Here is a 135,675-nt window from a genome sequence, read left to right as displayed (position 1 = left end):
CACCCATCTCACCGAACAAGGAGCCATGTTGGTGGAAAACAGGGAAATGCTGAAGTCAGCCATAAACCCCAGTCCCCTTTGGTGCTTACATTCCTTGCTGAGCATTTCCTCCACTTAAGAACCTCAGCCCAGATACCTCCATGAAAGCTGGACAACTACCTTTGCCTTAAAAATAACAGGATCAGGAGCACCTTTTTTTTAAAAATTACTTTTCTAATGTAATTTCTGGCTGTGCCTACCATGTAAGCAGATTGAGTATTTGACCCCAGAGCTGAAGGATGCCTGTCTGAAGAGATTCAAGCCCCCACTCCCAAAGAGGTCCCCAAGAGACTGATGGCTTTGGAGGAGAGGGTTCTGGGGAGCCTCACCATATCTAGAAGTTGCTGCAGTGTCTGCAGTTTCTTTCAGATCTAAGATTTTAATTCTTTTCTCATTTAACTTTATGCGTGACCACTAGTGATGCACAAAGAAGTAACTTAGGGCAGCGTTTAACCATTTTCCATTTCCTGTTAGTCTTTCAGTATCACAGATAATGTAATTAGGTAAATGCATTCACATCATTATAATTGATACTGATCAGGTGAGAAAAACGCCTCTGTAAGTCTTAATAATAGGCCAGAATTTGGTCTCGCCCAACACATCTATAGGAATCTCAGCAGGCATAGAATCATAGAATGTTTATTCTAGCATAACAACCTTTGTAGCAGAGCAAAAGAGTATAAACATGTATTTTGGTCTGTTAATTTTTCTCAAGGAAACAGCAGGGCCTTTTATTTGCTTAGCAAATACATCATTCCCAAGGAAATTCTAGCTGCATTGGTTTATTTAGTAATTGCACAATGCCATGCTGTTGATGATTATAAAAATAAGTGTCTCTCAATTGTAAGAATAGTCAAGATAATTTACTATTTGATAATTTGGGAACTGACCTAATTATTAAGAATATTTCTGGATGTACCTTACTAAGTCTAAATCCAGCTGCCAATCCACATATGCAATTATCATTACAATCAATTTATAAAAGTTAGGTTTTGACCCAAAATATAAAGTCAGGCAGAGAATGTGTGTGGGCCAATATTCTTTAGTCACTCAGGACGTCTGAAAATATTTTCCACAGAGTGTGATTCAAATAAAGAGGGGTTTGCTGGACACTGTCTAACCACTACTCATCAGATTAGCATTGCACAGTACAAATAACTTTCTTGTTCAATGAATGGCTGAAGATGCTTTTGACTGACATTGCGTAACTCTAAACGTAAGCTTATACTCGAAGTGATTGTTTTATTTTGTGCTTAAATCAACTTGCCAGTATTTTAGTGTTTATTTCACAAACTATAAAGTAGCCTAAGATTATATTTGCATTTGTCAATGTTTTGAAAATGATATGCAAGATAAATTTACATAGGCAATCTGAAGATTTAAAAATGTTGGTTGACAGGGCAGTAATTACTGTACATGAATGGGACTAACTTAGCAAGCTTGTACTCATGCAAGCAATTTCAATTTGAGTGGTCCCATTGACTTAATAGAGCTACTCATACTAATAAAAACTGCCAAGACCAGCCCTGATGGATATAGTATTGACAGGAGAAAAAAACCCATGCAAAATGATGGATTGCATGTGTCAGATAAATCTCCCAGTCCTGCTCACATTTAACATCAGTAATTTATATAAATATTTTGCATAGGGTATTAGCAATGCACAGTTAGTTACTGAAAATCATTGCCACATGAATATTCCCTTCTAGTCTCTTTTGCAAGAGAAGTTGCAAGAAATCTTGAGGAATCTGGTATTAGCTCCTGGTAGGTGACAAGATACTGGAAAAGATTGACCAGTGGTCTGATCTAGCAACTGGAAAATGTAGTGTTTTAAATTTCTTAAAAAACATAACATTCATAATCAGTCCTAATACAAAATGCAACAGGAATAAAATGCTTTTGTAAGGCATAAGTGATACTGAAAACCTGACATTTTAAGACATGAATAATGGTTCTTTTTGATTTGATCTTCAAGGCTATCTTCCAAATGCAGTTATATGTAGCAGTTTGAGGCAATAGTAAATTAAATCAGTCCAGTTAAAAGACAGACATTAAATATTTAATGAAAATGGAAAAAAAAAGATATAAAGAAATCTTGTTTAAATGCAACCATCTGTTAAGTGAAACAATAAAATGAGTATAGTTGTTTAAAATATATTACTAGATCTAAACAGAGTATTTTTTCTTTTCCCAATAAAAAAGAGAACTTCTTACCTATCTGATGGATACAGCAAACTGCTAACAGGAAAGCCCATTCTGGTACCCATATCCCTCTGCCAAACCCCATCTTCAGTGGAGTCTGGCACAAGGATGTTGGGTCTGAAGTTGGTCAGGAGGAGTAGTTCACCTGTGCTCTGTCGGTCTTATATAGTAGGTGACTTTGGCTTCAGTCCCAGATTGATTCAGAGAGTCTAGTAAGGTGAGGTTTGGGGGATTTTAGCAAATGAACAGGTAAACAGAGGATGCTCTTCCTTCCTCAGAAGCTGGCCAATGGTATTTGCATTTTGGGAGGAGTATATGCATATACGTACGTATATTTTGTTAAGGTTCAATCTAATAAAGAAACATAACATGATTGCAAATCAAACACAAGTCCTCCACCAATAACAGGTCCTGGAACAAATTTAATTTGGTGCTGCTTTACAGTTGTGCGGATGGCATGCAAGTAACTATTCTAGGTTTTTCAATACTGTAACTGATGCCAGGCAGCTCCTTGGCAAAAAGATCCTGCTTATTTCTGAAGTCTGAGGAGGTGTGGAGTATTTCCTATGTGGAGTCCCAGCATTAGGAAGTCACACCGTGCCTCTTGGGGCAGCTATCTTCTAAAACAAATGGACTAACAACCTTGAAGGGTCCTGTACTATCACACGGTCACACTGAGTGTATGCCGTGGAAACCCTTCTGTGTGGCACTGACAAACATTAGACACCTATCTGAGGAACATAAAGCCAGCTTCACCTAAACTGTATCCTACATTTATTAGAGATGGGCTTAAACCTTGAAACCTACTTCTGAATTCTCTGCATAATCTGATTTTGCCTTCTCGTGGCAAGTATCAGGAGTAATTTCATCCTTACACCAGCTTTGTAGGAGAAAAAAAATGTTTAGATTGATTATGGCCTGCAATCACGATCACATTGTTTCAGTATCATTCTTGTGTAATTCCACTCACATCCATGGACTTATAAGGACTACAAATTAGAGAAACAGGCAATGAATCAGGCCTATAAGGCTTGCCAGTAAATGTTTAACATATTTTTTTCTGAATATTGGCTTTTTGCAGTTCTACTGGATTATCATTTCAAAAGCAGGAATGAATGTATACTTCAATAAACACAGACAGTATTGCTACTTGATGTCACTTTATCCTTTTTTAGCTTGGCATCAGAGAGGACTAGGATGAGTTGCTCTGGGCAGATTTCTGTCTCTTTCCAAGGTCAATAGACCTTACTTTAACATGGTAAAAGGTGGACAAAAACGTTCAAAGTTAGTGAAACCATTCTTTTAAATCTGCTAGGTTTGGTAAAAATGATGCACAGTCCAGCACTTGGTATACACATAACGTTTGCCCTCAGTTCATCTTCAGCCTCCTGCCAGTTTACGAGAATGAAGGTGGCTGATGAATCCCAAAATCTTCATCATAAGAAATGGAATGAGAGCTGCTGCTCAGTGGGGGATTTAGCAAAAGGCACCTGGGAGATATATTTCAGGTGGGGGAGCCACAGGAGAAAGAGAAAAAAAAAAGATGTATACTAGTAGGATGTGTAGATATGCAGAAAGGACTTTCTTTGTGTAAAATGGGACAGTATTATCTTTGGCATGCCTGGTAAGATTCAGTTCAGCAGTCTCTACTAATATCTGTCATTTTTGCTGAAGCAGGGTAAGGAGACAAAGTTGAGAAGGTGTCCTAATTGTAAAATGTGATCACAGCTGGATGCCTAATTCCCTTGGGTTCTTAACAAAAGCCTACCCCACAATTACAAATTTTAAAATATTTCAGTAAAAGAATAGGAAAGTATAATACAATATTCCTTTCAGGTGTTACTGAACTGAATGGTGTTATTTTTTTTCAATTTATTTCAGTTCAGCCCTTATTTCCACTTTTGTTTAGCACTAAATATATTAGATACTCACTCTATTATTGTAAAATAAACAAAAAAGAGTTCCTTTATGAGGTGGATTTGATTTTTGGACTGAAATCAGTGGTAACTTGCTATGGCAAGGTTGGGGTGCTTAAGTCAACATATTGGCCTGCTATAGCATGAAACATGTTCCCTGTCAAAATATCCAGGATGTTTAATGAAGTTACATCTTCATAATCAGTAGTAAGCTGTTTACACACCCTAGATCTATGTCTTCATGCTTCAGCAGACCAGGAGAAAAGAAAAGACTTGATTTCCTGCCCATAGAACATTGTTTTATTCTGTGCCAGTACTCTTAATGAATATAAATTCATCTGTACATAGAGAAGACAAATGATATCTTGTTTACGTGACTAGTTAGCTATATTAAATAAATATACACTAGTCTCACTTAAGCAATTAAGCAAGCCACCCAAGAGACTAGGCTTTCAGCAACTAATGCGCATATACCTTTAGCAGTAGGCTACATGTGATGGTCAGAAATAGCAGAGCTTACCTCCCTTCTCAGTTACATCCACCTCTGCATGAGGAGAATAACAGAACACCAGGATCCTCTTCTGTTACTTTAAAACATTTGGAGAGAGTTTCTTGTTTTCCATTGGGTGTACTAGAGCAAGGGACTACTGATAAAGGGAGGAGTTTTCTGAGGGGGCAATTAGTGCTTTTGATACTCATATGGTGAAGGTGAGGAGGGTGTCTGTAGCTAGGATGACTAGGTGTGTCAGTAGGGTTAAGGCTGTTTTTTCCTTTGCCCTGTCTCTTTTACTGGAGTTGTTGCTAAGCAGAGTGCTAATATCAAACATTTCTTTTTCTAAGACAGTTTTTAGTTTTCACTCATTATAACTCTTTGTGACTAGAACAATGCACGTCAAACTTGAATATGCTGCTTCACCAGTGCACAGTATTATATAGCTGTTGTGAATGTTGTCCCAGTTGTATTTGAAGGTGTTCTTCAAAAGGTGTTGCTCAGAAACATTTCTCAAATCTTTACATATTCTGGAGTTGTTATGATTGCTTCTGCTCAGACTGAAATTTTTGATCTCCAGGGAGCAGTGATATTCAAATGATGTTCAGCTTATCCAGCCACACAGCCTCCTTCTCTTCCTCCCTCTCCACCACAGGGAGTGGGTGAAATTGGTAATAACAAAACAGGCACAGAAGAAATTCAGGTCACTCTGTTAGGTGGCTTATGAAATTTTGAAAGTTATCAGGCTAAGAGATTTTACTGATTGCTGGGGGAATCATATCTGTAGATGAGAGTATCATGAAAACCAGAAGGCTTTAAGTAAACATGTTTATTAGCCACATGGGCAGTTGCTCCTAGTGGTTCTTGTAGATTAAAAAAAAAAGTAGTTGGAGGACTTTTGAGTTTCCCAGATGGTACAGTGAAAAAAGCCTACCTACGTAGATAGGGAGGAGCAAGGTGTCCTCTTCAGTTGTATGACGGGTAAGAAACCTCAGAAGCAATTTTCAAGTATTTTAATAACAGAAACTTACGTAGCTGTCTTTATTGTTAATGTACACCAGGAATCCACTAAGGGACCACAGTTTTGGTATTGCCTGGCACTAAAACAAAGCACTTTTGTTTGGAGGAGGGAATGTTCAGGGAGGTGTTGAAAGCATTTCTGTTTCTTTCCCACATTTTTGTCTGTTTTTCTCAGTTTTAATGCTGCGTGAAACCCAGAAGGTTATCTTGACATCCCAGTGTCAAATAACATATAAATTAATTTAGAATAGATTTGTAAAGTTGATATAGACCAGCTCATGTTATAGGAGGTTATTGGAAATTAATTACAACAGCCAAGGATCCAGCTTACACATATACTTCTGACTCTTATTTTGATCTTGTATCAAAAATCTATACCAATGGATCAGTCACTAAAAGTACCTCTTGTAAACAGTAAATCCAATATATGTTATTTGACCCATAATTCTGACAATGTATATTATCTTTCCAATTCTCTTTTCTTCCTAGTTTCTTGCATAGAAATAGGGACAAAATTTGAGATGTTGATTATACCCATTTAATGCAAAATTTCAAATGCCAGATAAAATGTGGATATCATATATACTATAAATACTATAATTACAACCTGAAAGTAGATCATATAATATGAGGGTGGCAAAGGCAAGCATCCAGAAGTTAGGAAGTGGTAGTATTAAGGCTATTAATGAAACCTTCTGTGTTCAAATTACAACTCCACTGGTGTTGTGAACTTCTACCTCCTTACAAGTGTGATAAACCAGAGGTAGCTGGGACCTGGGTAAAGCTGCATTGTGCTTCAGAGCTGTAAAGTCCTTGCCTGCCATGTGAACTGGGAAAATGGATGAATAGTTGGATTGGTTAGAGAAGAGAATATTTATTGTGGTGTGGATAGTAATGTAAAGTAACGACAGTCTGCAATTAGCGTAAACCAAGTTAGCATTAATCTAAGCAGAGGATCCAGCACACCCTTTCAACCTAGCTCTGTAGAGATTTAGTTGCTGTCCTTGGCTTGCTCTGCTCATGCTTTTCTCACCTTTCTCCGATAGCCTCAACTGTTCTTTCCTTCCATCAGTCTACAGGTGACTCACCAGGGTTTCGCTTTCCAGCCCTACTCAGGGATTCATGCTCACTCTCCACCCTTTTTTCAATGGCCTGTTAATTTCCCCCTAATAAATACATGCACTGCCACTGTGGAAGAAACTGGTGGACACACTCTGTCCATAGGCTCCTTTCCCTGGTTCTTGGAATAGGTGATGCAGTCTGTTTTCTCTTTAGTATAACGTGTCACACCACTTGAGAAATCTCAGAGACATTTCTCCATGGAAAACAAAGCTGCGCACAGCTTTCACCTCACAGTGAAAAGCATGTGGAGATAGTGTTAAACTCTTACAGTGAATGGCAGATGAGCTTTTTGCTGTATATGGTTATTAGCACTTTTTAGTTTGCTACAGTAACTTTAGCACTGGTTATGCAAGGTACTAGGGAGTGTGGAAGAAAACTCTGGCTGTAGAGATTAGATCATCTACATGGAAAACAAGTGAGAGCTAAAAGTAGTGAAGGTTAGAAGAAATGAAGTAAATTGCCTCATTTTTCAGTGACATTAGTCATAGTTCCTTAATTACAGAGTGACACCTTAAGTGCACAGTTGTGCTGTCTTCCCTTTTCTTGGTTCTGTTTTAAAGGATCTGGAAAAGGAGCCTGTAACTGGTATCTTGAACAGTTGGCAGGCAAGGAACAGCAGAGCTCTTGCTCTGCTTGCCGTAACTAAGGGGAATGAAAGATGCAAGAAAAATAAATGAAACTCATGTCTAATACCTTGGCAACAATGGCTTCTCTGCATTTCAAATTGAATTAATGACATGTGGTCATTCATGTTGTGGCTTTCAAATGTAATAGATCTTCTTAAGTGCACAGCTTGCTTGACTTCTACATGGTCAGTATGTAACCCAGGTGAGCTCAACACCTTTCTTATTGTAATTCTTGCTCCTGGGCTTTAACTATGTGAGTACTCAGCTGTACTGGCTGAATAATTTTTTTGTCTAATTGCCATCCTGTAAAAATATCTGGAAAAAATTTAATAGCTTTGCTGCCAGAAAGCTGCCATGCCTTGTCTTATCTCAGTATTTTTGACTGTTGCGTGCTTTTTTTTTTTAGAGTTGGGAAAATGTATATATGTATGTGGTGAATTATTTTTACCAGGTTTAATGTCCTTAGGTTCATTGCACACTTAATTCAGCTGAAAGCATAACTTTTCCATTGTACGTGCTATCTGAAAAAATCAGCTGGTAGATTTTTCAACTTCAGTATTTGCTTGGTTCTCACAGTTTTAAGATGGTGTTTATAGCTCTCATTTGTTTTTTTCTGGCTATATTTCAGTTTTGTTTTCCTCTTCTGCATAGTGCTGAGTATGCCTTTCTGGACTAATATCACCACTGATGCTTTGTTATCTGTTTGGCATTCACTGTCCTACATGTTATTGTGCTTTTGCTTTGCCTGTGCATCTTTTCTTCATTTCATAAATTGCTTATTCTGTGCGATACTAATAACATACATGAGCCAAATCTGGCCTTTTGAATCCTTGGTGGGAGACTTAGATATAGTTCATTTTTTTCCTTTGTTTTTCTTCTCCACAAGCTTGGCATAATTATTTCTCCTGCCCCAGTAATTGCATGTAGCCCCTCATTGTATTAATTCTTTTTTTCCAAAGCACCCTCAAGTTTTCATTTGCATTTCTTTGGCTACTTCAGAATCCGCTGTTGAACACATTTTGGTGTATTTTTCCCTGTATTAAGAGACACTCTCAGTGATACTTGGTGAGTCATTTCTGCATCTGTTCTATGAAAAACTGTTCAGATTTGAGTATGCTTATTAGTGCTGCGCATATCCTCAATGCTTGACAGACTAAATTTATGCCCATATTGGTAGGCAACTTTAAGTTCAGTCTGAAGACCGTATGTGGGGACCAGGATCTAAGTTTAACTCCTGTCTGCAGTGCTGACTGAGTTTAGAGGCTCAGCTGAACTTCTGCCTAAGGAGTCAAGCTTATCATCCCTTATTCTCCTTGTCTGCCCTTTTCTTCAGATTAATGGAAGTTACCTGGCTTTGTCGTGAGCAGACAAACAACAATGCAACAATTCAGTTTTCAGTTCATGGGTCTTCTGCTCCCTTTTTCTCTCTCTATCATCAATGGAGAGTATGAGACAAATCTACAAGTTGAGAAAAGTCTTACACAAACTGACTCCTGGAATAGCCCAATTTGCAAATAAAAGCTCAATATAGTTTTGTTGTGGGCTACCAAGTGTGCAGCAGAATCCATCTGTTTTGTAATGGCTGATGCTAATGATCAGTGCAGACGACCACAGCAGTTCCTCCCACTGCTCTCCTCTGTGACACCTGTGACATCCCGTTCTACCCCATTATTTAAGACGTGGTTCCCAAGAAGTTCAAACCCACCTAAAGCAGAGCTGCTGCTATCTCCTTTTCCCCTGCAGTGGCTACACATGACCACTCCCTCCCTTGCTCCAGCCCCAGCACTCTTATGACCCCCACAGTGAACTGGCTCAGTGAATGACCCGGCTGCAAAATTTCATCACCATTTTGTGCAAGATTATCCACCATGAGTTTAATTATTTTCTAAAGTTTTGACAATTACAGGAATCAATTAATTTTTGTGGTTTATGATCTATTGCTTCTCAAAATTCTTGGGTACATGAACTGAAAACACATCTTTTATAGCTAACATTTGCTGCATGAAATTTTTTGGAGGGAGCTTCTAGGACTTCATACAAGCCCTCCTTTTCTTCTTGTAGCACATTTAGATGCTGCAGTAGCACCTGTAAGCCTTTTCCCTTTCCTACTAATTCTGTTTCAATCTTTCTTTTCCTTACTTATTCCTATTTCAATTTCAGAACTCCTCTTTAATGTTTAAAAATCACCATGAGATCATTAAATGCTCTTCTGTCCGCTCAGGGACAGGGAATCGGTGTTCTAGTTTAATTCCTTTTTCTATATATAGTCATCTTTCATCAAATCCTTCCTAAAAGTAGAATTTTCTGAATCCCTAGGCATTGTCCTGTACATAAGACATCACAAGGGCTGCCATATTCATGGGGGAGAAGGGCTGTGAGCTGTGTAGCTGTGGCTATATTACCCTGTTACAATGCTCTCTGAATGCTATCTGTCAAAACACTAGTAAGGACTAGACATTCAAAACACAGTCCAGGCTGATGGTGAGTTCAGCACCTGCTCGCTGAGTATGTTCTGCAGCCAGCAAACAGAATGAGAGAGGCAAAGAATGGATGTGAATTTGGTGTTATTTCCCTTGCCCCAGTCTAATCAGACAAAGAAGCTAGGCAGGAATAGGGGTAAGCAAGCTCCTGCTTTCCACAGACTGCAACATCATCCTTTAAGACCAACCAAGAATTATGGGACATCAAAGTGCTGCCTGCCACTGCTGGAGTAGGTAAAGCAGTTGAACTGAGTTTAAAACCACTTGCAACTCATTCAAAGTACTTAGGAGACAAAAGCTGGGTATTTCTGCTTATGTCTTAGTATGAATGTGGATAAGACACAATTCACGGTAAGAATCTTGATGTTTCTCTGACTGCGCTGTTTGACTGCTTCTAGTTGCAGCAAAAGGTTTCAAAGTAATAGAGCAGTATTACTTACTGTTATTCTTTTACTGCTGAGGTGAGTTTTAATTTTAAGTATTGTTCCCTACAAACAGAAAGAACATGCAAAGCAACTCGCACTTGGTTTAAATGAATTGCCATTCTGCATATGGTATTTAATGACCAGTCAAAGCAGAATGTTGATGGATCTCATGCAGTCAGGCTTTGCTCTGGGAGAGGCTGCAAGTCACCCATTCTATTTATTATTTGCACATTGTAACCTTTTGATGTATGCACGTATATGCATGCTGCTCTGCTGGTTTACCATAATTAATATATTGCAGCCGCTGAAGGAGATGATCCTGACAGCTGTAAGGGGGTTTGTTTCTTCACTTCTAGTTTCAAATTCCCAAAGAGAATTTGAAATGAACCAGGCTTCACTTCTTCTCATTTCTGTGGCATATGTCTGTAAAGAAGAAGGGAGTCTCCACAACTTTAGCAATTTTATTGCATCCAAACTCAACTGTATTTTAGGACCACATTCAATAATGGTGCTGACTGATCTGTAGAAACATTGCAAAGAACAGTAAAAACTATTCTTGCAGCTTTCTGAATATAATGAGCAAGATTCTCATCTCGTTTACATTCTTGTATGTCATAGCCAAAGGTACTCAGGTACCCTGCTTACAGATAAGAAGCTTGAGGATCAGATTAAATGCAGATAGTGTGGTATTAAAGTGGCTTAGTTAAGACAGGAGGCTATACAATACTGAAGAGGTGCTCTGAGATCCTGAAGGTCATCATCCAAATACCTGCCTATCACAGGCTCTTTGTGAAACTCATGTCACTGCACATATGGTCTCTTTAAATTCGTGAGTTAAGGTATGAACTCCTTGGATCCTATGTAGGAAGGGTAGACTTCAATATGAAAACCAGTCCCTGGGAACAAAAATCTTGCTGCCATCTCATTGCTGAGCTTGTTGGTTCTCTTTCAGTAAACAGCAGGCAATGGTGTGAAGGGCTACACACTGCTTTTTTCTTCACCACTCTATTTTTTCTTTGCTGATGGATTTCCATGCACCTCAGCTGCATATTCTACAGCAGCCCTCACCCCTTTGCCTAACTCTTCAATCCCACTGTTACCCACAGACAGCAAACAGCCTCCTCTGCAACTCCAAGCTGTTTGTACTCACCGAAACGTCCTACCAAATGGCCTTCCAACTTCCTTTTAAACTCAACCTATGCTGCTTGCAACACCTCTACTTGTACTCCAGTATTCACCCTGCCTATTGCTTCATAAACGCCTCCACACAAGAGCACCTCATGCTTTCTGGCCCTTCGTGGAAATAAGATCCTTGGACATATGTTTGCCGCGTACTCCTGAAGCAGCCTGTCAATCACTGTTTCTCACTGCAGAAGCATGTCTTGCCATTCTGAAAAGGGAAAGTGAAGAGGGGCATAATATGGGTATAAAAGAAGCAGAAATATCAGGAAAGGGACTGGAGAAGCAGAAATACAGTTGTGTTCCATAAAGATGTGTCTTCCAGCTCTGATAATAACAATTCCTGTGTGCAGCTTATTGTAGCTCAAGTAACTACTCAAGCCTGTTAACTCTAACTTCTTTTGATAGCATCTAAGTCATGAGTAAATATTAAAGTAGCTTATTAAATAGCATTGCATATAGAAGTGCTTGAAATTTCCCACCATAATGAAAAAAGGAGGCTACAGATAATTTCATTACATGTTTCTTAGGGTATCCCATACCCATACTATCCTGAGACAGTGTAGCTCATTGTCTATGTAGAGCATAATATTCCATATACCCAGTGCTGAGGACTAAGATGAAGTGTGTTAAACAACCTGTCAATCTCTCCTAACCCATCTGTTGATAGGGTAGGTAAAGCAGCTGAACTGTTTCAAACCACTTGCAACTCATTCAAAGTACTTAGGAAACAAAAGCTGGGTATTTCTGTGTATGTCTGAGTATAAACATGGGTAGGACACAATTCACAGTAAGAAACTTGATGTATATTGCAAGAAACATTATTAGAAAAGATATCAAAATAAATTGGCTGTAATTCAGAATCAAAGTAGCAGTGTGATCATTAACAGGAATCTGGTGGGGCTACGGTGTCTTACAAAAGTGGCTATGGCAGTCTGCTGAGAGTCAGGAGTCCTTGAATTTATTTTCAACTTTATGATTTCCTTGCAGAATGCTAATGTGCAAAATTCCTCTGTGTGGGTGATTTCCCTTCTATCTTTTGCATGGCTAAAAGAATTTTATTATAAATGTCTCTACATTTACATACTAGTATGATAGGTACTTGATACTGGTTGCTACTGGAGTAAAAAACCCTAGTTACTGAAAATTGCTAATTTAACATGCTAACCTTTCCCCCCAGATTTTGGTGTGCAGAGGGTAGGAATGGGCTCTTCCACCTGCAATGACTTTGTTATATCTTGGCACTAGGAGCAAATTAAAGTAGCTTTCAGGTTGTCCTAATCTGAGCAAAGGAACTAGTCCTCTCTTGTTCTACTTGTGGAAGCGGTGTTTCACCTCCTGCTTTGACTGTAATGAGTATTGCTCAGATGAAGCCAAACATGTCCTTCCATACATGGAGGCATATGCAATGTCTTATGTCTATCCTTTATGAGTCACAGCTCAGTATCACAGCAGCCCTCAGTTTGGTACAGTGGTTCCGTGACATTTCCAAAGATAATTTCAAAGTAATGTTTAAAGTTTCAAGCCACAAACTTGGCCAACTCAAGGACTTTTTAGGTACATTTTATACATTTGAGAGATAAATTGACTTCTTTTCTGCTCCCTTTCAAGTTGATAAGGAGTTTTTCCATTGCATTCAGTTTGAACATAATCATGTCAACTGTGAGGGAACCTTTTGGGACTCTTGTATGTAATAAAACTTATTGTTGGATTAACACATCTTAATCATGAAGGCGAAGGTGGTCTCAACCACAGAGCATGGTGTATATACACCCTGGACAATCCAGTGGTTTTTTCCAAAGTGCTACTTTGCTCCTAACAGAAACAACATCCTGTATATATCAAGATCAAAGACAAGTAGGACTTTGGAAAAGAATTTCTAGTTTGACCACTCATGAAACAATTAAATGAGGTCATTCTGTACATCAGAGACATTAGCTGTACCCAAGAAGACATCTGGCTCTAGAATTATTTGGTAGGATATTTGTGGATCAAATCCATATAAAAGTTCTGAATGGAGCAAAACCTTTGGTATATTATATTTTGAAACCAAGGAGAAGAGAAGAGAATGTCAGGAAACTCTTATGGTTGTTCTTTTGGGTGTACCTGCTAATTAGTCACTCTTCTACTTAATATTTGCTCATAAAGATAAAGGAATGTAAGTATATTTATGCATGTAATTTAGTTCTACACCAAAACTTATTTAAAAAATAATTTTCCTCAGACCTTTTTTATTCAATGGCCCTTGAATGTTAATGTGGGAAAGTTGTTCCTGTGGGCTTACAGGCAGGAAGATTAGCTGAATTGATTTAGTGAAGAACGCCTTGGGAAAAGAACTGTGTTTGGGTATTTTTTCTGTGGTCCAGAGATCCAGATAATGAAAGTGATGACAAAGATCTATGCAAATTCATATTTTTCTTAAATTATGCTAATTTGCTAAAACATAAGAATTTGGACTTGTATTTTAGCAATAACCTTAAATATCCTCTATTCTTCACAGCTGGGTAAGAATTTAACATATGTAGAACATTATTCATCTCCCGCTGAAATCAATGAAGAGACTTCTATGGAAGCTCGTACAAATTTTATGAATCCTTTAATAATGTATACTTTGATAATGATTGTATCCTTTCACATGCTGGCTTACTAAGTGGGCAAAAACCTTCCTATTCCAAGGCAATGTATAATGCAGAATTGTGGAAGCTGAATGACTTGCATATCTACTGATATGAATTAGTGTCTTGAACTATCAGTTATACATTAGCTAGAACATGACCAACTGTAGTTTTGATTTGTTCCTGAATCTTCTTATATCTTTACCTTACAGCACTGCCAGATGTGATTACACAACATTTTCCATGCTAAGACCCTCTTTCCAACTGCTATGATTTGGTCAAGCTTTTAATCATTTAGTTGAGATTTTACAGACTTTTGATCTACTTGTGCCAAGTATTTTTGGAAGGAGGAGCAGGAAGTATTTCAATCAGAATGATCCAGCTGTTTAGAAAGTGGCAAGAATAAAATGCTTGATATATCTTTTAACATATCAACGTGTTGCAGGATAAGGGAATTTGGGGGGATCTCACTTCTGTTTTAAAAGCATGTCTTGACAACTACACTTGAAAAGCAAAACACTGTTCATTAGAATTTACAAGAATTCAAGCTGTTCATACAACTGCTGATGCCATCCTAGGTTGTTACATTTAGCTCAGAGAGATCCCAGTATTTCCATTGTGTGGTAAAACATTCAATGGATGCCAAATCAAACTCTTAATTCTGTAATTCAGCAGAAAAGTAAACTAGATACTGGGAAACAGAATCAAACCTTTCTGATAAATACGTGTTTGCTTTGCTAATAAGTTGGAGTTTTTTTCCCCCAACACTAACGTAAAACAAGAACAGTAGGTAAGTTGGTGTTGGTTTTATCCAGATGAGAACTACTTCCACTCTGTTAATTTAGTATAAGAATGACCACAGTAGATGACAGGAAATGTCCATCCAACCCAATACTCTATCTGTGGCCGTGGCCAACATAGCATGTCAAAGAAAGAGCTTAGCAAGTGAGAAAATGAATGGGATGTTATAACTATTTGTATAAAGAATTCTTTTCTGTACTGTTCTGGGCAAGCCATGGAAAGGACGTCACGCTTCTGAATTTTATTTGTCTTGGAGGTGGTGTGCGGACATCCTTGTACCTCAGTCTCCTTTAAATGACGTTGCTTGCTGGAGTTTAAGAAAAGTGTCTGTCTCTAGTCAGCTTTGTTCCCCGCCCCCACCCCCCCTGCCCTGTTTCATGACTGCTGTTCACTCCGTGAACACTGTGACTACTGTCCTAAAACTAGCAGAGCAGGGGCCACACTACTACTGACATGACTAGCAAAATCCCAGTTTCAGGCAGTTGTCTGTTTCCTTTAAACTTCATAAATAGCACAGGTAACCTTAGATGCCTATTACTGTTCTCCCTCTCCTCTCTTCCGTGTCTTTATATTACCTTTTATCTCTAAGAATTCTCACGTTTCATGTTTGTACAGCACAGCAGAGAGTAATTGTATGCCATTCTACTACACCACCGTGGCTTAATAAATATCTAGATAAATAATAATAGGACAATGCAGAGAGATCTAATCAAAATGAAACTCTAATCTAGTTTGGCAAAGCATGTATGTGCATATTTCAAAGAGTTGCTTCAGACCATAGTATATTATAGTGCCTAGCACAGGAAAATCCTAGTCCATGTGAGTGGGGTTCTTAGGTGTTGGGGTAACACTAATGCCAAAGCAAGCATTTAGTTTATTCTGAAATGCATATGTTCTTAAACTACCTTTCTGAATAAGTACGTGGACTGGAATTGGGTATTAAGTGGAATCTGACTTTACAGACATAAGTAATCCCAGTTGTTCTAACACAGCTATTTGTGAGTTTAGAGTTTCATAAATTCTCAAGAAAGTTGCTGAGTTGACAACTAAGAACCAGTACCCCACAGTCCCAAATGGAAATGTTCTTAATGAAATGCAATCAGAAAACTAGAAAAAAAACCCCAGACATGGAGAGGAAAAAAAGGAAAAACAGAGGGAGAGAGAGTAGACAGAGTAGGCTCGCCCTTTTCTTGCTACTCATTCCCTCCTATAAAGGAATGTTACTCATGCCGTTGCATGATTTTTACAGAAATATTTCAACCAAAACTCCCAGTCCTTCTTCTGTGTTCCTGTAGCCTTCACATGGCTTCCAAACAGAGTGTCTTGATTACTGATATTGATCTTTTAATCAGAGAGTACATTTTTGATGAGGATTTACTTTATCTACCAGCAATTATTTTACAAGGCTCTGATCTGTCAGCATGTGCATTGTGTTGGAGTAGAGCCAAGACCACACCTCAATGACATTTTTAGGCACAAGGCTGAAGGTAATACAACTCATCCACAATGGCAGTTTCTGTCTGACTGTTTGCTCTGTATGGATTCAGTTTGTGTGACGCCTGTTAAATACCTAAGCCTTTGTCAAAATGAATAGGAGATTTATTATCAGGGATAAAATGACAGCTACTTTCAACCTTTGCAGAACTCAAGGGCAAAGCAGTTTTTCCAGTTAGAAGGAGGACTTTGTCCACTACGAGCAACTAATGATGTCACACGCATGGATAGAAGTGGAGGACCCTGAAACAGCCTACCATGAAACCAGACTCAGTAAAATAACCACCACTGCCCCAAACACACCAATGTTAATACCAGCAGGACCAATCTTTCCTGCTGGGAGCAATCCCTCAAGACCCAGGAGCTTTTCTGGGATGTGTTTACATGTAAAATACTGACTGCTTGTTTAGTATTTGTCTACGTGGTTGTTACATAGGTATATGTCTTCTATGCAGTGTATAGACATGTAAATGGAACACTACAGTATGCTCTACTTGAAGTAAAAAAACAAAGTTGCACCAGCACAGCTAGTGGGAGTCAGTCCTACAAGTCCCTTTTACATCTACCAACATATATATTGTCCTGGTTTCAGCTGGGATAGAGTTAATTGTCTTCCTAGTAGCTGGTACAGTGCTGTGTTTTGAGTTCAGTATGCGAAGAATGTTGATAACACTGATGTTTTCAGTTGTTGCTCAGTAGTGTTTAGACTAATGTCAAGGATTTTTCAGCTTCTCATGCCCAGCCAGTGAGAAAGCTGGAGGGGCACAAGAAGTTGGCACAGGACACAGCCAGGGCACCCGACCCAAACTGGCCAACGGTGTATTCCATACCATGTGACGTCCCATCTAGTATAGGAACGGGGAAGTGGGGGCAGGGATTCGCCGCTCGAGGACTGGCGGGGTGTCGGTCGGCGGGTGGTGAGCAATTGCACTGCGCATCATTTGTACATTCCAATCCTTTCGTTATTGCTGTTGTCATTTTATTAGTGTTATCATTATCATTATTAGTTTCTTCTTTTTCTGTTCTATTAAACCGTTCTTATCTCAACCCACAGGTTTTGCTTCTTTTCCCGATTTTCTCCCCCATCCCACTGGGTGGGGGGGAGTGAGTGAGCGGCTGCGTGGTGTTTAGTTGCTGGCTGGGGTTAAACCACGACATATATATTTCTATATATACTAATATATATACACTAATAATATTATCATTAATATTATAGTAGTAGTACTAATTGTTTAGAGTGTCTATAGTAGAATAGAAGTACATGGAGAAAGCAAGCCTTTAAACATATCACTAGAATAATGCCGGATTTTTCTTCAAGTGTCAATGATGCAAATGTTTTCCTGCAGCTGACTGTGGGCCAAATTCTGTCCTGAGTGGGCAAATCCAGTCCTCCTGGCTTCAGCTGAATGGGCTAGGAGAGTAGGATTTTGCTGGATTTTACCACTTCCTTAGGTAGGCTTATCTAAAAAATAACTCTCTGATGGCAAAATATTTAGTCCCCTTTTTTTGAAGATGACTGGAGGGCTTCCATGCCAAAAAGCTTGCCTAATTTTTCCAATTATGCCAGCTGAGCCAATAAAACATTATCTCTACCTACAAACCTTGTATTACCTATGACCTTCATTTGAGAGAGAGAGAAGGCTGGGTAGACCTCAGAAAAGTAATGGTACAAGTAGCTCCAGATTGATTACTGCAAATAAGAGGAAAAAATTTGGTTGAAATAGCAAACAATGATAGACAACAAATCTGCACTTTCCCTATAGATCCTTTCCCCTTTGGGATCCTTGTGCACTAACCACAGAAAGTACTCTTAACGTGAGAATTCATATATATCAACGCAGATTGCCTAACACAGCTGAAATATGAGACACATCCTAGATTACACACAACTTTTTGGGAGAAAGGAACAAAATAACCTGCTGCCTCAAGCAGAACACTCTGTTTGCTATTGTATTGTACAAAAGTTTGACAAGATAGACCAATGATGTTCTATGCATCAACTGATAGGTGAATAAATCAAATGCACAGCTGTGAAAAACTTCCTGTGTGATTCTGAAAGCAGCTAGCTATATTTCCTGGAGACTGATAACATAGTTTCTTCAGAAAAGTGAAAACTTATGGATTTCATTTAAAATATAAATACATATTATTGTTTTTAAAAAAATGCTTCAAATACGTATTTTGAAACTTTAAGAAAACATACATGTCAGTAAGAATGAAACAGTAGCCTATATCATGAAACAGAAGAGATGCAATATAATCATCAGTACAAATATGCATTAAGCTGCATGATACAACGGATATTAAGAACAAAACACAGAATAAATAACAAGACAGACATAGCCTCAAGAAATATAAGCAAGGATAGAATTGCTCTTTTGGTAAGGTGGCAAACAGGTTGTGCTTGCATACATTCTGCTATTTCCTTGTAAGTGACCTGTTTGATCTTGACAGTCATTATTTTTGCAGTCAGGATAGCTGAGTTCATTGGTATGACACATCAGATTCTCACCAGTACCAGAACACAGTCTGGCACACCTTACAGAGAGGAATATGTAGAGCTTTGAGCCTTTCCTATATTGTCCTGATTCAGCCCATTGTCTAAACTAACAGAATGTTCAGCCTTGCCTGAAGGCCCTGTGAACAGAGCAGAAATGTGCACCAGGCAGAGACAGGGGAGCATCTGCTAAGGCACACTGTAAAACGCAGTACCTATGCAACTTTGCTCTGCCAGGCAACTAGGATCAATCAGCAAAAACTTGCTGATAAAGAGAGAGGTTGGAAAAAGGACATATTTTCAAAAAACAGCTGGAGACATTTTTCTCTCTTTTAACCTTTAAGGAAGCTAAAACCATACCAAATCCCAGTGACGTTAGAAACTGGACTTTATGGAGAATGGTGGGGTAGGTTTCTTTGTTCACCTGTGTATAAATACTGTGTATTTATACCACCTGTATAAATACTGCATGGTGTGTGCTTTGCCACAGAGGATATAGGAGGGAGGCAGGGCATTGCCATGCCCTTGCTGCAAGGGCCAAGGGATGCTGGCCCTGGGGCTGCAGCAGGGCCACAGCAGCCCTACCAGGGTCTGGGAGTTGTTGGGGGGCAGTTTGCCACCAGCGCTTTTCCACCCTTTACATGTAATCTTGGGTATGAGTTAACAGGTTACCTTGCTGAGGCAGATTAGCTTGTACTCCACTAACTCATTTTGGGGTGGAAACCCTATGATTTAATTTGTGGTGCCTGCTTGGAAGGGAGGATGGAGTTGTTCCACCCCAAATTCCTGTAAAAAAACCAACCAAACAAAAAAAGGAGCAATTAAAAGAAAGGGGAAAATAAAGTCCCAGGCCTTTCAGGCACAGTTTTGGTTGCCGTCCCATGAGCAGAAGCACAACAGACTTGCCAAGTCCTCTCAGAATAGGTTTCCCAAAGAAGTGGGAGTAGAGCGCTGCAGGTACATACCTTACTGCATTTCTGCTGAAGTGATGGTGATGGTGAATTGCCATCCCTGGAGCTGCAGGCACACTGCATGTGTGGTACAAGGTACTGCCTGGGTGGTGCCGGTCACCCCTCCGTCTGGGGGGGACTGCGCTGAGGTAAACTATGGCCAGCAGCCCCGACGAAGGGCAGCACTTTCTCTGGGAGGCAGGCCACACCTCGCATCTAGGTGGACATCATCCTTGGGGGCTTTACCCAGCCTCGATGACAGCCAGGGAGTGTGGCACACCTCAGGCCGACCACCTTAGCTGCTCAGCTGCCAGCTACCCAGGAGCAAGGCGTTTCCTCCTGCTGGTGCCCCACGTCCTGCAGGTTTAAGATTACATACCGAAGGCCACCTGGGGAAGGGCATCCTCTCTGTTATATTTCTCAATATTTCTCAGGAGGACACTCCTGGACCTTGCTGAGTCTGGGGTTAGGCCCTGGGAAGGACACAACTTCCTTCTGCCCAGCCCCTCACAGCTCCTGTGCTGCCACCTTTTTGAAGCATTGTCTTCAACGGTTTGTGACAGCTGTGATGGTGTTTGGAGTGGGAAAAGCCCTATGAAGGCAGTGGGAGATTGTTCTCTTTCCTCCCTCCCCAAATGCTCTTACATCATGGATGAAAAAGTTGTGGCATATTCAGGTAAATTTGTTTCATCCCATACTGTTTACTCTGAGCCCTTGTAAAAGGAGTTTTCAAAGAGCCACGTGGGGCACAGTGTGGTTTGATTCTTTACTATTTAATGGCATTTGTGACTAAATTCTGTGTGAGAAATTATTTGTAATGCATTGCATTAATTCTGTCTTTGATACAAGCTTTTAAAAAACACAGTCGCCAGAATTGAAGCAATTTGCTACTGGGCAGCTTTATCATGGGCAGTTTCTGAATGCTTAGCTTGGCCGCATCACCAGATCAGATTAATCTCAAATGAGATTTGAGGTTAAAGTGAATTGACAACTTGAAAAAATAACCTGCCTTTAGAAAGATGGTTCCTTCTTTATTGTTGCTATCATAAATGCAAGAAAGATCATAATCCTCGTGCTCTACTTTGTGTTTGATTCCCAGCATATGACGGCCTGATGCTCCTGTCATGTGTGCTAGAAAAATCATGGAATAACACCAGTGTGACCATACCAGAATGAGTGAACCAAGGTAGGAGAAAGTCTCTGTCTCTCTCTGGTAACTTTTGTCTATTTATTTCTAATCCCTGTGTGTTGTTCAAATGTTCTTCCTCAGTTGGGTAAGTGAGGTGTGCTTACTGAGGCATTTGGGATGTTCAGTAATATTTTCAGTTGGGACGGATGAACTGTAAAAAAGAGTCTCCAAGCTATTTTCATAGTTTCCTGAAAGTCTCAGAGATTACTCACAGCACATATTTGTATTTTCCTGTAAGGTAAATTGAGATCCTGCTAATATCATGTCCACTGTAGTTATGTCAGTGTAATGCTGACAGGTTTTAACTTGTCTCTTGGAGCGCAGGTTAGCTTTGATGGCCTTGTGGCTTAGGATTGCTGTTTTGTGTGAATTTCTGCTTCGGGAGTGCCAAAATGGCTTCTTTGATACTGAGGCAGAATAGCTCATGAGCTTTGTGAGGTTCACAGGAATTGAGCAGACTTGAGCTATTCTTCACACTGTCCCTGTGCTGTACTCTGAGCCTGGAGAGCTGACAACAGGCAGATTACAGTAGATCATGCAGTCCTTTAATCAGCTGAAGTCTTCCTTGTGCCAGATAAGTGGCTGATAATTTAAATCAATTTTATAGTGCAGTTGTGTCACAGGAGAACTTGTAGGAGTTTAAGTATAAACAAAGGTTTGGCCCAGATTTTTGCACAAATATATCTCTGAATTTAACTTACAAAGGCAATCTGTAAGATCAAGCATTCCCATGAGGTGCACTTTTTTATTGTGTTCCCTCCACCACCTGGCTTTTTTGGTGATCCTACAGAAGTCTCTCTTTTCCATGGTGTGATTCAGCAGTGGCTGTGCTGGTTTTATGTAAATACATCTGAGGCCTTGGTCACCCTCTGCTATGGAAGGGCTTCCTTTCGTGGGTGAGTTCTTGCACTGGTGGAAAGGCACAGATGAATCCATGTGGTCTGATGACTGAAGTTCATAATGCTTTTTGGTGGCATTCCTCCTTTTCCCTCAAGCCCACTGTTCCTCTCGCAAAGACAGTGACATAAAGGAATTCTTCAGGAAAGAATTTACGAGCAGATCTAATAAATCAATGATAAGCTAACGTGGGAAGGGGCTACTCTTTGTTTATGTAAAAAGCCAGATTTTGTGAATTTTCTGCTAACTGTTTGTATTCTGCTGGAAAGCTTGCTTCAGAGATGCCTTTTCTTCAGGACCTCCAGCTTGCTAGGTTGAAACAAAATTGCAGGCTACTCTGTTATTTCTGGTTAGTAATTGCCCTGAATTAACAGACTGCATGTGTGAAGCTTCTGGTGCTAAGCATTTCAGACTGAAGATAAAAGATAAATGAGAGGTGGAATTTTTGATGAGTTTGTCCCATATATACCTTTGCTGGTCTTTACACAAACACACACACACATATATATAAAAATAAATAGAGAATCTATAACAACATAATATACACTTACAGTGACTAACAAACTTCTTTTTTCTTTTATAAAAGTCCAGAGTATATTGGAAATCTGAGAATGATTTAGGTTGAAAAATTACTTCTGATGGAATCTCAGCTGAGATTAAAAGACTGTTGAAATACTGGTCATTAAAATTCTGTCTAGGATTACTGAGGGATGGATTATATTGATCCCATAGCTTCCTTGCTAAAGGTAAAGGTTTTTTAGATGCCTCTGTTAGATCAAGTGTACTGTGACAACTTCTCTATTATGAATGCTATGCAACTGCACCTTGCCATGAAGCATGTGATTCAGTATTGTTTTGCATTATCTTCAGTCAGCACATATTTAGTGCAATTATAATGCTCATTTCCTGTAAAATAACAGATATCTGAATAATGGACCTGAATTTCCATTAGAATGAAGTCATACAGCACGAAAGCCTTATTAGCAGAGCAAGTGATAGAACTGCATCAAGTAGAATAATCTCATTCTCCAGAACACAGAGCAGCCACCAACTAATGTGAATAAGAAAGTTCTGCTGTGGCAGGAGGTCATTCCATGATGGTGTTTATTATGCCTTTTCCACAGATTCTGTATCACCTACTGTCATAATATGTCTGCCAATTCTCATATTGTGCCTGTGTTGCAGTTGGCAGTCATGTGCCTCAGTAGGTGTGACATTGAGCAATGCGATAAAGCTCAGTTTTGACCCCAAACCTCCCTAGATATCAGCTAAAGTGGAAGGAGAGGTTTTGACTGGCTCCTTGCTGGGTGAGGGAACAGCTGCAGAGTCCACACCTAATATTCCCCCAAACTTAGGCCAGTTCCAAATTTGCCTTGGAGTCAGGCTCCCCTTAAATATTTCTGGCATTTATTTTTTCTGAAATCAGTGAAAACCAGTAACAGTCATAGGGATATCCTTGGGGTTAGACTGGTGCAAGTGCAGAAGCAATGGTTTAGTTTCATCATTGGCTACTAGACTCATGCAGTTGTCTACAGCACTTTGTGAGACTTAGTGCATGAGATGTCTATAATTGCTCATGTTTAATGGCTCCATTTTTGACTGCCTGGACAGCCTTTACTTTCTTCAAAGAGCGGGCGGCAAAAGTGGGATTTTATTTGCATCCATGGCTGTAACAGCAGGAGAGGAGTTAGCAGACAAAATTTCTGTCTATTTTAAGTATGATGTGAATAATTGTTAGTAACAACAATTATTGTAACAGTGCAAACATTTGCTGGTTCCTTATAACCAAATTGTAGTTATAAATAAGAGTTATAATGAATGCCAAAAGAAATCTGAGACTCAAGAAGGAAGAGAATTTTTGAAACAGTAAGGAGTAAAAGAAAAATCTGACAGTCATGAGCACTGCATCATTTGTAAAAATGTGTTTTCTGTGCATTTATAATTGTTTTATTATTAAATTAATAATGCTCAAATAGAAGTAGTCTCCTGTTCTATTATAAAACTGTTTTAATTTGGCTGGTTGCAACAGAGCTGCTCTTTTTTTGCAATGGTAGAACAAAACCTATTGAACAGGAAGAAAGCTCTCTCCTTTGAGTTGGGTTTTACTATTATAAAGTGTGGTTTCCGATTTTGAGTTGTCTTTTATCAGCCTTGCTCCTGGATTGTGCCACAAACAATCCTAAGTCTTTCCATAGCTGTTTTCAGAATGTGATGTGGCTTAAAAGCTGGCTGTCATGCTTTAACAGTGAAATGAATTACTTGAAGTGGACTCCTAGGTGGTAAATCTGAATAGACATATAATTTCAGGTTATATTTTATGTGTTACTGATAATTACAAAGCATAGTGGAAAAGTGATTATTAGTGATTTGTTATTTACACTGCAGAGTTTTAAAATGCTGTGTGAAAAAGGGGAAAAATAAGCTGGTCATGCAGTAGTTAGGCTACATTATAGGAGTCCTGAGTGGCGAGCAAGTGTATGAATGCCCAAGGAAGGACTACTGACAGCCAATATTGAAATTAGACCTTTGAATGTTTTTTGTACAGATGGAATAAGTTCTGTCCTAAGTGAATGATTTCTCTGCTGCAATTTATTTGTGTACCAAAGATGGTCAGATAAGAAAAAAAAAATTAAGTGACGTATAAACAAGTCTTGGTATGTTATGTGGAATGGATGCCTGTAGATTCAAGAGTAAGTTAAGAGCAAAGTTTATCTGAATGATTTGAAAGCAAGGCAATAGCTATACGTGGCTCACTTCGAAGTGCCTTGAAAGAAACAGTTTTGACAGAAAATCTTTTCATTCAGGCTTGTAAACTGTGAGCCTAGAGCCCTCTAGTGTTAGTGTTTGTGTAATATACATTAATTGTCTACAGTAGTATAGTTCAGTGTGACCTGCACGGTAATCTGACCTGTGTCAATAAAGAGCTACCAAGCCAATCACTTTCTTCCACCTGTTTGTTTATTGACTTTATTATTATCTATGGTTTAAAAAATTGGCAATTTATTTTTGAGAGATATAACTGATCTCATTCATCCCAGTTTTTAGAAAGGTTTACTTTGGGGCTATTACCTAGTCTGTGTCAGCAATAACTCAGAGCAAAGATGAGGCCTATGTAAAGGAAAATTTAGGAAGCCTGTAAGGCTGCTCTACTACATCTACTGCAGCTCTCTGTTTTTCACTTACTCAGTGTCTTGTTTCAGGGAGTCCCTGCAAGTCTTTCCACTTGCTCTTTCATGCCCAAAGCATGCTGTCCCCCTGTTCTCCTTCTCTTGAACTGAGGGTTCCCATTTGCTCTTTCCCAGCATGGAGACTGCATCCGTGATACAGATCCTTCCTTTTCCAAGGCAGGGCCTCCAGTACGTCCTCAGCCACTGGTTCTGTGTGCCTCCATGGTTTGCCTTGGCTTATGTTTCCCTTCCTTGTTTCCTTGCCTCCTTGTGTCCCCATGCCAGGACCAAAGTCTGTCCATTCCTTTGCTTCTCTTTTTTTTTTTTTTTTTTTCCTTCTTATGCCACTGTTTTAGGTGCCACCAAACTCTAAGCTGGTTTTGGCCTCTGCTGTCCCTGTCATTATCACCTCTCAGTCTTCCCATGTGCCGCATATTATGTGTCTTTCATTCCTTTCTTCCTCATCATATTAGATTTTCCTATTTCAGTGAGTTGTATGAAGTGGCTGGTGGCACAGACTTAATACACACAGAGTTTTCCAGAGAAGAGGGTAGCTGCTGGGATACTGAGATACAGGCTTTGCATGGAAAAACAACTAATGATCTTGAAGCAACATGCAGGGAATCTGTTATTTCAGTGGGTTAACTGTGGACAAGGAACTGTTGTGGACCATAATAATTGATTTTATGTTATAGACAATCTCTTTTCCCTTCTGCAGAATGAGTAGGAGAAGAATAAGTTGCTAGCTTGCCTGGGAAGGCCAGAGAATCTGTCACTCACCAAACCGGTCAGAAATTCAGTAGTAGTGCTGCATTGGGAAGGCAGGTGGGTTAAGTGGAAAGGAAGGAACAGAGCAGTATGCCACCTGAGGCCTCATTTGGGAAGCAGAAGAGCCTAAGGACTAGAAAAACAAATAGTGAAGTAACAATTTGTCAACAGGAAGCTGGGAGGAGGCAGGGATTTTTGCCAGCAGGAAGTATGATGTGTGATCATGACTAGTGATCCTCAGGGAGAACTCAGTGCTCACCTCTCAGAGGGGGAGTGTATGGGTTGTTATTGTTCCGTGAAAGAAAAATGGGTGAGAAAGTGGCCTAAGATGCTGCAGGGCACCTGCAGAAATGTGATGTTGTTACCCTGTTACTCCCTCTACTGAGCTGTCCAAACTGAAGGCTGGGAGAAAGGTCATCACCTTTAATTTTTTACTGCTCCCCCTACTGATCCTAGGGTAGTCATCTGTAAATTGTGTAAAACATGTTGCTTGGCGTTGCACAATCTACAGTCAGATCCATGGTGGTTGGTTCAAAGTATAGTGTAACTAAAGCTGCATAGTAACCTGTCAAAACTTGTAGATTTACAACAGTGAATTTCAAGTTTGAGATTTATGTATGTTGCGGTGGGCTCTAAAATATGAGACTAACTGGTTTAGAATACTTTGGATAATTTCTATCTGTCAGGTAAAGAACTTTCAGAGCTACAAAATATGTACAGGCTCAAAGGTGTGCTTGCTTACTGGAAGCTCACTAATTGACAGCATCTGAAGTGATATGCTTGGAGCACTTTCAGTATTTGCTTTTGAGTGCCTTTCACTCAAAGCAGTATCAAAGCTCTACAGGGGGTTAGGTACCACAGTCTAGACTGACTTTTGACCTGGAGCTATTGAGAAATGGCTGTAGCAGGATGGGAAGCAAATATTTTATGGGGCCAGCAACTCTCATGTAAGGGATTCAGTGAAAAGTCAAAGGTGAGATGCTGTAAAATGCTTAAAATTTATTAATCATTGTTACTTCTTTTCATAAGGAACAAAAATAAAACAATATTCTGAAACAAAACAGAAGAAGAAAATATACCACACCCAGATAACATGACTAAGACTAAGAAATGGGATAACATTAATTCTGAAAGAAATGGCCCAATAAATCAATTTTCCAAAACCAAAATAAATAGCAATGGTTCAACTTTTAAAAGCTTCCTAGGAAAGAATTTACATTATTATTATTATTATTATTATTATTTTTATTATTATTATTATTTTACAAAAATCCTTCATATGCCCCTGTTGGGGGGGAAAAAAAAAAAAAAATATATATATATACTTCTTCTGTAAACAGTTAACCACAAACGAAAAAAATTCCATATTTTCATACAGTTACTATGCCGATGGTGTTATGTAAACAAAGAATAGTGTGCAGCAGCTTCTCATGACAGGATTTCTTTCTTTTTCTCATGAGATTATGTAGGGAAATATGCCTATCATAAACAGTTCAAAATATTGGAGTTTATAGTTTTGAGAAGGTATGGCTTTCTGCTGTCTAAGTTTTCCTTAATGCAAAAAGAAAAATAAAGAAACAGAGAGCTACAGTTTTCCTTGGGTTTTGTTTGTTTGTTTGTTTTCTGGACTTTAGTTTTTGATTTGTCTCAATGAACTGGAATTAAAATGTTATAAAAAAGGTCAGTGTACGTCAATGGAAATATTAGATATTGCCAAGTGTCTATATTATGCCACCACAGGCAAGCTTCAAGCCAGAAAAGAATGTTGTTCTCATAACAGACTTTGTGCAAGTGTAAATCCAGCTCTCAGTCTTATGGTACAGCACTTCTCAGAAGACAAACTAACAGAAAATGTCAAAATAACCTTATGCTGTACCTCTGAAGGTGTAAAAGAAAAGACATGAAAAACAATGCGGGATATATTAGTAATGAAAACTGAAATAATGTAGACAGACATACTGAGTTTGTATGCAGAAAATATCATCTGTTCATCCAAAATTTTAGCTGCTTTCGACACTTTTGTATTTTGTCGAAGTTTTTTTTTTTTAGTCTTATGTTCAACCCTTGTTTTACTTCTTCTCTCTAGTTCTAATTTCAGACATTCACTTATTCCTGAGAGGCCTTTATCTGGTTCGTTGCCTGCTGGGTGCTGACTTGGGGAATGCACTCAGCGCTCACACAGCTGCATTTCTCCACATAGGTGTATGAGTGATCAAGGTAGGTTCCGTCACTGCACATCAGAGTCACCTTTCTTTGGCTGGTCTTGATTTCCTGACAACATGAGCATTTATGTTCCATTGTGTTTGCCTCTGGAGAATATCTGATTGCAAAACCAACGAAAGAGAAAGATTCAGAAATTATGTGAGAAATACCACTGCCCGTCCCAACCATTACTAAATATAACCAGAAGTTGTGTGCTTGAATGTAGGACTATTGCTTAGTATTACCATTCTTACAGTGAAATATAAGTAAGTTGCTTCTCATTGTAAAAATGGGTGGACCTAGCTCTTCATTCAGTCACAGAAAAAGTAAATTAATTAATCCAGATCACATATTAAGCCAGTCCAAAATGAGAGAATAGCGAGAAACAAATAACCTCACTTTCGCATGGGCAAAATCAAAACTCAGGTCTATTCACTATGACACTGAACAGGCTGTTAAAACATTCTGAGTCTTGAGGTAATTAAGCTAGTATAACATCATGTCTGTTAAAAATTCTAGTTAGCACAATGCAAACAGCTGATGACTGGGTGGATGTTGGACATATTAGAAAATCACTTGTGATTTGCTTTATATAACTAGTATAAAGAGTATAAGACAAGAGACCACAATTATCTTTTATAGCACTTACCGTGAGTAAGCATCACAGCTGCCTTCACAGTATGTCATCTCAACAGGTGCAGGAGATACACATCCATGGTATTTGATGACAGTAGAAGTATTGTGCTTCATACAACCTAAGGTTGTCACAAACCAAGGGAAAACAGGTTAAAATATATGTGCATATAAATAGGTATCTGTGTATGATAGACAGTTTGTAGTAGAAAACTGAGATGGATGGAGCTGAAATAGGAAATTAGGTCTCAGTGCATTTCTCTTTAATTGCTAAGGGCCAAATGATTACTCTTGCTGCTTGTCAATGAATGAAAAATTCCCTTTTGCTTATGCAACTTTCGTGCAGGATGCAGAAATAAAGAGCAGTACTGTGGTAACTGCTCAATGCACACCCACCTCCGAGGACTGGCTTCACTTTCTTCCTTAAAAAGAATGTATCTATGCAAGTTGGAGAATTGTCACAGTCTTCTCCCTCCCACAAAAAGGCTAACATTTAACAGTAGGGGATGGGAAAGTTCACCATATTCCAAGGCCCTAAAGTGCGTGATGGAAATGTTCTGTTCCTTTCTTTTCCCCTCTGTTTCTTTTTTCACCCCAGTGTGAGGCAGTGGTCCCAAACTTGGTCTGTTCATTTCTTCTGTCTATGCATCTACCATGTAAGATGGACTGATAAACCTAATAAGGCGCATACTGTCATTACTTGCTCTTAACAAAATTATTATTACTTACTCTTCAGTTTTACTTGGCACTCTTTACAGCAGCCATCGTCAGATAGCTTGATGTCATCCTTGAGTGGGAAAACAGAAAAAGATAACTAAGGTTTCATATCTGCATACTAAAGCAGAGACTTTCCCTTCTTCCTAAGTTTCTCTGGCACCAGAAAGTTTTTGTATTGACATGGAATCTATTTTCAAGCAAGGCTAAATATTAAGGGCACATAACTACTTCAATTCAATATTAATAAGGGTTCTTTGAAAGCTGACATTGAGGGGGACTGGAACTGCTTTGCTGTCAGAGTTCAGCAGCAAAATTTCAGAAATAAAGCTTGTAGCACATGTGGGATATTCTGAGTGACCAAAGTCAGTACAGGTGAAGGATTATGTCAGACAGGGTAACAAAATTAATGAAATAACTGACTCCTCAGATGTGTGGGGTTGTTTTTAATCTACCCTGAGCTGTATTAAGTTGAATGATGATGTGAACTGAAGTAGCTTATTTTCCTTGACCTTTGGTCTCAATAAGTGAATTCTAAAAAAGAATTTATAATATTAAGTAGTTCAGGAATAAAAATCCCATTATTTTTCAATAAGATTCTTGCTTCTAGGTCACCTGATGCTTTTAGATATCCAAAACATTATGCTGTACCCTTTTCTCTAATGCTCAATCCTCAATGAGGATTGATATATCACCCATTTTAATTTTGATGTGCTTTTCTGAAATGAAAGTTGATGTGGACCAGATTCAGAGAGGATAAAATGAGAGCTACATCCTGTGTGATGCTTCTGCTAGGTATTTGCCTTGGACACCATGATCCTTCTATCGCTGGTGTTAGCCACTGCAACCTTTTCAAACATGAGAACTGGTAGAAGAGTACTTACTGGATCACAGTCATCAGGGTTAAAGACAGGACAGCTTTTCTGTAAAAGGACTTGAATGAACTGGTCATCATGTTTTTCACATGTGTAAGTTGTACAGTTATCACCAGGTGGGTTCCAGAATTCTCCAACCTGAAAGCAGTTAAAATTAAAGTGAATAAAAATCTTCTTATATAAAAATGAAACACACCCCCCCCCCCAGTGTCTTATTGCTGCCTATTGCGGTTTGATTATTCTGAACAATTTCCTTGAATTTCAGCTGATAGTTACTTGTCATATTATCATACTGCTGTAAGTGTTTTTCATTAGCCAAGTGAAGAGGCTGTATTTTTATCTGGATATGGACATGCTTTTTGTGTGAATAGGATAAGTATGTGGACTCATTTGGAATGATTAATTTGTGTTTAAATGGTTTTCTCATCAGAATTTATGTGTATGTCCCTTCAGAAACATGGCAGAATTTCTGCTGGCTTCACTGACTCATCCTGTCCTAAAGCTCTTAGCTAACTTGAGATTGGCTGTTTGGAGCAGAAAACCACCTCCACAGATAAAATTATCCTTTGAGCAAAACATGTGCTATATTTTCAGAGCTGAAGGCAAATAAGGGCCCATTGTTTTCATCTATGTATTTTTCTATGCTGATTTCTGAAAGCCATTGTTCAGTATCACAGCTGCTTCCAGAAGTCTTAGTTAGAACTGGAGTTTCATGGCTCAAGGTACTGTTCAAGCTGTGTGAGACAGTCCAACCCCTGCCCAGATAAGCATTTGTCTAACATAAGAAAATATGCAGCAAATAAATGACGAAGACAAGGAGAGGAAAGAGTGCAAAGACTAGCAGAGTTCACCAGAAATGAGCTAAAACGGGGATAGTTACCTGGAGTACACGTGTAATGTCTCCCACAGTTACTATACAAGCTGCTGCTTTGCATGTGCCGCAGCACTGTCCAGGTTTCTCTGTATACTTATAACCCTGTTTTGAAAGAAATAGAGAGGAGATTACATTGAGTCAGGACACTGACCTTAACTGGTGGATATTTGAGCTGAGTGGAGTAAGAATTACCGACAGCAAAATAGCACTCACCGGTGGGCAGTCTGTGTCACAGACAACAGGCTCACACTTGACAGTAGCGTGGTGAGGCCTTGAGTAAGAGGATTCATAGCAGGTGCATTCTTCACAGGGGCCTGAGGGAATGACAGCTCCAGGCTAGGGGAAGTCAGAAAAAAGTCATTATTAGTCAGTAAAAGCAAGTTACTTTGTGTATGTACATCACAGGTAATACAAAGCTGAGCTATGTATGGGCTAAACTATCCTTAAATACAATTTTCATTGTTTTATTTAAGCAAGTTTCTGTTGTTGGTAATATCCATTTTGGAATTAAATTCTGCTAATGCAGAAGGGAAAGCAGAAAATGCTTTTGCGTGTAGGGAGAGTGTTGATATGCTGACCTTGATTAGATAATTAAGAAAGTTTTATCTCAGGCCTTTCTGCAAAATATGGTCCATGATAGGAGTCTCAAAACCATTGCATTGTGAACCTTTGTGAAGGTGTATTTTTATAGTGAGTTACTCTGTGTACTTACTGCATAGTAGGTTTCATTGACTACACAGCCATGTCCTGTAAAGAAGGAAGAAATATGGTGTCATAGATGTGTAAGTTTTAAGAAACAGAAATATGTGAAAAAACTACAGCTTTGTTGGCCCAATATGATAACACAGCTAATTTGCATATTTTTCTTTTAAGGTTTTTGTATTCATAAACTTAGAAAAATATAGCTGTGAATAACACATGAAGATGGTGCATAGTACTTACTGCATTCAAAGGTAGGACAGCATTTTCCAGGCTGCATTACTGTGACTACTTCCTGCCCCTCTAAGCACTGGGGTGTGACCTCAGGGCAGAGGCTAGTGTTGCAATCTGTTTAATGTAAGAGAGCATAGAAAATAATGAACTGAGAATTTTTAAATGAAAGTAATTTTGTTTTGCATGAACTTCACAAGTTTTCCCATGGGGCAAATATGGTGTTGTTTACACAAGCTAGTTTAATGACTAATTCAGTATATTTGCCTAGCTATTTTTAAAGTGAATGGGCTTTTCTATAACCTTTGTAAAATAAAGCATTGTCTGAGAAGAATAGTGTGGTGATTGCCGGAAAGAGATACTTCCAAAGAGAAATTTGTACCAATTGGGAAATCTGATGACTCTCAGAGGTTCAGGAACTTTCTCAAGCAATTTTTAAATGTTCAAGACTTCTTCTTTTTTAAGATCTTTTTTTTTTATATTGGCCTTTGAAACAGAAAATGTTTTTGAATATTGTTTCAGGTGATGGCAGCATTAGTGTTTTCAGTGTTAAATTATAGGAGATTTCCAGTTACTTTTCTGTGTCTAACTATGTAAAATCTTTTCATCTTTGAATTTGTTCTCTGCAGGCATCTAGTAAATGCTCTGCAAGAAGGTCCTAAGAAGGGGATGAGGGAGAAAAGCATTATGAAATCAAGGCAAAGTATTAAAAAATGAGAAATTACTGCTGTATTTCCTCAGAATGAATATAGTATATTCCTCATGAAAAAGAACTAAGACAGTACTTACAGCACTCGGTCCTGGTACAGCATGGATCTTCTGGTATCGGTATCTGAACAGGCATGTAACCTGGTTTGTCACAAAATACTTGCTGTGTCAGAGAACAGTTGTGTTTTGTGCAGTGCACTTTAAGAGTATTTTTGTCACAGACACATTCCTGGCAATCTTTTGTCCATTTTTCTCCTGGCTACATAAAAAAGAAAAAAAAGGAGGAAAAAAATTATATATAAATGCAAACGAAAATCATTCTATTTGTTTCTAGTTGACTTATTCATGGATACAGTGATACCTGATTACATCAGCCTTTTCATATTTCTAGTATTTTTAGATTTTATAAGAAACCCTGAAACTGAAGCTAATTAGGGGAAGATACTGGAAACCACTGAAGGTTCTGAGTGTGTTCACACAGCTATCACTTCCTATTTATTACTAGTGTTAGTGTGATGATACAAGAGGTCTAAAGGAGAAGTGATTGAGCTTTGCATTCATTTTTTAATAAGTGATTATCATATGACATACTTATTTGCACATTATGTTACAGAGAGAAGTTTCTATAATTTGTATGCAGCTGAGGAACTAAGAATGTGGACTATCAATATTATCAGCAACAGGTAATCTGTCCCTTCATCTCTAGTAACTTTAGTGCCAAATTTGTGGAACTAAAAGCAGCATATATGCCAAAGTTCCACTGCTATCATCTATCTCTTTTTTTCTCTTTTTTTTTTCAGTATGTGAGGTGATGGTTATTGAAAGAATATCCCATCACTTACTGTTAAATTTTTTAGGGAGTAATGTGGTTTCTGCTCTGGCACTTGTAATTATTTTTAAGACTAAAAGGGAACAAACATTTGAAAAAAAGCTAAAGTCTCCCCCAACCTAAGCAAAACTTTGGTTTTGGGAAACACTAAATATCCTCTTGCTTCACTTGTCTGTGCTTGATAAACCACACTGATTGTGATACTCACCCATCTGGATACTCCATTTGATTCCCTACAAGCTGGAAAGAAGACAAAAAAAAAAAAAAAAAAGAATGGAGATTTACACCACAGAAAACTGACATAAAGGAGTAAATTTGTGCAGTTTCAAATACAAATACTGTGAAGATAAAACTAACAAGAAAATGAATATGCAGACTAGGTCTTCTGAAATGTAGAATTATACCATCTTGGTAGGTCTCATGTAAGGAAGGAAGATGGGAAAAAAGTAATATTGATTATTATTTGGTTTTTAGATGGGGAGACTAAAGGAACTTAAAGAGGTTGATTTGTCCATGATCTGACCATGTAGAAGCTGGCAGTAGAACCCAGGCCTCCTGACTATCAATCCTGATCCCTATTTATTCCCCAAACTAGCTACAGATTACTTACAGCATTCAGAGACACAGATGTTGCTGTCTTTACTCAGGAGTGTCTTTCCTTCAGGACAGAAACATCCTTCAGTTACTCCATAGCCAGGAAGCTCAACAAAGCTAGAGTGGGAGGAATGTATGTGAGTACAATGTTTTTGCAATGAAGCAGGAAAGAGAGCAGCATATGTAGAAGGTCGCTGTGTCAGATACAAGGGAGACAAAAGAATTTCTGAAGTGCAACAGGAAGAGTATATTCATAGAGCTGATTAATTGATAATTATAAATCTTGAATAAATTATCCAAATTCACAAGACATTTCATAATGAAGTAACGCCATTTTCTAAGGAAAGTAGATAGGTAAAAATAGAAAAAAAGAAAGATATAAGCAGTTGTTTTGGGGTGGTTTATTTTCTTTCCATACCTTGGGTCACAGGTAGCAGGATTAATGGGCCCACATGGCTTGTATACTGTGCTTGCTGTACAGTTGTATGCTGTATGGAAAAAGAAGAAAAAAAGATCAAGAATTGACAGTACATGCATTTTTTTGCAGCAAAAGTGACTACAGCTTTGCCTTCTTCATCTGCAGCTTCTGTGAGTAAGGACATCACTGCATATTTGTAGACAGTAGTCAAGTGTTAGATGTAAGATGTGTTTACTGAATAAAACATTAATTGCTACCATTTCTAACACACATTTTTGAGTTCTGGAATACTTACGGCATGTATTGTTAGTCTTTCCTCTCCAGTCAATGCAGACACCTCTAGCAGCACACTCTGTAGCATACATCTCCAAACTGGAACACTGCATGTATTCATCAGCTATGCGACATCCATCAAAAACACAGCCTTTGAAAAATGGTTCTGGTGGTATCACAGCACGGCATTCTGCAAAAATCCTGCAAACAGAAACCAACTCCTTTTATGTTAACCAGTCGTTATGTAAAATCTGTTTCTGTCAGATAGCTCTTCCTGGCTAATGGCATGTGACTCTCTGCTTCAGGAAGAAATGTATTACGAGAAACAAAACCATAAGAATGGCCAATAATCTGGGAGATAGATTCAGGAAAGGAAAGGTTAGGAAATTTGAAGCTCCATTTTTTTTTTCTGAAGAGGCTAATGTTCATAGTGTTTCTGTATGTGTACACAACTTTTCCTCAGTCTGACACTAGAAATTTCATGAAAAAGGCAACTGCGTCAGATTGAGGAAAAGGGGATGATAAAAGTAGCCAAGAGATAGAAAAATTGTACATACAATAGCTCATAACTTATTAGACATTACAGCAAGCATGTGTAAGAGGGCCTTTGTAAGTGACCCAGCTGGAAAAAAGCTTTTGCCAGAGCTCACACAAGTATAGGAAACACTGCAGGAAACAAGCCTTTGTGCTTTTGGAGCTCCATGTTTTATACAAAATGTACAAAGAATGAAGGATGCTTTTTGGCTGAGATGTTTCTGTCTGCTCAGTTAACCTGGTTGGCAACCAGGTTCTTTACGGTTTGCGCTGAAGGCCCATTTCAAATTTAGAGTTCAGTGTTTACTTAATAGTGTAACTAAGAGTGAGTGAGCATACCCTGGAAGGTAGGGAGGGAGAAAGATAACAAAAATCTGCATGGTTGCAACCCAGGGATTATGGGTTTTAGTGCTTGCTGCACCCCTGATTTTCTGACTTCACCTCTCCTTACTCAGTTATCTTCGGCACCCAAGTCACTGAAGAAGAGCAGTTTATTTTGCAAAGGCCTTTTACTATATATATCCTGCCATTAAGCTGACCTTTTCAGCTATTATCACATGCTAGGGCTATAGTTCTTACTCTTCTTGTAAGATACTGAGACAGTTTTGTCTAGAAAGAGTGGATTCATTCAGTTTTTTTTCTTACTCGCTCCAGATAAGATTGCAGAGAGGAGGCGTTTCGCAGTGAGGCTTTGGTGGAGGTGTGGTTACAACTGGTGGTATTGGTACTCCATGGCATGACTTGTTGTTATCAACGATCCAGTGATGAGCCATTTGGGGACAGGAAGAAATGATCTTACCACTTGGTAAGCGGCATTCATCTAATACATTATTTGTACACGTTCCTGGAAGAGACAAGCTACGTAAGTCCCATTAGACACATCAGTGATGCACAATACATTATTGTGCTGATATCACGTTTGGACATGAGGTGCTTATGAAGTATACAAGGTGCCTTGCTTCATAGTAAGTGCTTTCTTTACAGTTATATTAACTTTAATTTAGGTTAGGGAAAAAGCAAACAAACCTAAAACCCCAGACCCAAAGAAAAAAAACCCACGTTGCTGAAATATTGAGCTTTTGATCCTACAGAAGTTGAAGACCAGAATTGTTTTCACTTCCATTTTATGGCAGTTTAAAAATTTCTGTCAATCATGAGACTGCATAGCCAGAGTGGGTGAGAATAACCACAGTAGGGTGGGGAAAGAGTCCCACCTCCAATTAGTGCATCTGTCTTACCACACTGTCCTTCAGTGTTGTTGCCAAATTTGCTGTATGGGAGTTTCACGGAGAAAATCAGCCCGCTAAAGGTGATGGTTGCACCAATCTCTGGTATTTCAACAATCATGTTGATGCCAAGTGTGGAGAAAGAAATGCCATCTTTTTTGAAGCCTGGTTTGACAATCTTTTGGTTGAAGTACATCTGAATGCAGGGTTAAAAAAAACCACAACTTCAGAATAAGCACTGCTTCTGCCTGATTGTTTTAAATAATGTATTTTCTAATCTTCATAATCATGCATAACTCCATATTGTTGTGCACCACATCCAATGCCCATTGGCATCGCAATAACAGGATATATATGCATTAATATCTCAGCTTGTATTGCAATATTGCTAGTGTGATAATAATCTAAGTGGCCTCTATGTACTGTGTTTGTGCAGATTGTGTGCTAATGCACAGCATTCTAAATTCTAGTATTTTCTTTGTATCCCTCATAATTTTGTTTATTGTAAACATTTTTCATATGAAAATGAGTGGTGGTTTTCTTTAACTACAGAAATATTCCTGCCATTATTATGTAATAACTTTACAAAAGTTATTTTTGTATATATTTACAAAATCACACTGTCCCTATACTACATGTTGCTTGGCATTGGAAGAGTTGTCTGAATTCAAAATGAAGTCAAATGTCTCTGGTGCCAGTTTTATGTATCAGTCATATTTATTCATTAATCTCAGCTGTTCCATGTGCAGCCTGTATCTTATATGAGCTATGAAGGTGGACATACTTGCTTAATAACTTTTGGTCAGGAATTATTCTGCAACTTTCTTCATATTGAATTGGGATAAAGTAAGAGTTAAAGCTGACAGTTACTGTTTTCTTTCACAGGGAAGCATGGGACTAATTGTTTCAGCACGCCTTTCTGACTGTAGGTAAGGAGAACTTGGCATCGCTCTGCAGGAGTAGAGTGCATATTGAGACAAACTTTTCCTCCCACCTGTTTGTGTTCTCTAATCAATTAATAAATTCCCCAGTGTAACAGTGGGACTGACTTTTTGTTTTCACTGGCTTACCAGCACTACTTTAAGATCATGAAGGTGAAGTGACACCCCCAGTTGCCCCTTTTCTTCAGCTATACCTCTCTTCCCAGCAGGGAACTGGAGGGGGAATCATGTCATGGCTCTGGTGCCTTAAGTTCCCTATGCAGAGGAAGCAGTCCCTAGTCATCCAGCTGATGAGGCATACATACCCATCTTCAACATGAGAGAAGAATCACGCTTGTGATTTGCATTCATGTTTCTTTATAATGTGTTTGTTTACATAAGTGAATGGCACAATGTACTAGTTTTCATGAAACATGAATTAATCACTAGTGTAAGCATTCTTTCCGTCTTCTCTATCAGCTGTATTAGTCTGTTTCCTAGTGTTATATATACACATACATGCACATAATATATTCATATCTGCATAGTGCTAAGCTGTTTCTGACATTTTGGTCTTAGATACTGGTGTAATCTTTTTTTTTTTCCCCTAATGATACCCTCTGCCCTCATTACCTCCATGATGCGATATTCTAACAGACTGTATTTCAAATGAGACTCAGTAAGGCCTACGGATCTTATTTCTTTTTTGCAAAAATAGAGAAATAAAAAACGTGTACTTTACCACATTGGTCATCACACCATTCATGAGTTTACGGGTCAGCACCACTTCTGCAGATTTGTAGAAAATAATAATGGATTTAGGGCAGGAAAGTCCATCTTTTGAATCACAGTAGTAATTGTCAATGTAAACACGGAAGTTGTCATATTTAGGTACGATCTGTTTCACCAGGACATAAGTGCAGTTTTCGAGGAAAGTATAGTAGGTTCCATCAAAAGTAATATAATGAGGATCACCCCATCCACTGCATACACCTGGTAGAAAGAAAATGTTTAGAAGATTAACATGAAAATTAATGTAGAAGAAAGAATTTAGGAACTGAAGTGAATATATTACAATTTATAAGGCAACCCTAAGAAAACAAAATGCCTATATAATCCGTGCAAAATTTTGCTTTTTTCAAAAAAGATTATTCCTTAATCTACTGGTGCTTACATTGACACTCATATCGGTAACAGCAGCCATCTTCATCAGGTACCAGTATTGCTGGATATTTGTTCGCACAGGTAATTTCCTTTACAGGCGGGCAGTGTGTTGGAATTACTTCTACCTTGTTGTCTCCCTTACAGATGATTTCTGTACAGTTGGATAATTTGTATCTTTGTCCAAGCTGCAAAATGAACAAAAATTGCTGTCACAGCAGTTTGCAAACAGATGTGAACTTTACTCATGTTTTTAGTTTAATGGTATATTGTTTCCAGTAATGGTGGTGTTGGAAAGGAAGTTAATATGTGTTACTTCTCTTCAATTTGTGGTACTAATGATTTGTAATGTTGACCAGAGGCATTCATAATTCTGATTGTGATATGGTGGATCAGAAATTGTTTTGTTTTCCAAAATGAAGCAAAGACTAAAATGAAAATCTTCACTGATAGTACCAGGTTGTCAATATTCTACACAATTAAGGTTTTTTTATGCTAAAAGGAGATGGGAACCTTGATGCCAGCTATTTCTTCTGCATGAGGAGCTATTCTGAGGTTTGGGGGATAGGTCACAGATTAAGGGAACTGATGTCCTTTATACTAGCTATGCATACTTGTACTTCACTATCAGCATAGACCATCACTATCAAAAAAAAAGAATGCGTACAGAAGTACAGGTAAAAAGGCAGGAGAACAGATACAGATACAAGCCTGCACAGTAGCTTAACTTTTCTGTTTAGCGAAGAAACAAAATGCACAAGAAATATTCCTCTATTATTTCAGTGAGAATGTTGGTTATTTATGCAATACAGTGCATCAGAAAGTGTTTTATTGGAACAGAAGTCATTAGAAAAGATTATTGTAGCTTGCTTTCTCAGTATGAAAAAAAAATTATAAAGAAGGCACATACAGATTTTATGTCATGTATATTGCCCATCACTAGCAACACTTATTCTGGCAATCTGCACATACAAGGTTTAAAGACTGGAGAATGTTCCTTTCTGGTATCACACTAACATTGATATTATTTCAACAATCATAAATGGACGCAGAAACCACATACCTGTAGGGGAGGGTAAGTAGGAGAAACACAAATGGGAGAAAAACCAGAAGTAGTATGTAGAGGAACTGAGGTTGTTACGGTAGATGATGCAGGGGAAGTTGTGGTCAGGGGAGTAGTAACATTGCAATGTACAGTATGTCTTTCAACCGTACATGTTGGACTACAGATGGCATAATATCTACATCCATCACTATCAGTTCTATTGTAAATCACATCACCTGAAGAAAAAAAAGAAAATAAAGTATATACAAAGAAAAAAAAGATTTAAAAGAAGATCAAAAATTAAACGGGGCAAAAAAATATTTCCAAGTAAAACTAGTGGATATATCGAACAGAAAATTAGGAAAAAACCTAATGACAAATAAATACAACACACTAAATAGGAGATATATAGAAGGATAAAAAAAGGTAAACTAACCAGGAGAAAAAATAGCATCGCCAATTTTACAGAAACAGGGTGTTAATACAGGGGTAGAAGAAGTGCTGGTGCAGCACGGCTCAGATGTGGTAGTAATGGTGGTAAGGCTGGTGGTGGGCAAGGCGGTGCTGCTTGGGCAATTGTCGTTCGGGCTGCAGCAGAGGACGCGGATCTTGTAGTTGAGGCACATCTTAAATTTGCCAGCCTGGTCTTCGTTCTTGCACACCAGTCCAAAGTGGACGTCGCACTGCACGACCTGTCCGATTGACTGGATGGAGACGTCGGGGTAGTCCTCCGCCCGGCACTCGATTTCCTTTGGGTGCTGACAGACTTCCTTCCCGGCGGCCCGGATGTGCTGGTAGGTTTCAAAGTCTCCCTGGCTGGGCCCCGAGGAGGGGAAGTCGACGTCGAACCATTCGCTCCAGGAGCACGCTTCGGGTTCACAGGCGGTAGTGGAGTGGGTGGTGGAGGTGACGCCGGTGGAGGATACGGTAGGTGTCGGCGTGGGGCCGGTGGTGCTGGTGGAAGTTTGCAGCGTGGTTTCCGAGGAGGTGGGCAGCGTGGTGGAGGAGTAGGGCGTGGAGGTGGAGGTCGTGACTGTGGTGGAGGTCGGGGCGGTGCTGGTTGATCTGCGGGGGGTGGTGGTGGTGGGGCTGGTGGTGGGCAAGGCGGTGCTGCTTGGGCAATTGTCGTTCGGGCTGCAGCAGAGGACGCGGATCTTGTAGTTGAGGCACATCTTAAATTTGCCAGCCTGGTCTTCGTTCTTGCACACCAGTCCAAAGTGGACGTCGCACTGCACGACCTGTCCGATTGACTGGATGGAGACGTCGGGGTAGTCCTCCGCCCGGCACTCGATTTCCTTTGGGTGCTGACAGACTTCCTTCCCGGCGGCCCGGATGTGCTGGTAGGTTTCAAAGTCTCCCTGGCTGGGCCCCGAGGAGGGGAAGTCGACGTCGAACCATTCGCTCCAGGAGCACACTTCGGGTTCACAGGCGGTAGTGGAGTGGGTGGTGGAGGTGACGCCGGTGGAGGATACGGTAGGTGTCGGCGTGGGGCCGGTGGTGCTGGTGGAAGTTTGCAGCGTGGTTTCCGAGGAGGTGGGCAGCGTGGTGGAGGAGTAGGGCGTGGAGGTGGAGGTCGTGACTGTGGTGGAGGTCGGGGCGGTGCTGGTTGATCTGCGGGGGGTGGTGGTGGTGGGGCTGGTGGTGGGCAAGGCGGTGCTGCTTGGGCAATTGTCGTTCGGGCTGCAGCAGAGGACGCGGATCTTGTAGTTGAGGCACATCTTAAATTTGCCAGCCTGGTCTTCGTTCTTGCACACCAGTCCAAAGTGGACGTCGCACTGCACGACCTGTCCGATTGACTGGATGGAGACGTCGGGGTAGTCCTCCGCCCGGCACTCGATTTCCTTTGGGTGCTGACAGACTTCCTTCCCGGCGGCCCGGATGTGCTGGTAGGTTTCAAAGTCTCCCTGGCTGGGCCCCGAGGAGGGGAAGTCGACGTCGAACCATTCGCTCCAGGAGCACGCTTCGGGTTCACAGGCGGTAGTGGAGTGGGTGGTGGAGGTGACGCCGGTGGAGGATACGGTAGGTGTCGGCGTGGGGCCGGTGGTGCTGGTGGAAGTTTGCAGCGTGGTTTCCGAGGAGGTGGGCAGCGTGGTGGAGGAGTAGGGCGTGGAGGTGGAGGTCGTGACTGTGGTGGAGGTCGGGGCGGTGCTGGTTGATCTGCGGGGGGTGGTGGTGGTGGGGCTGGTGGTGGGCAAGGCGGTGCTGCTTGGGCAATTGTCGTTCGGGCTGCAGCAGAGGACGCGGATCTTGTAGTTGAGGCACGTCTTAAATTTGCCAGCCTGGTCTTCGTTCTTGCACACCAGTCCAAAGCGGACGTCGCACTGCACGACCTGTCCGATTGACTGGATGGAGACGTCGGGGTAGTCCTCCGCCCGGCACTCGATTTCCTTTGGGTGCTGACAGACTTCCTTCCCGGCGGCCCGGATGTGCTGGTAGGTTTCAAAGTCTCCCTGGCTGGGCCCCGAGGAGGGGAAGTCGACGTCGAACCATTCGCTCCAGGAGCACGCTTCGGGTTCACAGGCGGTAGTGGAGTGGGTGGTGGAGGTGACGCCGGTGGAGGATACGGTAGGTGTCGGCGTGGGGCCGGTGGTGCTGGTGGAAGTTTGCAGCGTGGTTTCCGAGGAGGTGGGCAGCGTGGTGGAGGAGTAGGGCGTGGAGGTGGAGGTCGTGACTGTGGTGGAGGTCGGGGCGGTGCTGGTTGATCTGCGGGGGGTGGTGGTGGTGGGGCTGGTGGTGGGCAAGGCGGTGCTGCTTGGGCAATTGTCGTTCGGGCTGCAGCAGAGGACGCGGATCTTGTAGTTGAGGCACATCTTAAATTTGCCAGCCTGGTCTTCGTTCTTGCACACCAGTCCAAAGTGGACGTCGCACTGCACGACCTGTCCGATTGACTGGATGGAGACGTCGGGGTAGTCCTCCGCCCGGCACTCGATTTCCTTTGGGTGCTGACAGACTTCCTTCCCGGCGGCCCGGATGTGCTGGTAGGTTTCAAAGTCTCCCTGGCTGGGCCCCGAGGAGGGGAAGTCGACGTCGAACCATTCGCTCCAGGAGCACGCTTCGGGTTCACAGGCGGTAGTGGAGTGGGTGGTGGAGGTGACGCCGGTGGAGGATACGGTAGGTGTCGGCGTGGGGCCGGTGGTGCTGGTGGAAGTTTGCAGCGTGGTTTCCGAGGAGGTGGGCAGCGTGGTGGAGGAGTAGGGCGTGGAGGTGGAGGTCGTGACTGTGGTGGAGGTCGGGGCGGTGCTGGTTGATCTGCGGGGGGTGGTGGTGGTGGGGCTGGTGGTGGGCAAGGCGGTGCTGCTTGGGCAATTGTCGTTCGGGCTGCAGCAGAGGACGCGGATCTTGTAGTTGAGGCACATCTTAAATTTGCCAGCCTGGTCTTCGTTCTTGCACACCAGTCCAAAGTGGACGTCGCACTGCACGACCTGTCCGATTGACTGGATGGAGACGTCGGGGTAGTCCTCCGCCCGGCACTCGATTTCCTTTGGGTGCTGACAGACTTCCTTCCCGGCGGCCCGGATGTGCTGGTAGGTTTCAAAGTCTCCCTGGCTGGGCCCCGAGGAGGGGAAGTCGACGTCGAACCATTCGCTCCAGGAGCACGCTTCGGGTTCACAGGCGGTAGTGGAGTGGGTGGTGGAGGTGACGCCGGTGGAGGATACGGTAGGTGTCGGCGTGGGGCCGGTGGTGCTGGTGGAAGTTTGCAGCGTGGTTTCCGAGGAGGTGGGCAGCGTGGTGGAGGAGTAGGGCGTGGAGGTGGAGGTCGTGACTGTGGTGGAGGTCGGGGCGGTGCTGGTTGATCTGCGGGGGGTGGTGGTGGTGGGGCTGGTGGTGGGCAAGGCGGTGCTGCTTGGGCAATTGTCGTTCGGGCTGCAGCAGAGGACGCGGATCTTGTAGTTGAGGCACATCTTAAATTTGCCAGCCTGGTCTTCGTTCTTGCACACCAGTCCAAAGTGGACGTCGCACTGCACGACCTGTCCGATTGACTGGATGGAGACGTCGGGGTAGTCCTCCGCCCGGCACTCGATTTCCTTTGGGTGCTGACAGACTTCCTTCCCGGCGGCCCGGATGTGCTGGTAGGTTTCAAAGTCTCCCTGGCTGGGCCCCGAGGAGGGGAAGTCGACGTCGAACCATTCGCTCCAGGAGCACGCTTCGGGTTCACAGGCGGTAGTGGAGTGGGTGGTGGAGGTGACGCCGGTGGAGGATACGGTAGGTGTCGGCGTGGGGCCGGTGGTGCTGGTGGAAGTTTGCAGCGTGGTTTCCGAGGAGGTGGGCAGCGTGGTGGAGGAGTAGGGCGTGGAGGTGGAGGTCGTGACTGTGGTGGAGGTCGGGGCGGTGCTGGTTGATCTGCGGGGGGTGGTGGTGGTGGGGCTGGTGGTGGGCAAGGCGGTGCTGCTTGGGCAATTGTCGTTCGGGCTGCAGCAGAGGACGCGGATCTTGTAGTTGAGGCACATCTTAAATTTGCCAGCCTGGTCTTCGTTCTTGCACACCAGTCCAAAGTGGACGTCGCACTGCACGACCTGTCCGATTGACTGGATGGAGACGTCGGGGTAGTCCTCCGCCCGGCACTCGATTTCCTTTGGGTGCTGACAGACTTCCTTCCCGGCGGCCCGGATGTGCTGGTAGGTTTCAAAGTCTCCCTGGCTGGGCCCCGAGGAGGGGAAGTCGACGTCGAACCATTCGCTCCAGGAGCACGCTTCGGGTTCACAGGCGGTAGTGGAGTGGGTGGTGGAGGTGACGCCGGTGGAGGATACGGTAGGTGTCGGCGTGGGGCCGGTGGTGCTGGTGGAAGTTTGCAGCGTGGTTTCCGAGGAGGTGGGCAGCGTGGTGGAGGAGTAGGGCGTGGAGGTGGAGGTCGTGACTGTGGTGGAGGTCGGGGCGGTGCTGGTTGATCTGCGGGGGGTGGTGGTGGTGGGGCTGGTGGTGGGCAAGGCGGTGCTGCTTGGGCAATTGTCGTTCGGGCTGCAGCAGAGGACGCGGATCTTGTAGTTGAGGCACATCTTAAATTTGCCAGCCTGGTCTTCGTTCTTGCACACCAGTCCAAAGTGGACGTCGCACTGCACGACCTGTCCGATTGACTGGATGGAGACGTCGGGGTAGTCCTCCGCCCGGCACTCGATTTCCTTTGGGTGCTGACAGACTTCCTTCCCGGCGGCCCGGATGTGCTGGTAGGTTTCAAAGTCTCCCTGGCTGGGCCCCGAGGAGGGGAAGTCGACGTCGAACCATTCGCTCCAGGAGCACGCTTCGGGTTCACAGGCGGTAGTGGAGTGGGTGGTGGAGGTGACGCCGGTGGAGGATACGGTAGGTGTCGGCGTGGGGCCGGTGGTGCTGGTGGAAGTTTGCAGCGTGGTTTCCGAGGAGGTGGGCAGCGTGGTGGAGGAGTAGGGCGTGGAGGTGGAGGTCGTGACTGTGGTGGAGGTCGGGGCGGTGCTGGTTGATCTGCGGGGGGTGGTGGTGGTGGGGCTGGTGGTGGGCAAGGCGGTGCTGCTTGGGCAATTGTCGTTCGGGCTGCAGCAGAGGACGCGGATCTTGTAGTTGAGGCACATCTTAAATTTGCCAGCCTGGTCTTCGTTCTTGCACACCAGTCCAAAGTGGACGTCGCACTGCACGACCTGTCCGATTGACTGGATGGAGACGTCGGGGTAGTCCTCCGCCCGGCACTCGATTTCCTTTGGGTGCTGACAGACTTCCTTCCCGGCGGCCCGGATGTGCTGGTAGGTTTCAAAGTCTCCCTGGCTGGGCCCCGAGGAGGGGAAGTCGACGTCGAACCATTCGCTCCAGGAGCACGCTTCGGGTTCACAGGCGGTAGTGGAGTGGGTGGTGGAGGTGACGCCGGTGGAGGATACGGTAGGTGTCGGCGTGGGGCCGGTGGTGCTGGTGGAAGTTTGCAGCGTGGTTTCCGAGGAGGTGGGCAGCGTGGTGGAGGAGTAGGGCGTGGAGGTGGAGGTCGTGACTGTGGTGGAGGTCGGGGCGGTGCTGGTTGATCTGCGGGGGGTGGTGGTGGTGGGGCTGGTGGTGGGCAAGGCGGTGCTGCTTGGGCAATTGTCGTTCGGGCTGCAGCAGAGGACGCGGATCTTGTAGTTGAGGCACATCTTAAATTTGCCAGCCTGGTCTTCGTTCTTGCACACCAGTCCAAAGTGGACGTCGCACTGCACGACCTGTCCGATTGACTGGATGGAGACGTCGGGGTAGTCCTCCGCCCGGCACTCGATTTCCTTTGGGTGCTGACAGACTTCCTTCCCGGCGGCCCGGATGTGCTGGTAGGTTTCAAAGTCTCCCTGGCTGGGCCCCGAGGAGGGGAAGTCGACGTCGAACCATTCGCTCCAGGAGCACGCTTCGGGTTCACAGGCGGTAGTGGAGTGGGTGGTGGAGGTGACGCCGGTGGAGGATACGGTAGGTGTCGGCGTGGGGCCGGTGGTGCTGGTGGAAGTTTGCAGCGTGGTTTCCGAGGAGGTGGGCAGCGTGGTGGAGGAGTAGGGCGTGGAGGTGGAGGTCGTGACTGTGGTGGAGGTCGGGGCGGTGCTGGTTGATCTGCGGGGGGTGGTGGTGGTGGGGCTGGTGGTGGGCAAGGCGGTGCTGCTTGGGCAATTGTCGTTCGGGCTGCAGCAGAGGACGCGGATCTTGTAGTTGAGGCACATCTTAAATTTGCCAGCCTGGTCTTCGTTCTTGCACACCAGTCCAAAGTGGACGTCGCACTGCACGACCTGTCCGATTGACTGGATGGAGACGTCGGGGTAGTCCTCCGCCCGGCACTCGATTTCCTTTGGGTGCTGACAGACTTCCTTCCCGGCGGCCCGGATGTGCTGGTAGGTTTCAAAGTCTCCCTGGCTGGGCCCCGAGGAGGGGAAGTCGACGTCGAACCATTCGCTCCAGGAGCACGCTTCGGGTTCACAGGCGGTAGTGGAGTGGGTGGTGGAGGTGACGCCGGTGGAGGATACGGTAGGTGTCGGCGTGGGGCCGGTGGTGCTGGTGGAAGTTTGCAGCGTGGTTTCCGAGGAGGTGGGCAGCGTGGTGGAGGAGTAGGGCGTGGAGGTGGAGGTCGTGACTGTGGTGGAGGTCGGGGCGGTGCTGGTTGATCTGCGGGGGGTGGTGGTGGTGGGGCTGGTGGTGGGCAAGGCGGTGCTGCTTGGGCAATTGTCGTTCGGGCTGCAGCAGAGGACGCGGATCTTGTAGTTGAGGCACATCTTAAATTTGCCAGCCTGGTCTTCGTTCTTGCACACCAGTCCAAAGTGGACGTCGCACTGCACGACCTGTCCGATTGACTGGATGGAGACGTCGGGGTAGTCCTCCGCCCGGCACTCGATTTCCTTTGGGTGCTGACAGACTTCCTTCCCGGCGGCCCGGATGTGCTGGTAGGTTTCAAAGTCTCCCTGGCTGGGCCCCGAGGAGGGGAAGTCGACGTCGAACCATTCGCTCCAGGAGCACGCTTCGGGTTCACAGGCGGTAGTGGAGTGGGTGGTGGAGGTGACGCCGGTGGAGGATACGGTAGGTGTCGGCGTGGGGCCGGTGGTGCTGGTGGAAGTTTGCAGCGTGGTTTCCGAGGAGGTGGGCAGCGTGGTGGAGGAGTAGGGCGTGGAGGTGGAGGTCGTGACTGTGGTGGAGGTCGGGGCGGTGCTGGTTGATCTGCGGGGGGTGGTGGTGGTGGGGCTGGTGGTGGGCAAGGCGGTGCTGCTTGGGCAATTGTCGTTCGGGCTGCAGCAGAGGACGCGGATCTTGTAGTTGAGGCACATCTTAAATTTGCCAGCCTGGTCTTCGTTCTTGCACACCAGTCCAAAGTGGACGTCGCACTGCACGACCTGTCCGATTGACTGGATGGAGACGTCGGGGTAGTCCTCCGCCCGGCACTCGATTTCCTTTGGGTGCTGACAGACTTCCTTCCCGGCGGCCCGGATGTGCTGGTAGGTTTCAAAGTCTCCCTGGCTGGGCCCCGAGGAGGGGAAGTCGACGTCGAACCATTCGCTCCAGGAGCACGCTTCGGGTTCACAGGCGGTAGTGGAGTGGGTGGTGGAGGTGACGCCGGTGGAGGATACGGTAGGTGTCGGCGTGGGGCCGGTGGTGCTGGTGGAAGTTTGCAGCGTGGTTTCCGAGGAGGTGGGCAGCGTGGTGGAGGAGTAGGGCGTGGAGGTGGAGGTCGTGACTGTGGTGGAGGTCGGGGCGGTGCTGGTTGATCTGCGGGGGGTGGTGGTGGTGGGGCTGGTGGTGGGCAAGGCGGTGCTGCTTGGGCAATTGTCGTTCGGGCTGCAGCAGAGGACGCGGATCTTGTAGTTGAGGCACATCTTAAATTTGCCAGCCTGGTCTTCGTTCTTGCACACCAGTCCAAAGTGGACGTCGCACTGCACGACCTGTCCGATTGACTGGATGGAGACGTCGGGGTAGTCCTCCGCCCGGCACTCGATTTCCTTTGGGTGCTGACAGACTTCCTTCCCGGCGGCCCGGATGTGCTGGTAGGTTTCAAAGTCTCCCTGGCTGGGCCCCGAGGAGGGGAAGTCGACGTCGAACCATTCGCTCCAGGAGCACGCTTCGGGTTCACAGGCGGTAGTGGAGTGGGTGGTGGAGGTGACGCCGGTGGAGGATACGGTAGGTGTCGGCGTGGGGCCGGTGGTGCTGGTGGAAGTTTGCAGCGTGGTTTCCGAGGAGGTGGGCAGCGTGGTGGAGGAGTAGGGCGTGGAGGTGGAGGTCGTGACTGTGGTGGAGGTCGGGGCGGTGCTGGTTGATCTGCGGGGGGTGGTGGTGGTGGGGCTGGTGGTGGGCAAGGCGGTGCTGCTTGGGCAATTGTCGTTCGGGCTGCAGCAGAGGACGCGGATCTTGTAGTTGAGGCACATCTTAAATTTGCCAGCCTGGTCTTCGTTCTTGCACACCAGTCCAAAGTGGACGTCGCACTGCACGACCTGTCCGATTGACTGGATGGAGACGTCGGGGTAGTCCTCCGCCCGGCACTCGATTTCCTTTGGGTGCTGACAGACTTCCTTCCCGGCGGCCCGGATGTGCTGGTAGGTTTCAAAGTCTCCCTGGCTGGGCCCCGAGGAGGGGAAGTCGACGTCGAACCATTCGCTCCAGGAGCACGCTTCGGGTTCACAGGCGGTAGTGGAGTGGGTGGTGGAGGTGACGCCGGTGGAGGATACGGTAGGTGTCGGCGTGGGGCCGGTGGTGCTGGTGGAAGTTTGCAGCGTGGTTTCCGAGGAGGTGGGCAGCGTGGTGGAGGAGTAGGGCGTGGAGGTGGAGGTCGTGACTGTGGTGGAGGTCGGGGCGGTGCTGGTTGATCTGCGGGGGGTGGTGGTGGTGGGGCTGGTGGTGGGCAAGGCGGTGCTGCTTGGGCAATTGTCGTTCGGGCTGCAGCAGAGGACGCGGATCTTGTAGTTGAGGCACATCTTAAATTTGCCAGCCTGGTCTTCGTTCTTGCACACCAGTCCAAAGTGGACGTCGCACTGCACGACCTGTCCGATTGACTGGATGGAGACGTCGGGGTAGTCCTCCGCCCGGCACTCGATTTCCTTTGGGTGCTGACAGACTTCCTTCCCGGCGGCCCGGATGTGCTGGTAGGTTTCAAAGTCTCCCTGGCTGGGCCCCGAGGAGGGGAAGTCGACGTCGAACCATTCGCTCCAGGAGCACGCTTCGGGTTCACAGGCGGTAGTGGAGTGGGTGGTGGAGGTGACGCCGGTGGAGGATACGGTAGGTGTCGGCGTGGGGCCGGTGGTGCTGGTGGAAGTTTGCAGCGTGGTTTCCGAGGAGGTGGGCAGCGTGGTGGAGGAGTAGGGCGTGGAGGTGGAGGTCGTGACTGTGGTGGAGGTCGGGGCGGTGCTGGTTGATCTGCGGGGGGTGGTGGTGGTGGGGCTGGTGGTGGGCAAGGCGGTGCTGCTTGGGCAATTGTCGTTCGGGCTGCAGCAGAGGACGCGGATCTTGTAGTTGAGGCACATCTTAAATTTGCCAGCCTGGTCTTCGTTCTTGCACACCAGTCCAAAGTGGACGTCGCACTGCACGACCTGTCCGATTGACTGGATGGAGACGTCGGGGTAGTCCTCCGCCCGGCACTCGATTTCCTTTGGGTGCTGACAGACTTCCTTCCCGGCGGCCCGGATGTGCTGGTAGGTTTCAAAGTCTCCCTGGCTGGGCCCCGAGGAGGGGAAGTCGACGTCGAACCATTCGCTCCAGGAGCACGCTTCGGGTTCACAGGCGGTAGTGGAGTGGGTGGTGGAGGTGACGCCGGTGGAGGATACGGTAGGTGTCGGCGTGGGGCCGGTGGTGCTGGTGGAAGTTTGCAGCGTGGTTTCCGAGGAGGTGGGCAGCGTGGTGGAGGAGTAGGGCGTGGAGGTGGAGGTCGTGACTGTGGTGGAGGTCGGGGCGGTGCTGGTTGATCTGCGGGGGGTGGTGGTGGTGGGGCTGGTGGTGGGCAAGGCGGTGCTGCTTGGGCAATTGTCGTTCGGGCTGCAGCAGAGGACGCGGATCTTGTAGTTGAGGCACATCTTAAATTTGCCAGCCTGGTCTTCGTTCTTGCACACCAGTCCAAAGTGGACGTCGCACTGCACGACCTGTCCGATTGACTGGATGGAGACGTCGGGGTAGTCCTCCGCCCGGCACTCGATTTCCTTTGGGTGCTGACAGACTTCCTTCCCGGCGGCCCGGATGTGCTGGTAGGTTTCAAAGTCTCCCTGGCTGGGCCCCGAGGAGGGGAAGTCGACGTCGAACCATTCGCTCCAGGAGCACGCTTCGGGTTCACAGGCGGTAGTGGAGTGGGTGGTGGAGGTGACGCCGGTGGAGGATACGGTAGGTGTTGGCGTGGGGCCGGTGGTGCTGGTGGAAGTTTGCAGCGTGGTTTCCGAGGAGGTGGGCAGCGTGGTGGAGGAGTAGGGCGTGGAGGTGGAGGTCGTGACTGTGGTGGAGGTCGGGGCGGTGCTGGTTGATCTGCGGGGGGTGGTGGTGGTGGGGCTGGTGGTGGGCAAGGCGGTGCTGCTTGGGCAATTGTCGTTCGGGCTGCAGCAGAGGACGCGGATCTTGTAGTTGAGGCACATCTTAAATTTGCCAGCCTGGTCTTCGTTCTTGCACACCAGTCCAAAGTGGACGTCGCACTGCACGACCTGTCCGATTGACTGGATGGAGACGTCGGGGTAGTCCTCCGCCCGGCACTCGATTTCCTTTGGGTGCTGACAGACTTCCTTCCCGGCGGCCCGGATGTGCTGGTAGGTTTCAAAGTCTCCCTGGCTGGGCCCCGAGGAGGGGAAGTCGACGTCGAACCATTCGCTCCAGGAGCACGCTTCGGGTTCACAGGCGGTAGTGGAGTGGGTGGTGGAGGTGACGCCGGTGGAGGATACGGTAGGTGTCGGCGTGGGGCCGGTGGTGCTGGTGGAAGTTTGCAGCGTGGTTTCCGAGGAGGTGGGCAGCGTGGTGGAGGAGTAGGGCGTGGAGGTGGAGGTCGTGACTGTGGTGGAGGTCGGGGCGGTGCTGGTTGATCTGCGGGGGGTGGTGGTGGTGGGGCTGGTGGTGGGCAAGGCGGTGCTGCTTGGGCAATTGTCGTTCGGGCTGCAGCAGAGGACGCGGATCTTGTAGTTGAGGCACATCTTAAATTTGCCAGCCTGGTCTTCGTTCTTGCACACCAGTCCAAAGTGGACGTCGCACTGCACGACCTGTCCGATTGACTGGATGGAGACGTCGGGGTAGTCCTCCGCCCGGCACTCGATTTCCTTTGGGTGCTGACAGACTTCCTTCCCGGCGGCCCGGATGTGCTGGTAGGTTTCAAAGTCTCCCTGGCTGGGCCCCGAGGAGGGGAAGTCGACGTCGAACCATTCGCTCCAGGAGCACGCTTCGGGTTCACAGGCGGTAGTGGAGTGGGTGGTGGAGGTGACGCCGGTGGAGGATACGGTAGGTGTCGGCGTGGGGCCGGTGGTGCTGGTGGAAGTTTGCAGCGTGGTTTCCGAGGAGGTGGGCAGCGTGGTGGAGGAGTAGGGCGTGGAGGTGGAGGTCGTGACTGTGGTGGAGGTCGGGGCGGTGCTGGTTGATCTGCGGGGGGTGGTGGTGGTGGGGCTGGTGGTGGGCAAGGCGGTGCTGCTTGGGCAATTGTCGTTCGGGCTGCAGCAGAGGACGCGGATCTTGTAGTTGAGGCACATCTTAAATTTGCCAGCCTGGTCTTCGTTCTTGCACACCAGTCCAAAGTGGACGTCGCACTGCACGACCTGTCCGATTGACTGGATGGAGACGTCGGGGTAGTCCTCCGCCCGGCACTCGATTTCCTTTGGGTGCTGACAGACTTCCTTCCCGGCGGCCCGGATGTGCTGGTAGGTTTCAAAGTCTCCCTGGCTGGGCCCCGAGGAGGGGAAGTCGACGTCGAACCATTCGCTCCAGGAGCACGCTTCGGGTTCACAGGCGGTAGTGGAGTGGGTGGTGGAGGTGACGCCGGTGGAGGATACGGTAGGTGTCGGCGTGGGGCCGGTGGTGCTGGTGGAAGTTTGCAGCGTGGTTTCCGAGGAGGTGGGCAGCGTGGTGGAGGAGTAGGGCGTGGAGGTGGAGGTCGTGACTGTGGTGGAGGTCGGGGCGGTGCTGGTTGATCTGCGGGGGGTGGTGGTGGTGGGGCTGGTGGTGGGCAAGGCGGTGCTGCTTGGGCAATTGTCGTTCGGGCTGCAGCAGAGGACGCGGATCTTGTAGTTGAGGCACATCTTAAATTTGCCAGCCTGGTCTTCGTTCTTGCACACCAGTCCAAAGTGGACGTCGCACTGCACGACCTGTCCGATTGACTGGATGGAGACGTCGGGGTAGTCCTCCGCCCGGCACTCGATTTCCTTTGGGTGCTGACAGACTTCCTTCCCGGCGGCCCGGATGTGCTGGTAGGTTTCAAAGTCTCCCTGGCTGGGCCCCGAGGAGGGGAAGTCGACGTCGAACCATTCGCTCCAGGAGCACGCTTCGGGTTCACAGGCGGTAGTGGAGTGGGTGGTGGAGGTGACGCCGGTGGAGGATACGGTAGGTGTCGGCGTGGGGCCGGTGGTGCTGGTGGAAGTTTGCAGCGTGGTTTCCGAGGAGGTGGGCAGCGTGGTGGAGGAGTAGGGCGTGGAGGTGGAGGTCGTGACTGTGGTGGAGGTCGGGGCGGTGCTGGTTGATCTGCGGGGGGTGGTGGTGGTGGGGCTGGTGGTGGGCAAGGCGGTGCTGCTTGGGCAATTGTCGTTCGGGCTGCAGCAGAGGACGCGGATCTTGTAGTTGAGGCACATCTTAAATTTGCCAGCCTGGTCTTCGTTCTTGCACACCAGTCCAAAGTGGACGTCGCACTGCACGACCTGTCCGATTGACTGGATGGAGACGTCGGGGTAGTCCTCCGCCCGGCACTCGATTTCCTTTGGGTGCTGACAGACTTCCTTCCCGGCGGCCCGGATGTGCTGGTAGGTTTCAAAGTCTCCCTGGCTGGGCCCCGAGGAGGGGAAGTCGACGTCGAACCATTCGCTCCAGGAGCACGCTTCGGGTTCACAGGCGGTAGTGGAGTGGGTGGTGGAGGTGACGCCGGTGGAGGATACGGTAGGTGTCGGCGTGGGGCCGGTGGTGCTGGTGGAAGTTTGCAGCGTGGTTTCCGAGGAGGTGGGCAGCGTGGTGGAGGAGTAGGGCGTGGAGGTGGAGGTCGTGACTGTGGTGGAGGTCGGGGCGGTGCTGGTTGATCTGCGGGGGGTGGTGGTGGTGGGGCTGGTGGTGGGCAAGGCGGTGCTGCTTGGGCAATTGTCGTTCGGGCTGCAGCAGAGGACGCGGATCTTGTAGTTGAGGCACATCTTAAATTTGCCAGCCTGGTCTTCGTTCTTGCACACCAGTCCAAAGTGGACGTCGCACTGCACGACCTGTCCGATTGACTGGATGGAGACGTCGGGGTAGTCCTCCGCCCGGCACTCGATTTCCTTTGGGTGCTGACAGACTTCCTTCCCGGCGGCCCGGATGTGCTGGTAGGTTTCAAAGTCTCCCTGGCTGGGCCCCGAGGAGGGGAAGTCGACGTCGAACCATTCGCTCCAGGAGCACGCTTCGGGTTCACAGGCGGTAGTGGAGTGGGTGGTGGAGGTGACGCCGGTGGAGGATACGGTAGGTGTCGGCGTGGGGCCGGTGGTGCTGGTGGAAGTTTGCAGCGTGGTTTCCGAGGAGGTGGGCAGCGTGGTGGAGGAGTAGGGCGTGGAGGTGGAGGTCGTGACTGTGGTGGAGGTCGGGGCGGTGCTGGTTGATCTGCGGGGGGTGGTGGTGGTGGGGCTGGTGGTGGGCAAGGCGGTGCTGCTTGGGCAATTGTCGTTCGGGCTGCAGCAGAGGACGCGGATCTTGTAGTTGAGGCACATCTTAAATTTGCCAGCCTGGTCTTCGTTCTTGCACACCAGTCCAAAGTGGACGTCGCACTGCACGACCTGTCCGATTGACTGGATGGAGACGTCGGGGTAGTCCTCCGCCCGGCACTCGATTTCCTTTGGGTGCTGACAGACTTCCTTCCCGGCGGCCCGGATGTGCTGGTAGGTTTCAAAGTCTCCCTGGCTGGGCCCCGAGGAGGGGAAGTCGACGTCGAACCATTCGCTCCAGGAGCACACTTCGGGTTCACAGGCGGTAGTGGAGTGGGTGGTGGAGGTGACGCCGGTGGAGGATACGGTAGGTGTCGGCGTGGGGCCGGTGGTGCTGGTGGAAGTTTGCAGCGTGGTTTCCGAGGAGGTGGGCAGCGTGGTGGAGGAGTAGGGCGTGGAGGTGGAGGTCGTGACTGTGGTGGAGGTCGGGGCGGTGCTGGTTGATCTGCGGGGGGTGGTGGTGGTGGGGCTGGTGGTGGGCAAGGCGGTGCTGCTTGGGCAATTGTCGTTCGGGCTGCAGCAGAGGACGCGGATCTTGTAGTTGAGGCACATCTTAAATTTGCCAGCCTGGTCTTCGTTCTTGCACACCAGTCCAAAGTGGACGTCGCACTGCACGACCTGTCCGATTGACTGGATGGAGACGTCGGGGTAGTCCTCCGCCCGGCACTCGATTTCCTTTGGGTGCTGACAGACTTCCTTCCCGGCGGCCCGGATGTGCTGGTAGGTTTCAAAGTCTCCCTGGCTGGGCCCCGAGGAGGGGAAGTCGACGTCGAACCATTCGCTCCAGGAGCACGCTTCGGGTTCACAGGCGGTAGTGGAGTGGGTGGTGGAGGTGACGCCGGTGGAGGATACGGTAGGTGTCGGCGTGGGGCCGGTGGTGCTGGTGGAAGTTTGCAGCGTGGTTTCCGAGGAGGTGGGCAGCGTGGTGGAGGAGTAGGGCGTGGAGGTGGAGGTCGTGACTGTGGTGGAGGTCGGGGCGGTGCTGGTTGATCTGCGGGGGGTGGTGGTGGTGGGGCTGGTGGTGGGCAAGGCGGTGCTGCTTGGGCAATTGTCGTTCGGGCTGCAGCAGAGGACGCGGATCTTGTAGTTGAGGCACATCTTAAATTTGCCAGCCTGGTCTTCGTTCTTGCACACCAGTCCAAAGTGGACGTCGCACTGCACGACCTGTCCGATTGACTGGATGGAGACGTCGGGGTAGTCCTCCGCCCGGCACTCGATTTCCTTTGGGTGCTGACAGACTTCCTTCCCGGCGGCCCGGATGTGCTGGTAGGTTTCAAAGTCTCCCTGGCTGGGCCCCGAGGAGGGGAAGTCGACGTCGAACCATTCGCTCCAGGAGCACGCTTCGGGTTCACAGGCGGTAGTGGAGTGGGTGGTGGAGGTGACACCGGTGGAGGATACGGTAGGTGTCGGCGTGGGGCCGGTGGTGCTGGTGGAAGTTTGCAGCGTGGTTTCCGAGGAGGTGGGCAGCGTGGTGGAGGAGTAGGGCGTGGAGGTGGAGGTCGTGACTGTGGTGGAGGTCGGGGCGGTGCTGGTTGATCTGCGGGGGGTGGTGGTGGTGGGGCTGGTGGTGGGCAAGGCGGTGCTGCTTGGGCAATTGTCGTTCGGGCTGCAGCAGAGGATGCGGATCTTGTAGTTGAGGCACATCTTAAATTTGCCAGCCTGGTCTTCGTTCTTGCACACCAGTCCAAAGTGGACGTCGCACTGCACGACCTGTCCGATTGACTGGATGGAGACGTCGGGGTAGTCCTCCGCCCGGCACTCGATTTCCTTTGGGTGCTGACAGACTTCCTTCCCGGCGGCCCGGATGTGCTGGTAGGTTTCAAAGTCTCCCTGGCTGGGCCCCGAGGAGGGGAAGTCGACGTCGAACCATTCGCTCCAGGAGCACGCTTCGGGTTCACAGGCGGTAGTGGAGTGGGTGGTGGAGGTGGTGGAGGTCACGCCAGTGGAGGATACGGTAGGTGTCGGCATGGGGCTTGTGGGTTTTTTTGTCTTTGTCTGAGTTTGGGTGTGTGTCGGTGGTGGTGATGTAGTTCGGACATGAATATGGTCTGTTTCTGGTCGTATTGTTGATAGTGTTGTTGTCTTATGTCTGGTTTCTAAGTGTGGTGTTGTCGCTAATTCTGTGGGTGATATGGTTGAAGTCTTTGAAATCATCCAGGTTGTTTTTGGTTTTTCTGTAGTTGTATAGGGCGCTGTAGTTGTCTGGCACGGTATTGTTATATTTGTGCAGCATTTAAATCTGATTTCATAGTTATAGCAGATGGGTGGTAGTTGGTCTTTATTGTAGCATATCAAGCCTTCTTCTGTATTACATGTTATGTGTTGCTCCAGAAGGGGATATGGTGTATTAGGGAACCTTACTGCCCTGCATTCTACAGCTTTTCTATTATCACAAACTTTGTATCCCTCTTTTTTTATTTTCTCAATTGTATCAAAATCTCCATCATTGTATCCTGACCCTGGGTAGCTAACATCATACCACATTGACCAGTAACATTCTTCTTTAATGCAAAGAGGAATTGTGGAAGAAGTGGTGACAGGCCTTGTCATTTCAGTTGTGCTTGGGGCTGTTTCTTTAGTAGCTGAAGGTGTGAATGTTGTACTTTCAGAAGTTGTAGTAACTGGTGATGTTTTAGTGCTTGGAAATGATGTAGTTTCTGTGCTTTTAGCTGCAGCTGTGATTGGTGTTGACGTGCTGAAATGTGTTGTGGAAGAGCATGGTACAAAAATACAGCATAAGATTCTGATTTCATAGTTGTTGCACATTGTTGAATTTTGATCTTTGTTGTAACATATGAGGCCAGCTGTTGTACTGCATTCTACTTTTTGGCCAAGGTCTTTCAGTGGTATATTAGGGAATTTCTCTGCTCTGCACTGAACAGCCCGTGGAGCTTTACAGACTTCATAACCTTTAGCTCTCAAATCATCAAAGGTTTCAAAATCTCCACCATCATAGCCAGGGGTTTGCGTACTCCCATCATACCATTCTGACCACTGGCAGACTTCATAAACACATACTGATGTAGTTGGTGACACTGTGAAAGAGAAAAAGAAGAGACCACAAAACTTAACATAAATTCCTGTAGATATTCTTTTTATTATATTAAATGGGCTGAAAATTCTCCTAAGGTCATTTGCTGCCATTGTGAGCCTGTAGTGCATCAGTTTAGTGTACTTATTTAATATGAAGTAGAACAGAAAATCCATCACCCAGCAATTTAACGTACTGACATGCTTAGACCTGTCACTTGTCAAGTGAATGCTAATTACCTTTTACAAAGTGCTGAAATAAGTCTCTGGCTTAATTTATACACATTGGGGGTAAAAAAACCCTCACATTTTTTTACATTTGCATCAGTGTGATTGCTTAGTTTGTATCTTGCTTCAATATTTACTAGTCTCTCTGGAACATCAAAACCTGATTCAAATCCAGTGGAAAAAATCAGATTTAGTCTATGCATCAGGATTCATAGGTACTTTTTTTTCCCCTTCTCTTCGGAATGAGTTGACTTCTCATGTAATATGCTGCATTGTCTTTGCTCCTCCATTTGACGTAAAAGATATCTAATGCAGCATTATTAGCAGCCCTACACTTTGTACTTTAGCTCTGGTCTTACGAAACCATTTATTGGTTGGAGAGCAATCCATAAGCTTTTGCAGGTGAATTCTCATTGTGAAATGGCTGGAAAACAGCTGATGAATTCCAGCAGTGCTGATGGTTTCTGTGATTTCAAAACTTGTAGCTCTAAATTTTGTACTGAATACTTATTTCATTAAACAACATGCACCCATAGTAATTAGAGATTGCCAGCCTGAAGAATGCTGAACAGTAATTCTAGAAATTAAAATGTCAGTATCTCAGTGCCAATATCTGAGCAATCCACTCAGTACTGTAATTATCAATACAATGAACCCTACCAGGAATTTTACAGAAAGTAATAATTCTGTAATTTAATAGGAAAAATAATTTATTATTTGTTCAGTAAAGATTATTCCAGATATAGAAATAGTTACAATTACAGATAATAAATCTGATACTGTTTTTTATCGTTCACTGTGAAGATAAGCAAAATAATAGTATCGAACCAGTGTGCAGTGGTTGCCATTTTGGTGTTTCAGAAGTGGTTTTATTTTCTATGTTTATTTCCTTGTATTTGGTAACCAAATACTGACTGAAACCAAATGCTAATAACAAATGAGACTGTAATTTATTTTGAGGTTGTATTAATTCATTTATGTTGTGAGTGTGGGCATGGTTTTGTAGCTATATTTTACTCCCTACTGAACAGAATACGCTCTTATGGGCTGTAAAGGATGTACCTGAGGAAGTAGTGGCAGGTGGTGTAGTGCTGAAGTGAAACGTTGTTCTTGTTGTGGGTGATGTTGAGATTGGACATTCATAGACAACTCGTTGAAGAGTTCCATTGGGACCACAGATTGCAACAATACACCCTCCTGTGCCATCTGTAGTATTGTAGATCACATCTTTATAGTTGTATTTCTGTCCCTCATAAATACAGACACATTCTGTAAATCAAAAGAGAGTGATATTCCTTGGTATCCAAAACACAGAGCAGAGTACCTCAAATGCATCCTATTCAGATAAAAACAACTTTGTCAACATACCATATTCATCATATTTGCATTTTTTGCCATGATTTGTGCATTCACTGGAAAAGAGAAAAAAGGAGATGATGAATGTGAATATATTGGCTCACGACATCATTCTATTGTTTCAATTTTTTTCTACCCTTCCTTTGCTACTCATTGTGTGTTTAAATGTAGAAGGACCCTGTCTTGTCTGAGTTAGATATTCAGTTCTGCTGTACAAATTCAGGTTAGGTAGGATCACTCAGTTTTCTGGCAAGAAAGGCAACTCTTCTATGCCAGCATACTAAACATGCAGTATCCTTATTGGTGCTTTTGTGGGCTGGGCAAAGATGTGGGGATGGGTAATCTGAAATGTTCTCACCTCCCCGATATCTATACTTATTTTTTGGAAGGGAAAGTGCAGTAAATGTATCATTTGAGAAAGGATCACTGTATCACGGATGTTGAGGTTGTCTACACAGTGAATTTCCATCAGACTTCCAAAAGATGCAAGAATGCATTCTGTTTCTAAAGGGAATTTATCTATTATCTGTTATGAACTGAATCTTGATATGTTTATTTACAGTGACTGAGGGCATCTGTAGACTGAATAAACTTAAGTAAATATAGATATGTATTTAACAGGTTAGGCTTAGTGCCGTTAATGACATAGACAATGCAGGCAAAGCTGTATATGAACTGCAAAACGTGCCATGAAAGTTGGATTAGCTCCAATGGGCTTCATGCTAAGCTCTTTGCAATCCTGACTGCACTGCTTACAGTATTCAAGTGTAGCTACTTTAAAGGTATCATAGGACAGGTGTTAACTCCTTCACAACTGGTTCTTCTAACTTTGTGCTATTTGATAGAAGGCTTAGTAGCACTTGTCCCAACGTCATCAATTCTGACAGAATGTGGGGAATACTTGCTGACTGTTGCAAATATGCAAGCACCAGTGCAATAACAGAAACAAACTCAAAACAATGAAGATTATTTGCCTGCTAACTTCTATATAATTTCACATAATGATTTTAGGGATATCTTAATAAAAGTTTTCAGACTCTTGTCTTCACTATTATTATTTTGTTTTTACTTAATTTAATAATGATAATAATAATAATTCAAAGGTACTTTAATAAGAGTACAGAATAACTAGTAAATTAATCTCTCTATGGTAAAATGTTTCACCATATCATCATTTAAGTTCCTGGGAACAGAAGAAAATTAAACATTATTCAGCAGCCTATGACTGGCCTAGTTCCTGTTGGCAACAAAAAACTTAATGCATGATGAATTATGTTCCACAACTTTAAACTCAACATTTAAAAATCTTTACTAATCCTACCATGATTGACAATTCTGCTTTGAAGGCATCTGCATTCCCGGTTTGTAATTTTTTCCATTTTCATAACAACCACAATTAGAAACACATGTCATGGTTTCTTCATCAAAATAGGGCTTATTCTTTGGACAGTGTGGATAGCAGCCTGCAATAAAAAAAAAAAAAAAAGAGAGTTATGTTGACACTGGGCCTTTCACAAGTAGAAGTAACTCTATACTCTGCTTATATCTGCTTTCCCCAAATTATCCCATACAGTAAGTGGAATTTCAGACACTGTTACTGCTATTCCTTTGACTACACATTAAGCTTTGGAGCATTTTGTCCTCATCTTCACTCCAAAAAAGGTCATGATCCATGAGGGAGTAAGATACTAATTAGAAAATCTCTTCTTATAATTTCTAACATAAACATGTCACACACTGAGCAATATAAATTTTGTTAATCATATTACATTTTAGCTTTTTATAAGTAGAATGAGATGTGCATAATTATGTTTACCTTCCAAACCTCTCAACTCATGAAGGCAGTTGCCGCTCGGATTATTGCAGGTCTTCATACAAGGGGCTCCACATGGCTTGTAGTGCCACTCACATTCCCCTTGTGGATTGTAGTAATCACAGAACAGAGCTAGAGGAAGAAGAAATGACAGAAAAAGACCTTTGTTCTTTTTGCTCTACAGTCTTTCAGTTTTTCTGGGTAAAAATCCCAGGTGATCAGCATAATCACATAGGTGGTGAAGAGTATATTGTCTTATTTCTAATTTAATACAGTTGTTACACTTCTACCACCTTTTGACACCATTACTGTTATAAAGCATAGAACAGAGCTACACATTAAGCATAAAAAAATCAATTAATTGAATCACTGATTTTAGCTAGTATGCACTAATATTTATTCACACTGAGCCTGATGTAGACAGGTGGGAGTGTAATATAATATTATAGTTCACCAGTTGTGTATCATGATTGACAAGTAAATCAGACACTAATGACACCACTGGTAAAGTTACTATCAATGGTTTCATTTTAAGAAGATGGATTGGCTTCCAGTGATTTACCCAAAATGCTTTGTGGGGGGTTTTTTTGCTGTTTTTAGAATACAGCAGTACTTCTTACAAATACAATTTTATCCTTCTTTCTTTTTTCTTTCTACTTGCTTTTCTTTTTTTCTTTAATGTTTTCTTTCCCTCTGACCCCTTCAAAAAGAAGTAGGGTGAAACTCACGACAAATGGATGGAGTTCTCCATGAAATGCAGATGTCCAGCTCATTGCATGCTTGAGCATAGGCAGCCACTGCTGTACAGAAACATTCACAGTCTCCTCCAGTGTCGCAGGCACAAGCATCATCCACGCATGCTTGATAATATTCATTTGGTTCAACCTGGTGGAGGAAACATTTGAGTTTTCATGCACTTGTCCTCTTTGAAAAGGCATTCACTGTCCTAAAAAAGCTGAATAGAATTTCTGAAACTGACAACTCTATATGTGTGAGAAAGATAAGAGAGGAAGAAACCATGAGAATGCTTTGAAAAAATCAAGAGGAAAATGTAGAATAAAGCTATTAATAACAAGTTGTAATGCTAAGAACTATTTGGTGTTGAAGATACATTTGCAGAAAGAATACTGTTACATTACTACAAGCTAGCACACAGTCATATATATATATATATTAGTAGAAAATGATGCCATTAGAAAATAAACATAACCTCAGATTTATCTGTGGTTGTCCCTTCTATTAAAAACCCCACAACTATCAATTTTTTTAGTGCACTAGTTCAAGGCACAAGCTGAGAAAATGAAACTGAAAATAATTTCTATGCAGTCTTCCTGAAACTTGATCTGACTTCACTTTGTCAAGGATGACAAAGTGTATTTTAGTGTATTTTTCAGCTATCCCACATAAAAATTAATGTAATCTCTTGCTCAAGAGAATTTAAGACTGAAGTTTTTGTCATACCTGGGAGTGACACTTGGTAAACTCTTTACTGGTAATGATGCTGCATTGCTTTTGTGCCCAGGCTTTCCTGTATGGGTTCACAGTGCATGGGTCCTTGGTACGATTGGCATTTGGGCAATTAGAAGACACTTTCCAGCTATTGGCAAACTCCAGCACATTTCCTACCACAGACTGACTGCGAGTAGTGAAGTCATTATTTCCATTGCCATCATAGTTTCCGCAAAGTCCACAGACATGTCCCTGCATGGGGATAAACACAAAATGACAAAGATTAGTAAGGTACAGTTTCTCAGTATCTGCAAGTAACAGACCTCAGGATGAATCTTATTTAAGATTGTCTGGGCCTCTTCATTAACAGTCTTGGACACTTTCATAAAATATCTTTCATGAAGGGATGTCTCTAACATTGTCAGGAAGGATAAGGATAGGAAGCAGAGTAGACTCATGGTTTTTGTTCTTAGTATTGAGCTAATTAGTTTTACCTAATCCTGAACATACCTCTTCAGTGAGGGCTTTTCATGAAGAAAGCTACTATGTAGTTGCTCTTGTGCCATTGCTGAATAATGTAATTCAAGGAAAATGTGTAATACACAACATAAGTCAGCACTACAAGGATAATAAAATGCAATTGCTGCTCTTTCAGTCTTCCGGTTACAGCCTAAATTTCCATTTTTTTTCCCTTTGAGAGATAACATGAATATGTTTCAGAAATAATTTTATCCAGGTTTTGGATTTTAAAATGTACCTGAAAGCTGGGACTAAGTTTGATGAATATACTGGTTTTCTTGTCCCACATGAGTATCAGGCCAACAGTAGTGTCAACCACCAGGTAGATACCCATGGAACGGATTTGGAATGGCATTTTTCCTCCAGGTGTCCTCTGGATGACATCAGAGTGTCCATCACTGAGTACCAGCTCATAGTTCTAAGACAGGAAAAGAAAAAGAGACCAATTAAAAAAGTCACCTATTTGGTACAGTTCTATATCTTACCAGTAACTGTTATTGAAATAACAACTCTATCATCAAAATGATTCTATTAAACAACCTCATGTTAAGAAATTTCTCTTTAGAATTCCCTGCTTCGCTTTCTCTAGCAGAGAGCAGAATCATTAGTCGTGATCAAAGAAGTGTAGTAACATTTTCACTCTCTTGGAGAACACTTCTACAATGCTGTCTATCTGGGATAGCTTGTTCCATCCTTCTGGCACATTAGGCCTGGGGTACAACTTATTAAAGAAAATACTTACCTCCAGGAAAACTTTAATAGACTTAGAGCAGGTGGTTCCTGTAGTGCCACATGGAATGTTCTCAGTGATGACTCTGAAGGTTCCCTGATTCATACCTTGTTGACCACAGTAGTTCTGGAACAGGGGAATGATATTTAGTGTTAACTATGCTACATGGTCATATGTAAAATGCAAGGTACTTCGATAGTGCAAAAATCTGGGAAGGACTCTGTTACCTGGACCAGAACATATTCACAGTCTCCTTCAAAATCAAAGCGTTTGCCATCAAAGGTGGTGTAATGCCCATCTCCATAAACAGAACAGGTTTCCAGGCAAGGTTCCTCAGAGCAGTGCCATTTTCTGTTTCTACATGTGCTACATAAGACAAAAAGCACTCCGAATGTAAAAACCAGACATACACACAATATAGCTATATGTACATTCCTGCATGTACATCAATCTGATTTTAAAATGTGTTAAGCCTATACTGAAAAAATAAAGCTTGCTTATTCTCAGAAATGCAGCATAGCTCAAGAGCCTTCGGGATTTACCCAAAGTCTGTGTTACTTCATGATGTCATGAATAATTTGGGTTAGAAAATACTTTAAATCTTTCATATTTCCAAATCTTGTTGGATGTATTGAAATGTAGGGATTCCGTGTGAGGAAAAAGCTTTCTTGACTAGAATGAATACAGCATCCAAGCCATATCATTCTTCTGACCACTTGCCATTTCTGTGCTGAGTGCCACTATAAAAACCAGACAGAGCTTGCTTTTTAGGTACGAAGTGAATCATCTTATGTAGGATTCCTTCCTATAAACCTTGATACTGCTAGAGTGAAATGCTATAATTCACCTAGAGCTTAAACTATTTGCTTTCAGATGCTTGAAAATAACATTTTTCAACATGCTCTTACCAGTTATTACAGCCAACTCTGATTGATTCTCCTGGACTGTAGGAGTTCCCGTTATGAACACATGGACAGTCTTCTGGAGCTATACAGCCACCTTTACCATCCAACACTTGATTGTGAGGACATACACAGCCGGAGACACATTGGGTTCTGTACTGTAAGGATCGTATAGAAAACATGACTTGAAACATTTATTTCCCTGATGGAAGAGTCAAGCTGGAGCTGGTAATTGTAAAAGAGATCTAGTTTAATATGCTTTCAACTGGGTATAAAGAGTCTACACTTACGCATTCCATATCTAGAGTCTGACAGCTCTTCTGGCATCCTGCTCCTACCACATCTGCAGTGGCATTGCCACAGTCAATATAGACCATGGGAGGTACACAGACTGAAAGAGAGAAAAGCCATGAGAAATGTGAGATCAACCATGTATTTATATCTTTATGTTTCCTTAATGCAGGCTGAAGAAAAAAAAAAAAAAAAAAAAAGACTCCTTTGTGAGATATGTGTACCTTAATATAAAGCATTTGACCAGAAAGAGAAACTGAATATTGTTTTGAAGTCATGCTCATCTGGTTTTTGTGCTTAAGCTTGGACTACTCATAGAAATTAATGTTTAGTTAGCTTCATGAAACACTTCCTTTCAGGGAAGGAAAAAAAAAAAAGGAGAAAAGAAAACAAAGATCCTGGTTTACTTTGTATTTTTTAGGCTTTTAGTACTTTTATTTTATTTTAAAAGTGGACGGCTTTCTCCTCATGTTCAGTGAGGTGACCAAGTATTCTTTTCCCCTGGGTAACCCAGGGGGTTATAACTTGTTTCAGCCATCTGAAAGGTAAGACAGTATTTCTTTACATTTTGGGAATATCCTCTACATTACAGAAGTCATCAGTTCATTTTCTTGTTTATTTCAGACTTGTACAATTTGCTTCATTATGACAAAAAAAAAAAAAAAAAGAGAGAACTGAAAAGGGTAAACATGGAAAGGAAGAATTAAAGAAAGTCTTAAGTGATATGTTACCTGGTTCAGGTTTCTCTCCAATGCAGCTCAGCTTTCCATAAGTGCAAGTGCTATAATAAAAAGAAAAAAGACAATGGATATGTTTTTGCTTTTCCTTGTTAAGTTTCAGCTTGTTTCCTAATGAATTTGAAATAATGAAAAATTACTGTGTGATAAAACAGAGAAAATGTGTCCTTTATCAGATAGTTTGTACTATTCAAAATTATTTTATGTTAGAGCAGACAAAAATACAAGCATATTCTACATAAAGACAGGTTTGCTCTGTCCATTTGCCTGCTTAAAAACTGTCCTTCAGAACAGTTCAGGTTCCATTCATAATGGGAATAATCTGTAATAGGATTATCAAGCATTTTTCACCATGGAACAAGTCTTTTACAGTCATGAATAAGAAAAGTATGTGTGGTGGGGAGTGAGTGACTGGGTGGGAGTTTGGCTGTTAGCCAAGGCTAACCCACCACAGTATGGTTTGTTGAATTCCTGTAGTAGTCTAAGTACAATCTTTTGAACATGGATAGCCCTAACAATTTTTAAGGATCTGTGATTTTTTTTTAATTGAAATTATTAGGGAGAGAAATGCGTATGACTTGAATAGATACATAACGTGTATAAGGTTCCATGATTGCCAATATCCATTCTCATTCCTTTGTTTACAAATCTCTTACCAGACAACACCATTATCATGAATAACTTCTCCGGAAGACAGAGGCATTCCTTTGTAGTAACAAGGACAGCTAGAAGCAGGTACACATTTGCCACTTTCATCCATGTAGGTTCCATTTACGCAGGTGCAGCCATCAACTGGGACAAACTTGATGCTGCATGTGACATCAGGCTCACTCAGAGACCGGCAGGTGGGTTGACAGGAATCGACATTGTAAGCGTACTTCAAGGATTTTGGACACAAGGTGGTGTATTTTGCTTGAGAGTAAAAAGGCGAGTTACATTTGTAGTTCATTTAAGAATCAATGTAGGTATAAATGCAGTATTTGAGGTGAAGTATATATCATAAACATTACAATATACGTACATATACTTTACTGATATCCTTGATAGTATAATTATTTTTTTTGTACTGCTAGGGCAGAATTTTTTCCTATAAATGTGTCACAAATAGAAATGTTTTGTTCAGGTTAAAAGAAGAAAAAAGTTCAATTATATTAATGCATAGTGTGTTTCTTCTTCATTGCTATTTTCATATTTTTTGTCAAAGTAAACTGAGAAACACTCCACTTATTTTATTCCTATTGCAAGGGTATTGAGGTCCATGTTTCTGCTTCTCGTTCTGAGCAAGTAATCTAACAAAGACTCTTTTTTATATTTCTCCCTGCTTACTGCTTGTCTTTTATGGTATTCCCTTCCTCCTCGAATTATGGAAAGTCAATGCCATACTTAAAATTTAACACAATTTACTGTGGTAATCCCCAAGAGCTGCTGTGTGGGGCATTCTGGATGATCATTTTCAAGAGGCAAAGGGATGTAGAACTTACTGCAGGCTTTGCTCCTCCATCCAGTGATCAGAACTCCTTTAGCAGCACAGGCCCTGACATAGCTGGAGAGGGCAGCACACATGCAGTCCTCACTCTTCTCACAGTTACACGTGTCAAACATGCAGTTCTAGGGACAGAGGATGACATATGATTGTCAGATTGTCATGTCAAAGCCATGGCGCTCTATACTTTTTAGTCTCATGTCCGTTAGAGCTAAAAGTGAGTGTAATCCATATTCATAAACAAACATATGCCTGTTTTTCACTTGAAGATTTCACTGAGCATTTTCAAAAAAGATTCTTTGCAAGGAGAGAGAATAATTAGAGGTCCACAATTTTAAACTATTTTTTCTTTTTTTTGTTCTTTTTTACTTTTTCAGGTGTTGGTAGGTTTCCCAACTACTTTCAGTTTGCAGCCACTGTGCCATACATACTTAGAACAAGCAGAGGGTATTTGAATGCCACCCAACTTTTAGGGCTTAAGCTTAGGAGCTTGGGCTCTCTGCATCAGAGGAACAAAGAAAACAAGAAGTCATTTAATTTGTAGCTATGCTGGGCAAGGTCACTATAATATTGTCATTCCAGAAGATGTTGAACATAATCTTACAGATTTCCAGTAACAGGGAGACTTTGTAAAGTCCCCAGGCAGTCTGTTCCAGAGCTTCATCGTCTTGAATTCCTGGAACATTTTTGTTCACATCTTATCTAAATCTCTTTGCTGCTTCTTACACGCATTTCTTGCCTTGTCCTTGGATATATGCAGAAGCCTTCTGAGAGCAGTTCAGAGCAACTAAGCAAAGTGCTAGTTAAGATTCTGACTAAAGCTTTCCTCATATCTCAGGAGGGACAGCTTGTGTCCTTTGACCTCATAAGAAGTCCAGGGAGTCCAAGCTCCTAGCTTAGGCATTTAGGTTAGTACCTAAAAATATGGGCAGCAGGAATACAGCTGTAAGTTTATCCTCCTGGGAATGGAAAGAAAGGTACCTTTACAAAGGAGTAATTATTATGATGTGGAGATAAAAATGAACCCTTGGCTTGAAAAGAATGACCATGAATGCATCTCCTCCCAATTGGCAAGTTCTTCTCTCAGGTGTTAGTATCAGAAATCTGAGTCTTTTTCTTTTATATGGGGAAAAAAAGCTAAGAGCCAAGTACCTTCTGGTAAACTTCTGGATTCACTGTTGAGTGACATTCAGCAAAAGGTCCCATGGTATCAGAGAGCAGTCCACACCAGTGCTGAGCATACTGGTCTGTGAATTGAATACATAAGAATTTCTATTGCACTTCATTGTCTAAACCCTTGTCCCAATGTAACTATACTTCCTGCAGGGAAATTGCAGGAGCTTAACTTTAAAACAGAATTCAGCTGTGAATTTGCTGAAACACAGTCTTTCACTTCCTCTTTACAGAACTATGAACTCTTCATAAACTGAATGCTCTTAATTCATGGTAGTTGTCATGGAATAAACTAAGACATCCTTAGCTGAATTTTGAAAATGAAGGTTCACATTGTGAATTAAAAATACGCTAGTTCATCTCAGAAGACAGAACAGTGGCTTGTGAATGCTCAAAACTTACATATTTCATTGGGTGAAATGGAGCCTGAGAGCTATGAAGCTCTGAATTGTAAGTCTCATTCTCAGTTTAACAGTGGAAGGACCACACTGTGTCCAACCTTCAGTGGGGCTATGCACAGCTTTTTTCCTGTATGACAATCGGTCCTTTCCAGGAATGGATCCCTGCTCTGCTGTATGGTTCCAGTTTCCCTTACGTAAGTTGGCAAAAACACTTGCTTTCTTTATCCAAAAGAAAATTTTGAAGATCCAAAATATTATCCTAGTTATTATTTATTAATTGAAGACTTCTAGTATCAACTGAGGAAAACAGTGTGTGTGCAAATGATCTGCTTATTTTGGCTAAATACTTGGTGATAGATCAACTTATTCCTTCTTTCCATCTTAAAAGAGAACAGCAAGAGGTTACTATATGCTGAGCTTACCATTTTGTATGCTGACAGTACAGGGGTTCTCAAAGGTATTTTTGGCATCAGGACAATCAGCCCGAGTTTTCCAAGTATTGCCAAAGGCAGCTGAAGTACCCTCTATTACACCACTGGTGGTTTTGAAATCATCTGTCTGCATGTCATTGAAGTTTCCACAGAGACCTAAAAGGAAGCAGATAGGCTGTGTAAATCTCCTACAGAATGAAGCATACCGATGAAGGCAGTTGTTACGATAAGATCACTTACCACAGGTCTGCCCTTTATGTGATGGGTCTATGTCTATAAAAAGTTGCATGAGAGGCATGAGCTGAACCTGTAGCTGAAGACCAAAAGTTGTTTGCAGAATGATGAAGAAAGATGATGGTCTGAAGATGGTGACATTCGCTAGGGACATAAGAACATAAGAGTTATAATTTCATACAAGATGAGCAGTTGAAATGACTGTTCATTATATAGAGATTCTACAGTTGTGTTTGATATGATCCTAATTTCTGAAGAACTGGGGGGAAAATGATCCATATGGGATTTAAAATCCAGCACCAAACCAGACTGTCTTTACCCTAAACAACAAATGTATAAAACCCCTCCACTTTCTGTCAGGTATTTTAAAATAAGGGGAAGAACACATACTTCTGTTGCTATTTAAAAGACCACATTTGCTTGATGGAAATTATATAGCATGATTTAGTGCTAGACTCCAGCCTGGACCTATTCTGTTCTTTCATGGTTTGCTTTCTGTTCAGGTGCAGTAGTATCTGAGAAGAACTGGCACAAGAGAAACTCTCCAGTGATAAATGTGCACCAAGCAAAGGGACAGAGGGAACACAGGAAACTGAACAACTTGAGATATTGGAGTCCTGTTGCATATCAGAATTTTTCTTTCCTCTCTTATGGCAATGTTTGGATCTGGAAGTGTGCAGTGATGCTATTTGCTTGAATTGAATCTCCATTTAATTAGATATTGCTAAAATTAGACCATAATTTTGCTAAAATTATAAGAGTTAAACAGGCAAACCCTATTACTTAAAAAATGAGAAACTATGCTCTATTGGAGTACCTTGGTTTTGCTGCAGTGTAACCAAAGGTAAAATTTGGCTTTAGATTAAATGATGTAATAACATTTTGAAGTCAAAAAAGAGAAAAGTTACAGAAGTCTTCCAGAGGAACTTACCTGCAGAGAATGGCAGCTGTGTGTAGATCTTATTTACAAATACGCTGCCAGAAGGCTGGATCACTATGTTCTGTCCACAAGAAAAGACAAAGATTTTTCAAGCATATTTAGGAAAGGTAGAAAATATTTGGAAAGTGTTTTATCTAGTATTCTTCAGGATAAAGGAAAAAAAATGGGGGGAGACTGTGGTGATGTTCTGATTCCTATACCGTTTCTTTAATCTTTATTACAGTGGTTCATTGACTGTCAAAACAAACAAGCAAAAACCCAAAGACAACTAAATGACAGAAAACTACTAGGATCTTGACTTCCAATGTATCTCCTTTATGCTAAATTTTTCTTTGAATAATGTTCAAATGAGATACAACAACAACAAAACGAGTGCAGATTTCCTGTGTGTGCTGTTATGTGTCATTTGCAAACTACTTGTCTATTAAGCTTTGAAAACATCCCTGCAGAATGTTAGGTGTCTACATTCGCTACTTACAGTTTGTCCTCCACTTAGGCTGACAGCTATACCCTTGAGGCATGTCTCAGTGTCAGTCAGGCCACACTTGTGGATATCTCCCAGAACAGTGAACTCATTGCTGTCACAGAGCTAGAAGAAAACAAAATATATTGTTAAAAAGATTTGTTATATTAAAATATTGTTAAGTTAAAAAGGTTCAAACTCAAATGGCATTCTTAGTAAAGTGGTCCTTTTAAAATATTGTTAATTCCTTTTCTTCCAGCTCATACATTCTTACATATATGCATAGAGTCACCAAGTAAGGTGGCATTCATGCAGTCTGCACAGTGGAAGTTGTCTATTATTTCTGACGTTCAAGGGCAAGTTAGACATATCAAGCTGAACATTAAAACTTCCTAATGTTTTGGTAATAGTAGTTCCTAATGTTTAGTTAATACTAGTTTAATATGCTAGAGAAGAAGGAAGTGTGCCTTTCTTGCCCACTGGTTATGGTGTTTACCTGGGAGAGGAGAGAAATTGTTTCCAGTCTTTTCTGCACTGAATAGATTATCAAAGAAATGGTGATTTGGTCATTCTTTTAATGGGTAGGAAATATGCATTTAAATATCCTCTCATAGGAGAAAATTAAGCTAATATCACTATTCACTAAGCTACTGAATAAAGGCAAAATTCAGTTTCTCTCTTGGTTCTGATTCTCATTGGACTCTGTTCTGTAAGGTATATTCAAAGTGTGCCTAATGGCCAAGACGTTACAGGGAAACATGCAGAAGGCTGTGATTCTGAATGTGTCTTATTTTCTTGGTGTAATGAAGATTAAATTAAGGACAGCTGAGTTGCAGAATTACAGCCATCTGGAAATTTAATGTTAAAATTGTGGGCTTTTTGACCTTTTGTGTCCACATTTAGGGGTTTTCTGTACCTCCAGAGCCTCTGAGAATCTAATTTTATGTGTTGGTGCCAAAAGGTGAGTTTAGCATGTAAGTCTGATCTATGCTCCCATTGCAGATTGAGCCCAGTGCTCGTGAAAGTCATCAAAAAGTTTCATTGATTTAGTCTAATCTATTTCTAAATTACCTCATTCTAGCTACTTTCTAAGTTTTTACAGTTCTCTTTCTTGGTAACATTCAGTTTGAGCTTTTTGAGAACAGAGTTTATATAATATGAAGTTTTTATGAAAATTGTTTACATCACTCATCCAGTACAAATAAACATCAAATATACCTAGGGTTCTGAAAATCTGCAAATCTGTAGTCATTATTTTAGATAAATCTACTCAGAACTCAGTCCCTACTAATCTAAAAAACTCTAGTAAATCTTAGGTATTTTTGTAAGCCATCAATTTCTAATTCAAGTTTTAGAATACACATACAACTTAGCTTTTTGCTTTTAAACTCTAGAATCTTCAGTGTTTGCTGGGGAAGACTGGAAGGTTGATCATCTTAATGAAATAACTCCTCTCACATGAATGCTGTATAATAATAATTCCTTTACAAATACTGTTAATCAAATAAGCCATTGAACTGTATTAACTATGACAAAAAGGACAGTACCAATGGATGTAATAGACACATTGCTCAGAAAGAAGTAGTTATAAAACACTAGACAGGCAATATTTAATTAAAAAATTAATGGGAAGCATGGAGATTTTTTCATGGAACCTAAAAACTCAGTGCAATTCTTAAATGATGATCAAAGAACACAAAACTACTACAATATGTTTATTTAGTATAACCCTAACAGAAAGCCCCCTGAAATCCATTTAAGGCTCCATGTGGAACCTCTAAATTTCAGAAAGTTGATGCGATTACCAGTAGTTTTAATTAAACAACATTACATATAATAAAAAAAATTTCCTTTAGCATATTGCTTTATAGCAAGGATTCTGACTCATTTTTACCTTTGTTAGGACATAGCTACAGTCTCCGAAGAAGGAATAATATTTCTCATCAAATGTTGAAATGTGGGAGCCTCCTTCAATACTGCAAGATCCAGGGCATGACTGGGTGATACAAGACCATTCACCTCCAGCACAGGTACTGAAATGAAGAAAGCATTCACTAACCTTGGGTAATGCAAGTATAAATGAAATAAGAGACAATAAGGGCAGTTGATGCCTTAATTTTCCTCTTGAAGCATTGATCATACTGTCAAAGAAACCAACATTGCTTTGAAATCTCAGAATAAATATGGGGCAGGCACATTTATATTAGTGATAATGTTTTATATATTGCTGTTCATTTCCAGTCTTTGGACAGAATTCGGTCTTGGTGAACCTGGCATCCATTCTGCTGCATATGAAGGATCGCCCCTCATCTTCCTTAGGATGGCTCAAGCTTCAAACATGCTAAGTATTTCTTGGAAAATAACATGCATGTTTGTGGTTCTTGTATTCATAGGTAGATAGGTGCATTTGCACACACTTATGCAATAATGCATCAGTAATTATAGTGATATTTAAAAAATATATATCTGTCAAACATGTCTCTCAAAGGTGATCTCCCACTCTGTCTAATGCCACATGTCCCTAAATGTCACGTCCTCCATAGTATTTACCTGAGCATCCTAGTATTACACTATAGTGCTACAAAGGATGCAGCACAGTAATTCGCATTTTTAAACACTGCTGGTATTTGAATTTGATTGTCTCCTTTAACTGATTGGTCTTGAAATTGGAGTACCTATATGTAAACTCAAATTTTTGCTTCTAAGTGTGAGGAGAAAACAGAGATGTAAGTATCCTCTAAAAATGTGTAATCAAGGAAGTTCAGTTGATAAGTAGTCCCTCATTTCTTTTTAAGGGGAAATTAGTAATTTTTCCCTGTCTTCAAAATGTTCAGGCAATGCACCTAAGAAAAAAAGTATGAGAAAGAGTATGTTACCATGATCTGCATTTAGATGAGAAGGAAGCACCAGGAGCGTAAGTTTCACCTTCATAGGTACAGTAACATTCTTGACGGGGAATGCAGCCAGCACCATTAATGTCATCAAATACCATTCCTAGGGAAAGAAATGGTCTGTTACTTATTCTATGCACTGCAGAACCTGCTTTTGTACATGTATGTGGCAGATGCCTGAAAGCGTGTTCCATTTCTTCTGTATTACACAGAAAATGAATAGAAAGTACTTTAAAATAATAGGATGCCAGCTATGTAGGGATTGAAGGGCTATGTTCCATTGAAGCCTATCTAAAATCTTAGGGTGATTGAAAGAGACCTCTAGGGAAATACCTTTCTGTTGTTGACTTCATTAGAATAGAATTAGGATGAAAATTACTAGATAATGAGGTGTAATAGATGAACCATTTGTGAGACTGCCCAGGGACATATTTGTACAGTAAATATTTCTATACCCAAAGGCAGAGGATTATCTAAGAGAAGTTAGTGCTATTATACAAACAAGTGCTGGTGAATTCTGTGAGATGTCATAGAGGATGGGCAGAAGAGCTGCAAGGGGTGAAGATCCTACCATGCAGTCGCTCACAAGAGCAACAATTCTCAACCCCAGAAGTAAGCATGCACAAAAAGAACACATTTGCATTGTTTGTCTTGTAGTGATTTTCAGTTCTCATGCACAATTCTCTGAAGCACCAGATTTTACACACTGCCTAGTGCTCTCTCAGCTTCTTGTTGTTTAGACATGCAGCACTGGACAGGAAGGGTTTGGTAATTTGGGGAGCCAGATGCAGCTTCGCCAACACCAGGAGTTACCATTGCGGGCAAAATGTGATTAAATATTACATACTTTCTGTGAACTGAACATGGATGCTGAGAATAGAAGACTTCCCCTTATTGTTAGGAGTGAAGTATCTTATTCTCAGTTCAGTCATTATGTACATGTCTCAGGCACATTTGTTGTTTAAAAGGGCATTTTTAGCAATCTGAATAGAAATGATGCATGTGTATCAAGGAAGAAATGCAGTTATTACTTTGATGATAATAACAGTGATGATGTAATGAGAATGATACAGAGCATGAAAGTTGTTAAATGTGTGCAGGTAAGTGCTCTAGCTCTCCTGGATATGAAAAATGGGCAGGAAAGTAACTTGCCTGGAGGACAGACGCAGCCATCTGTACAATGATCTTCACAAAGTGCAGATCGTTCCGGGTTGCTGCACGTGTCAGAGCAGGGGGAGCCACACTCCTGGTATTGCATGTTGAAAGGACATAATTTGGCTGAAAGAAGAAAGAGTATTATAATGCTGACTTTTCCTTTGAAATGTTAAGGAAACAGTATTCGCAATTTAGGATGTTTTCTGTCAAGATACAATGGGGAATCCTGATCCAAGTGGAGGCTGCAACATTTTAGACTTTCTGATATATATTGAAAACCCTTAGTAATGCAAAATCCTCTAAACTTCCATATTCCCAAAGTCTCGAGTATGCTCAGGTTAAAACTGATTTCATGAGAATTACATGGACCTTTAAACAGCTGTCGTCTTTAGGAAAAAAATTCACATATTTGAAGTTTACTAGATATGGGTAGTAAGCACAGGTGAAAGTCCATTCCCAAGATACTTACGACAGAGTCCTGAGGTTCTCCAGTTCAGAGGCTGTCCACCTGCATGAGCGCACTGCCGGGAGTACTCAGCAAAGGTGTTGCACATGCAGAAGTCAGCCATAGAGCTATCACAGTGGCATAGGTCTTGTATGCAAGTTTCAATGTAGTCCTGGACATTCACAAGTGCATTACAGCTTGTAAATGCTTTACTGGTTAATACTGTCTTACAGATAGAAGCCTAGGAGGGAAAATAGAGAAGGTTAAACAAGGGTTTGGAAAATATGAAACTAAATATTTAAGGCATGTAGCAGAACAAACCAAAGGTCCGTCTGGTCCAGAAACCTGTCCAACAGTAGCCATAAGCAGATGTTTAGGGAAAGGTACAACAATAAGGCAAGTACACATGGAACTCCTTTGATTAACTCCCATATCTTCCCATATCTTGAGTTACGTTCAGGTCAGGTGACTTTCCAAGCATTATACAGTTTCTTTGTATTAAGACAACCCCAGTGAATTTCTCTTTCTTGAAAATATCCAGTCTTCTCTTGCAACTTTTAGCATTCACTTTAGCAAAGAATCAAAAATTAAATTTAGAAAAATTTTCTTTCCAGACCAATGGTTGAGTCATATTCATGCTATATTTTTTCCAATTCTAACAAATTTTCTCCAAAGACAAGGAGAATGTATTTTACACTGAGAAAACAAATTTTAAGCGAGGTGGTTCTTACAAATTCAGCTGAGCAGTTCACTGGAACAATAGGAGGAATAGGATCAGCACACTGCTCTGTGGGTCCATCCATCTTCTGCTTATTCCCAAACTGAATGGGAGTCAGTTTTGTGTCTGTAAAAAGCAGTCCAAATATTAGAATAATATTTACTGGTTTACTGGCTTTTGCATGGAGATATTTTCTTTTGTGGCACTACCTGCTGTGACATGAACAGTGATTACCAAATAATATCATTATAATATGAAAGGCAAAAGGAGATGAAGAAGGTACACAAGGAACTGGATCCTAACTATTGAAAACAAGTTGAAAGTTGCATGTGGCAAATATTAAGAGATCTAACAGTGATGGAAGCAGTCTAATACATCTCAAAGCCCTGACTCTATACATAACTGACATCACAGAAATGCCTGAAGAAGTATCACTAGTTTTGCAGTTAATACAACCCACAACCTATGTTACAGTATACTACTAAAAGAAAGAAAAACAAAGCACCAATACTTCATAATGCTTTTTATTACTTACTCTCTGCAATAAATTCATTGCTAATTGGAATTCCATTGAAGTCCCCACAAAGTCCACAAGTTTGATTGGCATATTTCTTATCTAGTTCCACCTAAAAGAAATTAGGAAAGAGAGCTTAGGTTCGTAGTAACGTCAGCCTTGATGGTTAGGAACACAGCCTACATCAATATTGCTTATGTACTCAAAGTTTGACATATGTATGCTGTGCAGACTGTGTTGTGTGGTAACAAGGTAGGCACCATTGGGAAGGTCAGTGGCCACCAAGAAAAGGTTAGTCTTATTCTAGCCCTGCGGCTGCGAACAACAGCACATTGCCAGGTCTGGAATCTGAGCAATACTTTGCTGTGAGGTGGAAACTTTATAATTGGGGGTCTATTGATCCTGAGCTGAGCTGGATAGTAAAAAAAAAAAAAAAGGGAAACTGGGAGAAGACTGGAAGACAGAACAATACACTAAAAATGGACACAGATCCAAAAGTAATTAATGCCTGCCTGGCTGATTAAGACTGCAAAGATGTAAACAGACTATTTTCAAAATACAGGCTTTCTGCCATGTTTTGGATGTTTGCTTACCAGGAGGGCATCTTCTTTATTCCAGAGGAAGGTCAGTCCTAACTTGGCAGAAACTTTCAAATAGCTGTTACTTCTCTCTATCAAGACTCCCATATGGCTGTAGGGCATCTGAACCCTGGGGAAAGATCACCATAATTCAGCAGGGGGTAGGGACAGAATGTCCATTGAATATCCACACTGATATCCTTTCTCATTCTCTTTGAGAAGCTTCAACATACGTACATAGGTGAGGAAATTAGTCAGAGCAGTAACTAAATACAGACAACACATGTTTGAAACATTCTGGCTGGTTCCTATGCAATTACATCTCATTGTGCAAATGGATCAGCCTTGCCCTCCCTGCTGTTCCTTTTGGCTCTCTCTGTTAATGGTGTTTTGCTAGGTAAAAAGTTGGCATGTGTCTTCGGTTGTATTGTTCAAAAAAGTGCTGGGAGGTTCTGTTTTGCAGGCAGTATGCTTCAGGATATTGCTATTTACTCCTTAAAGTCCTTGATAATAAAGGGATAGACTTGTTAAGCTTTCTGTGATATGACTGCCATTCATAAAGGTGTACCCAAGATAACCTTTAGCTCACTGTACGTAGCTGCTATAATGCACAACTCACTGTGGGATAGCTGCCCAAATATTTACCCAGCCTTTTGGACAGGTTTCACACCCTATGCCAAAGTCAGTGCTACCATTGCTGCACAGTTAGCAAGTTTCCAGACTAGCTCATTTTAAATGAGTGCAGGTACAAGCTGCAGTCACTGCTTAACTGCATAGTGTTCAGTGCAAGGACAAAAGCCATTAAAAATTCCTCTCAAGGATCCTGTTCTGGTAAAATTAATGGAAAGTAGAAACTTAGAGTGTAAAAACCTAACATTTTGACTGAATCCAACTTACAGACTCAATTGTATATATACACACACAATTGTAGCAGTGGGGCAGCATCTGGGATATAGCTTATCTGAACAAAATGGACACAGGGATAATCTGCAGAAGCAGCACTTAGCTCACTGTCAGGCCCTTATTTTTGTTAATACTTCAGGAAGGACCTGAGCCCCCCAGCTGCTCGGGAGCAATGTGAGATCAAATGAGGGAAAAGGACCCTCGCTCAAAGAGCCCACTGGGAGCAAGAGCAGTGATGGCAGTTTCAAGTTATGAACATACGATTTGCCATCAAGCCGGACAGAGTCACAGGTCAGTTCAATCACGGCTCCTTCCAGCTTCATGATGACGTGAGTGATCTTGGTAGCATTTTCCACCATTGTACGCCTGATCTGGATGTTGAAGTCCTCATAGGGAGATTTGCAGTTGGATGCAAAGATGTAATTGCAGGCCCCAGGGAAGTAAAAGATGTCCCCGTCAAAGGTCTTGAAGTGGAAGTTACCCCATGTGCTGCACACACGGCCATTGTGAGAGGGGTTGCCAGCTGCGGATTCAAAATAAGCAGTAAGAATTTTCTGTAATTTGCTGTAGATACCCTCCCTTTAGTTGCTCTTCCCATTTTATTTCTTTCACTAGCCTCTGTCCAAAAGCCCATCTTCTGTTTTCCTTCTTGTCAAGCTATTTTTTTTATCGATCTGTTATTTATTTAGTTCAGTTATCTTTTGTGTTTAATCTGTTTTGCATAGGGATAGAGGGCCTAAGATTGGAAGAGACCTCCTGGCTCACTATGTCCAATGCTTTGGTTCTGCTGACAGCCATATTCTATAAATCCTTTCCTAAATGTATGAAGTTCTAAAACCGGTATGAAGTTTCACCATAAAACCAGTTTAAAGTTAGTTTAAAACTAGCTGGTACTCTTACTAGGGAAGGCCACTCATAGCCACACCCTTCAAATGGCTGGAAGACTTTTGCCAGCATTTTCCAAAACATATTCCTGTCTCTTGTATGCCTGGCTGTTCTTGTGCCAGTGTTACACTTCACCTTAAAGGGGTTCCACCTCTCTGCTCCTCCCCCCACCCATTATAGAAATCACTTATCTCTTTTCAGTCTTCATTTCCTTACAAGCACGGTCTCCTATCTCCCTGATTATCCTCACAGTCCCTCTCTGCATCTCTTCCAGATTTACACTCACCCTGCTTGAACGCGGCTAGTCAGAATTGTACCCTATACCCTAGGTAAGGTGTCCCACTAGTGTTTTGTACACATTAATATTTCCTTCTCTTTACTGGAAATATTGTACACAAATTATCCCAGTATTATTTATATTTTTTTATATATATATATAATTTAAAAAAATTTTTTTTTTTTTTACAGCTACATCATATTAACAAAATGCAGGCTGAGTACTGGAGTCACATTTAGATTACCCTTGTTACCTGATGAACTGGCTACTTTTCTTGTTCATTTTTTATTTTATGATGCTAAAGGATCTTACACAGTTTATTAATCTCCTCAGTCACTCCATGGTCTTCCTGTGTGATCAACAAGAACACAGATATCTGAGCCATGACATTTGTTTAACTTACCCTTTACTTTCAGTGTGTTTTGAAAAGTTGGAATGATTTTCACTTCTTGGGATTTCAAAGCTGGTGGAAAATCTAAGGGGGAAAAAATGATCAAGTTTAAACTTATTAGAAGTCCTAAAAAATGGATAGAGATTGCCTAGTCTCTTTATTGATTAATATTTCCTACTGTTGTGGTTTAACCCCAACAGGCAACTAAGCACCATGCAGCTGCTCGCTCACTCCTCCCCTCACCCTAGTGGGATGAGGAGGAGAATCGGGACAAAAAAAGTAAAACTCATGGGTTGAGATAAGAACAGTTTAAGAATTGAAATAAAATATAATAATAATGGTGATGAAAGGGAAGATAACAAAAAGAGAGATATAAAACCCAAGAAAGACAAGTGATGCACAATGCAATTGCTCACCACCCGCTGACTGATGCCCAGACAGTCCCCGAGCAGCCATCGGCCCCTCCTGGCCAGCTCCCCCCAGTTTATATAAGGAGCATGACATCCTATGGTATGGAATATCCCTTTGGCTAGGTCGGTTCAGCTGTCCTGGCTATGCTCCCTCCCAGCTTCTTATGCACCTCCTCACTGGCAGAGCATGGGAAACTGAAAAATCCTTGACTTAGGATAAGCGCTACTTAGCGACAACTAAAACATCAGTGTGTTATCAACATTATCCTCATACTAAATCCAAAATTCAGCACTGTACCAGCTACTAGGAAGAAAATTAACTCTGTCCCAGCCAAAACCAAGACACCTACTACTAGTTACACTCTAGGGGAAGTTTCCACAAGGTTTTATTGGAGGATTTTGCACAGTGCTTTGTGTTCCATCTTTCTATATATTTCACTAACAGCCGAAGTCCAAAGACCATGCCCTTTGGCTGTAGTAGTTTCTTTCATTATTTGTTCAAGACACCTATTTGATGCTGGCCCTGATGTTCTGAACTCAAAAGCAGCAATCTGATCCTTAGAGCACAGTGTTGTAATAGTGATGTGGAAAAAGCAGTGTTAATGTCTATGTCTGAACCTTTGCCTCTCAGTACACTTAGAAGCAGAAAGTTATTGAAGTATATTAGAAGGTGAGGATAAGAAACAGGAGCTGTTTTTTTCTGAAGCTCATATCTTTCTTTGTGCTGAGACATACACTTTTGCACAACCAACTCTAAGCACTTTTTAAAAAACAGTTTAAATTCTGTGAAACTTTAATCATGTGCTTTTCATGCAAAGACTTTTATTGGTACAATCCAGCCCTAAATTTTCCATGTCCAAATCCAGTGTTTTCTCTTTGGATCCAGCAATGAAAGGGATAGAATACTTAAAGAACCTGGAATGTGATTTTCTTAACATAAGAATGAGGAATTGTCGTGGTTTAACCCCAGCCAACAACTAGGCACCACGCAGCCGCTCACTCACTCCCCCCCACCCAGTGGGATGGGGGAGAAAAATCGGGAAAAGAAGTAAAACTCGTGGGTTGAGATAAGAATGGTTTAATAGAACAGAAAAGAAGAAACTAATAATGATAATGATAACACTAATAAAATGACAACAGTAATAATGAAAGGATTGGAATGTACAAATGATGTGCAGTGCAATTGCTCACCACCTGCCGACCGACACCCAGCTAGTCCCCGAGCGGTGATTCCCCGCCCCCACTCCCCAGTTCCTATACTAGATGGGACGTCACATGGTATGGAATATACTGTTGGCCAGTTTGGGTCAGGTGCCCTGGCTGTGTCCTGTGCCAACTTCTTGTGCCTCTCCAGCTTTCTCGCTGACTGGGCATGAGAAGCTGAAAAATCCTTGACTTTAGTCTAAACACTACTGAGCAACAGCTGAAAACATCAGTGTTATCAACATTCTTCTCATACTGAACTCAAAACATAGCACTGTACCAGCTATCAGGAAGACAGTTAACTCTATCCCAGCTGAAACCAGGACAGGAATTGATGCAGTTTCTCCCTTGAAAGTATCAAAACTCTAGAATTTGATGACTTCCAAACTGTAGATTGTGCAATATCAGCCATTGACTTCTGCATCTAGACCAAGAAAACATCACTGAGACAGATATGTGTTTTAGAAAGACAATCTCATTTAGTTTTGATGTAAAGATTTTAAGGGAAAGCACACGTATTACCATCTTTGACAATCTGTTCCAATAATTAAACGCACTCACTATTATTAAATAATTTGTGGTACACTTCCATTTTGGGTTTATCATTATTTTAATTGCCAGCTAGTGACCTAATAAATTGCAGATTGCAGGGCAGGCTTAATGATTAATTGTTTCAGCCTGTCATTACTAATATACCAGTCAGCATTGTATCCTTCCACCCTTATTTTGCTCGGTACAGTTGTGGTGTTTGCTCTGTACAGTTGTGTCATGCATGACCTTGTAGTGCTTAATTATTCTAATGTTTAATGTAATTACAGTTTTCTTATTCTCTCGTGATGCAGTCATCTTGACACAGCATAAAAAAATGTATCTTTTATTACCCACTATCAAGTACCTTGCTTATATGTATGTATACACACACCTCTTCTGAAAATACACTTTTAGATAGAAGGTATGTACCTTTCATGAAGTTAAAGATTAGATAACTGTATCATATCGGTAGACCAGATCCACTGGGCCAGATCTCAGAGGAAGTTCTCCAGTTTAGAGCAGTCAGAGATTGGCTGGGAATTGGGTATTGTCCAGAGGAATTATCTCTCCCTTTTATTTTTTTTTTTGGGGGGGGGGGGGGGTTACAGGGGCAGGGGAAGGAAAAGTATGTTCTAGCTAGGAATAAGAAGATTCTAGTAATCTTAGTATTTATCAATTTAATTTGGGACAAAATCTTAGAAATATATCACTATAAAAATACTTACTGTTTTGTTGCTGCAGGGTGGATGAAGAAACATAGTTTGATTTTGTTTGTTGTTCATCATCCTGGGCTTGAACTGCATCAAGAAGAATGGAGGAGGAAAATGTTAATGTCTAATTTTCTTGAGTTCCCTCATCATTTCTGAATTATATCTGTTTAAACATGCAACAGTCAGTATATCAAAAACCAGCAAAGCTATGTTCAGGTACAGGAGGTCAGATTTGCATCAAGACCTGTACTACATGTAACCACGATGGCCATATACTTCTCCTTCAGCTTTTTTTTTTTTTTTTTCTGTAATAAATTACTGCAGGGAAGCCATCAAAAACATGCCTGTTATAATTTGAGCAGATCCTTATTCTGTTATTGTCACAGTATCCCCGGATGCCCTTGTAAGCTTTTCAGATAAAGGACTTCATTTGCTTAGTTTTTATGATCACTGTGTGCTTTAAGCATCAGTAAAACCCTTTGTCTAGCCAGAGGGCTTTAAAAATAGGTCCTTTTTTACAGGAGGAATTCATTTTAGAGTTAGGGGACTGATCTCTGTCCTCTTTTACTGAAAGCCAAAGTTACTCTATATTTTACAGTTTCAAGCACTTTTGTAATAAGCAGCAGAAGGAAAATAAATGCACAAGCCACACAAAGAAACAGGCCTTTCCAATAGATACATTTGTGACTGTCGATTTTGCCCCAAAGCAAACCTTTTTGCTTCCAGCAAAGAAACCATTTCTCACTCCATTCCACGGCAGCATCAGAATAGGAATACACACAAAATGTGCAGGGGCCAGGGGGGCTTTTAATGCACCACTTAGTGAGAGTTCATCAGCGCGCAGGTTGCAGGGGAGGCTACGCTGGCCAGAGAACACCAAGGCGGCAGGCTCATCCTCTGCTGCAGCCCACAACAAGAACAGTCTGAGGGCAGCACTGCTGGAGGGGCTAATGCTGAAATGGGAACTGCAGGGAGCTCCCCAAGTCCCTTCCTTTTCGCACCGGCTAAGGATCTGCAGCTAGTGTTGGAAGGACGTGCTGTGCCCGTTTTTAAGCTATGAACCATTCAGTGCTTCTGGGCTCCTCCACAGCCTAGTCTCAGAGAGCTTTTTGCTTCTCTCACCATGCACTGTATGGCTCCAACACTCTGCCTCATGCCATATGCATTGCAGATTCCTGTTTCCATTGCATGGTGTGATAATGCTACAGCTAGTCTTTGGATGGGCTATTCTTTGACACCGCCACTTTTTAACATAAGTTACTGTGGAATTACCTGGAAGTAGGAAAAAGTAATGTAATACAATAGGATCTGCACCTGAGATCAAAATGCACTAAAAACTAACATTGTTGTCACCTTGAGCTTTAAGGGACATTAACAGGTGAAGTATATGTAAAAAAGATTTCCACTCATCTGTGAGTATTAAACGCCCTCTTAGAATATTTAAGGCAACTCCATTTGTTTTCAGCCCATCAAAAAACAACCCTGTGCTCTAAGATTTTATGCAACCTCATGTGCAAGAATAGATAAACTTTCAAAAATCTGTTGTCCAATGTTTTTCAAGCAAAATCTCTCCTTTTTTCAGTACTGTATCATCAGCTGATAAAACAAAGTCTTTAATAATGCATGCAGACAGGCTCCACTGATTTGTTCCTTCCTAAAGCCACTTTTGCACCTTTTGGTTTGTGCATTTAGAAATGTCATACCACCTTGAAGAGGACATCAAAAGCTAAATGCAAATCTTGAGGCATTTTGGTAGAAACGTGAGTTCCGAGTGAGTTCTACTGAATTCAGTGGAGCTATTCCAGATTTCAACTGGAGAAAATAGGATAAGAGCATAGGCTGCAATACAAATTTTCAAGACAGTTAATTTCTTCTTCTTAGGAAGAAAAGTATTTGTAACAGAAAAGAAAATCTTGCATAAAGGTAACAGGTTCATTAGCTTCACAAAGCCAAGAAAAAAAACATTTCAAACTCCAAAGTAAGTTATAAATTCTTTAAAATAGTAAAAATGCCAAGCAAGTGAATCTTCCTACCTTTGATCTGTATGAAGGCAAGTGCTAGTATTGATATCTGTAGCAGTATTCGTGTCCTACCACCTGTGCCCATCTTCTGGAAGTCCAGTAGAAACTACCGAACAACCTGCCTCTGAGGAAATACCTGTCTGCTCCAGAGTCTTATATAGTGAGAGAGTAGGTTTTGGCTCAGTTCCCAGATTGTTTCACAAGGTTCTTAAAAGGTGGGGCTTCAGACATTTTAGTTTTCCTTTGCAGGTGCACAGGTAAATAGAGGATGCTCTGACTTTCCCTCAGGTATTTGCACTCTAGGAGGAGTCTTCTTTCTGCAGGTCTTTTTGATGAAATATCAAGAAGTGAGCAGGAAGAATTTTTGCTCAGGCTTAGTCTTCCCCAATTGTTAGATATTATGGGATAAATACAATTTAAGGGAGTTCTGAGTGACTTTTGAGCAGGAGCTTGGAATGAATTACTTCACTTTTTTTTTATTTTCCTCCTTATGGTAAATGATGGCAACAGCTTCTCAAAAAACCCGAGGAAGTTCCGCCTGACACGGATTTTTTTTAATGAGTTTGCTCATTAATGAGTTTGCTCATGAGTTAATTAGTGCTACTTCAGCTGTTTCTTTTCTGAGTAAACATGATTTCACCATAACAAATTAGATTGATTCTACCTACAATTAAAAAATATAGATTTTCTTGGTGATTGCTGTTCTTAGAAACACAAAAAGATTGATTTGCAAGAATGTCCTTTGGAATGTTCCTTATCTTAGGAACAACGAGAGAGTGAACAATGTTTTGTGAATATGTTAATATATTTATTTACAGCTATATTACTCTTGTGAATTGACCTTTTCTAGTGTTTTACCCTGGGGTATAAAGAAACACAGTCTTTCAGTAGGAGGATGGATCCCATAATCCCACATGGGATCAAACAGTTCCTGCAAAGAAGGTGGTACTGGGACGGTCTCCATATTCTCTGGCAAGAGGACAAGACATAATTAGGTTTAAAACTGGAATGAAGTTTAGGTTAGGTGTTGGGGAGAAAGCTTCTTTTTGCAAGGATGGTGAAGTACTCATATAGGTTGCCCAAGAAGACTGTTGAATTTCCATCACTGATGGTTTTTATGAACAAGTTAGAAAAACACCTACCTGAGAATGGTGTAAGTGCTATTGATAGTGCCCTGGGGCAGGGGAATAGTCTAAATGGCCATTTGAGATTCCTTCAAACATGATTTTCTATGACTTTTTTCTGAAAAACAATATGTATTCTCTCTGCTGGAGCAGTTATATTTGAGGAAGTAACTTCACATTAAGAGAGAAATAAAAGGCACATTTTTTTCCCTAAGCAGTAAACAGGAGCAAGATGCTGTCTTTCCTGAACATTTTAAAAGTACAACTGGTTATTTATTTTTAAATAAAAGTGACATAACCAAATAAAATTGGAAGTGTTGAGGAAAAGAATTGGTTGATTTCGGTCATAAGTTTTACCTATGGCAACTTTATTGATGTATAAGTCTGTAGAATTTACCTATTAGTATTATTTAATTAGAAAGAAGATGACTACAGGATAATTGTATATACAGAAATACATGCACTGAAAATTTAAGGGAAATGTTACTGCCTCTAACAGTTATTATCAAAGTTCCAGGATGAAGATCTAAAAAAGAAAAATTTTAATGGCTATAACTGATGCATAATTAAAGTAATTATAAAATAATATGGTAAAGTCAGCTGGGTAACATACATAAGCTTATTAAGTGATTTTGCTGGTGAGAAGAAAAATATGCTTTATGAATCAATACTTTGCCTACCACTGAAAAATAGTTCATATCAGCAGTTGCTGTGTTGTGGCTTCATATACACAGGTTAACATTTTCTGCATGTTCAGGGAAGTACTATGACCCATCAGAGATCAAGTTTGGTCACTACTGATCATTCCCTTTGTATGGCCATCACAAATTAGGCTGAAACTGGTTTACAGTTAAATTTAACCCCTTTGAGCTTTAAGGCACCACTAAAAGTGTTTCCCTATGTCTGCATTTTTGGCTGAAAGTCTCAAATCTCTTTTATGTCATGGATCACATTATCTTTACACTCCTAAGTGGTTACTTCATTAATTAATCCTCTTGCCATGTTAACTTCCATTATCTTGTGCTGATTCTTTTCAGAAATTATTATAAAATGTATCAAAATATGAGACTTGCAAAAATAATTTCCAAATATTTATGGTAAATTAATTTAGTAGTATTACTAATTATTCACAGAAATAATTTCTTTTCAAATTGTATTTCACCCCCATTCACTCAATAGACCTACACAGGTGACATGGGAGAATATTTTTGTTAAGATTGGTTTGGAGTAACATGTCCAGATTTGTGTAACTGTTTATAATCAAACCAGTGTACAGCTGACTGCATAAGCAGAAGTATTAATATGTTAGAAAAAATTATTGATGTACAGTTTGGGGGTTTTTTTAACAGAAATTATAAAAGATTCTGACATTGCATTTGATCTGAAAACTCTGACACTTCTTTCTATAGCTTCTCTTTCTTTTTCATGGGATCATATTCCTGCTCTCTCCATCTGCAATATTAAATTGAATAAAACATTTCAGTAAAAGAGTTGTTAGCATTTTCAGATCCATTCTTTTTAATCCTACATGATCAAATGCTCCACGGTGATGATATTAATTCACACATCTTTCTCATGATTTCTGAATCTGGTTCTTCATAAGAAAAAAATGAGACCATCATATCTTATTTTCATACATCCTCTCTGTAGAATGCAAATAAAATGTCCTAGCAAATTTGGTTAACTTTCAGGTGCAGTAATGATTGAAATCAGTTTCTCCATTTATATTTCTAAGAGATAGAATGATGGACTTGTAGAGACATGCAGAAGGTGTCTAGTCCACCTAGTGCTATATGGGAGTAGCTTCATTTTGAGGGAAGGACAGAAACATTTGTAATTGATAGAAACTATGGCACTTCCTCTGTGCCAGCGCTAAAATGCAAATTAACAAGGATCTGCCTGCTGGGCTTTTCTTGGCTGGTCATTTGCCCACTTCTGAGGCTGAGTTTAAGCTCTAGAATTGGTGCTGGGATGTTAGGATTTGCATTCAGCTGAAGTACCATTCTGATTGTCCCTAATTTTTTATCTGTGCAAATTAAACCCCACATTTTTTATCTGAAAGTTTCTATGGAAAAGTGAGGCAACTGATCAGTTTCTACACAAAAGTTGTTCATTAACATTATAGGTGTTCTCTTAATTATGTGAAGATGAACTACATTTCGAACAGTTGCAGTAGGTATCATATAGTATGATACAATATAGTCTATCTAAAGTAAAGCTAGTTTCTTCTTTTCTGTTCTATTAAACCATTCTTATCTCAACCCACGGGTTTTGCTTCTTTTCCCGATTTTCTTCCCCATCCCACTGGGTGGGGGGGAGTGAGTGAGCGAGCGGCTGCGTGGTGCCTAGTTGTTGGCTGGGGTTAAACCACGACATTGCTCTTTTCAGCATTTTCTTCATACAGTCACTTCAAATTTAAGTTCTGCAACAAACAAATAAATAAACAAAGCAGGAAATCTTAAAGACAATTTTACCAGGAAGATCCCTGCAATGCTCTGAGTAAGAGAAGGTTCTGCAGAAAAAATAATGTGCATCCTGTACCATGAGGAGTATGAACACAGGGGCCAGAGTGAGGTTTCCATGTTGTCTGAACACATCCGGGATATCTCTGTGTATAAAGCGGATAAACACTTAAGCCTCTTTATAGCTTGTAAACACAGACACCACAACTGTGCATACTAATATTTGAGATTGGTATTATAGACTAAAAAATTGATGTACACACATACTTGAGGATATATTTACATTGTGCAGTGGTGCATGTTGCGGAGATCCCTGTGCTAGCAACAGCCAAGGTAAATTTATAATAAAAACCAGTGTCACTACATTGATATGAAGTTGCAGCCAGGAGAATTTGCCTTTCTCTGAGGCACTGACACTGCAACGTTGTGTTTGGGATTTGAGCTGATATCTCTACCCAGGGCTATACTGTGCGATATGGTCACAGCAGCACTGCCTAAAGCCAGCTGAAAGCTGGACTCTGTTATGTAGTGCCATAGTGCCTCAAAATAAAAAATCAGTCTTTAGAAGAAATTGGTGTTTGCAGGCTCAGAGAAATAAATGGTACAACTAGTAAAAAAGTGGATGAAACGGAGTGCTGAGCTGAGCAGTATATCTAAACCCTCAAAGGAACCTATTAGTGATATACAACCTCAGAAAAGTCTACGTGCTAGAATACTCTGGTGGACATCATTCTGCTGAATGACACTCAGATACATTTGTAATAATATAAACAACAGGCTGTGTAAGAAGGGGATATATGTATACTATCACCACTAGCAACTTTTGTCAGAAGTCCTATTATTAGTGGAAGTTGTACGGTTCTTCCTCCACCAGACCCTTGCAAATATACCCTTGGTTTATATCTGTAGCAGACTTTCTTTATCCAAAAAGTGCATGGAAGATATAATCAAATGCATAGAAACAAAGACAAACATGGACAAAGAAACAAAATCCTGTGGCCCATGTATGATTCAAGACTCTGAGAAACTAGTTAAATTTATAGCTGTGGTATAAAAGTTAGCAGAGACCTCTTTAGTATTTCTATTTAAATATTGCCATTCATTTTAATAATTAAAGTTTCTGCTATGTCATCCTCCTTGAGGGGAGAACTTATTGAAAGGGGTGTGTGTGTGTGTGTGTGTGTTGAATCTCTGTTGTAAAATAACTTTAAAAAGTTCCTTTTCTATATTTAGCATTTCAGTTTACAAACCTAGATAATAGTACAGCAGAAAGACTTAAACTAATGGAAGATATTGGACAAAATACAGGGAGGTAAAAATTGGCCACAAATTAATTTCGCTTGGAAATTTGGATAAGGTTTGTAAGTGTCAAAGGATTGCCATCAGTTCTGCAAGACCTTATTGCAGTAGCAGGGAACAGGACTGTAAGTACTTTGAAGACAATCCTGATGTTCACTCATGTGGTTATTGGTACAATGCTTTATATTAACATTCTCTTCATCCATTGTTTTATTTTTAGTTTAGTAAATTTTATGCAAAACTCCTCTTTATTTTTATAAAATATTATTAAGTTTGCAAGCTCAAAACACTGGGAGGTATTTGTGTTAAGACTGTCAGTGCAGTTTCATGAGATAGTTTTAAATTACCTGAGTGAAATATTATGTTTCTTAGGGGGTTCTTGTTTTTTTTAGGCAGAGCTTAGATAATGAGTATTGCATCTTAAGTCATTTGTTCAATTATTTTTAACTATGTGTCCTAACACTTTGTTACCGTGTGTTATTCAAACCTTACTTGGAATATAGATTTACCAGTTTCCTCAGTTACTTTGCTGTGGTGCCCATCACTGGAGTACCTGAGAAGTTCATCAATAGTAATGTATTGCTTTTGAAAATATGCTTGGAAATACTTGGGGTTTATTATCTTTGTTTTACATATTGCTAGATGAAGCATAGAAAAGTTATGGGTATCCAGTAATTTTGGGTGAACAGTCTAACACTCCTAGGATTCATTTTTCAAAGTACTGAGCTTTATTTTGGTAGTATGCATGTTTAGAGTGTAGACTTTGGGTAGAACTGTGAAGGTCCCACAGTTCTGCAGCTGAGATGCTGAAGTGTCCAGCATGGCATCTAGAAGAAAACAAATCACTGTCAAAATTGCAGTTTAAACAGATATGTGCAACATCAAAAAAGAACTATTCAAATTGAGGGAGAAATTGAATCCATTTCAACTTGGTGACATCTGCGTGCCACATTTACTCCACAACAGCCAAATTCTCCAGGCAATGAGAGAGAGGACTGTGGACAACCATCACACTCACAACATGCTGTCGTTCAGCCTTGAGTCCGGGTTCACCCTCCCTACAGCAGGTGCTTGATGTGCACCCGGTGAAATAGCAACCCAGTGGAGAACAGCAGGATCCAATCACATACTTAGAGATTGTGTAATAATGCATACACACAAAGATGGCACATTACAACTTCAGATAGCCTGCACTCTTTACTCACATAAGTAATCCTTCATCATTGTGTCTGAGTAGGCAGAGGAGAACTTCTCATGAGAAATTATCATTTCTCTGGGCTCTATGTTTTAAGTTATCATAGACCATGGTTTTTAGATATAGTCTCTAAATATGCATCATGGAGGTGACGCATGGTCTGCATGGTTTGCTAACCTGAGCTGTCAGCCTCCTTATCATTTTGGAATGCCAAAGTATGATATAAAACAAGAATGTTGTCAAACTTGAGCAGCTAGACTTGTACTATATTGAACATTCAATATGTCAGTGGATGAATTGTCTGTTGACCTCTTTTATAGTCAGTTTTCGGCTTTATTGATCTGAAAACTATGAAAATCCTTATCTGTTTTGATCCATTGCTGCAAGTGGCTGAAAACTGGTGTTGCACGTTCATGTTTTGTACATAAGAACTGTATTGACTGAAATTTCTTCCCTTGACTTGAAATGACTGCCAGAGTTATAGATGAACAGAAGATGATTCTGCTCCTTTCTATTGTCATAATCAGGCAAACTTTATCAATAGCAGCTTGACTGTCAGTCTTCAGTAGGAGTATGATGTTGTAAGCTTGTAATGATTGCTGTAGCCATTGTCTGATTTTGACATAGTTCATCTTCTAACTCTGCAGCTCCTTCGAGTGCTAACAATATTTTTGACTCAATTAAGGCAGAGTCTGCATTATTAGTAATAAAGTGAACAGAAAGAATCCCACACAGACTGCAGATCTGAAGCAGATTTTGGTGAGCTGCTGATCAGGAAAGTAAGACTAAATTATATACTGTTTCTAGTCACCCTAGAAATCAAAATAATTATATTTCTAGATTCCCTGGACAGTGTAAAATTCATCTAGTTTTCATAATAAAAATGGTATTCAAGTACTTAATTTCTAGAAGATAGATTTGCCTTTTTATTTGCTTCGCTAGGTTTTCAAACACTTGATCTTCTGTATCTCATCTGTCTCTTGATAGAGTGGCCATTGTGGTAAGGTGGAATATGTGGAATTTTTTTTTATCTTCTTGATAATTTTGTTCTACCTTATGTTATCTTAAGACTTATTCTATGTGTGGTTAGTTCTGATACATGCATGTGGGCTGAAGCCCTTTTACAGGTGCAGAGTAGAAGAGCTACGATTCTTTTTGTACGACACAATAAAGCACATTTATCTCTTGTTTATATTGACCCACAACTAGCTTTAGGGAAACACCCCTCTGTCAGTTCTTCATGTGTCTTCTGTACTTTTTTTCCTTCTTTTGAGAATATGGTCTGTGATAGAACAAGAGTAATTTGTGCTAGAACATTTAACTCATTGGCTGCAATATATTATTTGTGCATGTTTCGATTTCGTGCGTGAAATAACAGTAGATCCTGCTTATTGGTGAAAGCACTACGCCCTGTTGTTGAAGAAGTTCAAGTAATTTTGTGGAGAGCAAACTTTTGACTGTTGACTCAAACTAAGCTCAACACTGTTATCCATTCCCCTCTTAATAACATAAGAATGTTGTTACTGTTTCTGGAAAGTGTTTTGGATACTACAGATAGAAAATGCTGCATTAGAGCAAATAAGATCTGCAATAATAAATGCATCAAGGGCAGATCTGAACTGACAGTCTTACAATCTCTATGCAGTGGATGCTGAAGAGATCTGAAGAAAGCTTGTCCATTGTAGAATTAATTACATGATCATGGAAATGGCTGGAAAACATATTTCTGTAAAAGGCTGACTTTTTTGGAAATTGAAAGTGAAATAGGGTTTCTTATTGAAGTTTATCTCAGATTAATATTGACACAAAGGGTTGTCTTCCGTTATTAGCCTTATCAATGCAATAACATTTTTGATAGAGAAAATGTTGTCATGAAATGAGGAGACATTTTTTCTGTCTTTACAAGAAGGAACAAATCAATTAGTCTACTACAGTCCTGAGAAAGAAATAGAAAAGGTGGACATATGTTTCATAGCAGACAATGAGCTCTTAAGCTTTTGGAAACAAGCACAATCCAGAAGGCTGTCCATCTCCATTTTCTGTTTCTGTCTAACAAGAAGAGAAACAGGAAAAGTAAGTTTGCTTTTATGGTGTGGATCCTGCAGTTTTGGAACTCCTTTGTATGCTCATTTGTTCTCTCTGAATCATACTTGCAAACAGGTGGGGAGCGCTTTCCTTTCTTACAGATTTTGGATTGAATTCAAGACTCCAGGAAGCTCAAGTCTCTTATGCAGGTGTGCTTTCAAAGTAGTTCAGCATAACTCAGTTGAGCTGTGCAGAAGTAAACCTGTGAGTTCCATGCTCTTTCAATGATATTCCAAACAACTTCTAGTACATTTCAAGACTCAAAGATTTAAAGCCATCAGAGATCATTGTGATCATTTTTGTTGAACCAGACCTCCTCTATAAACCAGACCACACTCTCATACACTTTTTCCTGTACTTTTTTCATGTAACTTACCAATTTACATTTGATTTAGGGGAAATCCTTTAGGCAAACATCCCTTCTTGGCTCAGAGATTCCCAATGACAGAGAATTGTCTGCATCTGTCGATAAGCCATTCTAGTTGCTGTATACTCAACATTGCTAAATGACACAGTATATTTTTCTAAGGGAAGAGTTGAGGGGAGGAAGCATACATACATCAGTAGCTGAAGCATTGTCCAGCTGAGCACTAAGTCGGTTTGCTGAAAGATTGATGTTAAAATTTGGCTAAAATAGGTTTGACTGCCTTGTTTTTCATGGAGAGTTTCAGCTCCCAGGAGCTCAGTCCATTTTTATCCCACACCAAGTGAAGGTGGATCAGATCAAGACAAAATACTGCCTGTAGGTGAAAAAAGTGAGAGAAGCCATTCACTGTGTTAGGAATCATTTGGGTTGTATGTAATCAAAGGTGTTTTGACCACATTGGAGCTGTACAATGGTCACTTCAGCATAATCTTTTAGGCTTTGTGGTGTATTTCAACTTTGCTCTAACTGCTGCGTATCAAAAGGCTTAAATGATTTTGTGTTTTGTCTTACAATTTGTATAACGCTTAGTAATTGCTGAGCTATTTATGCATGTTATGGCTTGAAGCTCCATCAAGCTAGACCCCCATTTGAACCAGCTTGTAGTTGCTCACATGAATTCATTGTGTTTACACTGATTAAGCTAGCTGAGGAAATACAAGGTGTTTTCTTACTGCAATCACTTTCCCCTCTAGTGGTTCCAAGCTGAACTTATAAGTATTACTAGGAGTTCATAATGCAAATTTTGTACATTTTCTCTCATGCAACATTATAATAGCCTAGATTCTTAGGTAGTAGAAACAGGTTTTGGTGTATCTGACCTATAAAATCTTCTAATATTCAATTAAACTTTGTCCACTGAAGGATTCCTTTGCAGATATTCACAAAACTTACTATGCTGTTCTCAAAGTCAAAAGCAAAACTTTTCCTCAGCTTGCCCTCAAGTCTACAGGAAGTAATGGTTATTTCTGTGTCGTGCAGTTCATTAAATTCAGTGGTCCTGGGAGATGATCCACCAGGATAAGCAATCTACTTTGACAATCTACTTTTCCACTACAGAAGCTAGGGGAAAATTCCATGGGCTTGGAATATGACTCTTTTTAACTTCTAAACTGCAAAAGGTGGGATTTTTTGTGTGTGGTAAGTAAAAATAGATACGCACAGTTGGCTTCTAGCTTAGAAGTTTAAAAATCAGAGGCATTGAAGGGATGGTGATTTGTGCTGGTTCCCACCTTGGTAAATAAAAGGATAGGGTAGAAATGCCTGAGAAACCTGGTCAGAGCCAGAATTATAAATGAATAAGTAAACAAATGGATCTAAGGACACTTTCCCTTTGTAAAGAACAATAACTGTTTTACACTGTACAGTTCCAACATATAAGATTAGCCAGGACAAATCCCATTAAAATCTTAAACACACAAGCCTAGCCACTGTTTAGGGCAGTGTATAACACAGCTCAGTATTTAATGATGCAGGATGGCAGGCTAAATGCTAAGAAAGGGTAGAGGCCAGAGCTATGGCATCGATGATGATTTTAAATGCCCACACTCTGGGTGCACAAGTTCAATCACTCTTCCCTTTGCCATTCCCTGAAAACAAGGCACTTAAAACTCAGAGCCACATTTCATAGTGTAAAAACAGTATTTGTTGAAATACTGGAAGTCAGAAACAATGCTTTTGTTGGCAGCCTTCTTGACGTGCGCCTATTCAAACCAGGGAAGAAATGGTTTGATACACAGTATTGGAGAAACAGCTCCAGATAAAGATCTCCTCTGCGTTGCTTTTTCTCTTCATTCCAATAACCACAAAGAATAAAACAACCCTTGATGGAAGTGCTGCCACAGAATGTGCCCCAGCAGGCATGCAGAGATTTTTATTGTGTCCCTCTCAAGGGAATTTTGGGAGATAAAGAAGGAAAAGTGGAAGGAATGATAGTTGTTAGTAGTATCTTGTAGAATGGTACTGTTGCATCTTAAGTACTGGCCACAATCACAAAAGAGATTTGCTTACAGCACACAGTTTCTTGAAGGTTTTGCAGCACTGGTTAAGGTGAGCTAAAAGAGCACCTTCTGGAAATGCAACTAAGAGGGGCTGAGCAGAACTGAAGGTGTTATGAACAGACTTCTTCCTTCATGTGTCACTACCGTAATCTGCAAGTGACATCTTTGAGCTTAAAGAGAAGGTTTACCCTTACAATGAATAATGTATTTAGAGTTATGCAGCTATCCAGCTTACTGGCAATTGCTCCTCATGTCCCCAACACTTTGGGTCTCATTAGTATATCCTTGGCTGCTTTATTTGAGGATAGCTGTACATCTGATGGTGATTCCTGATGCTCTACTATTGCTAGCAGGAAATGTAATCATTGTAAGAACCACTGGTAGTTACAGATTGAAGTCTGATTTGAGAATTTCTCTACTAAGGATGAGGCTGCGGTATAAATTCCTGGCAGCTTGCATACATAAGATTGTGCAGCAGTGCTTTGGAAGCATAAGAATTTCCAACTTACTCAACGGTAAACAGGCAATAACTGAATGGAAGTAATATGATGCAATTTTACTAACATGCTAACTGGAAATTATAGCAAACTGTATGTCACTTTCCTGGCTAGCTTTTGGTACCTAATTCCCTCTGCAATTCCTAAATTCCTTTTGCCAAACCAAAATCAACTGCTCAAATAGTTTTTATGTTCTGGTCTTAATTTTAGATATTTTTCCAGTTTATCTGGATAATTTTTATGTCAATTCTTTTTTCCAGAGTACTTGTTGCCCATCCAAGGTTGGTATCATCAAGAAATGCTATTATCCAAATCATGAATGAAACACTGAATGGAACTATGTCCAGAACAGATACCAATTTATATGTTCAAAGGACTAGAATGATTTGTGATATTAGTATAATATATAATAAGAATTTCCTATATTAAATAAATTATTAATTTATAGAATTCCTGTCTTAGCAATTTCCCATTCTATGTTATTAGTTATTAGTGCAAAAACTGTGCTGTTTGATTATGCCAGTATTTTCTATTGGAGTGAAGAGCAGATTCTTACCATGACAGTATTTTTAAACAAAATGTTTAGCAAGTACACAGCACTGCCAAAAAGTTGTTCTCTCTGGTGCCAAAACACTAATGAACAACTTCGAGCCAAGCATCTGTGAAAACAAAGACTAGCCTGTTCAAACCATTATCTAGGAGAACAAGAACAATAGCAAAGAATACAGACTTGATCCATCCCACAGGGAAGTCTGCTGCCTCCCGGGGGCCCGGGTAAAAGACATTACCAGGAAACTCCCTGGTCTGGTTCGGCCCTCTGATTATTACCCATTGCTGGTTGTGCAGGTTGGCAGTGATGAGATTGCAGAGAGGAATCCAAAGGCAATCAAAAGGGATTTCATGGCACTGGGACGATTAGTAGAAAGATCGGGAGCACAGGTAGTGTTTTCCTCAATCCCTTCAGTGGCAGGGCAATACACTGAAAGGAACAGGAAAACACACCTGGTTAATACGTGGCTCAAAGGCTGGTGCCATCAGTGGAATTTTGGGTTTTTTGATCAGGGGGAGGCTTATACAGCACCAGGCTTGCTAGCGACAGATGGTGTCCAGCTGTCTCAAAGGGGTAGGAGAATCCTTGCTCATGAGATGGCAGGGCTCATAGAAAGGGCTTTAAACTAGGTTCGAAGGGGGTAAGGGATAAAACTAGGTGCACCAGAGATGAGCTTGGGGGCAGCGTGCCCACGTTAGGGGTGGATTTGATAACCCAGCTCAAATGCATCTATGCCAACGCACGCAGCATGGGCAATAAACAGGAGCAGCTGGAAGCCATTGTGCAGCAGGATAGATATGACTTAGTTGCCATCACGGAAACATGGTGGGACGACTCCCATGACTGGAGTGCTGCAATGGATGGCTACAAGCTCTTCAGAAGGGATAGGCAAGGTAGAAGAGGTGGTGGGGTGGCTCTCTATGTTAGGGAATGTTTTGACTGTACAGAGCTACACGATTCTGATGACAAGGTGGGGTGAGGATGAGAGGGAAAGCCAATAAGACAGATATTGTGCTGGGAGTCTGTTATAGACCACCCGACCAGGTTGAAGAGATGGATGAATCGTTCTACAAGCGGCTGGCAGCAGTCTCAGAATCGTGTGCCCTTGTCCTTGTGGGGGACTTTAACCTTCCAGACATCTGCTGGAAATACAACACAGCAGTGAGTAAACAATCTAGGGGGCTCCTGGAGTGTGTGGAAGATAACTTCTTGACACAGCTGGTGGGTGAGCCAACCAGGGGAGGAGCCTTGCTAGATCTGTTGTTTTCGAACAGGGAAGGATTGGTGGGAGGTGTGATGGTCGGAGGCCGTCTTGGGCTTAGCGACCATGAAATGATAGAATTTTCAGTTCTTGGTGAGGCAAAGAAGATGGTCAGCAAAACCACCACCCTGGACTTCCGGAGGGCTAACTTTGGCGTCTTCAAGGCACTGGTTGAGAGAGTCCCTTGGGAGACAGTCCTGAAGGGCAAAAGGGTCCAGGAGGGATGGACATTCTTTAAGAAGGAAATCTTAATGGCTCAGGACCAGGCTATTCCAATGTGCCGCAAGTCGAACCGCCGAGGAAAACGACCGGCCTGGCTGAACCCCCGTTCAGCCTTTTGCTAGGAGTCAAGAAAAAAAGGAGAGTTTATCGTCTCTGGAGGAAAGGGCGGGCAACTTGGGAGGAGTACAGGGATCTTGTTAGATCATACAGAGAGAAAATTAGAAAGGCAAAAGCTCAGCTAGAACTAAATCTGGCCACTATTGTAAGGGACAACAAAAAATGTTTTTACAAATATGTTAACAGTAAAAAGAATCCCAAGGAGAATATCTATCCTTTAATGGATACAGAAGGGAACACAGCAACCAGTGATGAGGAAAAGGCCGAGGTACTTAATGCCTTCTTTGCCTCAGTCTTTAATATTGAGTCCAGTCCTCCTCAGGGTACTCCACCCCCTGAGCTGGAAGGTAAGGATGAAGAGCAGACCATACCCCCCTTAATCCAAGAGGAATTAGTTAGTGACCTACTAGGCCATCTGGACACTCACAAATCTATGGGACCTGATGGGATCCATCCAAGAGTACTGAGGGAACTGGCTGAGGTCCTTGCCAAGCCACTCTCTATCATCTATCAGCGTTCCTGGTCAACAGGGGAGGTCCCAGAGGACTGGAGGCTTGCCAATGTGACTCCCATTTATAAGAAGGGTCAGAGGGAGGATCCAGGGAACTACAGGCCTGTCAGCCTGACCTCAGTACTGGGGAAGACTATGGAACAGTTTGTCTTGAGAGCACTCACATGGCAACCCCAGGAAAAGAGGGGGATCAGGCCCAGTCAGCATGGGTTTACGAAAGGCAGGTCCTGCCTGACCAACCTGATCTCCTTCTATGACCAGGTGACCCGCCTAGTGGATGAGGGAAAGGCTGTGGATGTTATTTTCCTTGACTTCAGCAAGGCCTTTGACACTGTCTCTCATGGCATACTCCTTGAGAAACTGACGTCTCGTGGCCTGGATAAGTGCACTATTCACTGGGTGAAAAACTGGCTGGATGGCCGAGCCCAGAGGGTCGTGGTGAATGGGGTGAAATCCAGTTGGCGGCGGGTCACAAGTGGTGTTCCCCAGGGCTTGGTGTTGGGCCCTGTTCTGTTTAATATCTTTATTGATGATTTGGATGAGGGGATTGAGTGCACCCTCAGCAAGTTTGCAGATGACACCAAGTTGGGAGGCAGGGTCGATCTGCTTGAGGGTAGGGAGGCTCTACAAATTGATCTGGACAGGCTGGATCAATGGGCTGAGGCCAATCGTATGAAGTTCAACAAGGCCAAGTGCCGGGTCCTGCACTTCGGTCACGGCAACCCCATGCAGCGCTACAGGCTTGGGGAAGAGTGGCTGGAAAGCTGCCCGGCAGAGAAAGACCTGGGTGTGCTGGTTGACAGCCGGCTGAATATGAGCCAGCAGTGTGCCCAGGTAGCCAAGAAGGCCAACGGTATCCTAACCTGTATCAGAAATAGTGTGGCCAGCAGGAGCAGGGAGGTGGTTGTTCCCCTGTACTCAGCACTGGTGAGGCTGCACCTCGAGTACTGTGTTCAGTGTTGGGCCCCTCACTACAGGAAAGACATCGAGTTGCTGGAGCGTGTCCAGAGAAGGGCAACCAAGTTGGTGAGGGGCCTGGAGCACAAGTCTTATGAGGAGCGGCTGAGGGAGCTGGGGCTGTTTAGTCTGGAGAAAAGGAGGCTGAGGGGAGATCTTATCGCTCTCTACAACTACCTGAAAGGGGGTTGTAGTGAGGTGGGTGTTGGTCTCTTCTGTCAGGTGGCTGGAGATAGGACACGAGGAAATGGCCTCAAGTTGAGGCAAGGGAGATTTAGGTTAGATATTAGGAAAAATTTTTTTACTGAGAGGGTTGTCAAACATTGGAATGGGCTGCCCAGGGAAGTGGTTGAGTCACCATCCCTGGAGGTATTCAAAAAGCAAGTGGACAGGGTACTTCAGAACATGGTTTAAAGGGGCATGGTTAATGGTTGGACTTGATGATCTTGAAGGTCTTTTCCAACCGAAATGATTCTATGTTTTCTATTCTACGTTTTTTCAATACCATTTGTTGGTTGGTTTCCACCCATAAATGTATGTTTAATACTAAACTGTGCTGTGCAGACAGGTATCTGAAAGGAAATTTCTCATGTTCAGTAAGAACAAAGTACAGAACTCCCACTTCATTTTATCCCAGATAAATACCAGGCCTTCTCTTGATAGTAACCATACAGTCCATAACCATACAGGTCCCAAATCTAGAATTCTTGTTCAGCCAAAATTTCACATGTCAAGCACTACAAGGTTAAATGTGTTTGTTTCTGCAATGACTGCAAAAACCAAATTGCAGTTTTACCTGAAGGGGTCTCCTGATCAATCTAGTGTAAATACAAGACTCATTTATTCCTGGTGGTTACTGTGGAGCAATAAGGAGTTTAAATATACTGAGCTGAATAGCACACTCAACTAGCATATACGCTAAGCATGCCAGTTTACATATGGCTTCTGGGGCTCTCAGACGGCATCTTTTACACAACAGAAGAGACAAATGTTGCTGTATCTGTTGCAGGTCCTTGGACACAACCCTGAATGTCAGCATGAGCTTCGTTCTTGACTGACTAAACAGGGAGCAACACCGCTGAAAGGGCGTGTGCTGGTTGATAGCTATGGTGCAGCAACAGCAGGAAATAAACAGAGTCCTCAGAAATGTGTCTTGCTACTGCGCATGCCCCAGGTTCTTTCTGTAATTACATTCACTTGCAGGTCTACACATTTGAGTCAGGAAATTTAACTCTATTTTGAACCAAAACACCGTGGTTGGGTTAAACCCTGGATTGTGAAGTGTATTCTGTCTTTATCTGTAGTAAAATCTATGGCTGAAGTGAAAGTATATCTATGAAATATATTGACCCTATAGTCCTTGTAATTAATTATATCAAACATCTGTGTAATTATCCCGTGACTTCTGATTGTTTGCTTGGTTGTTTGAGAACATGAGTACCTGCAGCGTGCGACTTCCTGTTGACAAGACTGCACATTTTCATTCCTTGGAAAAGTAGTACTTTAAATTCAGAAAATACTCTGGTGCTGTCCCAGTGAAATTCAGTCCAAATCAAGCCTTGTTCCAAGTCACATTTCCCACTTGTTTAGCAGAGATTTGGCTGATGAGCCCTGACTATGTCTCCTGGCAGGGCTACAGGGAGGCAGCAAGACACTCTGCAGCTGGGGAAAGGCAGAGTCTCAGTTTAGCTGCTTTTCTGTACTGGCAAGGAGTGAAGTAACAATCCAAGGAGCAAAGCTTGTGTGAGAATAGAGCGATGATGCTGAGGGAGTTGCAACTGGGCAGTTTGGATGAAACAGACACCTTTTGTGGCACAAAGGGGAAAAAGACCATTTTTCTAGTTGGCAGGGTCAGAAAATAAGGGATTAAGGCTTTGACTCTTCTCATAATTCGTTTCATTTTCAAATAACACTTAAAGAGGAAATTCTGCATTCACATGAACTTAATGATGGATGGTTGTGGCTAGAGGTGCTTATTCTGATAATTATTTGTTTCAATGAACAGCCTCCAGATCACCTATTTGTATCTGCCATCTTTGGGAGTTATAGATTATTTGTCTACTTTTATTTGTTTAAGTTTCTGTATTTGTTCAAGGTGCCAGCTGGGAAGTGGCTTTTGGTAAGTACAGAAAATAAGACCTATCTTCTCATGGAAAAAAAATTAGGTTACATTTCTAACATGATTCTCACATTGGGAAGATGGGTGGAAGTGGTGTTTTCCACACTATAAAGCCCTCTTGGGATTATATAGGAGTCATGTTTAATGCTGTTTGAGAGGGAAACAGGATTCACCAGTAAGATCCAACTCGAAAGAAGCAGAGGAGCCCAGCAGAGATTTCCAAGGCAAAAGGCAAATTGTCTGAAAGTACTGCATCTCTCCACTCAATTAAGGACACAGGTGCTGGAATACTTAGTGTTTGTGGCAAGACGCTTCCGTCTCTTGCCGCATGTAGCAACCAGTAGTGCAAAAGATTGGAAGGACAGCTCTAGTCTCCCAAAAGGTGAGGCAAAAAGAAAGGCTGCCTGGCAGGCACATCAGTCATGCAGATCTCTTGCTGGAGGAGAAGAAAATCATCCTGGTCTCAAACAAGATGAAGGCAATACACAAAACCTTAGAGAAATGTTGTTTTCATTTGAAAGCATAGAAATGCATTGCATAGAAATGCAATTTTTCATATGAATGGTGGGATGGAAGTAAGTTTTTTTGCAGAACTCTTAGGGTTTCTTTTTTCACCTGCTGCTTGATTATTGACACGTAACTAGCTGAAGCAAGAAAGGCAGTGTCCTGGACCAGCTAACACTGGCTTTTTCTGCTAGCTCAGACCCTCTGGCTCTTTTGTGAAATTGTTTCCTGTGACATTTGCAGATCTCATTTAATATCCCCTTTGATAACCAGCCTTCCAGAGCTATCTGACTGCTGCACTAGCTCTGCAGCCATGAGGGCAAAAGACAGTAACTTTTGAAAAGCTGTCATCTCTGAGACCATTACTGAATTTTTACAGAGAGTGACTTAGATGAAATCCTGCTGACAATATTTAATTTGATTTTTAATTGTGGAATAATGTAATACTTAAAAATCAGATAAAGATATTTATAACTTAGGTTGTGCTACACTTCAGTCTCACACTTAAGCCCTCTAAATATTTAAGTTAAAGCAGGAAAATTTTTATTCTGTTAACAAAAATTAATGGAGGTAAATTCTTGGGTACTGTAAACCAGCCCTCTTCTACTTATTTAAATCTAGCTCTGTTGATTTAATTATGAGTCTGGTCCATGATGCACTGTAAGTGAGGAGCACACAGCTACTAGAACTAACCTTTAAAAGAGATGCTAAACTAGGAATCTCTGCCCTCCACTGTGGCAATTCAGATGTACACCTGAACACACTGAAACCATAATTTATGTCTTCCAAAACCCTGAGAAAGTTTGGATCTGGATCACACTCTTTTCTCGTACCTCTGGTTACAGACTGGGGTTTGCATGTTCCACATTTATGGCAGGCAAATGTTTGTTATTTTAAAATACATGGCTCAGACCATTTGACTAGTAAAAATGAAGTGTTGGGAATTGACGAAAGATGGCCCAGTACAGGAATAATGAACTGAGAAAGAAGGAGGAGTTGGGCGACCTACAGCCAGTCTTGAGTAAGTTGCTGTGGAAGGTGGTATGAAGTCATGAACATATAAAGAGAAGCTATGTATATATATCGGTCTCAGGCCAAACCTCTGCTCTGCTAGACATGTAATTACAGGGCAAAATATTTCTCTCTGCCACAAAGGTCTTGCAACCAAGGAACAAAATAACAGACAGCAAAACAGGCTTTGGATGGCATGCAAGTAATAGTGTGTGGGAAAATGGTCTTAGTTAAAAACAAGTGCAAAAACTAGAAAGTGTGGAAGCAGGGTGTAGTGCAGCTTTTCCATGGAATATGCACAGAGGACAACTTTTTGAGTAAATATTAGCAAAGAATTACTCCAGATATTTATCCAGGTCCAATGAAAGTGCATGTGTGTGTGGAATCGGCTGATCTGCTCAGCCACTACACACCTGTTCTCTTGGAGACATTCCTTCGACTGGAAGGAGCAAGCGCGAGACTGAAATGCCAAAACACCCTGCCACAGCCCGTTCTGCCAGGCTCACGGCATTGCATAAGACGCCCATAAAAGGAGAAACTCATGAAACTGCATGCAAAATGAAAACACCCTGCAGGAAAAACGTCTGCCCCCTCTGAACATTTACTTCCAAGATGTTACAGTTAAGGCTTGGACTAGGTCAAGGAGGGAAATGAGCTGCATTTTAAACCTCTTTACCCTCCAGTTATTTGTGTTCAGTCAGTCACCCACAGCTAATGTTTCTCCTTTTTTTTCTCTCTCTGTTATGACAGACCTCAGCTAGACAAGACATGTACCATTTGTAGAAACAGCTCTTCAGTGAATGAGGAGGTCCACGAGGACCTCCTTCAAGTTGTATTCACTGTATCATGGTGCTGATGGAAGAGGCTCTCAACCAGTGCTCACACCGATAGCCACTGTGTATTGCTGCTTCAACAGCGAGCAATGTTCAGAGTGGAGAATGGTCTTGATTATGACTTTTTTTTTTTCCCAATAATGCTCTTAAAAGCAGATTTGACAGTGCCACACAGACTACCAGCTCCCAACAAGTTTGCTCTGCCAATAGGAAAGATGAGATTTGGAGCAGAGAACAATCTCATCATAAACACTTTTGGTCTTCTCAGTGCAGGCTGGCAGGTTGACACCAGGCTTCCAGGCATTTCCACTGCGGTGAGTTTGCAGAGGTCAGAGGAGCAGGGAGACTGTTGGGCTGAGGGGAAGATAACCAGGAGGTGAGAAGAAGGAAGGAAGCAGTGACTGGGAAGGAATAAGAAGAAAGGGAAGAATGTAGCAAGAATGAAAAAGACTGGAAACTAGCTGCTTTTATATGGGGGTGGGAAAGGTAATGTGATTTAAGCGAGATAACAGAAAAGATGCTAGTTTTTTTAAGGTAGTAGGATTCACTGATATGTCTTTAAACATTTATTTAGGATGTCAGATAAAAAAAAAGGATTCAAAAGCTACCATGAAAATGAAATTGCTGGCTTTCCATGTAAAGTTGTTTGAAGAGTTGTGAACGTGTTTTACTAGCATGATGCTTTTGATTTGTGGCAAACAGGTGAAAATCTTTTGGAGAAGCTCTGAATAAATTGCTGAAAAGCTCGTAGATCTTGCTGGGTAACAATCTGAAATAGCAACTAGAACAGAACAGAGTTCAGTTCAGGTAAAAAGGATAACAGTATGTGATTTTTTTGTTGTTATCATTTTAAAGACCTGCAGGTTAGAACCCCATAATGCTGACCAGCACACACATGTAGAGTGAAATGTAGTCCCTCCCTAGTCCAACTCACACTCTGAATAGATGTGAATACTAAGAAAGAGCAGACATGTAGCTTGGTCTTTGCCCTCACATAAGTCTGTGGTGGAATTCAGGAGAGACTGCAGATCTCCTAGTGTGGATACAGCCACTAGTTTGCATAATTTCCCAAATTTCCTCTCCTTATTGATATCCTGCTCCTCCCTTCCGCACTATAAAGGAGGAAAAGTTCTAGTGTTAGGGAGGATCTATGATTCATTTCTAAAGTTTGGTGGATTACTAATATTTAAGCAGGTCTTACTCTAAATTATTCTTGCCCTTCACAATTACATGTCTTTAAATATTTCAAAATCACAGATCTTTGGCTAGCAATCAGCTACATTTCTTACTGGCCTGAGAGTATTATTCAGCTAGTTGCTCCTAGGCATAAGCCTTGCATATTAAGTTTATGTGTTCTTTTCCAGAGCCCAGTTACACCGCATATTTCTCATTAAACAAACACACATGTTTGGATATTTCAGAACAAAGCACACAGGAGTGTTTAGAGTTCTCACTATGTAATATACATCATGAATGTAGCAGTCAAGAATTGGCACATATTTTTCCTCCCTTCCCCTGGCTTTCTTCATGGTCCCTAGGCCAAATCTCAAGATACCTCCAGACATGACTTCTCATTTCCCCTCCTAGTCCAGAATTTCTGTGACAGTAACTTCTTACCTTAACAGAGTCTTAGCACAGCTAAATGGTTCAGCACCTGCACTCAGCTCTTTCAGATGTAATGACCTTGTTCACCAGTGACCAGTCAGCTCTGACAATACCTTTTGATGTTAAAGAGTAATTACGAGAATGGCTCGTAAAGAAATAGCTCATCTCCACCTGTATACAGAGATACAGACAGAGGTCACCAATTAACTGTATGGGATCCTTGTTCTGCTCAGTGGCTTCCTGAAATAACATTATGTCAGTTCTAGGATTAAATAAGAATCCCCGCTCCATGTCAACACAGGTCTTCTTTATTTTCCCAATAGTCCTGTGCATATGCAGATGGGTGGTGGATCATATGCAGATCTCTGGGAGGAAGCTGAGCTTCTGCAAGTGGTTTATCCCTTCGGAATTTGCACTAATCACCATTCCCCAAGTAATGCTCCATGGAACAAAAAGATGCATAGACCTAAACAGATGTAACACTCTCCAGTTTAACTATATCTGAAGTCCCTGTGATTTCATAGTTGCATTTCTCAAAATTAGAGTCTCCTTGCCAGCAGCTCCTCCCAAAATTCAGATCCAAAGCCCAAAGCTATTGGATAAAACAGTTTTACCTTCCCAGGGATGCAGGGCTGTGCTGTATTTCTGTACTCGCTCTGCAGAGGAGCAGAAGCAATACTTCAGCCTATTACCTGGCACAGCATCTAGTGACAGGTTCCTGCTGTCCTAGAGGTTGTGGAGCTCACCTGTAACAGCTTCCCATCTGGGCCTACTGTTTGGATTTTTTCTGTGCATCCAGGGAGGAGGGATCACCAGTCATGGGAAGGGAAAAAGCAGAAAAAATCAGGAAGCATGTCAGCCCTCCACTGAACAATTATTTTTGTTGATGTGCTAAAATACCTCTAAAAAGATAGAAGTTATGCTGCCTACCGGCTATGGTTGTTTCACCTGATATTTGGGAATAAGCTGATTGTTCGTCCATTTGCATGTTAGAATTGCAGCCAAAACCAGAAGAGATATGAAGCCGTAGCAGCATGGACACTTCATAGATAATTATAATGGGATGAGGTATAAAGAAAAATGAACTTCTTTTAAGAAACAGCTAAACCATTTTAAATATCTAATAAAACAAAAGCAAACTCATTTACTCTTCCCTTTGACACACTAATGTGTCAAAGTAGAGCTTATATTCTGTATCTGGCCAATAAAAATGTTACTGGTGTGTGGAAAAGTAGAGAGAGAAGTACTTTGCTTTAAAGAGAACACAAAAAAGATATAAAATAGAGTACACATATATAAAATCCATAAATGTTACAATAAAGGGCTTGAGATAGGTATATGTATATCAGAAGAAAGCAAGTCAGAAGCTCATAAAAAGAAAAAGGAACTTATAAGGAAGAGGGAAAAAAATTAGTTGGCATTAGTGAAGAAAATATCAAGCAGAAAGTTGCCTGGTTTAAAATAAATTAGAAAAAGAAATTAATAATTTTTTAAAGGAAAAATATAGACAGAGGAAAGAAAAAGGGTAAAAGAAGCAGAAATGTAGTTTAATTTGAAATAAATTCCTTTGGGAACAAAACTAATGGAAGTGGTTTGTGAAAGACATTATTTTCATATTAACAGGAAGCAAAGAAAAACTAAAAGCAAAGATATAAAAATAATGTACAGGAGTAAAGATGATAGTTATAATTATGATTATTTTCTTTTAAAGACTTACAAAATCCCCCATTCCACCACTTTCACCTGATTATTTTTGAAGTACATATTTTGTCTTTATTTTTTCATATTCAATGCTATCATAATGTAGTGCAAGCATGTGCAAGTGCTTCTCCGAATGCCCGCTACTGGTACCTCTAGCTGTAGTGCTGTGTAGCATTAAAAATGGACTTCATCACCCACTCTGAACTTACATGTCTCAACCTGCTGCTCATTTCATGTGCAGCATTTCAGCGTCCTTGTAACTGCCAAATTCCTTGGCTTTACTTCTGAGTTAGAGCAGGTGTTGCTCACGGAAGCATTTAGACTGAGACCATCTCTGAAAGTCCCCTTTATAGGTTTGAAAGAATGAATATTCACAGCCAAGTCCAAATAGATTTTCCCTCCCCATCAGTGGAATATACCATTCTTGCACTGTGATATGAATGCAAATGCTTATTTCCTTTGAAGCCAGGAAAACCCACCATTTCACCATTTACTGTCTGAAAATGGAGGCGAACGCTGAACCAGGAACCTCAAAGGAACTTAAACTCTCCCATTGACTGGAAGATCCTGATTTAATGGCTCAACAGAATCTTGGCTTCCATGACAGCTTAGTAAGGTAGGTGCTGTAGGTTGTTTTCCAGACATGATAGAAAAATGTGTAATCCTCTGCTCACCTCTGTGACACTTTCCCCTTAAAGCTCTGCTCACTTTAAAGTAGGAACCATTGTGGTAAGTAAATTCATATAGTGAGCAGAAAGCATGGTGGAAAATCACCTTTCCATGAGATATGTAGTAAAGATGTGTAAGGGATGGCAAATTAACATCTTCAATACATTCTTCTCCCTGACCTTTCAGATGTTTCTGAAAATGAGAATGGAAAAAAGGCATTTCTCTTGAGCTTTTTTTCTTTTCATTTCCTTTGGAGTTTTTTGTGGTTTGTTGTTTTTTTTTTTTTTTAAGGTGAATTCACATTTACTCAAAAAGCCATTTTTATCTTTAAAACTGATTCTGATGAGAAATCTTTTGACTACTTTATTATATATTATACCTAGAGAAGTAAAAGAAGTAGAATTTTTTCCTACTCTGTCAATTATTTTATGTCTTTTGATCTTGTCTCTGTCCCGGAGATGATACTACTGTGAGAAGTCTGTGGCAAATCACCAGGGTGAGAAAGGAGCTTAGCTCTTTGAAATGAATGTAGTCCAATTTGTGTTACACCCTCTGTGATCTGATAACAACAAATTTAACATGCAAACAATTGCAGAGACATATACATGCAGGTAATCCACTTATTTGCAGACTTGAACAAATATTGACAGAAGAAACACCATACTTGTGGGTAATGACCCACCACACTGATGACAGATCACAGCCCTAACCAGAGCTTGTGCATGAAAATACTGGATGTACAGGGGCTAGCTCCATTTTCCCAGCAGTATAATGTGTTTTCTTCTTTTGCATTAAAATTGATCAAGTCAAAAGAGTGACACTGATCTGCCTGGGTCAGGTGTCAGAAGCTACTTCTGAATGCTGCTTTAATGGTGTTTGCTACAGAATGGTAACTTCAGGTGTAGCTATACTACATGTTCCAGTCAGATTTTAGGTGGGCTGAATGACCTCCTGGGAGTGCCTCTCTCTACTGTTAACAGAGGAGGACCAAGAAACTAAGTGCTGGATTTAAGAGACTCAGTTAAGTGCATTTCACACTCTGAGTTTTTCACCTCCTCTGTGTAATTCCTGATTCATTTTGGGTAGGATGCTATGGGCTAGGTGTGAGAGGTTTTGTTAGACCAATGTAAACCAGAATAAGTGTGAAATCCCTTCTGTAAACTGCTTTTTGGAAAATAACCCATCCAATTCATAGATGCTAGACATTTTGATGTCATGCCTATAGTAGAAATAGCCTGCATTTTGGAATTACTATTATCACATTTTTGCTATATAGAGAAGTTTAAAAATATAGCAGTAGTGTTTTTGTAATGGCAATGGTCTGAAGATATTTGTAAGATAAAGATAGAAAAAAACAGACATAAGGATGAAAATTCTTAGGTTGGATAGCTTTCTTTTTGGTTGGGAGCAGTTTGGGTACTTGCAGGTTCCTAAATTGCTTATAATATCCTCCTGCTTTCACTCTGTCTTTTCATCCTGGAGCTCCAGCCCAAAAAAAGCATGTCAAGTCTGAGATGGGCCAGTATCATCCTAATTCAACAGAGCAAAAGAAAGGGAAACTAATCGGTTATTTTTAGAAGAGCAACTGCCCTCCCACACGTTCACCAAATACTCCTTCCACAGTATATCTTACATGCATGCCTGCTTGATGAGGAACCACAGGCTTCAGTGTATCTGGCTCTTCAAAGAGTGTATTTTGTAGGTGTGATGCCATTGTGCAGCTATGCAGTCAGCATACCACACCTCAAAGCATGGGCCTTTCCTAATCTCTCGCTGAACATCTCTAAGTTGCTAGACTCCTATCAATACAAGGGCTGCTGCTAGAACTGGTCAGGAACATTATACCAGGATGATGTTGCTAAAAAGGTCTTTCTAGCAACCAGTCCACTCCAAAAAAGAAACAACTCTTCCCTTCTATCCCTCCTCCCCCAGCCAAAAGAAGCAGCTGTCCATCTGCTTGCTTGGAAGGCTCACTTTTTGCCTGCAAAGAACCTTAATGTCAAAACCAGCAAGCAAAAACATTACAGGTTGATTCCCTCCCCCATATATTTTCACTTTTTTTTTTCATCCAGATTTGGGGTGAACATTTCCTCCAAGCACATTATACCTTTTTCTTTTCTGCTTTAAAATTGGGAAGGTATGTCTGATGTTAATACATCTCTAATTATGTTCCATAGCTTGCTGAAATGAAGCTAAAATTACACCTTTCATGATGACAGTCAATCAACTTTTCTACCTGTTTGGGTGGATATGAAGGTTTGTGTCCTCCTGATGCCATTGACTCAGGACTGCTAAAGGAAGTCTGTGAAGGAAAGTCTTCTCTTATCACTTGGTATTTCTGACTTGCTAATCTGATTTGAAAGAAAAATTGTTTATAGGAGTTCCTGGTTCAAATCCTTTTCCTTGCTGAAGTTGATGTCAAAGCATGCGCAACAGTAACTGGATGAGCAAGTCAAGCTTGCTGAGTTGAGACCCAGATATGCTAAGAATTTACTGATTTAGCAGCTCTCAGATGCCGGTTAATAACCAGAGAAATAGCAACCCACCCAAAGTTACTGAGTTGGACAATCTCACTTCTTCCTGTACTGGTGCCAAAACCGAAGTCTGGGTTATGTTCCAACTCAACAAATCTCTGTGTCAATGATTATATTCATCTGATGCCCCTGGCTAGATGAACTGATAAAAAAACCAGCCTGCGTTTTCTCCCCTCCACCACCACCCCTCCTTTACTTCCCATTGCTACTTACATGGTTTTATTACCCACACTGTCTGTCTCTTGCAGCATAGTCTGACCAAGCAAGCGATATGGTGAAACTCAGGCTCCTTTTTGTGTGGCTATTCAGCCTCTTCCTGGTAGCAAGGGGGGAGTGTCAGCAATAATAGTCTGCACTCAGACACATCAGAGAAAATACCTGCTTGGGGAAATCATGTGAGGGGGGACAAGCTACATGGTATCCTTCACAGGATCAAATGGTATAGTTAGAGAAGGTGATGAGCCCACCACACTTTGGACAGAATAGTTAACATTTTCCAGATGTTTTCCATGTGCCCTAAATCAAGATTCCAGTTCAGTTTTTAAAAGTCTGTATTCCTGAAAACACATAGAATGTATTACAGGAAATAGACATCTGTGATCACAAAAAGAAGATAAAAGTTTTCATGAGTTTGTTTTTTTTTTTTAACCAGCTATATAAAATCTCCCTGAAGTATTGACTCAACTTGTTCGAGAGAGAGAGGCCTTGGTAAAGGCAATAATAGGACTCTTACTTATTCTTATTTACTCCAAGGTAGCAAAGGCTTCACCTTCGTGATGCCTTTAGGGACTCTATCCAAACAGTCGGTAAGAATCTTTACATTGAAACCCTTGGGCATGCCCACCAACAAAAAGCCCTCATCACTCAGGGTTAACAGGGAGGTGGAAATCTTTTGGGAGCCTACAGTATTCAATTCTGCATGGCTGGTGTCAGTACTCAGAACCCGTGGGGTCAGTCGGTCAGCTTGTCTGTGGCCATGGCCAGTGGCAAGCCATATTCCTTTATGGTAACACCGACTATACATCAGTTCCCTGCAAAAAAAAATGATGTCCCCAGAGGTGGGCCACATGTATCCTGTTGGCATGGTCCACATTCAGGGTTGTTCCTGTTTGGCTCCATTCCCTTGAAGAGATGAGGAGCAGCTGTGCAGGAAGTAAGTGATGCCCACACTGCCTAATGCTTCCTCCTGTACAAACAAATGGTGAGCTACAGAGCCTGGTTAAAGGCATGTACTGGAGCGCTGGAATCCATTCCCCTCACGTGCATGACCACATGCCACCAAATGAGGGCTGCCACAGCTGGTGGGCAGGCTGGAGATACCCCATAGCGAGGATCTGACCTCTGCAGCTACCAATATTGCAGAGGCTTGTGAATGACAACTCAACATATCCATCTCTTAAGCAGCAGCCCCACAAAACAAAAAAAAAAGGGGGGGGGGGGGCTATTCTTCTTGTCTGAAAACAGTTCCAGTTTTCTACCAAAATATAAAAAAATTTCAGTTACTTTAATTCCATTATAAAAAGGTTTTAAGCCCTTTTCTACTGATTATTCTAAAATTAATTGTATATGGCGTTGTTTCATTATTCATTTTTCCATTTGCCACTTATCAGAACTTTCCAAGGGGAAGTGAAGCTCCTGTACCACATCACTACGCCAGTACTGAACAGAAAAGCAACAGGATAGAAACCCAAAAGTACAAGAGGAAAATATGAAAGTAAAAGAACGTCTGTCTCATTATTATATTAATCCTAAAGAGAAGGGCTTGGAGATGCGGAAAGGAATGGAAAGAAGTCAGAGGAAGAAACAAAAATCTGATCATTTGAAACATTCGAAAGAATATTTTTTAAGTATGCTTGAAGGAATGAAAGTACGTTGGACTTCATTGTAAAACAATTTCAGACGTCTAGGTTTTGATAGGCTTGTATGTGCATGTGTGCATGTGTGTGTGCATGTTTAAAACTGTAAAGATTAATATATCAAAAAGTAAAGTAATTGGCTTTAGAAAATCAAAAGCTAATATGAGATGCCAAGTTTAGCTGTGTGATCATTACAGAGGAGAAATTAGAAATTAGTCTGTAGACATAAACACCATACTATGCCTTCACAGCTAAAGACATCATCCAAACAATCTCTGACTGCCAAGGCTAGTTTCCTCTGGAGCAGACTGACCACGTTCATGTTGGGAAGCTTTTGACCTGGATTTCCTCTGGGTGATATGTGGGGCTTTTGTGGCGCTAAAACATAATTATTCTGTGTTTGCTTTGGGCCTTTTTCAGTCTAAAGTGCACAAATCAATGAGAAGGGACAGGGGTATCTTAAAGCGTGATGCCAAATGTTTGAGTTGTGAACCTTGGGCATGGGACTGGGGCATTTGGTGATTTAAGACCTTGCTGGGTAATGCTAAAGGACCATGTAGGTCAGAAGGTGCTGGTCCTAACATGGGCTTCTCCATTCTGCCTCAGGAGGGAAATTACCAGGTGGAGGTATCTCTCAAACCCAGATTTCACCCTGGGTGGAGTTAGTCTGTTTCTGAAAAGAGCCTGGGAGTAAGCTGGCATACGAGCAAGATGAGTGAGCCATTGAAACCGGGACTTAGGAATGAGTATGAGGGTGTAGGAGCTCAGTGAGATTTCTTCTATGGGAGGAACTAATGCCTGACTTCCCAGGTTCATGGCACCAGGGATGTGGAATAATTAGACTTGCCAATATATATTTTCAACATTAATTTTTTTTCTGTTCTGCATTGAATTTTTTGGCGAACTTCCCACCTGCCAACTTTTGTCAGCCTGCAGAGCCCTGTTAGTCTTTAGGCTGAACTGTAATTATGGGCTTTTCAAAACCATGGGTGGATGTTGTCCAGGTGACAAACACACTGAACCATTAAACCCAGACTTGTTTATTGCAGTATCTCTCTGCCTGGAAATCCCCATTTCTTTTCGGTCAAAGTATGAGCAAATATTTGAAGCAACATGAAAATGAGATCCTATAGATTCTTACAACAGCTTGTTGCTCTGAATCACTATTAGTAAAGAAATATATGATGCTTTACTCTAAAAAGGTTGGTAGTTTTCATTATAAAGTGCATGAGATGTGAGGTAGCAAATGGGGAGATATTTTCTAAGATTCAGTTTGCTTTACAGTGCACACACCTGTAGTTTTTTCTAGTGGTTGCAGATGTGGTAAAACATACCAACTTGATAACACAGCAGTTTTCAAATAAGTAGTTCTCATTCCCAGTCATTTACTGTGACTTTCTTTTTCTTCTTCAGTTTCTTAGCTTGAGTTCTTTCCTTTAACTTACCCGCAAGCTGACCTGAAAACAAGAGGAAATTATTTTTCTTTAACGAGAATGTTCATTTTACCACTTCATGTTAATTTCAAGCTTGAGGCGATTGCAATGTTCATGCCTGACAGTGGATTTCAGGCTTTATTTTAGTGATGAGAAAAGTTCATAGTCAGATCCAGCACCCAATTGACCCAAGATGATGTATGTGAACATAGGATTAAAGACCTCGCTGAAATGTGGATAGGTTTCTAAAAGCTGAAGCTACTGCATTTTGGTGGAAAATTGCTTGGATTGATCTTTAAGAAACCATTACATTTCACATAGAGATGGGAGTCCTGTCTTTGTTTTATGTGACTGGCTTTTCTGATGATGCAGTAGATCATTACTGTTCCAAAAGCAAGTACATTGCTTGTGATTACATCAGAAGGTGTTGTCACAAGGTGGTTATATGGAGTTCATGAGATCTTTTTCCATAAAAAAGACAATAAACACAGACAAGGGAAAAATAACAAGCTGGTGAAAAAGTTGTATATCTAAAATCCATAAAATGTGACTTCCTTCTTTTTAAAATACACTTTTAAAATGCACAAGAATCAGTCTAAAAGAAAACATTGCATTTTATTCACCAACAAAGAGAATTTAAAGCATTAGTGGCCAGCTGAAGGTTCCCTCTCATATCATGAAGTCAGATATGATTTGGAAAATGTTTGTAGTGATAGAAAAGGCAGATCTACAAGTAAGGTAGAATTCCGAAGACATTAATTGCTCAGTTATATGGACAATGAATATGTCTTCTGTTCTGTTACGTAAGCTATATACATCATACTTCAGAACATCTGCTAATTATTAATTGACAGGAATTAGAAACTTAGTGTGGTTGAGCTATTTTTTACTTGGCCGATGTGAGATTTTTTGCACCAGGATGTTGACTTTGTTAAACCACTGTAGCATCTCCTAGCTACCTAATGGTGTAAATTTTAATATACACCAAAAAATGGAAAAGATACTTCAATTTTGTTTCCTGTAATATTAAAATAGAAACAACAGGCTCAATTAATGGAACACTGTATATTCTTACATTCTTGGTGTAAGAAGAGAAAAGGTATTGCTTGTCAGCTTGCTTTCCATGAATGATTGTTTATTGTTTCATTTGCAAACTTTTTTGATGTAGATACAATTTATTTATGTTTTCATGGGATAATTATAATAGACCATGGATACTATTGCAGTTCTGTCAGGGGTTGCGGAAAGGGTTTCCCAGACTGTGGAGTGGGCTTGTACTTGTGATGATAATTTAAGCTCATCAGGTATGAGCCATTGACATACCTGCCCAAGTCAAAGTGGATTTGAAAGCCCATGGAAACTCACTGTGCTTGTATACCCAATACCCTCCAGTGAGGTAGAATACCAAGAGCAGGCTTCCTCCTCTGGTTGCATCCCCTAGTGCAGCAAGTATAGTGCCATAAAAGTATGAATATTAAGCAGCAATAATTTATATTTGGTATGCATCTTAGCAAGCATGTTGGAAGGACAGCACTTGTTACCATTCTGAAAAAAAACCAGTGCCTGTTTCATTCTTCAAGAATACTCCCTTTTAATCTTTGACAAATGAACTAAAAAAAATTATCTCTTGATGTATCTGTTTAATTACTCTGTACCTGTGACTACCAATAACTTAGGCTTCAAAATTTAGGCTGTTATTGTCTATACAGCTTAAAAACAGGAGCTGGAATTTTCCATGGGTTCTGTTGACAGTGGGTCAGATGAGATTGGGCTTGGATGGATGATGCACCATTTTTATGGTTATAGATAATGCATCACATCATATTTTTCATTTACATTTTTGTACATTATTGTGCTCTCTCTCTTTTCGAAATAGGGCTGTGTATTGGGTCCATACCATATGACATCAGCTCAGATATAAAAGCTAAGTAAAGGAAGACAGAAGGGGGGCATTTTTGTCTTCCGGAGCAACCACTACACGTACTGAAGCCCTGCTTGCCAGGAAGTGGCTAGACATCGCCTGCTGATGGGAAGTAGAGAATAATATTGTTTTTCTTTGCTTTTGGGCGCGACGTTTGCTTTCACTTTATTAAACTGTCCTTATCTTGACCCACGAGCCTTTTGTTATATTTTCTCCCCCCGTCCAGCTGAGAAGGGGGAGTGATAGAATGGCTTTGGTGGGCACCTGGCATCCAGCCAGGGTCAACCCACTACAGTCCTTTTTGGAGCCCAACGTGGGGCACAACAACAGCAGTTTTGCATTAAACGTGCCATAGCTAGTTACTAAGTGGCAAGCTCCTGTGCAGGTCACGGAGCTTGTTGGCTGCTTGCTTATCTCTACCTTGCTGAGTTTGGGAACATGCTAATACAAATAATATCTATGTGCTTTGTCCTGGCACTGATGGCTTTGTTGTGTTGTGGGAGCTATCTTGTGGAGGAGATGAGGGAACACATCTCCCTCTCCCTACCGGGCGTTGATGCGAATGGTTTTATTATGCAGGCTCCCGAGGTCCTTGTTCACCCTTATGTGAGTTGTTCAATATTAATAATTAATACTGGTGGTATATTATGGGTATTGCGGAATCTGGTCTCGTCCTGGTATAAGAGAAGACAAGTTTCGGGTGAGGTAATACTGAAATGTGCCCTCAAGCGACCGGTCCCTGGGTGGCAGAGTATATGGAAGGATTTGGGCAGATTCCTAGGACGGTTATCACCTCCCATAATCTGGGACTTTACACCTGAACAGGCAAGTAACCCTGGCAAACTGACTCGCCACCTGATAGAAGGGTGCCTTGCCTATCCCAATGAAAACCAACAGCTTCTCGCACTGTACTGGGGCCTGGCCTATGCCTACCGAGCCATAGTTCAACACTCTCAGAGGACCACGGTTGAGGCAGGGACCCAGACTGCATCTGAGGACACCATGCTCGAGATAGGGACCCAAACAACAACAACAACTACAGTAATTGCCCCAATAGTGAAAAAGAAACAGTGGACAAGGAGATCAACAGGTCCATACCATCGATTAGTGAGGGAAGAAGAAGAAGAGGAAAGGCTTAATCTAGAAGCTGGTCCTTCTATAAAGAAATTGGAGGAAGGAGTGAGGGAACTTAAACAGGAAGTGGAAACTACCCGGTCCCTGACGTCCTCGGAACTTCGGGACTCGTGGAAAAACTACAGCCGCCAGCCAGGTGAGCGGATTGCTGCCTGGCTGCTCCGATGCTGGAATAACAGGGCCAACAGTCAGCAAATGGAAGGCAAGGAAGCCCAACAGCTGGGATTCCTCACTAGAAACCGGGGACTTGAAAGAGGAATTGGAAAAGAGGCAGCAATTTGCAGTCTCTGGAGCCGGCTCCTCTCAAGTGTGAGGGCAAGATATCCATTCAAGGAAGATCTTGTGAATTCCTCAGAAAAGTGGACCACCGCAGATGAAGGCATCCAGTACCTGAGAGAGTTAGCAGTGGTGGAAGTCATCTACAGTGATCTAGATGATGAGGAAGTCTCAAAAGATCCAGAGGATGTCCTGTGCACACAGGCCATGTGGAGAAAGGTGATTCAAGGTGCCCCAGCGTCATATTCTAACAGCTTGGCAGCAATGTATTGCCCAGATATGGAAACACCAACTGTGGAGAAAGTGTCGTCTTGGCTCCAAAACTTTGAAGAAAATCTCTGTCTCCTCATCCCTACAGGACAGTGCCTTGGCTCTTAGGGACGCTCCAAGAAATCAGTCCTCTCCTGCCCCGGTCAGAGGGAAAGGAAGCCCAAGGCGTATGCCACGTGGTACACTCTGGTTCTTCCTGCGTGACCAAGGGGAGGACATGAGGAAGTGGGATGGTGAACCCACCTTTAAGCTGGAAGCCCACGTATGTGAACTGAGAGGGAAGACAGCTGTTAAGAAGGGGTCACCCAAGAAGAAGGCTGTCAGTGTCGTTGCTGTAGAGGCCCAAGAAAGCAATCAGCGATCTTCCAGGCATAGAAGAACTGAAACCACCTCCCTTGATTCTGGTGAGGGGACTTCTGGTCTGGCAACGCAAGGGTCAGACAGTGAATACTCTGATGAGGAACAGCAATAGAGGGTCTCTGCCTTCGGCCAGGAGGAGGAAAGGGATGACCAGATATACTGGACTGTGTGGATTCGATGGCCTGGCACATCAGACCCACAGAAGTATAAGGCTTTGGTAGACACTGGTGCACAGTGTACGCTGGTGCCATCAGTGTACAGGGGCACAGAACCCATCTGGATCTCTGGAGTGACAGGGGGATGCCAAGAATTGACTATATTGGAGGCTGAAGTGAGCTTGACAGGGGACAAGTGGGAAAAGCACCCCATTGTGACTGGCCCAGAGGTCCCTTGTATCCTTGGCATAGACTACCTCAAGAGAGGGTACTTCAAGGACCCAAAGGGGTACCGATGGGCTTTTGGTGTAGCCACTGTAAACGCAGAGAAGATCAAACAGCTATCTACCCTGCCTGGCCTCTCAGAAGATCCCTTCATTGTGGGATTGCTGCAAGTTGAAGAACAGCAGGTGCCAATCACTACCAGGACGGTGCACCGCTGGCAATATCGGACAAACCGAGACTCCCTGGCTCCCATCCATGAGCTGATTCATCAACTAGAGAGCCAAGGAGTCATCAGCAAGACTCATTCACCTTTTAATAGTCCTATATGGCCAGTGCAAAAGTCTGATGGAGAGTGGAGGTTAACAGTAGATTATCGCAGCCTGAATGAAGTGACACCACCACTGAGTGCTGCTGTACCAGACATGTTAGAGCTCCAATATGAACTGGCATCAAAGGCAGCCACGTGGTATGCTACAATTGATATTGCCAATGCTTTTTTCTCCATTCCTTTGGCAGCAGAGTGCAGGCCACAGTTTGCTTTCACATGGAGAGGTGTCCAATACACCTGGAATCGACTGCCCCAGGGGTGGAAGCACAGCCCTACCATTTGTCACGGACTAATCCAAACGGCACTGGAACAAGGCGATGCCCCTGAACATTTACAATACATAGATGACATCATCGTGTGGGGCAACGAGGCAGAAGAAGTGTTTGAGAAGGGAAAAAGAATAATTCAGATTCTTCTGAAAGCTGGTTTCGCCATAAAGAAAAGCAAGATCAAGGGACCTGCACAGGAGATTCAGTTCTTGGGAATAAAATCACAGGATGGATGCCGTCATGTCCCTATGGATGTGGTTAACAAGATAGCAACTATGTCTCCACCAGCTAACAAGAAAGAAACACAAGCTTTCCTAGGCCTTGTGGGGTTCTGGAGAATGCATATTCCAGGTTATAGTCAGCTTGTGAGCCCTCTCTATCGAGTAACGTGGAGAAAGAACTATTTTGAATGGGGCCCTGAACAATAACAAGCCTTTGAGCATATCAGACAGGAAATAGCTCGTGCAGTAGCTCTTGGGCCTGTCCGGACAGGACCAGATGTACAAAATGTACTCTACACTGCAGCTGGTGAGCATGGTCTCAACTAGAGCCTCTGGCAGAAAACACCAGGAGAAACCTGAGGTCGACCATTAGGGTTTTGGAGCCGGGGGTACCGAGGATCAGAAGCCCACTACACCCCGACTGAAAAAGAGATACTAGCAGCATATGAGGGGGTTCGAGCCGCTTCAGAAGTTGTTGGTACAGAAGCATATCTTCTCTTGGCACCACGATTGCACGTGCTACACTGGATGTTCAAAGGAAACATCCCCTCTACACATCATGCAACCGACGCTACATGGAGTAAGTGGATAGCATTGATCACGCAACGGGCTTGACTGGGGAAATCTAACCACCCAGGAATTCTGGAAGAGATCATGGACTGGCCAGAAGGCAGAGATTTTGGAGCATCGCCTGAGGAGGTGGCTCGTGCCCAAGAGGCACCACCATATAATGAGTTATCAGAAGATGAAAGGCATTATGCTTTGTTTACTGATGGATCCTGTCATGTGGTAGGGAACCATCGGAAGTTGAAAGCTGCTGTGTGGAGTCCCACATGACAAGTCGTTGAGGCCACTGAAGGAGAAGGCGAGTCAAGTCAGTTGCAGAAGTGAAAGCCATCCAACTAGCCCTAGACATTGCTGAACGAGAAAAGTGGCCGGTACTCTACCTCTATACCGACTCCTGGATGGTGGCTAATGCCCTATGGGGGTGGCTACAGCAGTGGAAGAAGACCAATTGGCAACACAGGGGTAAACCCATCTGGGCAGCAGCATTGTGGCAGGACATTGCTGTCCGTGTAGAACACATGACTTTAAAGGTATGTCATGTAGATGCTCACATGCCCAAAAGCCGTGCCACTGAAGAACATCGAAATAATGAACAGGTAGACAAGGCTGCCAAAATAGCAGTAGCTCAGGTGGACCTGGACTGGGAGCGTAAGGGTGAGCTATTTGTAGCTCACTGGGCCCATGAGACATCGGGACATCTAGGGGGAGATGCAACATATAGGTGGGCTCATGATCGAGGGGTGGACCTGACCATGGAGGCCATCACACAGGTCACTCATGAATGTGAAACATGTGCTGCAATCAAACGAGCCACCAGAGTAAAGCCTCCCTGGAACAGAGGGCGGTGGCTGGGCTTTCGATATGGCGAGGCCTGGCAAATTGACTACATTGGACCACTGCCACGAACACGCCAAGGCAAGCGCTACATACTCACGATGGTGGAAGCAACTACTGGTTGGCTAGAAACATATCCTGTAAACCATGCCACTGCCTGAAACACCATCTTAGGCCTTGAAAGGCAAATTTTATGGCGACATGGTACCCCGGAAAGAATTGAATCAGACAATGGGACTCATTTCCGAAATAACCTCATAAGCTCCTGGGCAAAGAAACACAGCATCGAGTGGGTGTACTACATACCCTATCACCCACAAGCATCTGGAAAAATTGAGAGATATAATGGACTGTTGAAGACTATGTTGAGAGCGCTAGGCAGTGGGACATGGAAGCATTGGGATACAAATTTAGCAGAAGCCACTTGGCTAGTTAACACCAGAGGATCTGCTAACCGTCCTGGTCCTGCCCAAACAAAACCCCTACATACTGTGGGAGGAGATAAGGTCCCCGTAGTGCACATGGGGCAGTGGCTGGGGAAGGCAGTGTGGATTTCTCCTCCCATGGGAAAAGGCAAACCCATTTGTGGGATTGTCTTTGCTCAGGGACCTGGGTGTACTTGGTGGGTAATGCGGAAGGATGGGGAGACCCAGTGTGTGCCTCAAGGACATTTAACCTTGAGGGAAAAATAATCTGTGATGTGAGTTGTATGTTGTAGGAAGTAATGTAGCAGGAATGACCTGAACTGCAGAGGAGTGAACTTTGCAAGGAACCAGACAAGTGCATCGGTAACCCAAACCAAGCCGGTGTTGGTGCCCAATGATCGAACATACTGCTTCTCCTGTCCTGACCACTCATCTTGACGGATGGGGCCCAAGTCATAACCTGTGTGTGAACATCTGGAGGAGTGGAAGAAGCCCATGGAATATCTATCTCTTAAAGGACAGGGGATAGTAATTAATAAGAATGTATAAATCTGTATGTTGGGTATAAAAGTGGTTTAAGTATGTAGTTTCAGTTGTAAGTGTTGGTAAGAAGGGATTTCAGTAATGAGAATTAAATACAATGGCATGGTTAGAAGATATCTGTATTAAATTATGTGGGACCTGAGCATGATGCAAATGGTATGGAATAAGGGGTGGAGATTGTATTGGGTCTGGCTGAGATGGAGTTACTACTCCCCATAGCAGCCCTCATAGCGCTGTGCTCTGCATCAGTAGCTAGGAAGGTGTTGATAACACACTAGTGTTTTGGCTACTGCTGAGCAGTGCTGGCACAGCATCAAGGCTGTCTCTCCAACATTTTTGCCTCCCCCTCAATGGCAGGCTGGGCCAGGGCAAGATCTTGGGAGGGGACATAACCAGGACAGCTGACCTAAACTAACCAAACAGATATTCCATACCATATGACGTCAGCTCAGATAGATATAAAAGCTAAGTAAAGGAAGACGGAAGGGGGGCATTTTTGTCTTCCAGAGCAACCACTACACGTACTGAAGCCCTGCTTGCCAGGAAGTGGCTAGACATCGCCTGCTGATGGGAAGTAGAGAATAATATCATTTGTTTTTCTTTGCTTTTGGGCGCGACCTTTGCTTTCACTTTATTAAACTGTCCTTATCTTGACCCACGAGCCTTTTGTTATATTTTCTCCCCCCTGTCCAGCTGAGAAGGGGGAGTGATAGAACGGCTTTGGTGGGCACCTGGCATCCAGCCAGGGTCAACCCACTACAGGCTGAAAGTGGAACGTATTATCACTCAGGAAAACTACTTGATACATTAGCAAGGAGTTGTTACTTAAGAATGAGAACAAATGCTTCCTCCCTCAGCACTTTGTTATATTTTGGTACCTGGGAGCACAGGGGACTGCCAGGCACAGCCTGATTTTGGACATCTTTCTTTAGACCCCAGAAGTAGGATTTAGTTGCCTCAGTATAGTGCCAATGAAAAAGCCTTGTGGCCCTCTAAATGGCCCAGGATATCTGAGAGGCATCAACAGGGAATTTGTGTCCTTCTACCTCTGCAACCACAGGTGATGCCAGATACTTGTGAAGGGCACCATATGCCTGTGTTTGTGTAGCTGTACCCCACCTCTTCCACTGCTAGGGGAGAATAGAGGATGCTAAGTTTGATGCTGTAAATATTCCCCTGGAGGATCTTGATTCCCTGCACTGACTTTGAAGGGAATGTGGTCTTCCACCTCAGATGTCTGAGTTGCAATCCTGAGGCTGAATTTTGTGACATTTCACTGCTGCTGCAGAGCTGGCCAGTTGGGAGAAGGCAGCAAACCTAGAACTTCATGATGGCTACTGCTGAGCCAGCCACACCATCGCTGTAGCCTTCAGCAATGGCTCACTTAGACTCATTGATGGTGGGAGAAGAATTCAAGCCTGTGGAATGAGGAGGTGAAAGAGAGATTGAATGGGTTGTTTGCTCTTGTCTTACCTTGGTATCACCTGTATTATTTACCACTACAAGTGTTATTAACACAGGCTGTGTGACTTCCAGTCAGGCAATGAGCTCAAAATCTACCTGAAATTCTCCAAAACCACACCCATTGCTTCCCTGCTGGCATAAAGATGCTATCACAAAAATCTGTGGGTTGAGTACCTCTCTCAGCGTAATCTTCTGCATACAGCTTGAGCCACATACCTGAGAAGCTGAGCTGCATTCAACTCCTTGGAAACCTGGAAATTAGGTCATTCTACATGACTATAGAAAGACCTGCCTTTTTGGAAGGCTGTTAGCCATGTTGTGGTTTGATGGCCATTGTCCTAATAGGAAGCCACTGAACTACAGCATAGGTTGAACTGTACCACGTAGCAGTCAGGAGATGGTAAATCACAGTCAGTGAAGCTAAGGCTGGGGATTGCCTCAGTGTTGGTAGAAATAAGACTTTACATTTCAGTATTGGTTCTCTAAGACATTCAGTACCTGTACTTCATTATCAGGATAAACCTGTGTAACTTGAGATTATCCAATTCTCATTTGGACAATATACTCTTTATTTATTATCTCATATATACCAACTAAGTGAACTAATCTTTAAAATTTATTACTACACTGGTCTTTACTAGGACACAATTACTCAGCGATACAATGAACTCCTGTGCATATGCCTATGTCATGAAACAGGGAATCGATTTCCAGCTTTGCTGGAGTGCCTTTGTAAGCATGGTAGAGCTTTCAAATCTATAAAGCAACATTCAAATTAAACTTTCAGCTTCTTAGCTCAATGATCTCTTTTTTTTATTGCACACAAACTTTTCATCAATAATGTCAATTCTGACTTAAGCAGTGCTCTACTACCTGAGTGCTGAGGGCACTATGCACAGAACGGGTCTAATGGCAGAAGGTAATAGTAGGATTTTTTCTGTCTAGGAGGGTAGAAATTTGTTCAGTATAACCTTAGGCTGTTCAAAGTCAGTGGCAGGGAGAAGCTTTTTGCTTAGGGTTTCTGATTCTCCTAAGACCCTTCAGATTCTCTGATAATTCAATTAGGGATCTGAGGCACCTATGTTAACCATGAATGCTTCCTTTGCAGCAGTGTGTGGGATGGTCTTCTGCAGTTTTTCACCTTATTTGAAGCTGAAGCTTCAGGTCATTTTGTAGGGTACACTGGGAGGGTTTTTTCTTGCAAATTTATAATGAACATAATTGGTTTAATCTTTAGGGTTTATTAATTTCCTGTGTCACCTGATACCTTCTATTATTCTGGTCATTCTTGTTGCGTTGCTGTGTGGAAGCACTTCCCTGCTGCTGTTGGTCCATTTTAACAGAACAAAGTTATTTATCCATTGGACACCATTTCTGGCATGAGACAAAACATTACACTTGATGTGGCTGACCAGACTATTGCATTAAGTAACTAAAAGGGAAGAAAGGTGGGAGAAGTCATAGTGTCAATGTGCCTGGTAAACCAACCCCTGATGGTGTTTGTAATGAAACAGTGAAGATGAGTTGCTGCATACTCCATGTGCTAGGGATGACACCCAATGACACTCAGCACACTATAACAAGTTTGGCAATTCTGCCCTGTGTGTATTTGTCAGGTTGAAATTGATTCCTGAAAAATGAGTGTCTAACTGCCACCACTGATGAATTAGACACCGATAAGTTGGACTTGATGATCCTTATGTGTCCCCTCCAACTTGAGATATTCTATGATAAGAAAAATCCCCTTTCTTTCTGCTTTTTATGTTTGCATAATTCTATGTTTAAAAGCATTATTAAGGGCTTGAAAGTGAAACAAAACATTTCTAATATGTACACGTGATATTTTAATCACCTTAAAGATTTTTGGTTTGGTTTAAAAAATAATTTCAGAAAGAAAATAATTTGTATGCTGGTCTTGAGACTGGCTCTTGTAACGCAGTGCATTGTTTTCTCTGACTTAAAGCATTAGCAGCTAGATGATGGAACTAGTATGGAAGTATTCTTTTATGAGTGGGCTTTGCTAGGATTCTCCTAAGTGTTAGCTGAATGCCTTGGTTTTGTTTATGGACTCATTCTCTCTTAATTTATAGACAAAAAAAAAAAAAAGGAAGCTAAGAAAACTCTAAGGCACTGGTTTGGTTTTTATGCCGGAGTACAGCACCAAAGAGTTAGGTACTTAAGAGTTGTAGAAAATCAAAGCCAAAGGCTTCCCAAAAGTCATACAAAAATTCAGGTATGAAACCAGGAGTCATCACAGCCAGATCTCCAAGATAAGAAGTCCAGTGCTGACTGGCAGCCATTCTGCAGAAAAAAAATTGGTAAAACTGTGAAATACTTCATTCATAATGTTCATTTTTCTTTACCTAATATGAGTGAGTTGGTTACCATTTTAACCACACAAAACTCAGTGTTCAGAGAATGCATTCAGCTTAGCTAAATCACAATCTCAGCTACGTGGCAATTGAAAATCAGTGGAACTACAGTTATTTATGAGAAGTTAGGCCCTGAGTTCAAAATGTCACACAGCATTGCCAAGGCAGCAATATCAAATCATGATTAGCAGAAATACCCTGAACAGTAGACATAGCTTAAAATGAGGTTAAAACTGCTTTTTCTGAAGGTCAAAGAGGGCCACAACACTCACCAGTTGCCTTTAAGTAAACAGCACTCACAATACCTACAGTATCTTTAGCCTCTATAATGCATAGCATCGCCTTTGTGATAGACATCCTATTGACTCTGTATGACTCATATTTTATGACCTCACCAATGAGATAACACCCTCATTTGATAAAAGGCTATATCAATTAAGAAAAGCCCTGCTGTCTGATAACCTGATTAAGAGCTGAGTACTCAGGGTGGTGTTGTGAGACCTTTCATTTCTAATCACTTCTGGCTTCTTGTTCAGCAGTTTTATGGAATTATCCAGCCTTTGACAAACTTTTGTATGATGCTTATTGCACCTAAAGATAAATTATTCTTTATTTGTTCAATTTACTGCAAGGTGGGGCCCACCTGCTTGTAGGGATCAGTTTTCTAAAGACTTGGTATCAGAAGGTTCTTTTTCCATTTGAGTAGGGCTTTTGTACTTTTGCCATCTTTAGAAGTCAAAAAAGGAAAAGCAAAGAAAAAAAAGTCATGCAAAAACTTGAGTTTTAAGATCACAGATGTACACGCTGGTTTATAAGTTCTCTGACCAAAAATGTCAACGATTAATATCGAATTTGAGAAAATTCCCAAATCTAGAACTGGAAACAAGGTTTTGCTTGTTTAGGTAATCCAGTAAATGTAGATCATGAAATATATTCATTCTTCCCACAACGTGGCCAAACCCTTCCCACTGTGAAAATGTTGTCACACATCACTAAGTAATGGAAAATTTGAATACGTATTGTGAAACATACTATTAGGGCTTACGTTCCCTTTTCCAAGGGTGGAAACATCTATGAGGAAAATGCCATGTAGTTTACTTTATAGTTCAGTTCTCCTTTTGTTGCTCCTCTCTGGATGTCTAATCTTAGGATCAGTGTTGAACTTTTACTAACACGGCCCTTAACAAAGCACCTGTGTAGGAAGGAGATGTGTCCCTTTTTTCTGTTTCAGTTTAAACAAGAAAAACTTCTGATAGCACTGATGTAGATAACAGTGAGGTTTTGCTCCTTGGTAACCAGCAGTGTTTCGTGGTGGCAGCAGGAGCTCGAGGCGGTTCTGGAAGCCGCTGGTGGAGCACTGGGACTCAGGATAAGCCTGCCTCCACCCTGCCTAACATGATGCAGGCAAACCAGAAAGCACCATGCTAGGATTTTTTTGTTTTGGTTTGGTTTTAAGATTCAAGCCCATCTGTTTAAAACCTTCTTGTTACTGAGCTGGCTTTTGCTGTTAGGATGATTACAGTTTTACTTTGTGAGCTGAGACCCAGTTTAGATAGTGTTTCCTCTGATAACAATCTTTCACAACTATTTTAGAAGCTACTAAACAACATCCCCTCTCTTAGGCAAAGACTGTTGGATCAAAATTCAGTCCTCCCAGGATGTCCCTGTTTCAGTCAAGGTCCTGTGTCCATTCTTAGATTAAGTGTGGATTAGGACATGTCCTTTGTCTAAATCAGAGCCTTCTTTTGTACCTCTGGTCCCTTTTGTATTTTCAGTCTCCTGAACCATGTATATTCACTTAAATGTCATGCTGCCCAAGCAATGCTTAGGTGGAATAGGTATCTGCAGACATCTGACACTAGAAGTGTCATTTCTTGCACAAAACCTCCTTTAGCTGACTCAGCTGATCAGAAAAGCGGTTGTTAACAGACAAGTAGCAGTTATAACAATATATACAATAATAAATACAACTATATAATCATGTTTAAATATTCTATGTTCATCAATCATGCCTCAGTAAAATGTTTGAATGGTACAGTTTACAACAGTCTTCAGAATAATTTATGTGAGAGCTTGAAGGCAGAAAAGGTGATAGTGCCAGCAGGCCTTGAAGGAAGACAGTGCCTAGAAAAGCACTTGCAGTGTTGGGAGAGCATGATGTCAGATACAAACTAAAATCTAGGTAGTTCAGGCAGGGTGGGGTCAAAACAGCCACTTGCCATTGCTGGCAGAAGTGCAAACCAAGGGAACATCTGTGGGATCTCCAAAAGGGGAACAGAGACCTACACCAAGAATATGGATGTTATTGTTTATTGGATGTTAACCAAACCACAAATATACTCCTGAAAATACAAAAACCTAAAGAGTGTGAATAACCAGGTGGGTAGCAGAAGATGCTTACAGAATATTGTGAGAACAGGGCATGTGTAAGATACATCATATCTTACAATAAGCAGTTTGGAAACTTCCTGGAACATGAAAAACAGCAAGAAAATAAACCATCAGATATTTATACACAAGCCTAAGGCACCTCATGAGCCTTCTGTTCTCCAGGCTAACCAATCCCAGCTCTCTCAGCCTCTCCTCACCTGACAGATGCTTCAGTCCCTTAAACATCTCTGTGGCTGTTTGCTGGACTTGCTCCAGTAGCTCCATATCTCTTTTGTACCAAGGAGCCCAGAACTGCACACAGCACTCTGGATGTGCCTCACCAGTTGTGAGTAGAGGGGAAGGATCTCTCCCCCTCTCGACCAGCTGGCAACACGGCCCAATACAGCCCAGGAGGTTGATAAGACATAAATTGTACTGGCAATACATGAATAGGTGGGGCAATGTACAATAAAAGCATTCTGAGACAGTGGGCAAATGCAGTTGAAAGCTAATGAGATGGCTCATATTGCCCCACCTGGATCAGAGTACCACCCACTAATGGGCAGCAACACAACAGAAACTGGATTCAAACTCAGGACATCAATATAAGACCTGAGGCATGAGTATCACAATGATGGGCCCTGCCCAGAATTGTACCAGGATGTGGCAAGGACATATGGCAAGGAGACAATCTGGTGAAGTTAGGACCAGGCACCTTTGAGATTATACTATCATATCACATCATACCATATCATATCTAATAGATACATGTAAATATATACACATATATGTACACGCAAAGGCACGGAGGAATGTACTGGCAAATCTGTAAAGAAGAGGAAGACTTCCCCAGTTAGCATGGTCACACTGGTAAATTTATAGTCTGGTAGCAGCGAGAAATCCTTCAGGAATACCACAAATCTGCATGATCCCAAACTGCTTAATAGTGCATTGAAAAGCAGTCATTAGCCATTACTGGTAGAAGATGTACTGTCTGATTTATCCTGGGCAAAATGTCCAGACGCGGTGGTGGCACATTAAGTTAGATAAACCATCCATGGCATACCTTTCACCTGTTACCAGCTATGGGTGATAAAGCGATCCCAGAGATGTTCCAGTGTAAACTGAACTAGGAATATTGCAGACATAGAGTTTCTATTTTGCAAGAAGTTAATATCAGGGAAGAGGCAGGATAGGACCTTGTTATCAAACAAATGAGGGCCAATATACATTTATAGCGAAAGCAGCAAATGGAAATTGTAGAGAACTGAGACCATATTTATTGGCTTTGGAATTAAGCAGTAAGGAAATGCTTAATCAAAACTAGAGTGTGGGAGCTCAGAAGTTGTGGAGATCTTTACAAATTATACACACCCTGTACTTGTCCTGCAGTTTTGTTTCTTCTGCAAATGCTTTCACTTCCCCTGTGGTGCCCCCCCCCCAACCCCCCCGCCCCGGTGTAGTATGCCAGCTATGCAAATGTTTGACACTGTGAACATTCAAAAATTGATTGTATTTTCTGGTCTCGCTGAACACAAGCCAACCCGTGTCTGCAGAAACAGTATTTTCCAGAAGCAGCAGTGAGTATGCACAGACATGTGCTCTGCTTTACTCAGGGCACTTGGCAAAGCCTTGTGAATGTGTCCAGAAAAGAGAAATGTTCCTGGTCAGTCAAGTCACTCCAACCTTTACCATCAGGAGTTAGTAGAAAAGATCCCCTTTTTAAGTAATGACCTCTTATTTATGCAATATGTGTTATAAAATAATATGTTCACTGGTGTAAACATCTGTCTGTTCCCTAGAACATTATCTGGACCTTTGGCTAATTTCAGTCAAATTTAGCAGATGGCTTGATGTCTCAAGTTCCTGTAAGTTTCTGTAAGGCTAGAGAAATTAGTTAGCCAAGTAAAAGAAAGAAACTTTATTAGGATATCTCTGTTAAAGACCTTCCACAGCAGGAGAAGCTTCAGTATTAATCTGCCCCTTATTGCACAGGAAATCAACATGAGAGCTTATCATCAAAATGCTTATATGTTGGAAACAAGGCTTCATTGCTCCACACCTTAAGAAACCTCTGTCCTGATGGGTGGGTTCTGTGGTATCTACTAAGATGTATATACTGACTGAAAGCTGGTGCATTCATAACATTCTTAGCTTGGATGAACAATGTTGGTGTAGTTCAATTAAAATTCCATTTGGTGTAACTCAAAGTTTCAGTGGACCAAGAGGACAGAACCCTATAGGAAACCTGACTTTATTAGGTCTGATGCTTGTGGAACTGCTGTTCAGGATATTTTTTGCCCTGCAACTGAATGAATCCACTGTGGTTGTCCCTTGTTGTGCACTACTGTTCTGAGAGGAATGAATGACCTCCCCTTTTAGCTGTAAAAGAAGATGTACTTTTTTATGCAATCATGTACTTTCCAGTTGTTGTGAGTCATGAAGACACTTTCAGCTCTCCTGTCCTTTCTTCCCCGTTCTTCCTACTCTCCGAGACTGAGAGCGTCCCGGTTGTCTGAACTAGCTCTTGTGCTCTGTTCTGCCATCTGTGCACACTAGGATAGAGTTCTTTCTTGTCTATGACTTCAAGAGCTTCCCTCATCTTCCTACTTTCAGGTCTTTGTTCCTGGTACTTTTATTGAACTGCTATTCCTCCTTTATAAATTCAGTCTGAACTTCAAATTTTTCTCTTGTTTGGCAAACTCTTTGTTGTTAATTCTTAACTCTTAATTTCAAAATTGCTTCTTCAGTATTCACTCAGTTCTTCTGCAGTTTTCTCTTTGGGTCACAAGGTTAAACACAGTGTGTTTAGGAGATTATTTTGATAGATACAAAACTTGAGGAATGCCACAAAAAAAGCAATACAGTTTCAGAGCCAGCTTCCTCCACCTCTGTTCATGAACAGGGTTAAAACCCACACAGTGCTTCAGAACTTGCTGCTATCAGAAATAAGGCTGCTTTCTCATTGTCTTGCTTTCCACTGTCACTCATCAGTTGTAGCTATGGAGATAAATGCTCCTGAAATCTTTCATCTTTATAGAGAGTCTTACTACTCCATTTCCCCCATGGGGTCACTTTCTTTTGTTTCTATTTATTTTTCACTAACCATCTTATTCGGGAAACATTTCAGACCCAAACACAGTCAAATTCAGAATGACTCTGAATAGAGGCATCTGCCATGCCCCTTCTCAGTTTTTTTGTTTCTTAAGCCATGTGTTGAAAGGTACATTTCTCAGGAATACCATAGCAGATTCTCTGCACAGCAAGTAAGCAATCATTTGCACAAAATTGCAAGGGTGGGCTTCAGAGTAAAATATTGAGGAGCCAAAATCCAGTGCATTACCATGAGGGTGCAAACTGTAGTAAGAAGAATAATGATTGACCTAATTCAGATGTGAGGATGCTCCCTCAGACCTCTGTGGGAGAGAGCGAGCACTGCTTCCTCTTACAGATGTGTGTGGAGACAGGAAGCTCTCAGTGGCTGCTCTTCCTCCCAAGATAAGTGCATTGCAGACCTGGTCCAAAGTTTCTTCTCATGGACTTGGGAACTTTGGAGGTAAGCTTGGTCTTTATTTGGGAACATTTTGATACTGCTGGTAGAGGGGGAACGGTGGGAACAGCATACAGGTTCTACAGCCTCTGCTGATCTCCCAGACAGCTTTTCCCCGGTGAATCCATGAACATACCTACCATGACATTCACCCAAACAACAACCTGCACAACACAGTGCTGTACACAAAGGTTCTGCGTCAGCCCTCCTTGTCTCCCTGTAAACTGTGGTTTCCCTTCCTTGCTGAAGTTAGCTGTAGCCATCTTCTGGGCAATATTTTGGCTTTGTCACATGCTCGAAGCCCAGTCCCATAGGTGACTTCCTGCCAGTCTTTAACCTTGTACAAGAGAAAGCCCCCTTTAATATGCTACTACCTGAAAGTTAAGACATATTGACCAACATTTTCAGGAAACAGGGACTGCTCTGTCATCACCATAGTGCACAGGAAATGACTTTATGCTCTGTTTGGAACTTAGGTTTGAATGCCTGTAGGTGAAGAGGTACTATTTCCTCAGTCAAATTCTTGATGGAGAGTGGACAGGATGCAAGCATTTCTGTTGGCGTATCAGGCAGAAAAGGCAGCAGGCACACCTTCTCAAATGCGTGTATAGCTCCTGGAGAAACTGGGAAAGCAGGCTGGGGAATTTTATCTCTCCATGCGACAGTATTTTCATTTGTATTGTTCCTGGTATGACATCCACATTTTCCCCTTTCCTCCCCTCTCCTTAATCCACATGCAAAGTTGAAAGAAAATCAGTTCATGAATGATTTATCAAAGCACTACACAAGGGTCAGTCCTTCTGGTGGATTTGCCAAGTAATGTGACATATTGTATTACACCACATGACTTATTGGTCTTTGTCATGCTCAGGGTGGGGGGGTGGGTTGTTTTACCAGCAGTGTGAATTTTACTGTAGACTCTGTGTGACATGGGGATTCAGAATCTCTTCCTGGTTCTGCAAAGTTAACGCATTTGTAAGGGCCGCCTCAGTAGCTGAGAAGGAAGTCTCTAGTTGTGTTTTAGTCACAACAAAAAGGTTTTCTGGAAAATACAATAGAGAAAATAATACAATTTATTTGTTTTCATTTGCCTGGGGGACTATTTTAACTCCACAACTTCAGCATGGGCAATGTTCAGCTCCAGCTTCCTTCAGTTCACTTCTCAGTCTCCAGTTAACTTATTAACCATGTGTTCCAGGAGACGTTTCCATATCTGGTGTCCTGATTTTCTTTTTAAAGCAGAGGTCCCTTGGCATTAGCACGGTAGCAGAGCATATGGTCTGACAGCCTGTGGTGTTAGAAGGTGGGAAGGGGCAAAATGGGACCCAACAAGGGTCATTGGTCTTTCTGCTTTAGGAGAATACAGGCAAGAAGCAAAGCATGTTGGGGACCAGGTAACTGAGACAGATGGGAGAAATTCAGAGGCAGCTTAAAAAATTAAGAAAGCTGTTTCAAAACTGGTTTGAGTTGAAAGAAGAGACCAAAACCTGTAGTAAACGGATTGTGTGTTTCTCTTCCCAGAGCAGCTTCAAAATTCTGAAGTTTGCAGTTTCATAGAGTGAAGCACAGGTCCCTCTGTACAACTTGGCTTGGATAACTCTTTTGGGTCACTCATATTTAAAGAAAACAGTAAGATGGTTGGGGAAAAAAAAAATTAAAAAAAAGACCATGGCTTTGGGAGAAAGAGCAGCCTGGAAGAGCTGGACTTAGAATCGATCATGTTTCTTTCCATTTTCCCTATTTTGGATTTTTTGGAAGCTATGGCCCTTGTTAGGAAGCATTTTTTCAAAAAATGGGATTGAGAAAGGTAAGCAAAAGAGAAGTCTGCTTTTCCAAAAAAGGACCTTCTGCTTATAAAAAAATTAGGAAACTTAATAGTGAAATGAGTTTCATTTTGATATGAAATAATGTCTTTCTGTTGCTGGTAAGAGGGAGGTGACTAGTACTAATTATCTTCTTAGTGTAATGAAGCCCAAGATTGTATTTGCCTTGCTGACTTATACATAGATGATGCCTCCATGTCCCTGTACTTCATATAACTATGACACACTTGTTACATAATAATAACCATATTCATATTATTCCTCTCAATTTTTTATTTTATCTATATGTTTAGCTAAGGAGGCAACACATCATACAAGTTACCAAACAGAAAAGAAGTTCAATGGACAAAGATTGCAAAAACTACATGAGAGAAGGTAACACAAGAAACATAAAGATATGTAAAACAGGAGTTAATCTCCAGCATGCCTAGGTGGATGCAACTCTACAACCCTTACCAGTCTGTCCTTTGACTTTTTTTCTGCCACAGTGAAATAAAATTATTTGGTACATGGGAATCCTGGAGATCCTTCCTGGCTTATATGGCCTCTCTACCTCATTTCTGTCAAAAAGGTAAGAAAAAATGGGCATGTCTTGAAGGAGGCACCTGAACAGGCTGTATCAGCAATTGTTGTCAGCAACCCCTGTTCCTTCGGTTTCACTAGGCTTACCTTGAGTTTTAGCTAGTGGAGGATCTAGTTTATTAAGTCTCTAACTTTTGATGTTTCATGGAGATACGCTCCATGTCAAAGTTTAACTCCCCACTGAGAGGTTTTGTGACGGTTTGCTGCTGATGGAGAAACTACGTACAGGAAAGTACAACTTCTTTCCTGGTTCTAGTTTTGTGTTTGTGTGACTGTTAAGATAAGTTCCAACCACAGCTGTAAGATGAAGATATGCACAGTCTCTAATAAATTTTATATGTGGCTTACAAATTGTAATGACTAAAGAGAAAGTCTGTAATGCTGAGACAAGTAGGGGAGCAACTCTGCCATCTACCTCTGCGATCAAATGTGCTCACAAGGCAGTACTGACAGACTGAAAACCATGTTAAGATACTAGTGAACTACATCTAGATGGGCAGAAAAAGGGCAATTATTTATGTTGGAATTTGGGAATATAAGCATGCCCCAAGAAAGAGTAGGGAGGTGGGTTTTAAAGTAAGTATAGGGAAAAAGGAGAAATATTAATAAGGTTTTCACCTGAAAATCCAAAAAAAATGAAGAATTGAAGAGATTTTTTGTTAGCTTAATTTTTCAAGCTGGGTTTTCATTTTCTCATGATTTTTTTTTTTTTATTTCAGTGTCTTGATAGATTTGGATCTGTGTTTGCAATAAACTGCACAGGCAAAGCTCCTAAGGGACATCAGTTTGCATACTACTTTAATTTCAGTCCATGTGCCTTTGATATACATATTTTTAAGTCAATAGATTATAAAAGGGAATATTTTTTTATCCTTTAGCTCTCTAAATTAGACATTGTTCAGATTTAAAGAAAACTGCTAGTGTCTCTAGGAGAAAGGAACCCTAATCTGAATCCAAAGTCATCTTCAGTGCTCACAGAGGGAGATGTCCTCCTTCACAGGGATTCAGTCTTCCACAGGCTGGAACTGCCTATCTCTCCTACCCATGCTCTGGCCTCCCAGGACCTTCTTCCCTCTCTGCCTGGTTCATCTCTCTGAGATATATAATGGCCCTTCCTCTTGGAATAAGAGAAATTGGTGCTGGCACCAACAGTCTCCACCTACAGTCTTCTCAAGTGCTGGCAGGCCAAGAAGCCCTTCTGTGATTTCTTGGGAATTGCTGCAAAGCAGTTATGGTAGGAAAACACCAAGAACATATTTACAAAGAGGTGCATGAGACTAATTCCGGCAGCCAAGCCTGCAAATCCTGTAAGTTGCCTTTGGCAATGGCTGGCCAAGTAGCACTTTCCAAGGAAAGTGCAAGAAACCTCACAACAGACAGTGAAAAGGAACAGCTTATCAGCAAGAGGAATTTACACCTACCTTTCCTCAGGCAATGGAGCCTGAAGGTTTGTGTAACAGTATCTTCAGTATCTGTCTTACGGCCAGAGAGACCTGGCCACTAGGTGCATGGGGTTAGGGGCTGTGGGGTGCACTAGCAGTTTTGTTTATTGCTGTTGCTGTAGCTGGCACATAGCTGACCTGTGTCAAGGAGCCTCAGTGAGATTCCAAACAGAGAAAAATGCATGGATTTGAAGGATATCCAAATAAGCCGTAGAGACACAGGGGGTGATAAGCTTGCAGCAGAGGTTGGTAATTCTGGTGGAGTTCAGGGTGACGAGTGAGGAAGGATGGAGATGCAGCATGCTCTGTATGAACCTCTGTACATATTTCCAGTGAACCAAGGGAATCCCTTATATTTTACCCTGGGGCTAGAGTGAGCTAGCTTTGTCAATCTCAGAAATAATTCTGCTATTGTAGTGTAACAAAACCTCTAGATTGAGACTAATACTCCAGCTGTAAGTAAACATATTGGGTCACAATCATAGATGTGCTACTGTTCACGTAAATGGTGTTTTATCAGTTTCCTTAAGTGCTGACTCTTAGCTTATAAAACACTTGAATTTACCATATAATACAGTCAACTTCAAGGAACTGCTGGTAAATAAACGTTTCTGATGAAGACTGATAAGTCTCAGAGCCACAAAGCCATTTTTGTTTGCCAGTTAAGATTCAGTGGCCTGAAGAAAAAGTAGATGAGGAAACAGGTATTTGTTCTCTACAAATAATAGCTTCTTTTTAGTTTTGGTAGATCATGCGTGTTTGAGATGAACACCAGATACACAGGGATAGTTTCTAATTCTTTCTACATAGTGCCCAAGGAAGGAAAACAATGCCTTCAAGATTTAGTGCTGCCTTTTAAACCGTACCACGTATTTAAGAAAATATTGCTGATGTGCAGAAACCACCTGCTTTGTTTTTTTAAATGAGAGATCTGAGAATTTCAGAAAGAACCTAGAACATGATGATTTTCATTATGTAGTGTCTAATTTGTTTCATGGCTTTATTTTCAGTTGTTCTTATTACTTTAAAAGAGCATTATAAATTACTAAACAAGTAGTACACTCAAGTAATACTGAACAGTGCACACCCAATGGTACCCAGCCTACACTCAGCACATTCACTGGCAAGGCTTCAGGGTTCTCATTGTCTTGCATGAATCACTGAACAAACTGACATCCTGTTTCCTAAAGGTATGTCTACCCTGCTGTCGCTCCAACAGCAGCAAAGTGCAGCCATACCACAAAACCTATGTAAAATGAATCTAAATTAGCCTGTACTGCTGCAGCTGATTTGTAAAAGTATCTGTAAGGATATACGCTGTCATGTTCAGCAGGACTCCTTTCACTTAACCTGAGCCATCTGAAATCAACTCTCTGGCCTTATGGGTTCAGACAGATCTCCCTTAGTCCAGAGAGAGAGATGGGCACCTCTAGAAGATGATTCCTCTCTTTTGGGGTGACTAGGATAGGGGAAGGGACCTGTCTATGTGGTCTTATGTGCTCAAACTTCAAATCCCCAAAGTTAGGTGAAAAGAGCCTTCTGCAATGTGGTTGCTCTGTGTTTCTATCCAGTTACTGTGCACTCACACATCCCTCCAAAGCAGGACTAAACCCATTTTTCATGTGACACAAGAGCCCAATAAAGCCCCTTTTGGTGTCCCCACTGAAGGTCCTAACACAG

The 135,675-nt window shown here is 42.2% G+C and overlaps 1 protein-coding gene across 1 annotated transcript; it reads right to left on the bottom strand.

Annotated features, from left to right (window-relative positions):
• Positions 1-27,752: 27,752 nt before the first annotated feature.
• Positions 27,753-79,014, bottom strand: MUC5AC (mucin 5AC, oligomeric mucus/gel-forming). Its single transcript, XM_052810628.1, has 58 exons — positions 78,942-79,014; positions 77,729-77,990; positions 76,580-76,694; positions 76,008-76,098; positions 75,486-75,598; positions 74,779-74,995; positions 74,307-74,432; positions 73,140-73,257; positions 72,158-72,296; positions 70,279-70,389; positions 69,792-69,861; positions 68,867-69,004; positions 68,618-68,782; positions 67,774-67,868; positions 66,620-66,746; positions 65,795-66,050; positions 65,133-65,182; positions 64,401-64,501; positions 64,117-64,268; positions 63,436-63,574; positions 63,221-63,334; positions 62,717-62,896; positions 61,972-62,211; positions 61,239-61,395; positions 60,514-60,642; positions 60,019-60,160; positions 58,710-58,753; positions 58,404-58,610; positions 56,481-57,118; positions 55,278-55,985; positions 54,057-54,911; positions 53,277-53,330; positions 52,362-52,700; positions 51,711-51,836; positions 50,628-51,275; positions 50,178-50,516; positions 49,545-49,655; positions 47,634-48,263; positions 46,251-47,249; positions 44,712-45,065; positions 41,795-42,539; positions 40,956-41,272; positions 40,191-40,206; positions 39,832-40,049; positions 38,782-38,956; positions 38,350-38,600; positions 36,700-36,883; positions 36,107-36,305; positions 34,950-35,128; positions 34,655-34,724; positions 34,253-34,353; positions 33,851-33,882; positions 31,389-31,511; positions 31,182-31,277; positions 30,311-30,439; positions 29,442-29,499; positions 28,729-28,834; positions 27,753-28,197 (listed from the first exon to the last, which is right to left on the bottom strand). The coding sequence occupies exons 1-58, from the start codon at positions 79,012-79,014 to the stop codon at positions 27,984-27,986; spliced, it is 12,885 nt and encodes a 4,294-aa protein (XP_052666588.1). The 3' UTR covers positions 27,753-27,983.
• Between the last annotated feature and the right edge of the window lie 56,661 nt (positions 79,015-135,675).

The sequence above is a fragment of the Harpia harpyja genome, chromosome 16 (genome assembly GCF_026419915.1).
Source record: "Harpia harpyja isolate bHarHar1 chromosome 16, bHarHar1 primary haplotype, whole genome shotgun sequence".
NCBI classification, from domain to species: domain Eukaryota; kingdom Metazoa; phylum Chordata; class Aves; order Accipitriformes; family Accipitridae; genus Harpia; species Harpia harpyja.
Note: the sequence above shows the minus strand (reverse complement) of the source record. Positions and strands in the feature narration are given on the sequence as shown.

Coding starts and splice junctions, on each gene's coding strand:
- MUC5AC (XM_052810628.1), bottom strand. CDS start 79,014: ATGGCTCAGATATCTGTGTTCTTGTTGATCACACAGGAAGACCATGGA. Junction 65,183..65,794: donor CATGATAATGGTGTTGTCTG/GTAAGAGATTTG, acceptor TTTTTATTATAG/CACTTGCACTTATGGAAAGC. Junction 42,540..44,711: donor CCACCAGCCCCACCACCACC/ACCCCCCGCAGA, acceptor CCCACCACCAGC/CCCACCACCACCACCCCCCG.